The following is a 144179-nucleotide window of genomic DNA, read 5'->3' as shown; positions in this document are numbered from 1 at the left end:
GTGAAGCACCGTCCTATCAGTTTTGCAGCATTTGACTGAATCTGAGCAGAAAGTATAGCTCTATACACTTCAGAATTCATCCTGCTACTTCTATCAGCAGTCACATCATCAATAAACACCTGTCACCCAGTTCCATTGGCAGCCGTACATGCCTATGCCATAACACTTCCTCCACATGTTTGACAGCTGATGTGGTATGCTTTGGACCATGAACCCTTCCTTTCCTTTTCCGTACTCTTCCCATCATTCTGGTACAAGTTAATCTTGCATCAGAACTGGTCAGTATTTTTAGAGGTTTTTTAAGCAAAGTATAATCTGGCCTTTCTATTCTTGAGGTAAACCATCTGTATTTACGTTCATGAAGGCATCTCTTGATTGTAGACTTTGACAGTGATATGCCTACCTCCTCCACAGTCTTCTTGACTTGCCTAGATGTTGTTTGAATTAACACCAGACCTTTTATCACCTTAATTTGTCATGAAATAACAAGGAAACAGGCTGCACCTGGCCATGAAACTGCTTATCAGTCAATTGTCCAATTACTTTTGAGACTGAAAATGGAGGGAATCTGTAAAAAAATGGCTGTAATTCCTAAACAGTTAATGCAATATTTTTGTTAAACCCCTTGGATTAAAGCTGAAAGTCTACACTTCAATCACATCTTGATTGCTTCATTTCAAATCCATAGTGGTGGTCTACAGAGGCCAAATTACACTGTCCAAATACGGGACCCGACTGTATTTATTGGTATTGGTATGTGAGCACTCAGTCACGCCTGCATGAAAGTTAAAAACATCTCACAGGATCCCATTCTTGATGCACACATCTAGTCTCAAGCAGATGCCCTGTGAACTTTTCTAGTAAGCTTTCTTAACAGAAAACAACAACGATTTGTGCACCTTCTATGTATCTGTATTTGTTTCTATTTAGAACACATCATCTGTTCATTCTGAATAATGTATTGATATTTGGTAACTAATATAGAGGCATTGTTTTGTAATCTTCTTACCACTGCATTAAAAAAAAAAAAAGAACAAGGACCCCAAGCAATTTCTGGGATTACTTGCTAGCTAGCTTCCGGCTTGCTCTCTGATATCAGCTTTGTCACACTAGCTCCTTTTACCTACCACACTTTAAGTGTTTACTTTGCTTGATATCCACACCGTCACTCAAGCTCGCTCTTACAACCTCTGTCAGAAGCTCCTGTGTTTTTTTCTGCCAAGGCACAAAGTTTCAGCCCGAGGCTAAACTAAGAGAGCACTTAAGCCCAGGGATATGGTGGCCCTGCTTGGATCCATGTTTGCACTGCTGTTCTCTCGTTCCGTTTCGCTTGAGATGTGAGAAGGGTTGAGGGAGAGAAGATCAGCCAGAGGAACGGGCGCAGTGGTGAGTCTAAACCAATGTTTGAGCAGCTGAAACTTTTGAAAGCAGCATTACCAGGTTTCTTGAGCTTCATGGTGCCTTGTGCTTCTTTTGTTCCCTGCTTTCTGTCTTCTCCCTTCCCACCCCCTGCCTGAATGGTTTGGTTGTGAGTGGGGAAATTAGCTCACTAGAATGCCCATCAAAGCCCCAATCACTCCCTCCCATCCCCAGACCATCCTAACTGTCCCCATGGCAACACACTCCTCTATGGCTACTGATAGAGGGCTACTTCCCTTAAGCCATACCTGCACTTTCCTTCTCTTTCACTCTCTGTCAGAGACAAACAAGAGGGGCAATGAAAGAAGGGAGTTGCAGAGAATGGGGGTAATTCAGTAGGGAAGACGAAGGAGAGAGGGACTGAGAAGTCATGAAAGCAGGAGGCTGAGAATAGGATGAGAGAGAGAGAGAGAGAGAGAGAGAGAGAGAGAAGGGTTAAAAGGAAACAATGAGTATAGTGCTTTGTGGAGATAGAACACACCATAATGAATTCCTTATTTAATAGACGTTCAGTGTTACAGTAGGATAATCTTTCATTATGAGTATTTAAAACATTTTACAGACCATCGTGCTGCATTTTATAGCTCCACCATGCTCATATAATCTATTCCCTATAAACTGCAGCCTGCTGAAATTAATAGAGCACACACTGAAATTTACACAATACTGACTCCATTTAATTATATTAACAAGCTTGATATAAGAATGTTGGAAACAAAGAAAGAAATTAGCACATGATTGGGGGAGAAATTGAATGAGTGGGTATAAAAGTAAGGAAAAGGGATAAAGGGTGAGGGATGAAAAATATTAAAGTAAAAAAAACAACAAATGGATAGATGAATGTAGGAAGGAAAGGAAGAGAGAGAAGTTAGGCTGATGATTGGAATTAAAATGGGCGGAAGGATTAAAGGAAAAATGCAAAAAGGTTAGTAGAATGAAAGGAAAAGAAGCAAAGGAAATGTGGAGGAATTAAATAAATAAGAGAAATGAGGGAGGAAAGAAAAAGAAAAGATGAAATGACAAGAATGAAGGATAAAAAGAAACTGTTGTTGAAAGAGAAAAAGAAAAATTGTGAAAGAACAGAAAAATGGCAAAGAGATAAAACAAAGGAAGGAGAAAAATGAAAAAAAATGGATGAATAACAGGAAAAAAGAGAAAAAAAATGAAAAACAAATATATTCAGTAACATCTACTAACGTGGGAGAGAGAATCAGAGAAAGTCAGAGTCAGTGTCAGTAGGATTGGTGATCAGGAGTGTATCAGTTGTTCCTCAGGAAAAGGTGAAATGTCTCCCAGCAGCCCCAATAGTATACATGAGAAAACACACACTCTAATGAACACAAAGCCAAAACACCTCCTCATCCTCTCCTCCACGCTGAACCTCTCTACACAGTGCTGGGTTCGAATCTGAACTTGGGTTACTGTCTGTGTGGAGGTACAGTGTACGTTCTCCCCATGTCTGTGTGGGTTTCCTCCTGGTTCTCCTGTTTCGTCCCACCTACCAAGAACATGCCAGTAAGTGGATTGGTTATGATAAATTTCCCATAGGTCTGAATGAGTGTGTGAATGTGTGTGTGCATGGTGCTCTGCAATGGACTGGCGAACCATTCAGGGTGTATTTCCTGCCTTATGCCTAGTGTTCCCGGAATACACTCTGGATCCACCGCAACCCTGACCAGGATAAAGTGCTTACTGAAAGTGAGTTAACCCTCAGGGGAAAATTTGTTTTCCATTGAGTTTAACAGTAAGAAAAAATTATATATATACAGTCAGGTCCGGAAGTATTTGGACAATGACAGAGTTTTTGTGATTTTGCCTTTATACACCACCATAATGGATTTGAAATAAAACAATCAAGATGTGATCATAGTGTAGACTCTCAGCTTTATTTTAAGAGGATACACAAAAATATGGCATTTACCATTTACAATGTACCCACGCCTAAGGTTTGTGCTATCTCTCTTATAGATTTATGTTGTTTTTTCAGCCTAATGATGGCCTCCTTCACTTGCATTGAGCTCTCCTTGGACTTCATATTGGTAGCTCCAGTCGAACAGCTGCCAAATGCCAACTCAATACCTGATATCAACTCCAGACCTTTTATCTGCTTCATTTGTCTTGAAGTAATGAGGGAATGGACAGCACCTGGTCAATTAACGTCTTGTCAGTTAATTGTCCAAATACCTTTGAGCCCCAGAAAATGGAGGTACTTTGCTGAAAATGGCTGTAATTCCTAAAAAGCCATATTTTTGTGGAACCTCTTAAAATAAAGCTACACTTCGATCACATCTTGATTGTTTCATTTCAAATCCATTGTGGTGGTGTATAAAAGCCAAATCACAAAAACTCTGTCATTGTTCAAATACTTCCAGACCTGACTGTGTGTGTGTATATATATATATAATTTTGGATCACTAAAAGGCTTCCTAGAGTGAAACCTTGCCTCATCTGCTTATCTTAAGAATGACAACCAATCCAGTTGTCTGGCTGTCTGACCTTTTGACTTTTCTTACAATCTGACTTTTAAGAGCAAGCATAACAGTGGCATTACTCATCCATATAATCACACCTGAGAAGGCTTGCACATCCTAAGCCTGTTCTTATGCCACCACCCGAGAGTGGCTCAGCTAATCCACCTTCACTCAAAACTCAGCCCTGCTTGCCGAGTCAGCGTTCTGTACTAGCATTATATCTGAAGGGTAAACATCTCTCAGAACTAGCAGTGCCTCTTCAAAGGATGTGGTTCACTGCTGGGTTCAGCTGTTAAAGCTCAGGCTTTAAGACATGTCACTGTAAAGCAGTGAGAGTCTCCAAGGCCTCTGAGCTCGCTTCAATAATACTTGCTTTAATTGCCCTCAAATTGTTTTCTTGGTCCGGAAGAAGAAGTCATTTATCATGACATATCTAAGTAACCATCTCCCTAAGGGGTTAAATGGGCAAATAAGGCGCTACTTATTTTTAGAGTGCAAAAATGTTTTGCCTCTTAACCCTTTCAGACCAAAATACAGTCCTTGTAATTCAGTAACTAAAAGGCCAAATCTTCTTGACTTGCATTATAATTCTGCTAGACGTCACAAAAGGCCATTTTAAGTTCAGGTCTAGAGATTAAGAGGATCACGACAAAAATGCTTTGCATTTATAATTTTTTCATACTCATTTTTTATACAAGATTTTCCTTATGATTCTGATAGGTGTCTTCCTGTAGGATGCACCCACTTGTTACTTTTACCTTCTTGGAATTTTTATTCTTTTCCTTTTTTCCTATTCAAAGCCATAAGGCAATGCAAACTTTTGCAATCAGATGTATACTGCAAGGTCTGCATGGTGGCACAGTGTGTAGCACTGCCTTTACGGTTCAGCTCCAGGGTCCCTGGTTTAATCCTGAGCTTGGTTTACTGTCTGTGTGGAGATTCTGTGCATGTTGTCCCCATGTCCGTGTGGGTTTCCTCTGCTTTCCTTCCAAAAGATGGAAGGTCTCATTCCCAGAGGTGGGAATGAGCCCTAATACCCATAACTTAATCTATCTGATGCTACGTACAATTTGTATTTATCACAGCACTCTGTATTGTGACAGCTAGCGATTAGCATTCAGCTAGTTTGAATTGTCAGAGTCATTATCATGCTGGCTAACATTTCAGAGATTACCAATAAAGCTGTTGGCCATTACCCTTAACTAATGTTTTCCCACTTTACTTGGTTCTTTCCCACTTTACTTGGTTCTTTCTACTTTACTATAATCAGTGTGTGATTTGAAGATGAGGCAGATGTCATTTTCTTTTGTGAATCTTTCTTGTAGTATTACTGTAATTCTTTAGGTAAATTTCAACTTTTACCAGAGGATTTATTTAGATGATTAATTGTACTTTACTTGAGTAAAGAATTTCAATAATTTTACCATCTCTGTTAGCAGCACACAATGCTTTCTATCTACATTTGATATTCCTTCTACACACACTTTCATAACAAGATAATAGTTCAAATATTGATATGTAAAACATTTACAGATGAATGAGCATAATCTTGGTGCACACAGCATGCTGTTTCTCACGCACTGTGTAGTATTTGGTGTGTGAGAAGCTGGAAGATTTCAATATGAAGTGAACTGTAAAGTAGTCTTGTGACTCTCTGTGGGAGGCCCATCTGTGGTAGAAAGCAGCCAGACAGCAGAATGATGGTGTACTCCTGCCTGCTCCATGTCCTGGCACTATACTGCCTTATTATTCCTTCATTCTGAAGCATGTGTAATCCTTAATTAGGTGAAACTTCCATACAAACATCCTCAACCTGGAGATAAATGAAAATGTCCCTTGAAGACTTGAAGAGCAAGAGTTTTTGATACATTACCATATTCAATTTTGAAATTTAGACTTAAGAATAAGTATCTTGTTAAGAGTGGCAGAGTAATTAGTGTTATGTTCTTTAAATTCCTAGCATATCATCCCAGCCAACTGCAGAACCTGAACAGGCAGCTGGATCTGTGGATTCTAACCAGGCTAATGTATTTAACAGTTAAGAGATGTTTACAGCTACTTAACATCATGCAAACTGCATGTCTAAATCATTATCATAAGTTGTTTATCAATCTCAGGTATACTTTTTATGCCGTTTTTGACACTGTATGACACAATTGTCTATAAAAAATGAACAAAAGAACATTGCAGAGTTAAAAACAGTCATAGGTGCATTTTGAAGCCAAATCACTTAAGCACATAGCTTGGTGTTAGCGAAAGCTTGAAGGCAGATAGTATGTTAGCAATGCAGATGATAATATAGTTCACAGTTGATTTGTATAGTATATTAACATTTTTGTATTTTATGAAACAGTTTATATACTAATGGTGTTACTGAGACAAAAGATGTCTTCGGATGTAAGAGTTTGATAATTTAGACATGTATAATAATTTAGTGCAGCCACTATGATTTCCTCTTACTAAAGGCCTCAGTATATTTAATGCAGAGATGACATCTGTGAGGGTTGCATGAAAATGAAACTACCTTCTTGAGCTTACAAGCTTACATGGTCTGTGGTTTCATATTGGCCATCGCATATGAATGCTCCAATCACAGACTTGGTCACATAGCGTGTTTGCCCATCTGCAGAATTTGCCCAGCTGCCATTAGTGTGACACGGTGAATGAAGCTGCCACACATCATCCATTTACTCCATAATTACATCATATTGTTTGTGGAAGCCAGCTGAACATTGTCCCTGCATGAAGTGTGCTGAAGCCTTTACTCTTTATACCAAACCTGTTAGCCATATTAGTCAACCTTATCGAGTCTAACACTTAGTGCCCTGTGTTAACAGTGCTCTAATTCCTGTTGCTCAGTAACAGTCACCTTCCCACCTAGCTGCCACTTTTCTATTTTTACACCCTTACCATCGGCTTTTATTGGTCATTATTGAAGGTTCCTGTCTGTTCACCACTGAAGCCAGACTTGACACAATGCTAACAGACTTTCAGTAATTAATGTGTACTTGAACACAAACATTTACAGTATTTCTTGAGAAATGGTTGAGGTGGCACATTTTTAAATGTTAACAGTTTTGATTTTGGTAGGAATGTATTTTCCAGAGGAGTAATTACTAAATAAAGAATACTTGTAACACATTACAGCACTGTTGTACAACTCAACAACTATGCAGGAACTAAGCAGGAGCGAATAAGTAATTCTTCATTAACACTTACCTTACTCTTGTTAAGTACTAAGAGCTACAAGTTAATTACTCACAAAGTAGGATTTCACTATTAACAAAGCAATAATTGTGTATGTAATGAATTACTAATGAGTTTCCATGAGAACTGAGAGAAAACAGTACTGTAGGTACATAAGAAGAATTTAATATAAAAAACTAAAAATAAATGATAAACTTATAACATTGCCTTCTCGTGATTTTCTTTGTTTAAAAAAAAGTTATTATTATTATTATTATTATTATTATTATTATTATTATATCCTTTTACAATACTTTTGAAAATAAGTTAATGGAGAATTTTTACTGCTGATTGTTACATTACAGCCTTGTACCTTTTTTTTTTCTTTTCTTCCCTTTTTTTAGGTTATTGTTCCTTTCTATCTTTAGACCTTGACTGGCTAAATGAAAACAACACACTGACCCTGTGCTCCTCTGAAGAGACCTATAATAACTCATACAGACAGTTCCATTTTAGACACTGAGGTACTGGAATAGGTTAAGTTATATTGCATAGTAGATCTTCAGGAGGATGGTAAGGTTTAGCTATTGAAAATTAATGTTGATGTGATGAGTAAATAATCAGTAATTATTATAAATTGCTATAATTAGCTAGTAATTCTGCAGGGGAAAATATATGACTCAGATAATACGCTTACTGCATAGTTAATAGTGAAACCCTACATTTTTAGCAGTTAACAGAAATAGTGTTATTGTTCCTTCTAGGTTCCTGCGTAGTTATAATACTATAATAATAATAATACTAACTAACTACCACAACCACTACATGTAGTTCTATGTGTGTATCTATCATTGTTTTAGTCCAGTCCATCCAAGGCAAGTCTGAAGTCTCTAAGCTGCTAATTGGAAACATTTCAATCCTACGTGCACCAGGTTTCCTGATAAACTGGCCAACAATAGTAAAGACATTTTCCAGTGTCTGGTCCAGTGTGCGTTATAAGTAGCAGTTATAAGTGTCAGTGCCTCCATTTTTATTTATTTATTTATTTATTTTTTTGAAAGAAGCAACCTCAGCTCACCCTTTTTTCCTAATTGGCTCCAGCTTCCCAAGTTCACAGATTTTTGAGGTTAAATAAAAAAACTCAACATGAAGTGAAATCATATTACAGCATATTACAATTGATTGATTTATTTGTTTTTTATGTATGTTTATTTGTTTATTTATGCATTATTATGGTTTTGTTTTGTGGTTAATTTGACTTTACAATTACCTGTAGAATGCAGAAATGTAATAACACATTTCCTTATTAAACTCGGTGTAACTACAGTTAATTAATTATTATTTATTATTTCTGATTTATTTATTTATTATTGTTGGTTTACTCATTAGTTAATAAACTGTAATCAGCATATTGTAACTGATATTTTGCCTCATGCTTAAACCTGGATTATAACTGAATTATACCTATTTATTCAAGAACCTTCAGAATCATGTTAAAGATTGTTGCCTCAGTCTCTCTGTGCCTCCCATTATTCACGCTTCCTACCACCACAGACTGTCCCACTCAGATGCAGTGTGTTTGTACTCCTTAATGTTGGCTAAGGCTGTGTAACTGACCACCTGTTGTTCTGCCAAAGGGCTTTTTGAGTTTAATTTATCCTAATTAACAGATGCTAATCTCATCCAAGGCAACCCCTGTTGTGGGGATAACGAGCATGTGATCTAACGAACCCCATGGTTCTTGGCTAACCTACTTCATCACGTTGCAAAAGAGTGTAAAATTGCTGGGGAAAGAGGGGGAATAAAACAGAGCAGAAGACGGGACGGAGCAGCGGGCTTTAAAGGCAGACAGCATGGGGTACTAATTAAAGTACAGCCCTCTCCAGCCAAACCACAACACGAAACACTCCTCTGTCTGACAAACTACTGTAACACAATCACACACTTCAATAGCTCTTTGACTAGCACTACCTTTGATTATGATATATCATTGTCGTCTTCGTCATCCTTGAGAGCAATGCTGAATGTGGACTAACCAAGCTAGTAATCTGTTGTTATAAAAGTAGAATTTGTGCTCTTTAACATAAGCTAACATAAGTTAACATAATGCAACAGTGTTCTAGGAAGCCAACTGAATAAGCTAACTGCCTTGGTGCTTGACAGTTTGCTAATGTGTTCTAATCTGGTACTGTTTACATTTACAAGAGCAGTTTGACACTAAAGGAGCAACACCTAATGGGTGACAAATTACAGGAAAAACTACTTTTTTTAAAAAAAAAATTGTCAATTGTATATTTGCCACTTTTTCGCTTCGCTTGCACTGGAGGGGTGTGCGGAACTGTTTTTGTAATTGCATTCCCACCTGCTTCTGCAGAAAGAAGAGTTTGACATACCATCCAACACCTGTCAGTGGATCTCTAATTCTCTGACAGGAAGGAAGCAGTACGTGAAATTGGGCCCCCACCTCTCAGACTCCATGGCTATCAGCACAGGAGTACCACAGGGCTGCGTTTTCTCATTACTGCTGCACTCCTTTTATACCAATGACTGCACCACAACACAGAGCTCCATCAAAATCATCAAGTTTGCAAATGACACAACAGTAGTGAGCCTCATCTCCAACACTGATGAGACTATCTACTGAAGCGAAGTAGACCATCATACAGCATGGTGTGCCCATAACGGCCCTGAGCTTAATGCTGCCAAGATGGTTGAAATGTTGGTTGACTTGTGCAAGCATCCCTCTGCCTACCGACCCTGGGCAATCACGGCTTAGCTGTGTCCAAGGTTGAATCTTTCAGATGCTTAGGGACCACCATCACCAACTCAGTGAAATGGGCCAACAACACAACCACCATTTTCAAGAAAGCACAGCAAAGACTGTTTTTTCTTCTACAACTCAGGAAGCCAGATGTATCTCAACCGGTCCTGAAAAGATTTTCCTCAGCCACCATAGAAAGTGTGTTCACTACCTCCATCACAGTCTGCTTCCCCTCTGCCTCTTACACCTGCAAGACCAGACTGCAGCAGGTGGTCCACTCGGTGGAGAAGATCATTGGCTGTTAACTCAACAAAATTAAGCAACCAAGCAACCACCTCTTCGTCAAGCTGCCATCACAGAGGCACTACAGGTCCATCATCTCCCGAACTACATGCCACCTTCACACGTAAGCTTTCTTTCCGGACACTATTCAGCTACTCAACCGTCCCAGTCCATAGCAACTCTTACTGAAACACTGACACCATGTCTTATATCTCTTGTCCGGTCTTTGTGGAATCATTTGTGTCTGCTGCACTGTCTGGTCCTGCTGCACTGTTTATTTGTTGCACTGTCTGTTGATGTTCCTGCACTGTATGTTTGACGTACTGTTTAATGTTGCACATTGGCACCAAACCAAAAGCAATTCCTGTGAACACAACTCATAGGCAATAAAAAGTTCTGATTCGGACCACTCCTGCCTGCTCCTGCACTTACTATTGATTGTGTCTGCCTGCAATATTTTCTGTGAAACTTAGTTATTTTCACCTTCACACAGCTTAGCTATTTCTCAAAATATTAAGAAATGAGTCATTTAAACCACCATGATCTTGACCAGGATAAAGAAGTTACTGATGATGAATGAATGAAACAAGTAAATGTGTCATGTAGCACTGGGAAAGCACCAAAACATTCTGCTGTTATGGCATATGGCCTTTGTCCTATGAGCTTCATATCTGGCTGGCCACAAAAAGTGCCTAGGACATTTTTTGTTCTGGCTTGCAGTGTTTATTTACAAGCTTACATTTAGATAAAGTTCGATAATGATAACTTCTTTGCTTTAGGGTTATTCTGCTATACTGGATATCCCTTTTCTACATTTTGCTTTTCCTTTTTTGATGTTATGATAGACTGATTATTAAAATGGCGATAGTTGTATATTGTATCCACTTCTGTACATAGCAGATGTATGCATGTGTGTGTTTTTTATACCAGTGCTGTTTGTGTCCTTGTCTGTTATCTCTCTGAAGTGTCTATAAAGCACAAAGAGAGCTGAGTCAAATTCCTCGTGTACACTAGTGTACCTGGAAAATGAAACACCATTCTGATACTGATGTTTTGCATCAGAATTCTAAGCCCCTGTGGTGTTTTAAAGCTCTCCACTATCATGTTATCACACTCTGCTGTATAACCTGATAGTTTACTGTATGTATTTGCTGTGGCGTGACTGTGTCTCACTGCCTTATAGAACTGTCTCAGAAGCAGATGACATCTTCCATGGCTGTGGCAGGAGCTGTTATGGGAGCCGTGCTGGCACTCTTCCTCATCATCATCTTCACCATTGTCCTCGTTACTGCCCGCAAGGTTCCTCAACACACACATACTGACAAAGTGTAAGTTTATCTTTTTGTATCATTCATATCTTCAGTTCATTTATCTGAAATTTATCTCCAACACCATATAAAAAGATCGCAGATCATGTTAACAGAGCTGAGATGAAGAAAGATGGAAGATAGAAAAGCAAATACAGGAGCTGAGAATTTCAGGCTTCTCGAACTGAGGACCAGCTCCTGCCTTAATGCTGTGTCTGGTTAGTACTGTATCATTACTGGCATCACTGCTTGTGTGTGTGTGTGTGTGTGTGTGTGTGTAAGGCTGTTAGCATGAGTCAGCAGACTTTCTGCACTCAGATGTGCATTATGGGGCAGGTGGCGCTGTATGGGCACTTACCTGCTGAATTATTGAAAAGGCTGTGCTTTCTCAGCCATTTACTGACTGTCCTTTGAACCCAGACTGACAGATTACAGCTCACTATTACTGCTAGAGGTACAGCGACTTTCTCTTCAGATAAAGTGCACTCCCTGAAATGGTTTGTCTAGGAGGTGACTGTTACTCCATATCAATTGTTCATAGGTTTACAAAAGAAATATGGTGTCTAAAACCCTCTTAGAAATCTTGTCTCATTAGCTCATGTTTGCCAGCTAGCTAGAACTGACATTGAAGAATATGAAATTTTATGAATATGAGGCAATAATTCTCTCAAATCGTGTTGTGTTCGCAAATCATAAACATTTGTAAATATGATATATCTGATAGAATATTTGACAGAAATCCTGTCAAAATAGCATTGAAAAGTAATGTTTGTCAGTTAGTTAGCATTAATGGTGATTATTCAAATGATTAATATTAATATGAACATGACTTAAAAATCCTCTCTTATGTCAAGTTAGCTTATGTTTGCCAGCTAGTTAATGTTAGCATTGAATTATGAACACTTATGAGTATGACTAGATCCTCAGAAATGCTATCAGTTTAGCTAGCTTTGCTAGCAGGCTAATTCTAGTGCGCTACTACCAAAGTGAGGGTAATATTGAGGTAAACTGTGAAAGCTTGTGATCTGATTTTAAAACAAAAAGTATTAAAGAAATAGTTTGGCCAGAAATTAAATATAAATGTTCCCCATAACCCAAATGTAGTCAATCAGCCAGTACAAGTTTGGTGTGCTTTTGGCCTGGGCTAATTTTGCTACATTTCTAAGGCCATGTTTACATATGTACAGATATTTTTGAAAATGGAGGGGTAAAAAAAATGGAGTTTTTATTTTTTTTAAATGTCAATGTTTTCAAAAACATACTTTTTTTCTTACAGAAAAAAACCTACATTTTCAAAAACATCTGTATACGTGTGAACATGGCCTCAGAAAAGCTTATAGTGTCCATTAAATGATCACCTTAAAACTTTTCAACTAACAGTTTTATTAAATACTATAATAAACCATAATACAAATCAAACACTATATTCTAAATCGCTTCTAACATACAATTCCACTTTAACGTGCTCAGATTTCACCAATTATCACTGTACACAACCTTGGGGTAGTCCTGGACAATCAACTATCCTTCTCATCTCACATCACTAAACTGGCTCAGTCATGCAGGTTTCTCATTTACACCATCAGGAGGATCATTTCTATCCACAGGGACTATCTATCTTTTCGAGACTGAACTACTACAACTCACTATTTGTGGGTTTGACCCCTGTAACTGATCCAGAATGCAGCTGCATGAATTATGTTCAACCTCCCCAAGTTCTCCCACACCACTCCACTGCTATGCTTCATCCACTGGCGTCCATTGGCTTCCCACATCAGATTTAAACCACTGATGCTGGAACATACAAAGCAAAAATGGACCAGTCACTTTAAAGCACTTATCACCCCCAACTCTGCACCACGCTCCCTCAGAGGATCTGGCACTTGCTTACAGGACCCACCATCTCTCAAGGTACAAAGAAGACGTGCATCAAGACTCTTCTCTTTCCTGGCACCCAGGTAGTGGAATGAACTCCCCCTGGCTGTCCCCCAGCTGAGTCTACAAACGAAGGATGTATCTTTTCACCTAACCCTTGAATTAGTACTTTGTTAATCTGTTATTTAAAAAAAATCCTTGTCTTGTGTTTTCTTTTCATACTGTACTACCCTCCCCAACAGGGTTTTAGACTGATACTACTCTTAGTGCCTGGCCTCGTGAACTAGCATGAGGATGTGTTTTTGATACAAAGTGTTTCTGCAGGTCGCTCTGGATAATGGAATCTACTACATGTAAATGTTAAAACTTTAGGCCACACCCCCAACCTGTAGTGACACCAACTATGTGGTGAGGAAGAAAGCAACTTGGCTTTAAAATGGAGCTCTGTAACATACTTTTTTCCATTTTCATAGACAAGAGTGCATCATACAATGACAAATTGGCATTTATAAGCTTTCATTACTTGTTAGCAACATTAGCATCGTAGCTCTAATGCAAATCCTGTGAAGCAAACTTCAAACACCAAACATGTCTTGCTTGTTCAACAATGTTTGGGAATAAATGAAATGATGTACATTCATTTAAGTTTGGTCAGTTCAAACGTCTTTCGGTTTAAATGAACAACAAAGTTCAAAATGTTTTTAAAGTGAAAGTACAACTGGGATGAGGTACAGTAGTTATTTAACCAAGAAAAACAACATGATCATTCTTACAGATCAAGGTTCAATAAGCTCTGATTAATTATTCGGGACAGAATACAGAATTCGGGACAGTTTCTCAGCTGACTGTCAGGATATCATTAAATGCATTACGCTTCACCTGTTTCCCTGTCAAAATGAGAGCCTTCATGCTGCTGTGCCTCTCTGTGACCCCCTCCTCGATTAGCTACACAGCCTGTAATCGGTTTCATTTGGTCAATAACCTCTAAAGGCCAGAAACCCAGTCAAGCCTATAAGGGGTGACCATTGTTCTAAAACAATACAGAAACTGGAAGAAAAGCTGTATGTGACCTGAAGAAAACCTAAAAAATGAATGGTCTCTTTAAATACAGAAGTTGACTTCTGCTATTGCAACATTTTTTTAGGGTCAAAAAAGTTTGTCCCCTTTTAGGAGTTTTGAAGGGGGCCTGCCAGTTTGCTTTGGCTCTGATATTCAGAGCTAGTCTCTGTCTTGTCACTGTGTGAGAGTGTCCAAACTTCAGTCCACAGATGTCTTATTTTTCTCAGGCTGGTGGTCTGCTGGTTCCCACACTGCCTACAGAGCAATAAGTCTGTCAGAGACGATTAGGACGACAGAAATCCTGTCAGGTTAACTTGTTATTGCCAGGTAGTTTGCATTAGTGATGAAGATTGTAAATATTATAAACATTAATGAATAGGATATCTTTTAAATAATCCTGTCTATTTAGGTTAGAGTTACCAGTGAAGATTATCAGACTATTTATGAATATGAAGTCTTGGAAATAATACAAAAATTAACTTTTGTTAGCATTAGCAGTAAAGATTGTAAACATTTATGTATATAGTGTATGAGTCAAAATCCGAAACATTCGTAAATATGATATTTTATTTAAAAATTCTGTCAAACTAACTTATCCAGTTACCTAGAGTTAGCTTATGGTAGCCAGCGAGTTAGCAGTCAAGATTATAAGCACTAAAGACTAAAATTGTGTTAAGCTAGCTTACTGTATGTTTGCCATCTAGTACACAGTGCAAAATATTAACATTTATTAATATGACTTACGACAAATTAATAACATTTATTAATATAATATCCTGTTAGCTTACGTTTGTCGACTAGTTAGCATTAGAAGTGACGATTATGAACATTTATTTATGTCTTTTCAGAAATTAGCTAGCTGGCTAAGAAAAAAATCTGTGATAATATATATGTACATATTCCAATACTGTACCTTCACATTTAGCCTCAAAGACACACCTGAAACATTATCATATCCACTGAGTAGTGTCTATTTTTGAAGTTTTGCCATGTTATAGTCACCTTTAAAAAGCATACTGGAGAATATCCAGCACACTTATGAAATTCCACAAAGTCCCATAATAAGTTAGGGTCCAAATGATGTACCCTAAAAAACTTTGAATGCGCTATGCCATTTGTAAGGAACAAGGGGAGCCATTTCTGATATAGCTACTATTATTTCTATTTATGGACAAAGTGAAACACCATGGTTTTTAATATGTGAGCTCAAAACCCTAAAGAAGGCTGATCTTTGGAGCATGTGCTGCATAAGCTCTCCCACTACGATGCCTTCGTTTGACCATGAGTGTGTTAAAGGGCATGTAACTTCCCCTAATTTGGACATAGTTTCAATTCCATTTCATTGCCCCTGCAGTTCATGCTAGACAGACCAGCCGGAACACTGATAGGTTCTCACCCTGTGCAAAATATCTTAGCACTCCAATGCAAATATGTGATTATAAATAGTTAAGTAAACTTTGTGAAATTCCCCAGCATGATGACGATTGATGCTGTTGTCATGAGAGTGAGGTCCCAGAGTAGCCCGGCATGGTCCAGTCCACTCATCATTCAACATCATTCATCCATCATCAGTAACTGCTTTATTCTGATCAGGGTGGCAGTGGATCCAGAGCCTATCCTGGGAACAGTGAGTGTGAGGAGGGAATACACTCTGGATAGGACACCAGTACCTCACTGGACACATTGCACCCACTCATTTACACACTCATTCACATCTAAGGGCAATTTAACATTGTGTGTTTTTTGGGAGGTGGGAGAAAACCAGGGAAACCCAAGGGAACCCACATTGGACACAGAAAGCATGTGAAACTCCACACAGAGTGTACCCAGGGTCAGGATTGAACCGGTGACTCTAGAGCTGTGAGACAGCAACACTGGTACCACTCCTTAATGGTTACTAAGTAAGTAAGTAATGCTTGAAATTACTAAAGGGGGTTGAGTGTTGATTCTGAGAATGTGTGTGATGTTAAATGCAGCAGCACTGTTTTCTACATTTCTACAAATAATACCCTATTAATCTTTCGAGCTGAAATTGACAGGGCATCAGACGGTTTCTTAAAAACAGCAGCTGGCCCACTTGAAAAATATGTGAAATAACTCTTTCCTCAGATGACAGTTTTCAAAGAGCGTCTTTTTGATGACACTTCTCCATAGCACTGTCTGTATTTGACAGCCTGAGACAGCCTTATCACTTCTGTCTTACTGCTGATCCTCGTTCAGCCTCCGCCTGTCTGGGCTTAGGTTGGCTGTGGCTGTAAGCCGCATGCAGATCAGTGTGCTGGGACAGCTGGCGCCAGCCTGATGGATGCTACTGCCATTGTGCTACAGACAGCAGGGAGATAAGCAACAGCAGGCCTCTAACACACCTGGGCAGAGAGGAAAAAAAAACACACAGCTCTCCGTAGTTAAGACTAATGTTGTACATCCCAGCATACTAAGGAAGCATGAAACCATGGCAAACACACTCATCATTGATCTAAAGATGTGTAGATAAAGCTACAACAATCTCCAGGACTCACTAAAATAGAATTGAAAGCTTTGTGTGCTGCGTTATCATGGTCAATTTTATCAGCACTGGGGGGGGAACCTTTAGGTCTAAGATTTTTTTGGAAATTAAAAATGACATGGCTGTAAATTTGGGGTCTAGGGAGATTATCCAAGCTAGTCTCCCAGTAGTTTAAGGAAAAATCCACCTTGAGCAACTTGCATAATATATTAATTTTCAGTAGCATCCAAGAATGTAATGAAACTTTGAATTTAAACTTCTTTCAGTGACATGTTGGACTTTGTTGTTAATTTGGTTAATGGTTTTCTACATTACCCACAATGCCATTCAACTACTTCTGTCCAGCTCTGTCACCTCATCTGTATCAGCTTTTATGCTGATATTGTCATCAACACCGTTATGCTCATCATCTCATAGATCAATAACTAGCCGAGCTGAGTCTATGCAGTAACTCAGTGCCATTGCGTCATTTAGCTGCTTTGCATTCTGGGACTTAGAGTCCAGCGTTTGCTGTCTCCACTACTTTTCTATGCTGGATTTCTCATTAATATTATCTTGAATGTTGCTGGAAAATGATGAGTGAGAACAGAAGCTCTTGCTAAAAGATAAACTTGATTTTTTTTCTCCTATTAATACTATTGTAACTGCACTAGCAATACCAATTTTCCAAGATAAATATACATAAATATTTCAGTATATTCCACCAACCGACTGGAATCAACCATTACATTTTTGATTTTTATTTTTGAAAAAAAAAAAGTCACTATGCAAAAATACATCATTGACTGCGAGCAAAGTGTTAGCCTAACTATTAGTTTGCCTTGCTATTTTATGCACAGCCAATCGCCACATTGAAATTGCGTTGAAAGCGGAGATTCAGAAAGTACGCTGATGAACTTGCAAGTCACATTAAAACAGATACTAAATATAAACCCAAGTGCTGCAATGGCTGTGGGAGTCCAGACAGATGAAGAAAAATGGAAGTGCTTAGAAATGGCTAATCAGCAGCACTGTTAGCATAGCAATGCTTTTTCACTCCTACACAGCATGGTAATATTATCTGTGTATGTTATAGGTATTACTAGTCTGATTTAACAATGCGAATCAGCCATCTGGCTGGAATTTTCCAAAGGTCATGGATACTCTGTGATCTATTTGATTTAAAATGATTTAATTAGTAGCCCTGAATGTATTAATGGCCTAAAACTAGATCTACATCTAAAATCCTACAGGGTATGTGGAACCTCACTATATGGCTCAGACTGGGCTATGGGTGCAAGTTCACTGCATTTAAATGGCACAGTGGATAAAATTCCATTCCAGGCAATGATTCAGGTGATCAGCAAATGGGCAAGAATAGACAAGGCAAACTTGATAAAATAAATAAACAGGGTAGAAACCAGAATAAAGTGCACTCAAAAGTAAAGGCTCAAATAGCTAGGAGTAATACTACGTAATGAACTGAGGGTTGTGCCATTGAGTTGTAGTGACCCAGTGATTGGGACCAGGTGTGTCATTAGACAGGGTCATGTGACAGATCATGTGAGAAGTCCTGTAGTCTGTTAATTGGCAAAGGATTCTGGGGTAGGAGTTTATGTTTTCAGGTAGAACCCTTTCCCAACTCGAGAATCCTCGACTGCACTATATGGCCAAAAGTTTGTGAACACCTGACCATCACACCCATATGTGAGCCTTCCCCAAAATGTTGGAAGCACACAATTGTATAGGATGTCTTTATATGCTGTAGCATTACAATTTCACTTCACTGGAAATAAGAGGCCTAAACCTGTTCTAGAATGACAGTGCACAATGCTAGCTTCATAAAGAACGTGCTCCAAAAGCTAGTGGAAAGCCTTTCCAGAAGAGTGGAGGTTATTATAACAGCATAGAGGGGACTAAATCTGGAATGGGATGTTCATAAAGCACATATGAGTGTGGTGGTCAGATGTCCACAATCTTTTGGCTACATAGTCTATTTAAAGAACCCTTGAGAAGCATACACTTCCCCAAACTGGAGGTTTTTCATTGGAATTTTATTTTTTGATTTCAGTAACTAGATTTTCACGAACAATGCTCTTGCACTTTAGGAAAACCTGCTTCTCGAAGTCTGACTGATATGGCCTGGAAAGAAAATTGGAAAAGCAGTAAGATTTCAGTCCGGCACAGGAAAAATTTGAAAACTGACCTTCAACTGTGTGCGTACTCATGTGTATAGTAAGGGAGGGAGAGATGGAAAGAAGGTGCTTCCTCTCCCACTTTGATGTTAGACCCAAAATCATGGTCCTTGCCCTGTCTTGGTGGACATCCAGGCAGATCTGGTGAGAGAACTCAGGCCTGTCTGGTCTTCTTCCTGCTCAGTCCATAAACACTCCCAGCATATGTGCAAAATGGATCATATCTACTGCCTTAAGGCCTAAATGACTTTATCTCTCCCATAACTTTTCATGGGAAATTCAAATGTGAATTCATACTCGTGTAATGATTCGTAAAAAGCTTCTTCGGTTGTAAAGCTTTATTTAGTTTTTAGCATGCAGAGAGGACAGAGGACACATTAAACAGAGCTAATAGTTCATAACAAATCAGTTATATTTGGTTGCAATGGCTTGAAATATAGTGTCCATTGAATTTGAACAACAATCGTAAGAGTAAAGAGGTTGGTTCTGTAGGGAAGTCCAGTTCACATAATCAAGAAACCAGAGATCACAGGTCAAAGAGGGTCATGGTCCTTTTCTTCTCTCTTCTTTAGCATGGCAACGTGTAGCTGACAGATCTGACACTAGAATAACTCCATATTTGTCCAGCAACACCTTGGTCCTATCTCCATGTCACTCAGTGATTGAATCCTTATGGCAATAAGGAATTAAAAGGGCAAGTAGAGGCATCTCTGGGTCCATTAGGCATCCTGGGAATTCAAGGTCAGGACAGCGGTGACCCTCTAAAATTGTCTAAAAAAGTTAAGTGATCATGAACAGAAGCCTAGTGGAGATTAACCCACCAATGCTTGAACCCACACCCTTGTTAAATCTTAAATCATGTCTCTTAAATACTCAAGGGCTGGGTTCCATTCATGTTGCTTAATGTCAGAGCACAAAGGAAGGGAAGAGGCAGAGAGAGGCAGATGGGAGATAAGAGATTGACACCTTTAAGTATTAAGTGGGATGCGTGAAAGAGTAAAGTATTAACAGCTAGCTGAAGCAAAAGATGTCTTGATTAGCTTAAAAACCTTGCATGGTGGCAAGATGTATACATGTGCTGAAGTAGGAGGCAGTGAACTGCCTGAATTGCAGTGTTCACCCAAACCAATTCAAAGGAGTACTGACAGATGGAAATGCAGAAATCTGAATCGTGATATGCCGAACTGATCATTCAATACTGGTGACAGAGAACTTGGTGTATTGTGTTTGGAAGACAGTATGCATTTGAATGTGTGTGTTGGAGGATGTTTAAAGATGTATAAGTTCAAAGGACATCTAGATTCAACCAGAGTAAAAGTTTTAATATGTTGTTTGAAGATGACTGCATAAAATGTGCCTAATTTAGTATAGACCAAAAAAGGGCATATTTTTATTGGCCAGATCAAGCTGGCCCAGAATTAACTACAAATGCTCCAATGCTGTCAGTCAAGTCTTTCCATGAAGTCAGATTTGCCAGATTTGAATGAAAAGAGTACCGCTACATGAAACACTGCTGTAATTTGTGAGATAGCCTTTGCATTGGTGGTGGCGGCGATAGTTAAAATAATAGCGGGACTTGATGGGAATGTGGCTTTATTGCTGATAAAATGCTAATAACGACTCCACATTCCGGCCGTAATTCAACTGGAAAAAGTTAAACAAGCTGTAGCAAGATAGACTACACTACATCATTTTAAAATAAACAGAAAAGAAGAGATTGTTTTAATCATTATGATTCCTTTGCCCTGCTGTACCTAACATAGAAGTAGCAAGCTAGCAAAATATTAGCATCAGCACAACAAACTAGCATAAAGATCATACAAAATTAAAAAAGGAAAAATTATAACAACCCATTATGTACCAAAGCTGCAAAATGCAAAGCTGATCATATTGGAAAAGGTATCTAGGACAAATAAATGGTGAGTTAGCATATGCAATGACTAGCATATTATATGCAGATGTACCTAGTATATAGAGTACTGTGCAAAGGTCTTAGGCACATGCAAAGAAATGCTGTAGAGCAAAGATGCCTTCAAAGATAATAAAATTAAATCTTTCTACATTAAAAAATACTATAAAGAGCAGTAAACAGTAATAAATGAAACAAAGTCAATATTTGGTGTGGCGCAAACAATTTTTTTTTTAAAAGTAGTCTCAGGTACACTTTGTGCAGTTTTATAAGGAAATTAGCTGTAAGTGTTACTGAGCATCTTGAGAACCAGCTGCAGTTCTTCTGGAGACTTTGTCACACTTGCTTCTTATTTTTGCAGCAAAACCCAGCAGCCTGCATTATGTTTTTGTCTGAAAAGTGGTCTCTTACATAATATGCTGCTTTCTTTACTGACAGACATTTTTCTATTACATTTAATTTTGTGCTGGAAAACTAATATTTGGAAATCTAAAATGTTTTTGTACTGACTTGATAATGTAGAAGTCATAAAATAAAAATCTGTAACAAAGTTTGTACTAAAAAAAATACGGTGCCTAAGACTTTTGCACAGTATTGTATTTTAGCACATTAGGCAACATATGACTGTTCTCCAATGACACCAAATATAGAAAATAAAAGAGGACATTCCCAAAATAATGTATTTGTAAATGTATATGTATACATTTTAATTATCTGCTGAAAAAAAAAATAAATCTTGAAACCATTGCAGGTTTCTGTAAGATCCTGGCAGTTTTGAATGGTTTGTAACGGTTAGTAGTGGTACTTTGTGTTTTCCATATGATATATTGTGTTTCTCAGTGTAAATGGTCCTAATGGACTACCAGGCGACCTAGGTTACCTGAGATACATTTGCTGAATGGAAGTGAATGTGAGGCTTGTAAGATTGCATAAGGTCACAAAGGTAAAGGGGTGCTAATCCATGGATGGCTTTGTAGGAAAGTATAAGGATTTTATAGTCAATAAGAGTGCACATAGGAAGCCAGTGGAAGCTATGTAGAATGGGAGTTATGTGTTGTTGTAGGGAGGGATATGTGAGTATGCATTACGATAATCTAAACTGGAGATGAAAAAAGGAATTTTTGTTTATGTTGTTAATATTAGATTAAAATGAAAGGTTCTGAACCAGAGAGGATGGAGATACTGGAGTGTGGTCTATGGCTATGTTTAAATTCTTTGCTTTACTAATCCATGAGCTTGCACCAGTCAGAATAACCTCTGTTTTTGACACAGGGTTGAGTTTAAGAAAGATTTGCTGCATCCATATTTTGATGTCCCTTAAGCCAGCACAGGGTCAGGATGGAATCAGTCATGTCAGATTTGATGGTTATGTAAATTTGTATGTCGTCTGTGTAACAGTAAAATATGCTAGCATGGTGTGACTGAGCATGTAAAAACTTCAGGAGGATCAAGATACCAGTGGCTTGAGAGTCGACTGACATCAGGAGATTATTGGTAACCCTAACAAGTGCAGTTTCAGTGTTGTGCCCTATTCTAGCAGAAGAGTGTTCACCCTATCATCCAGAGATGGTATGTTCAAATCCTAATGATGTCACAGCCATCCCTGGAGTCCAAGAGAGCAAAATTGCTCCTGCTGTCTGGGTGGGAGGGGTGGCATACTCTCCCTCCCTATCAATCACAGCGACACAAGCCATTCATGGGTGTCTGTGGGATCATACATGTGGATGGGTCTTCACCACCCAAGCATAGTCTTCACCCTCCTGGATTGGTTGTATGATAGGAGAGACCTAAATGGTGGGTGGCAATTGGCCAAGACCATTTCAAAAATTGTACATGTGACAAAATACTCATGGACTTTAAGAGCTTGTTGATTGTGTACAACACAGTCATTATTTATTAACTGAGAATAATATGAAAATATCAAAAATGATTATACCCTAATGTGAAAATGTTAATGGGACCAATTAGGCCAGTTCCCTTTAATAAGTGAAACAGAAATTAAATACATTTAATTCCATTGTCAGGTGTTAATTCTACCTCATTCTAGTAGAAGACTAATGGGAAATAGATGTGGAGGGAAAAAGGAAGAACTGAGAAAAATAATTGAAAGACCACTCACCACCCAGATGACATTCATTGTGCATCAGGCATGTTAAAAAAACAATTTTAAAAATAAAACTCAGGTCTTTGTGTAATTCTATAAGTTTGGACCTGGTAAAGGTCATTGGGTCGGAGCGGGTTTGAAGATCAGGGTCGTGAATAGGTCACACGCTGAAAAAGCTCAGTGAAGCACAGGGCATTCTGTTAATCAGACCATCATGCGGACTTAATTGTGTCAGTATCAGTTATTCATTTATTCATCTTGGGTTTCTCTGAGGTCTGCACTGACCTTCCTTCAGGACTGTACAGTAACTTTCTGACAGGGTAACACTAGTGCTAGAAAAGTTACAAGTGTTGTAGCACTTTAAAAAAAAAAAAAATATATATATATATTTATAATAGATTATACTATAGCACTGTTGAGTTCTCGAATCTGATTGGTCAGAAGATTTTGATTGATGTTATATAACAGCAGCTCTGACAGTAGTGCCTCTGACAGGTTTATATGAATGTACTCATTCTAATACATTCTCATTTTATAGCAAGAGCTCATTCACAGGGACTCGTATGGTGGATGCTCCATATAAACAGATTTAAAAAGCGTGTAATTGTCGATATGGTGAAGTTTTCTGTAAGACGTTTATTTTACATTTATGGAATGAGTCTCCTGTGGCAGTGCTTTGTAACAGCCAGAAGTACAGCTGTACAGTAACTTTAGGTTTTCTGATACAGGAAAGTGTTCAGAACAGAGGAATTTATGTTTTGCGGTTCCTCAGTAACATGACAAGTTACTAACAGGAACTAACTTGTTTTGCCGACACTGTCATTCCACAATATTAAAAGTAACTATAAACAGATAAAAGGTTTTATGCGTCCTTTAATAAATTAAAACATAGTGATCATTGGTAAATTGCTATGGTATAAAAGGAATAAAACAATCACTGCTAATCATTGATTATTTTCCTATAACAGCACACCCTGTCATGATTTATTTCTTATTTAGCACTGAGCTTTAAAAAAAATCCATAGGTTACGATTAGTTACCATAGTTCCCACAGACTGTGTATTTCAGTCTTGTTCATAAATTAGACATTTATATCTGTAAGACTTTCATTCTAACATTAATACTAACTTTCTCTGATTTGTGAGACTAAGAAGATTCTTGTTCTAGGTGTTGTCATTTGTTATTTCTGCTAAAGGATTCTCACCTTGTCTTATTGTCACAGAAAAATAACTTTTGCTATTGCAAGTACTGACAATCTAATATCTAACTCCTGCTTCAGTTTTCACATAGCTACACAACAGGTGCCTGGGCAGATGGGAAATGTTGTTCAACATCAAGTCTTGAGAATATTTGACAAATTACACAATTTAGTACAAGAAGCATGATCACGAGGGTTTGATTTTGTAAATATTGTTGCATATTACCACCCTGACATTTGGGAATTGCTGAGTGGAAATTATTCAATAGCAACAGAATGTGCTTACTGATTTAATAAACAAATGCTGAGTTGCAGTGAGATTGTTAAAGCAGCTAGAAAAGCTATCAGGTCACAAAAAGAATGGACGCGCCTTTCTCTTTTCCTTTCTCACACAGTTTCCTCAGCACAATAAATCCCAGTTGTTTTGTTAAGTAGCTCAGGAAGCATGAGAAAATGTCTCATGGTGCCTGTGTGGGATTTAACACACAGATCTGCAGACTTTTTTGTAAAAAAAAAAAAAAAAAAAAAGCCTAGAGTCAGAGTTGTACTGTGTGAGTGTGAATGCGGGGAGTGACCATGTGTCTGCCACCCTGCTTGGGTGAGACTGAGACATGGATTAAGGGTTAATGCCCCAGCACTGGTATGTGAAATCTCTGCAGTGGCGACTTTGTTTTTTTCACAGGAAGGTTCAACCTTAAAATGTAATTGTTTCTTGTTCAATGGACTGGTGGCCAGTACTGATAGGGAAGTGAAACTTTTTTGCTTTTACACTGGGAACTAAAAGAGGGTGTGTGCATTCTTTTACCCCTGGTTAATCAACTAACATAACACAAGTGTTGAAAAATATTTGCATTGCTTAGTGATAATAGCAGAAGAATTTTGCAACCTCACCTCACCCTAGTCTCTACATAAGGAATTTCCGTGACCTCTATATCATGCCGTCTTGTTTGTTTTTCCAAGGTCACACAATGTTATTTATTCCCTTCTACAGCATTGATCTGCCTCCGACACACAGGCCACCTCCTCCGTACAGCGAGAGACCCCTTGCTGTCCCCCAGGACCCTCACACAGTTGCCTTTTTCTCCCAGGTGGGTGCCTGTCATGGGCTGCTTTATTGGTGTTTCCTTGTACAGTGAAATGACTGTGACAAATGTGATTCATTTTTGCATCTAATGATTATCTATTCTCAGTCCCCTTTAGCTGTCTTCCCTCGTCAATTACTGTCCTTTATGGACTCCATTTTCTCTTATCTGTCTCATTCTCTCCTCCCCCTCTGGTACATGCATTATCTCTCGTCTCCCAGTTATATTAGACAGCACGTTTCAGCACACACGTTTCTGGAATATTCCATAGCTGTGGGAAATGATTCTGAATATAAGCGATTTATTGTCTGCTATGGCTGCTTTTGGCAGAGATGACAAGACAGTAAGATGTTGCTTATGAATTTTTATGTCTCTTATCTTCATGATTGCATTTTGTAGTGTAAGAAAAAAGTGACCACACTGAAAAATCAATAGGCTTTGTTTAAATAAAGGCAGACTCAACCTTGAACATCTAAAACATTCACAGTATACTGTATATGTAGTACAATTTTGAGTGACATTTGCTATTCGTATTGTGAATGAAGAGTGAAATGAAATGAAAAGTGCACTTGATGTCATTAAACCTGTTCTCTTATGTACATGCTATCAGAAATTGTGAATTTACTAGGGAACTAGTGAATTTACTCATCAGTCCATTTTTGATTAAGATGAGACACATTTGCACGTCAGGAACTTTATTTTAGTTCCTAGGCCAAAGTTCCAGGAACCTTTTTGAACATAGATGATTTGGTTTTCAGATTATCCATAGCTATTTATAATTTTAACAAATATGGGAGACACCTGAAAACTACACTTATGTTTTCCAGGTAAATCAGTGTTCATACCAAACATGAATAAAATTAACCAAGTGGGAAAGATTATTCACTGAAGGGGAAAGGCCACAGGATGTAAAATATGAGCATTTGCTTCTGGTAGTAGTTACTCTTGATTTGCATCAGCTTTATCAGCATGAACTTTCACTAACCTCAGTCTTGTGAGCATAGTGAAACTGAGTGGGTGGGACTCAGAATTACATCATTTTTGACCTCTGACTAAATAAGTGGGGAAAACTAGGGGTTTTCTGGTAAAATTCTTTTTTCTCTCTTTGACTGCATCAAAGTACTGGATCAGCACCAGCTAAGTTGGTCAATTACCTACTGCTTGCCTCAGACTGTGGATGTTTTTCTCTTTTGGTTCTGTTGGATTTGCCGCATTTAACGGATATGATATTTTAATGGACTGACTGAATACACTGGTGTGGTGTAGATCTTACTTGGCAGACTCAATAGTGTCAAATGCTCAAGTCCTACAGTACCAAAAACGGAAAACTTTCCTCAATGCAAAGTCAAGCAGTAGGGTATTGATCATGCTAGCCATATTAGCTTCAGACTGTGTCATACTAACATGCTGATGTCTGCTACAGCCTCAAAGGATGGACAAGTGCCAGGTGGACAGAACGTCAGGCAGGATGACCCACCCTCAACTCCAGAACCCGTCTCACCACCCACTGTCCTATCAGGAGTGGATCTGCCATCAGAACGGGGCGGATCTTGTTTACATCAACCACAGAGAGCATTATGTCTGATGCTAGTGCCAATGATTCACAATGCCACAATGTCTACCCCACTTCAGAGCAGTTTTGTGGTATTACTGTATGTTTCAATGCATGCTGTAATGCAAAATGAAAATCCAGATGCCACAGGTTACAGCAGGAAGAATGCACAAGTTCGGTGCACTGCAACACTGTTAATGTCTGGTCCTTCAGTTTCTATAATACACCAGTTTTCCTAATTCAGTATAATCATATGGTATCAAATCATGACCTCAGTCTGTCAACCATATTCTCAAAAACTTCAAATGTAGATATATTTAGGAACACAATGTCAGTTATTAAATTTAAATACTGCACTCATCATTTAATAATGTGCAAGCAATACAATTTTAGTTTTAACTGTAAGTTAAATGTACTGGTACTGGAAAAGTCTTTTACCACAAGACTCTTAAACTGGACACACTGTTATTTACTATTGTTTTTATAATGAGATTAAGTGGTATAGTGACTCTTCAGTAAATTGCCATTTGTTCTTGTTAGCCTTGAACACGTACATACATTATGTACTTTATATCATGACTGAGTTGCATATACACTCACCGTTCACTTTATTATGAACACATGTACACCTGCACATTCATGCAGTTATCTAATCAGCCAATCATGTGGCAGCAGTGCAATGCAAAAATATCATGCAGATACAGGTCAAGAGCTTCAGTTAATGTTCACCTAGAACATCAGAAGGGGGAAAAATATGATCTCTGTGCCTTTATCCGTGGCATGGTTGTTGGTGCCAGATGGGCTGGTTTGAGTATTTCAGAAACTGCTGATCTCCTGGAATTTTTACACACAACAATTTCTAGTGTTTACACAGAATTGTGCGAAAAACAAAAAACATCCTGAGTTCGGAGGGTCTGCAGGCTGAAACACCTTGTTGATGAGAGAGATCAGAGAAGAATGACCAGACTGGTTTGAGCTAACATGAAGTCTGTAGTAACTCAAATAAGCACTCTTTACAACCGTGGTGAGCAGAAAAGCATCTCAGAAAGCACAACACATCAAACCTTGAGGTGGATGGGCTACAATAGCAGAAGACCACATCAGGTTCCACTCCTTTCAGCCAAGAACAGGAATCTGAGGCTATCATAGGCACAGGCTGCCCGAAACTGGACAGTTGAAGACTGGAAAAAGACAGGTGATTTTTTCCCCCTAATCTTTAACTGTCTAGTTTCAGTGAGTCTGTTCCCATGATAGCCTCAGATTCTTGACCTCTCTTATCAACAAGGCGTTTCCACCCACAGAACTGTCGCGCACTTTTTTTTTTTTTGCACAATTCTGTGTAAAATCTAGAGACTGTTACGTGTGAAAATTCCGGGAGTGAACATCACCCGAAGCTCTTGACCTGTATCTGCGTAATATTTTGCATTGCACTTATTCCACATAATTGCCTGAGCAGATAACTGTATGAATGTACTGGTGTACAAGTGTTCCTAATAAAGTGGACGGTAAGTGTATTTTTGGGTTTACATTTATGACAGATATTTTAATGGTTATCATGAAGTAATCATATAAATTACATCTGATTCAATAAAACTCAACTCACTAATATGAAATATTATGTCATTATTCTTAATTTCACAGTCATATAGATATAATTTTTTAATCATGTGTAATATAAAAATTTATTTTTTAATTGTTGTTTATGTCAATTTTAAGGATGATGCCTCAACACAGAGAAGTTTGATCTCATTGGGATATTGTCCTGTTTGCTGTGTAAATATTTGGGAGATATATTGTTTTTTTTATTTTTATTTCTTCATGTCTGCTATTTTTTTAATTCTGTAAATACTTAGAATAGATATGTGAGTTGTATGTAGAGCATAGACTAGACTTCACTGATTTGCTAGGTTTGAAAATGAACTGAAAAGGCTAACCTGTTTTTTTACTTTTCTTTTTTATACTATGTGTTGGAGTGGCAAAAATCCAATATCCAAAGCAATCACATTACAGAACACAAATATACAAATAAACCATGTGAACACTGTTATTGGGGCAATAAGCTTTAATATGACGTGTGTTTGGCTGCATTATTGTGTACTGTATACCTTTTTTTCATGTGCTTGAATTTTTCCCATGCTGTGGAAAAGATCCCCAGAGCATGGTTAAGTCTGAGGCCTGATTAGCATGGCTCAGATACGGCTCTAATGAGCTGGAGGTTTGGGAACAAATAGAGAGGGACCCAGATTTAACGCATGATGGATGCCGATAGTCATCTAGACTTAGTCGTGTTCCTCAGTCTGATGACAGAAAATTCTTTCTGGAATGCTGCCATTTTTAAATGGGGGAAGGGATGGGATTGCTATGGGAGTTTACAAATGTCACGTCCTGCAGAGACTCCAATCTGGATGAGATGAACTTGTGAGATTTATTAAATGTGCACAAACAGTGTATCTGCTGGGCAGCTTGCATGGCCTGGGCTGTGAAACAGCAGGATTTTAATGAGGTGGCAGACGCAGGGGACCATTCGGAGCTATTCTGGCCTCAGTGTAGGGGAAAAAAAAGGCTACTATACCCAAAACACTCAATGAGAGCATTGTTTGTTTCACTAGCCATTTGTGAGTCACCTCTCTGGAATGCATTCAGGAATGATATATAAAAATGTGTCAGTACCACCATAAAATATCAAGCTCTGCACATCCAAAATAGGCCATGTTGGGCCCATAAAAGTGTTTGTGCTCACCCAAAATCTCTTACTAAGCATTAAGTTGTGTTTAAGTCATTAGTATATCTATCTCATCAGTGTATATCAATCTGAGCTGGAATCATATCGCGACTTGAGTGCAGTTATTGCATTGACAGGGCCAGTATATTCTGTGGTACTTTGCTAGGCTCCCATACTGACTCCCTGTCTTCAAGTTGGACATATCTCAGGTTTTATATTTTATATGAATGTTACCACCCTAAAACTCATTAGAGGGAACAGAGGTGCTTATTCCACCATCCATATTTTCACGCAAGAGTTCATGTATTTATTTTGGATGACTGAAACCTCTCTGGATCCAACATGACTCTCTTTTTTGCAAGACTCCAGACACAATGTGGAACATAGCATAAAAATATTCGCAGTAGTATCTTTGGAGGATGATTCCTCAAGGAACATTATATGATGAAGTACATGTTCAGCCACTCACTCTTCTTCTCCAGCAGGCCAGAACTGTCTGTCCAGGTCAACAAAAGAGTAAATTACCCTCAACCACCTAGTGATATTTCAGACCCTGGGGAGATTTCTGTTTTATGTTAGTGATCCTGAGCAGGTTGTGGAATCTTAAGAAACGATGGGAAAGAGAGGAAAATTCTTCTAAGTGCTTGTAAAAAGTAATATGTCACCATCGATTAATGCAGCTTGGAGACTGTATTGACTGGTGCCTCTTAATGGTGAGCTGCAAAGACAATCCAAAGATTTTACAGCAGTTACCTGGAGGCTGGTTAATTTTATTATAAGTGGGATGATATCAGGCTGTCAGCTTCCCACTTTCCCTCCCAGTCTCTAAAGATGTCTCTTTTGTAACATCTTCTCGACTCTCCCACAGCTGAGATTCAGTGGGGACCCAGACAGTGGCAGCCATATTGGACACCTGCCATGCTCCGCTCCCATAAAGCTGTTAGTCGGGCTTCTCCGGAGCAACCAAATTTACAGCTGTGAGAGGGACTGGGGTACAATGAGGGGATGATCACCACAAGAGATTTACTGGACTAATGAGTAGGGGATAGTGAGGGCCTCGTTCTTTGCTTCTGCTCAGAGTCACCCTATCTCCCTTACTATCCAGTGCTGATGTAATTGTCTCAGAGCTCCAAATGTGCACGGGAGTGGGGGTCTGACAGAGCTCTACACAGACTTGAACTTTAGAGCTATGTTTCATTAAGAACTTAAGTTTCTGTGTCTGTATCTGCTCTTGTATTTAAAATCAAGTGGTCAAGACTGCATTACTAACAGGTGATTAGCTGGAATGGGATTAGGAAGCACACACATGTATATGTATTGTATATGTTTTCACCCTCAAAACCTTTCACATTGTCAGCATATGTTTACTGAGAAGGTGTAGGCTTTGAGTTATTCAGACCTTTGGCCATCAAAAAGTATTTTTTAATTAGATGTATGCATTTGCTTTTACCATGAAAGTTCCATTGGGTATGGATAAAACTGCTCATTCATTTATTTCTAGAAAACTAATCATTGCATATGTAATTTGTGAATATAAAGTGGCTTTAAAATAGCTACTTTAATCAAACTTCAGGATTGATTTTTATGTTCTTTCTCTTGTTAATGGGCTCCCAGTGTAGGGAGTATGGAGATGGAGTTATACATATTGATGTTTTCTCGTTTCGGAAATTGGATATGCAGCCTGCGCAAATAAATAGAGCAAGTAGCAGCCTTCAAAAAAACTTTTTCCCAACACAACAGCCAGCATCTGCTTGCAAAATGACAAATGTGTCGATCCAGACAAGACTGAAATTATCAGACGATCACGGAGCTTGTCGAAGAACAGTAAGTCATTTGGGCTGTAAACACTGACATGACCAATCTGGACAGAAAATAAAATCACAGTGGAGCACCACAAGTGATGAAATTACTCCAGGTCCCCATGTAAATCTAATCCCGTCCGATTGGGCTTATGACATGCAACAAATAAACAGACTTGGAGGAATTTATGTTTCAAACATTTTACATTTACATTTATGGCCTTTGGCAGACGCCCTTATCCAGAGTGACTTACACAAGTGCTTTGAAGTCTATCAAATATACTTTCTGATATTGGCTCACTAGGTCACAAACTAGGAATACCATCAGTCCAAAACTCTGTTGGGGAGGTAATATACAAGCGCTCAGACAATACTTTTTTTTTTTTTTTTGATAAGTGCTAACTTAAGTACTTTAGGAAGAGGCAAGTCTTTAGACGTCGTTTGAAGACTGCCAGTGACTCAGCTGTTCAGACATCTAGGGGAAGTTCATTCCACCACCTTGGTGCCAGAACAGAGAAGAGTCTCGATGCATGCCTTCCTTGTACCCTGAGAGATGGTGGAACTGTGCGAGGTGTGATAAGTGCTTTGAGATAAGTGGGTGCTGGCCCGTTTTTGGCATCAGTGTTTTAAATCCGGTGCGCGCAGCTACAGGAAGCCAGTGGAGAGAGCTTAGCAATTGGGTGGTGTGGGAAAATTTAGGAAGGTTGAAAACCAATCATGCAGCTGCATTTTGGATCAGTTGCAGAGGACGAATGGCGCTCAGAGGCAGACCTGCCAGGAGTGAGTTGCAGTAGTCCAGTCTTGAAATGACAAGGGACTGAACAAGCACCTGTGTGGCCTGTGTGGAAAGAAATGGACGAATTCTTCTGATGTTATAAAGGAGAAATCGACATGATAGTGTCAGATTAGCAATGTGAGAAGAATAGGAAAGTTGATTGTCCATGGTTACCCCAAGGTTGCATGCAGTAACCGAAGGCGAGATCAGAGAATTGTCTAAGGAGATTGCAAGATCCTGAGATGGGGATGAATCACCTGGGATGAACAGCAGTTCAGTTTTGCTGGGATTAAGTTTCAGCTGATTAGCTGTCATCCATGATGAGATGTCTGCCAGACATGCTGATATCCGAGCAGAAACACAGAGTGTCTGAGGGAGGGAAGGAGAGGATGAGTTGAGTGTCATCTGCATAGCAGTGGCATGAAAACCCATGTGAGGATATGACCGCACCAAGAGATCGAGCATAGAGGGAGAACAGGAGAGGACTAAGTACTGAGCCTTGTGGGACACCAGTGGAGAGTCTGCCAGGAGCAGCTGTGGATCTCCTCCATGTCATCTGATGTGACCGACCTTCCAGGTAGGAAGCAAATCATTGCCATGAATTTCTAGGCTCATGAGCGTGGACAAGAGAGTGTTGTGGTTCACTGTGTCAAACGCTGCTGAAAGGTCAAGGAGGATGAGGACTGAAGACAGTTTGGCTGATCTAGCAGCATGTAGCTTCTCAGTGACGGCCAAAAGGGCAGTCTCTGTGGAGTGTGCTGGTTTGAAGCCAGACTGATTGGGAAACACGAGAGCTTTTTTAATCACTTACATCTCACTCTACTCATGCCATATACTGAGTCTGCTGTTGATTTATTTATGAATGATGCCTCCCACACTGACTGTACAAATCCTTGGCATGAAAGACCAATAGCTCCTTTACTTCTACAGTGTTGAATTTAGCATCAGGTTATTTTCTCCTGTTGTCACTTCATTGTGTTAATAGTTTAAATCAGCCACACTAAAAGATCAGAACATTCTCTGTAATTTGTAGGCTTCTGTACACACGGGAGCCGCTTCTCAGTATTCTGAATGTGGCTAGCATTCACTCTTAACCCTTCCCTGACTGGTAAAATAATTCCTGCGCTTATTTCCCCCATACTCCAGATGTGCTGTAGGCAATCAGCCAAGATATGTTCAGTGTCTGACATTTGCTTCTTTAGTTTCAGCTAACAAGTAATGGAAGTCTATCTCACCTAAATATTTAAATGCATGCCAAATCTTCATCTACTTGCTTTAAATGAAATTTCATTACACTCGTTAGTGAGCAGAGTTCCAGAGCTGGCATCAGGATCCTGCTATCTTGCTGAAGAACAGCCTAAGAAGTAATAAAAGGTTTGTTTATCTGTCAGCAAATGCATATGCATTACACTCATATTAGAGCTACACAGACTGTTCACATTGGCAAGAAATGGATTTGAGTGGAGACAGGATTGTTGTGTGTGCTCTTACACACATACTGGAGTTTATCAGTATGAGAGTATATAAGTATAATTATATAAGTATATAAGAAGTTTTTATAAAATACTTTATAAAGACTTTATAGCAGTATATTAGGTCTATAGACATGAAGATTGAAGCACTTTTTACAGGAATTGAAATGTTTCACTTGGGTTTTTGTCTCTAATCAGAATTTATGAGACTCCTCCCTATTTATCATCCACTTGGGATGATGAGAGAGATGTTCTTCAGAGAAGCATAAAAATAGCATACATTATTCTTTGTTAGTGGGCATCTAGACTGTTCAGCCTCCGAAATACAAATGTTATAGACGCATCTGGTGTAGTTTGAGTTATAATAGGCATGGAAGAGAGAGAGAGAGAGAGAGAGAGAGAGAGAGTAAGTATGTATCTTTGTGATAGTCATGAGTCTGCAAATGTGAAATAATAGTTTGGTGAAAAATCAAATGCACACAGTGTTTCTCCATTTAACCCAAGTGTAATCACCCAACATCTTTTCTGTAAATATCTGCCTCAGTTCATTTAGTGGTGTGGTTTAGTACACAGTGTGACTTACTGTCACTGATAAACAGGAACAAAACACCATAGTGTGGTTGAATGCTAGAATGAAGAGGGCAGCCATCTTGGACAACTGGAATGACATTTTCCTATGTATTGTTTGCTGTCATATTATTTCACATTTTCTGTACTGGATAGATAGATAGAGTTGCAGATAGACTTGCATTACCTGTTAGTAATATTGGGCCTACACTTGGACAAGGAAGACTGAACACACACACACACAAACACACACACACAGGCTGTAGTGTGATTAAGACTCTTCTGAGCCTGACCCTGTTTACGACTGAAGCTCTCGACACTCACCGATCATAAATCCACAGATTTAGGAACAGAGGGAAGTGAGGGTGCAGGGAAGGGGGTGTTCTTTAGTGACAGCTGAGATAACCAGCACTACACACTATGTGCAGCCGTTCCCTCTCTTTTATCTCTCTGCTCTTCAACCCTCCTCCACCATTCTTCAGGGTTTAGCGGTGATGCAGCGGCCTCACTCGCACTGTCCTGTGACTCCTTCTGTCTCTTTTAGTTCTTAAAGTACAGATAAACTCTCTCATTCACTGATCTGATTAGGTCACTGTGCTTAACATGTCTAATCTGCATGTGTGTAGATGTAAGTATTAAAAATAATGATAATAGTTTCAAAATTAAAAGTTTCTGTTCTTCTTTTTGACTGCCATTAAAATGCTGTTTCAACTAAAAGCATAATAAATAAATAAATAAATAAATAAATAAGTATTTAATAAGCTTTTAATCCTTAAATGCATATCCAGGATAAAGGTGTAATGTTATCCAGGTTATGAACTCTTTTTATGTTCAAGTTCAGTTTGACCCCAAAGAGAACACACTGTTAAAGTCAATAAATCATCTGTCATAACTAACTATATAAGCAATATATAACACCTGAACAATTTCATTTAGTCCTGTTTTAGTGAGGTTATCAAAGCCAGAACAGATCTTCTGTAATTGAGGATTAAAAATAAAAACTTATCTTAAAAGTATGGTCTAATAAAATTAGGAAAAAATATTGGTCAGAAAGTGTTGATTAATTTTCTATAACAGCAGCTCAAATCACACTTGAACGGAGAACAACGTGTGTTGTTGATATGGTGAAGTGTTCTATAACGAGACGTTTATTTAACATTCGTGGAAGGAAGCTCTAGTGTCAGTGCTTTTCAGAAGTCAGCTGTAACCTTTCTGACGCAGTAAGGTCTTCACGACAGAGTTGTTTAGGCGTTGTGGTTTCTCTATAACATGACAAGCTGCATTTTTTGTTGTCTTATTAACTTCAGGAGAAAGGAAAAAAGAGAGGCGAGTGAGAGAACTGTTTATAGCTGCTATAACTTTTAACTGTTTATAGCTGCTATAACATAAGTGATAACAAGAATTTGTTTTGCAGGACTGCCACAACATTAAATGTAGCTATAAATAGATAGAAATAGAATACAAACACTCTGGGATGTGCTGCTATCGAAAAAAATAATCAACTTTGTGTGGTAACAGTAACTCTGCTTCATCACACCATCTCATTACTGATTCTTTTCCTATGTATTTTTCTATAAAAGCAATCCTCATTGTGTTTTATTCCCTACATAACTGACCTTGCTCAATCACTGTGAATGTGTGTTTACATGGATATAAACTTTGGAACTGGATTGAATTGGATTCCTCTTACAGTCTGCATGTATTTATACAAAATACTTGTGTACATAGGTGTGTTTGTGTATTGTGCATGTTTGATGTAGTCTATTATGGGATAATTAATGTGGAGGAGTATTTTAGCCAAAAGACTGCCCATGCACATTTGTGTGTGTGTGTGTGTGTGTGTGTGTGTGTGTGCATGTGTGTGTGGGAGGGGTAGTAGGTATGTCCATGTTTATGTGGAAATCTATGTGTCAACATTGCCATTGCAAAGGATGAAGTACTGTTTTGTTTGTTTTCCACAATTTCTGCTTGTTGCAGATGTTTTTGGTCAAGGACAAGGAGCGGATCTTGTTCGTGCTGACGTACCCCCTGATAGTATTTCCACCCTTTGGCTCTAAAAAGCCACAAACCCCAGAAATGCTGGCATGGTGATCTGACGGGATCTCCTCATGGATAAAATGACACATCTGATCTGCTTAACGCTCCAGGTTTTCTCCCTCCACATATGAGGAAGTGAAAATTCTTGAACTATTTCCTTTGATTAGATCAAACACCGCCAATCATTTTTTTTCCATGAGACGTAATGTAATATGCATACCGTAGATTTTAATGTCAAGAGTCCTGTTTTTAGACCGTTAAAAGATGCACATCTCATCTTTTGGGTGAAGGCATGTGATGAATCTGCACTATATTTCCTGCTCCTCAGAGGCCATCCTTATTCTTGAGCAGAGTCGGTGAATTTTGCTTGGACAGCGTCCAATCTGACAGTACTTGACCAGAATTCTGCATTAGCCTGTTCACCTCTCACACAATAGATCAATAATGATTAAGAGACAAGGGCACTCTTAAAGTTACCCGGAACAAGTCTAGTTCAAGAAACAACTTCATGCAGTGTGCACAAGCATGCTTTGAGGTCGGAAACAAAAACTCTGGCACGAGATATTATAAAGTAATGGATAACGAATGTTCCTTCTGTGTTAGTGGTGTAACGGGTTGCTCCTAGTGTACTTTAAATCACCACAGGAATGACATATTTGTTGTTTGTTTTTTGGTACATTCCTTAAAAATTTCTATGGGACATTTCTACAGTCAGACCAACATGTCAGTATTATATAATTTTTCTAGACAGTGATACTTCATAGTCATGCCAAAACTAAAGCTTACTATCAGTGTAAAACATTTCTAAACAGCTTGACTGACAGACAGCGGCTCCTTGTGAACCAAAAATGTCATGTTTTTACTGTGACAACAGTATTATTGTCTTATTTTTCCCACCAACCATTCCGAGCTAGTGTTAGACTGAAAGACAGAATGGCGCCCAAGCAGTTTGTTACAGTTTTTATCTCTTATTTATACCACAATGCTGCTGAATTTTCAAATCTAACTGGTCATCTCTCACAGTAGTCCCAGCTTCATGGCAAATCACAGGTTTATATTAATGCACATGTCGTAATAAGGGATTATTTCAGCTAAGTCACAGGGACCTGTATGGCAGACACTCCCCATAATCTAAAACTAATAATACATCAATTTATTTAACAGAGAAAAATGTCTAATCTTTGATATGGTGAAGTTTTCCATAAGGAGACGTTTATTTAACATTTATGGAAGGAGTCTCCAGTGTCAAAACAGTCAGAGGTAAATCTGTGAATTTCAGTTTTCCGACACGGAAAATTCTTCAAAACAGTTTTTGCTTTGCGGTTTCTCAGTAACCTTACAAGCTGCATGTTTTTCTTGAAGTCTTTTTCTTTCTTATATTGTCATGTAATGGCATTCAAGCCAAACCCACACAGCTATTGCAAATACAGAGGTACAGCAACAAATGTCTGGAGATGGTTAAGCAAAACTTGCTAAACTGCCAAGGAAATGACATTTGTAATCTGTCAGGTATAATTCAGTATAGTAGGAGCAGACCAGATGTTGGTGGCAGGTAATCATCTTAACTATTATGGAAAGGGATTTTTGTGCATTGTTGTCCTGTTCATTTAAACTGACCATGGAAAAGTTGGCTCATTAAAGTGTTCGTCCTGCATTAAGCAAAATAAATCACTGCAAATTTTGTTGGCTTGTTGAAAAATGGCATGGTCTTGTTATGCCCTCTTGTGGAGAGAACACAGTATGGAGGTGTCCTACTCTCCTCAAATTACTGGAATAACCTTCAACAGCTTTGGACAGTAATCTACAGAATAAGGGTTCCCCAAGGCATTTTTGGATAGTTTTTAGCTTTTTTTTTTTTTTTGAGTGTCTTCTCTAATAGGGAAACATTCCATTGTTCTAGGTTCAAGGTTTTTCCCACATACTTTTACTCAAAGCAACTTAGAAATTTAGGCAGGATACAGCAGTGGTTCATGGCTAAGGACCTTGTCTCAGAATTTGAATTCCATGAACCTTCCAACTCACCAGTGTGGAACCTTAGTCAAACCTGTAAAAGGGTTAAGATTTACCTAGAAACGTTTTATCCAAATGTTTCAGATAATACTGAAATTAAACCTTCACAGGACGAGTTCATAGATAGTTCATAGATCCTCAGGGTTTCTTTAGAAGGAAAGAAGGGTCTAATGAGAAATAAATAACTGCTTTTACATCTAATGCTACCTTTTTACATAACATATGATAATTAATTCATTGTCAGTAAGCATTTTATTCTGGTCAAGGTGGATCCTGAGGCTATCCCAAGAACACTGGGCACCATGAATACACACACATTTGCAAACTCATTCACACCTACCCATGTTTCCAGGAGGAAACTGGAGAACCCAGAGGAAACCCACAAGAACACGGTGAGACTCCACACAGACAGTGACCCGAATGCAGGATCAAACCAGGGACCATGGAGCTGTGGCACAGCAATGCTACCTGCTGCACCACCAAGGTGTGATAAAGTTGCATCAAAAAATTAAACCCAAAGCAGTCTAAAAGTCACATAGTAACCTGCCATTAAAATGGATTTCTTTAATTACATAGTTACAGTTCATTTACACTTGGGTGACATAGGGATTTCCCACCAAGGCCTTTCTTTTCCAAGGTTACTCATTCTTTTTTTTTCTTTTTTTTTTTTGGCACAGTCATAGAGATCAGCTGCTGAAATATTGTAATAAATTCCAATACATTCCTAGCACCATAAAGAAATTGATATCATTCCACTTCTTATGTTATCCTGCATCCATAATACCTCCCAGGCATAACTGTAAAATAAGACTTTATGTCCTTCTTCCCTTCCATCTCTCCATCCTTCTGCATCATTATTTGGTCTTGAGTTTGGGTTTCTGTGTAGGAGCAGGCACAGGAGTTGGAGCTGGAGGAGGACTTTTGACTAATGACACCACAAGCTCAACTCTGGGAAACAAATACAGGGTAAAAGTCCATTAATAGAGGAAGACTTGAAGCTGTAATTGCTGCTGGAGTTGCTTCAAGAAAGTAGTGAATAAAGGGTCTGAATACTTATCTAAATTAAAGATTTCAGTTTTTGATTTTTTAATAAATTTGCAAAAATTTCTAAAAACTTGTGTTTGCCTTGTCTTTATGGGTTATTGTGTGTAGACTGATGGCAAAAAATGTTTTTAAATTAAGTCAATACTTTCTGTGTGTCTTTTGAGGATGTAGAAAAGTGGACTAAATGGACCAGGACTGGCTTAAAAGAATAGTTTATCCAGTTTGCTGCTAAACTGGTAGATAAAGGCTTTCTTTATATTTTAGGAACAACAGCATTGCAAATTGCTGACCAGGGTGGCATAAATTAAATTTATATCTCTTCAAAAGGGACTAATAACTTCATATTTTTATAGACCATTATTATAAATAAAATGTTTCTGGTTATAGTAACATGTTAACTATCATTCATTCAGACTGGTTGAGAGCTAATCATATTTTATACGGAATTTTTATGCACTGGAATTGTTTATGTCATTAAAATGCCAAGATCTTACATCTCCGTCGTTTTTGTCACCAATGATTGGACTGCACTGATAATCTTGTCAATCCGTTCCTGTCAAAATTATTGATAGTTATGTCAGGAATAGATTAAAACACCGAATTATTAATAACCTAATTTCCTCAAAATCTTACCTGCTGAAGTTTGTATGCCAGAGGCAGAGAGAAAGCACTAATCACACCTGGAGAAAGCAAAGAAAGCAAAAAAAAAAAATAAAAAATGTATATAACTCATCAGAGAAATGAATTTCTAATTCCATTAAAAACAAAAAGTGAAGTAAACGTCTTATCATTAGACAGGAAGCTCTTACCAGCAATCACAAGAGTAAGACCATTGGCTTTTACCCCAACGTAGGTCAACAGGTACAGCAGCACAATAAACTATAAAACAAACAAACAAACAAACGAAAAAACCCCAGATATTTATTTAGAACAGGTTATAACTTATTTCATTTGTCATCTGTCTCTGCATCTGTTTCCTACATTATTTATATATATATCTATTTTGCTTCTGGAATCTGCTAGAAAACTATTAGCAAAAAGCAAGACCTAAAACTACAGCCATTGATACAGCACTTAGCATCTTGCTAGTAACCTAGCTAATGTTTGGAACCTGCTACAGAACATTCATGATAGCCAACTTGCTAGCAAATAAGGATGTTTATGAACTAGCTAAAAACATGGAATTTCACCTTATTTAGCTGAAACTCTAGTTTCAGTTATCTAGCTCTAAACTCTGCTTAGTTATCTTGCTCTCATCATATCTAATTTGGCCAGCTAACAACCTAGCTTTCACTCTTTGTATCAGTACAAACTTGGTAGCTAGAAAGCAACTAGCAAGTGAAAGTGCATAAGTTTTTCTGAACACTTAACAAAACTTTAGTGAGAGAAATTAACATAATGATATGAGGCTTATATGAGTAAAAACTGATGTAGCTGCATTTTGGTCTCTCATCTCATGGATTCTTCTTTTGGTTCTTTGACCCTGACACACAAACTGCTTGGATGCCATTCTGTCTGTTTATGCTAATACTGCTGTCACACTTTAACTAGACTATTCAGTTCTGTAATCCTTGTGTGTCTGTCATGCTCTTTAGAAATGTATTAAGCCTATAACTAGCTTAGCTATCTTAGTTAATTAACTAGACTATGACTAATATGGATGATAATATAACTATCTTAGCAAAGTAATAAACAACAGTACAAGTCAGCAAAAAAAGGATTGGCACTGACTACTGGGGTATTTAACTTTAGCGCTTTTAACAATGGACATTGTCACAAAGCAGCTTTACAGAAATATAAAAATTCTGTGTATAAATATTAAATTTATAAATGATTAAAATTAGCAAGCCAGAGGTGCACAATGGCAAGGAAAAACTCCCTGAGACAACATGAGGACGAAACCTTGAGAGGAACCAGACTCAAAAGGGAACCCGTCCTCATCTGGGTGACACCGGATAGTGCGATTATAAATAATTTCCCTTCTATAACTGTATACTCTATAGTCAAAAAGTGCAATTGTGTAACCAGGAACCTGTGAGCTTATGAGCATGTGTATCATGCAAGCTTATGAATATGAGTATCAGAGTTATTTCTGAATTCATTATAGTTTTAACCTGAAGTCTATTTTGTTGAAGTTATCAACTATTCAATGCTGGAGAATTTAGTGCTAGACTGTTCATTGCAATACTAAACTGTTATTTATTTATTTATTTATTATATTTATGGATATGTTTGTCAATCACATTTAACTTAATTGAACATATTCTTCCTGTGTGTATTAGAAGCGGGTCAACTTGTGCTATATAACCGTGCATATAGCATAAGTTTTCTCATGCATTCAGACCTTCAGCGAGTCTATAATACTGTCGATGAAGAAGAGTCTCTTCAGCTCTGTGATTAAAGTAGCAATCAGGAGCACAATCTTCTCCACAACACGAACTGTGGTCTCATCTGTCAAAGTGCTGTCCTCGTCCAAATAGGACCTTTTAAGTAATACAGAAGAGGGAGATATAATGATATAGATGACAAAAGGATATCCTGGAATCCATCCAAACTTCATTAAGCGCTATCATGCTTAATTTACAACATCCCTAGGATCTGAAGAACCTAAGAACCTAACATCAGCTGACATTTATCAGATGACATCTCTTGATATCGCTGAGTGACAGAAAGGATCTTAGGTTGAATTTAAGAACCTTATTTTCTCCAAATTTTGTGGCAGTCAATTTCCACCTCCTAACTAATTCTCCCTTATTCCATAGCACTGCTGAATTCTCGAATCTGATCAGAAAGCAGCAGCTCATTCACAGGGACTTTTATGGGCATGTAAAAATGGTATTCAACAAATAAAAATGTGTAATCATTGATATGATGAGGTTTTGTGTGAGGTTCAATTTATTTAAAGGCCAGTGTCAGTACTTTGTAACGGTAAGAGGTAAAGCTGCAAGTTTTTCGACATAGGAAAGTCTTCAGGACAGAGGAGTTTTCACTTTGTTGTTTGTCAGTAACATCACATTTTTAAAAACTGATTTTAAGAGAAAGCGAGGGAACGATTGTTTATGGATGCTATAATGTAAGTGATAAAAGGCCATGCTGTTGTTTATACACTTACTGGAAGGGATGAGTTCCATCGTTAAGACGGACCAGGTCCATTGTTTTGAAGAGGAGACGTACAGGGAGGGTGAACACCATGATGCCTAGGCCCAGGTTGGACAGCAGAGAGATGGCACTGAGCTGAAACAGGCAGGCCAAGCCCACCACCAGCCCTGTGAACACCAGTCCCGTTTTTCCCACATCCCGCCAATACAACAGGTCCACAACTGACGAAAGGAAAATAGCACATTCTGAATAACAAATAACATGCTGATTAAAGAAAAACAAGAATACCATGACTTATTTCCTGGTCTAAGTGGATAGTGTTCTGTCAAGTAAGGCTACCCAATATATTGTTTGTTAGTGGTTAATGCAGTATCAGTCTTTGGAATACCAAAACCTAAAATTATACAAATTTGACTAGGATACCAAATCATAATTGTTTTTATTGTCTTATCTGAGCATTTTGACCAATTGCAGAGCTTTCAGATATGTTGTTAAGGGTATTTTTAATCAAAAATGGCACTGGCATGATAAAAAGTCTCGGTCAGCCTAGTTGTTTTTCACATTGCAAGGCATATCATGATTGCAACGTGATGTGGCCTGACAGGAAGTGGGTTACCGTTGCCTGTAACAGCAAATCCCAAAGGCTAACTTTTTTTTTATTTACTAAAGAACAACACATACATTTTTATCCATTATAGTCACATTTAATGTCCACAAAACAAGCTAGTTCCTGTTATCATTACATTATAGCACAAAGTTACAGCTTTAACTTTGACTGTTATAAAGCACACTGGACACTGGAGATTCCTTCCATAAATGTTAAATAAAAAGATGCTTGCACACGTGGAGTGTTCACTATACAAGTCTCTGTGAAAGAACTGTTATTCAGCTCAATATTGAGAAACAATATTGAGAAACAATAATGTATTAGAATGAAGACATTAATATAAATGTGTGATTTGCATTATCTGCACTATTGTCAGAGCTGTTGTTACTGAAAATTAATTTTTAATTAGTTTAAAATTAAACACCTACTGTCTAACCAGAATCAAGAATTAAACAGTGTTATGGTATTAATAATCATAATATACTGTTTTTGTCCACATTTTGTAGCTCTGCTGTCAAGCCATGGCTTCTTTGTGATTACAAATAATTACAATAATCTCAAATGAACAGTAGGATACCTAAAATTCTTTGTGCCATAGTAATCAAGATTGGTTCTCAGACCTCATATTAATGGTCTTGTCATACATGAAATTTCATCCTGAAATCAGTCAAGGTAATTGAATATTCAGAGGCAGAAACTGCTGGGATTGTACACTTGAATTATTATTGCGTTTCTAAGCAATCAAACAAATGTAAAAGCTTTCTGCCTGTCCTTAGCTGGTCTTGAGAACAGCACTTCTCATTCTCATCCACACATTTTCCAACAGCCCACCTTTCATGTATGTGGACAACTATAATTATACCATATAGCCTATGTGTAGCATTAGCCCCAGTGGCATGTACATCACATATAACAAGACAGCAACAACAGATCAACAGATGCCTTTCTCATTCATAAGAGTGCACATGGTACAGTAGCTCTGTGTAAAGTACCATTAATATCTCTGCACCTCGCATCAAGCTAACAGATCCAAACAGCTGTCGCTTGTGATTATTCAGCAAACAGGTGCAAATCTGTGCCATGGCAAGCACAGGTGAAAAGCCAGTGTAAGAGAGTTCAAACGCAACCTCCTGGAAACTCACATATACAATAGAGAAAACTATATTATGGGTAAGACCCATAGCCTTGCTAACGAAGTGCTTAATTCAGGGTAACATGGCTGAGCCAGATTAAATCACTCCAAGGAGTCATCTGGTGGCACAGCCGAAACAAGTCAAAGAGAGGGTCTCACCTCCTTTACTCAAACATCACATTCAAACGAACCACGGTATATCCTCGAGCCCAAGGCCTAGAGGTAATCCATCCATCAGTTCCCTTCTGCTTGCCAATATCCTGTAAGGAAGCCCGCTGTGATGAACTGACCCGTCAGCAGACTTATTGTAGCTCCACTAAACACTGCTGCCAAAGTGCTGCCAAAAGCCCCTTCACCTGCTACTACACTGATAATCACAATAGCATCATATAATCCTATATATATTACGTGAGTTCAGTTCCAGTTCCTGAGTCGTGTGGACATGTCTCACCTTTGCTGGCCATTTCTGCTGTTTTCACGCCAAACCCCCTCTCCTCCCTGCACTCCTCAGACCCAACAGGCTTTTTTTGGCCACCCCTAGCACTGTCAGCAGTAAAGAGCCAACCAGACCTAATTATAACACCCACCATTTGCACACCCCATCTTTACACACACACACACCACATGCTGTTACAGACAAAACCACTCCCTACTTCACTCCCCAGAGCCACTCAGAGCTCTAGGACTTGAACATGGGCTTGTGTGTAGAGGGGTCTTGAAGCTGTAGTTCCTTAAACTGCTTTACCCAGCAATAATAACAGCTAATTAATGCTCATCTAGGGTTGTTGGTAAAAGATTAACTGTCAGCCATTAATATTTAATGAACATTAAAATGGGTCTTGTTCTTCACAGCAATTACTTGCTCAACTGAATTCCAATTTATTTTAGTTATATCTTTGCAAATGACGGGCTGATTCAGAATTAGAGACTTCTCAAGTTACCCTAAATTGAACTATTTAGGGAAATTATAGCTTAAAATATCCTAGGTAATCAAAAAGTTAACTGTGTTTAACTACCTCTGTAGAAAATATGTATGCCTCTTGTGTTACCTGCTCTTTTCCAGCTGTGGGCTGTGTTAATTTCCTATTAAGACAAATATAAACAGAAATAATAAAAAAAACCCACTAGTCAAATCAATTGCATGGCAATATACCAAATTTATTATAGATTATTATAGGTCTTTTAATCAGTACAAACTGCACCTTAAACTGTACGTGGCTTGCTAATGAGGGAAATATTCTATTATGGTAGTACAAGCATTTCAATAATCTTTCAGTGCAGTCAACTTTTTGCCAACATCAGGCCACAGAGATGAGTCAGATGGATAAAAATAGCCTTGATGTGTCCGGAAATAGCATTTTAATGTCTGAATAAACCCCACAGTGGATGCAGTACAGAACATGGCAAACTATGTTCCTTGAATGAATCTGTCGCTGATGCATCTTAGATTAAATATTAATGAGAGCTTAGTGCTTTCTGTTTCCATTTCTCTCTTAGGAAATTCTAAAAATTCTGACGATGACGGATGTTGTATAATCCAGTCATCCACTGGCTTTCTCTCATGGCCTTGCGAAAACTGGGACTTCCTCTTCTTTAGTGACTACATGTGTGGTTGTTATAAGCCAATGTCCTTTTTTATTAAAAGGTCATTATAAAGATCTTGAATTATGTCCACACTATGGTGTGCTCTATTTAAAATTGTTTTTTAATCCATACCCATAATGCATGGCCTGCTGTATGTCCTCCTGGTCTACAATAATGGAAAGAGTTCAAAATATAGAGAGACAAACAGAGAAAAGGGAGAATAAAAAGGAACCAGTGACAGTGACACAGAGATTGTGCATGCGTGTGTAAAACAAGGAGGAAGGAGGGGAACAGCAGGAAGGGATTGGAGGACAGAAATAGCTCAGCCAATCAGAAGGATGACTGGCAAATAACAGGTTCGGGGAGAAGAGAGGGAAGGGAATAGCACTGAGAGACAGAGCAGGACGAAGACAACAGCAGAGCAATTTGTACAGAACGGTAAAGAATGAGGATAGGTTAGACTCCTGAACACAGCCAGTGATGGGTAGACTATCAAGAGGCAAGAGTCCTGGATTCTATTATTTGCTGATGTCTGGAATAACAGGATCAGTCTTTGAGACAGTCATGCTCTGAAGGCCCTCAGCAGCAAGGCTGCACACAACAGCCAAGGCACACACAGAAGCACAGGGGCGGAGGCTGGGAAACAGGGCCTGAGGATTTAGACACTAATCAAAGACAGCATGAGAACATCCAAGAAGGGAAGCGTGGAAATGCCAGCTTTTGTCCGGCAGCTGGTGAAGGAGACAGAGAAACGGGTCACCTCGTTTTTTAAAGGGGGGCGGGGGGGAGGCGGGGGTGAGCCGGCTGAAGGTGAGGAGGCTGGAGAAGAGGAGGGGGTCATCCCTAGTCCTTACCTCGAACGCCCTGTGCTGGACAAGTATTTTGAAGAGGGCTGTGCCTCCTGGGGCCTCACCTATGCTCTGGGCAGCATGCAGGGCTGGAGGGCCCACATGGAGGACTTCCATAACTGCTTCCCCCAGCTGGGTGGAGAGCTCTCTCACTGGGGCTTCTTTGCAGTGTATGATGGTCATGCTGGCAGCACAGTGGCTGAACACTGCTCACGAAACCTGCTGGAGCACATACTAGGTACAGGTGAGATAAAAGCTCTCTTACAACCCATTAAATTGCTTCATTTCTTTCTGGCAGGGTGGATAATTATGAGGTAAGATGTTGAACCTGTCGTACGGCTTTTGATATTTATGACTCGTTGGGAGCATCAGCAGTATTTTAGAGTGCTTGCTATGCACGATTACAGTAAATTGCATCACTCTTAGCAAAGAAATGTTGCTTCATATGCTAACTGGCATGGATAAGCAACTCAGAATGTTCAAAAGCACACCACCAGCACAACTTTAATAATGTAAAATGCAGTTTAGCAATCTGATGTCAGTAAGAAAAAGCAGGCATTTTTATACAATGCAACTTACAATTGAGACAGGATACAGTTGAGCGGTTAAAGGTTAAAGGCCTTGTTCAAGGACCTAACAGTGACAGTTTGACAGCTTTAAACCATCTGATCAGTAGCTCAAAGTATTAACCACTGAGCCACCACTGCCTGTGTCAGTACATAGAGCCCACTCCCTAACCTTAACCTGTATAACTTTCATACACATAGAGTGAGGCAAATTTCTACAAACTTACAAGGATGCAACTTACAAGGATAGTCATGTTTGAATAGCCCGACTGTCACTTTCCTATTCTCTTTCACCTTCTAAATGATGGATAACAGATAGAACATATATCAGGTTTCTCATGGTCTTCAGTCATCACTTCAAGAGTTTGTGACATTAATGCTAATATTTATCTGATTTCTGTTATTGCATTAGTAAATGCATCCTGACTTCTTCTCACAGGTAAGATCCGGGCAGAGGAAGATGTGGAGCAGGTAACTGAAGGCATAAGGGAAGGCTTCTTCCTCATGGACAAACACCTCCATGCAATGGCCTGCCGTGAGGGTTGGGAGCGCGGTGGCACCACTGTGGTCTCCACTGTGATAACGCCACACCACATCTACTTTGCAAACTGCGGAGATTCACGGGCAGTTCTGTGCCGTGCCGGGCGTGTGGCCTTTTCGACAGAAGACCACAAGCCATTCAGCCCTGGAGAGAAGGAGCGCATTGAGAATGCTGGTGGCTCAGTCACTTTGCAGCGTGTTAATGGCTCCCTGGCTGTCTCCAGAGCTCTTGGCGACTTCAGCTACAAGTCGGTCGAGTGGCGCCCCGCTACTGAGCAGATGGTTTCTCCAGAGCCAGAGATCTCAGCCGTGGAGCGCTCACCGGCGGACGAGTTCATAGTTCTGGCATGTGATGGTGTTTGGGACACAGTCAGCAACGAGGAGCTCTGTGCATTTGTACGTAGCCGACTGCGAGTGTGTACAGACCTGCGAGACGTCTGCTCCCAGGTCATCGACCTTTGCCTCTATAAGGTAGGCCTGTACTTAATAAATAACAGTAGAAAGCAAACTGCTGAAAGTTCAACTATTAGACTTCATTTAAATCTATAATTGGATAACAGTTTCTCTCTCTAAATAATGTATGACTCCTACGAGGCTTCTGTTTCACACTTGAGAACTGCAAGGTGGCGTTTTGCTAATGGATGCATTTAGAAACCAGCAACACCAATGCTTCATATTTTGTTGGCATGACTGTATTTAGAGCACCACAGAAGTCTGAACACCCACACATACTCTTTCACAAGTCTACAATGTCTTAGTCTGACTTGAGCTGGATGATTATGTAAGAGAAAGGATGACCTACTGGCAGCGAGAGGCTTTAGAGGAGAGTCAGTAAGCTCTATTTTGTGATGACAGTACCACAGATTCAAAGCAAATCTCTAAGCCACAAATGGATGATCTACTTTTAGCCTCAGGGCAAAATTAGGACATTTAACGTAGCACAGAGTAGTGTCAGGACACACGGCCAACAGTGAGCCTCACAAGCTCTGCGTACAACCTGCATGTGAGTCATAGCATAATAAATTATCACAGAAGCTGTAACCTAGGGGCGTTCTTAGCCAAATGGTGTAATGATGTAATCATAATGTCAAACACTAAGCCCATATACTGGCAGACCTACTTTTCAGACTTTTCATGTATGTGTATACTTATTCCAAATTCTACACACATTTGTATAGAGTTTCTGTAAAAAGTATATAAATGGGATTGCAACACAAAAACATTATAAGGACATAAATGATAATTTTCACTGTCCATTTTATTAGGAACACCTGTACACCTGCATATTCATGCAGTTATATAATCAGTCAATCATGTAGCAGCAGCACAATGCAAAAAGCATGCCGATACGGGTCAAGAGCTTCAGTTAATGTTCACATCAAACATCAGAATGAAGAAAAAAATGTGATCGACTTTAATCATGGCATGGATGTTAGTACCAGAAGGGCTGGTTTGAGTATTTCAGAAACTGCTGGTCTCTTGGGATTTTCACACACAACAGTCTCTAGAGTTTACACAGAATGGTGTGAAAAAAAAAAAAACATCCTGTGTGCGGAGGATCTGCAGGCTGAAATACCTTGTTGATGAGAGAGATCAGAGAAGAATGACCAGACGGTGCTGAGCTGACAGGAAATCTATAGAAACTCAAGTAAGCATTTCAAACCTTGAGGTGGATGGGCTACGACAGCAGAAGACCACTTTTTCTTCATTCTGAAATTTGATGTGAACATTATCTGAAGCTCTTGACCTCTATCTGCATGATTTTTTTGCATTGCAATGTGGTCTTCTGCTGTTGTAGCCCATCCACTACGTTGTTGTAGGCCAATCCACCTCAGGGTTCGAGGTTTTGTGCATGCTGAGATGCTTTTCTGCTCACCACAGTTGTAAATAGTGATGATCTGAGTTACTATAGATTTCCTGTCAGCTCAAACCAGTCTAGCCATTTTCCCCTGATCTCTCTTATCAAGAAGGCATTTCCACCCACAGAACTGCTGTTTTTTTTTTGCACAATTCTGTGTAAACTCTAGAGACTGTTGTGTGTGAAAATCCCAGGAAATCAGCAGTTTCTGAAATACTCAAACCAGCCCATCTGGCACCAACAACCATACCACGATCAAAGTCACAGAGATCACACTTTTTCATTCTGATATTTGATGTGAACAGCATCTGAAGCTCTTGACTTGCACCTGCATGATTTTTTTGCGTTGCACTGCTGCCACATGATTGGCTGATTAGATAACTGCATTTGTGCACAATGTGCAGTTGTACATGTGTTCCTTATAAAGAGGATGGTGAGTGTATATGGATTGTATTCATGAAACATGGATTATAATTAGACGTGCAGAATTACAATTCATAATATTACATTTTATGGAATCAAACTGTTACATGGGTGACACAGTACAGTGAGTAGCATTGCCACCTCACAGCTCTAGGTTCCCCAGTCCGAGCCTGAGCTCAGGGTACTGTCAGCATGGATTTCTTCAGGGTTTCCTTCCATCATGCAAAAACATGCCAGTAGGTGGACTGACTATGGTAAATTACTCCAGGTGAAGGGCTAAAAACTTTGGGCTTACTTCCTCCATAGTATAACTTCTTCTCTTCCATTGCTCCCCAGGGAAGTCTTGACAATATCAGCATCATAGTGGTGTGTTTCCCTGGCGCCCCCCAGCTTTCTCCCGAGGCACTGCACCAGGAGGCAGAGTTAGAGGACTACTTGGAGTCAAAAGTTGCTGGTGTGTAATAACGTCTATGTAATTACACTTAGAGACCCTTTCTTTGTTCAGACTGTTTAGATATTTCATCACTGTTACCCCCTTTTCCTCTATTTTTTTTATAAGTATCTTTGTATTGTTTTTCACAAAGACAGACATAAAATGCTGCCTTTGCTTTACCTAGTCTGGCCATGGCACATACTAAAATAACAATATTTAAAAAACAAGCCAAACTGTAAATCACTGTAAATTTGTCTCTAATATTTGTTATTATTTGTTACATCTAAAATCAGCCCTCTCACAATTTAGCCTCTGTAGAGACCAAAAGTTTGCGTCTACTACCTGTTTTTTATTTCAGTAGTTATGCAAAACCTTGACAGTTTTGTCCAGTGATATTTCTCAGACAAGATTCCAGCCTTCTGTAGTAATAGTAGTAAAAAAAATTCAAAATAAAAAAAAAATAATAAATTTTATAAATTTAAAAAATGTATGGATTTTGTTTTATTTCAATATCTACAAAAAAATCAACAAGGAAAGAAAATTACAAGAAGTCAGATTTAATGTCAAATTCAATAGTTGTTATAGTGAGTAACAATGAAATTATTAAAGTACTGACACCTGATAGATAGATAGATAGATAGATAGATAGATAGATAGATGACATCTATAATAATTAATTATGCACACTACAGTTACTCCATGGATTCTTCTTCTAGACAGACAGACAGACACAAAGACAGATAGAGACAGCCAGACTTCTTTTTTACAGCAGCCACGCAAAACACAGTACTAAATAAGAGCAATAAAATCCAAAGTAGGAAGAAAATAAAAATAAGTATAGATATAAAATGTTAAACATACAGTAAATATACAGGACTAGCATGTGGATTATTAGCTCCAAGCACTAAATGTTCCATATACTGCACAAATGTGCATCGTGAGATATTCACAACCTGTATACTGTTAATATATCATGGTATCAATATCTAGTTCTAACTGCCATCACTGAAGGCTGATGAATTGCATGAATTCCTTCTGGACAGAAATCTTCGAGGAACTGAGTGGAAGAGGAGACGAGCCTGATCTCTTGTCAGTTCTTACTGTTCTGGCTTCAGCGGAGATCCCTGGGCTACCACCAGGGGGTGGCCTCCAGAGCAAGTAAGGCCCTTTGTCTTCCCTCAAAATGTAATCAAAACGTGTTTGCTGTCTGACGTTGCTTCTTTAATTTTCTTAGAAGGAGCTATGAAGTTAATGTGACTCACAAGTAATAGAAGTCCAAACCACACCAGTTATTCAGTGATGCCACATAGAGATGCCACATGTGGTTCAGGACACAGAGGATTTATTCTGAACTGAACTCCACTGTGTAGTAGCACAGAAGTAGTCTTTTTTTTTTTTTTTTCGACCAGAAATTCAAATAAGTAGTCGTAAACAGCCATTGTAAAGCTGTTTTATTTGTGCAGCAAAGATTGCACCACTCCACACTCCAATTAACATAAATGACATTTCCAGCTTCAGTGCTTTTTAGGCTACACTGGTAATGATGAAAGTAAATAAATCAGTGAAAAAAAATGCAAATTAATAAATGTATAAATAGTAAATAGTAATTATTTGTCATGTTACACTATTAGGTGATGTACCAATTTAAAATGCACTCATGTGGATGAGCTGGCAGTTCAGCTGAAATCACAGCAGAGCGGCAAGGAAACACCTTACAGCAGAATGATGATAAAATCCTAGCTTAATGATGGATGGAGGCTGCGATATCTACTGCAGCTTCCAGGAGAACTTAATGCCATGTTCAAATAGACCTCAACAGAGTCTGAAAACTGATCTGGATCAGTCTCTTTGAGTTGGCATGCAACACCACTCTGACACTAAACTAGCTGAGTGGGATTTCACGCTCCCTCACACACCTCTTCACTTTATGCCAAGGGATATCAAAGTGTTAAAGGTCCATTAAAGCAAAAGTAGTCTTGCTTTGGGCAAATATTTTCAGACTAACTAGTAAAGTACATTTAACTGCTTTCTTTACCACCTGATTCACTGTTGTTGTTTTTTTTCCCTCTGCCCAACTAGTCGATATCCACACTAGAAAATGCTTTTCTAGTCTAGCCTAGTCAGCCCAGTTAGCACAGGTTTGTATCGCTCTGCCTCCCAGGCTCCATCTCTCAAATATAATTCAACTTAAAACAAGTAATAGTTAATTCCAGTTATAATTAGTTTCAGTTAAACCTTACATCTGTAAACATGGACTGTCAGTGCTGTTTTACAAATGAATATAAGTAACTCTATGATGTTGTTTAAAGCAATTTATGTGTTTATGGAAAAGGTTTTGGCTCATTACTTTCGACTATTCATTACTTGTTAGCAACACTAGCATTGTAGCTACTGTATAAAACTAAAGAAGCAAACTTCAGACATCCAACATGTCTGGGCTGATTGACTAACTTCATCTGGCATAACATTATTTATTTTTTTTGCTGAACTATTAAAAAATAATGACAGTATGCATTCAGCTTCAACTATTCTGATTGCTATTCTTTTCAAGTGTAGAAGCTCAAATTATAGATTAATAATAAAAAAAATTTTCTTGTGCACTTTATGACATTTTGCCTAACTGATATCTTACATATTGAATTTTGCAGACGAAACTGTATCATCTCTGCTTACTATCAGCAAAAGGAGGCCCGTAAAGCTAGATTAGCCCAGGTAATATTTTCTGTATTTTAACATTTCAAAATCAAACATGGAAAAACATATTCATAAAATTATTATATAATTCAATCCTATTTCTAGACATTTTTACTAACATATTGTCTGAATTTATTCCATTTCAAACTTCAAATGAGTAAATATGTATAGAAACATGTTAATATGTCAATGTTAATATTAATATTGTTAATAATTATATATATATATATATATATATATATATATATATATATATATATATATATATATATATATATATATATATATATAAAGAAATATTATGATTAAAAAGAATATTATATAAATTCTCCTATTAAGATAGCAATTGTTGCATTGAATTCTTTATTGCAGTCAACCATATTAAGAATTTATGTGCAAATACTATGTGCTTTGTGCTCACATAATTAATAACCATATCATCATTTATATTTTCAGGAACTTGGTTCTGCAGATTCAACTTAGACTCATCTCCTAAACCCTTACTATAGATGGACTGACACCTATTCGTTGTGTCGTCTGAAAAAATCTTTCTATTATGAGTAAGAAATGGTTTTATCTGATTGCAGTCAACAACCTTTGCATTGCTTTCTTATTTTTGGGGGTGGGGGAATCTCTCAGTTAGAGGTAGCTAGAAGGATTATTCCAAACCACTCACTTCTCATGATAACTAATGAATGTAATGTATATGTACTTAGGTTTCTGACATATTTCCAGGATGATTTCCTATATATGATAAATATATTCAATGTAAAAATGGCAACACTCAGGTAATTTGTAAAAACTTTAAAACAAAGACTTTTGGAGTTTTAAAGAAATATACTGATGTTAAATTGAGTTTTTTGTAGCATTGAGTCTCACTGAGCTGGTCAGAATGACAACGTGATGTTCCTGATTAGCCATGTTCTGCATGTGAACGCTGTACAAATATCAGATGCAGCCACATACAGTGAGTTCTGTGAGATTTCCGAACATACAGACCCACATCACAGACACTCATGAAGATCTTCAAATGTCTTTTCCTATAATTTGATCTGATGTTTGCATGATCTATATTGTACTGCCTTACTGACCACTTATAATACCAATTAGATGGACAGCGTTAATATTATTAATACATTTCCTAGTGTCTATTCAACTAATTTAATTCATTACTGTATAATGTTATGTGAAATGACCTTTGTGCATATTTTACACATCTTGTATATGGACAACGTTTGTGGTAATGTAAAGGTCAAATCCTCAAAAATAAAGGAATAAAACACAACATCTGGTTAATAAAATGTGGGTTTATTTGTAGCAGCCACGACCTTATATATTATGAAGTATCATCTCAGTCTCCATGTGTAAAGTTTAACAAGTGAAATAGCTGTTTTCTAAACTTTTTAGATGCATCTAGCCATTAACTTGTTTATATATCATTTTAAAGAGCAGTATGTAACTTTTAAGGGTTCAGGGATTTAGTGACCTCTCTAATAGTAATGTGTTATTTCAAGCCATTCATGGTGGAACATTTTGTAATGTCAGTTGTGCTATGCGTTGCGAGTCGATACACATTACAAAATTTTGTACTTAATGTTGTTACGTAATGAGCAAGGTTGTGGTGTCAATCTGCAATGAGTTTAAAAAAAAGCTAAATCCGACCCAACATTTCCAGTGTTGAATTAATATTTTACGCCTTCCAGAGCAACTCACAGCAGCATAACAACGTCATTCTTCAGAAAATTATTTCTTAAATACGTCAATAATGCGACTTCATTTTCAATAGTGTAGTAAAAGTTACATATCGCAACTTTAAGTTATAATTTATTCATTCATTTTACAAAAGAAATTCATTCTACTGTCCAGCAGTACCCAAAGCAGTATCATCCGCCTTTCCCAAGAGCACAGTAAAGTGTTAGTCACATGTAGCATCCTGGAACCTTTGGTTTTCAGCCCAGTCATCAACCAGGACTATCCAGTCAGTCCTCGGTTCACACTGCCGAAGTTTGGCTTTTGCCTCTCTTAGCAAGCCATTTGGATTCCAGTAGAGCAATGTTCTGTATAAATGTATCTTCACACTGTGAGTGGTACACAGTTATCCCAGGGTTTCTCAATTCCAGTCATGAGGACCCACTATTCTGCACAGCTCAAAGATTTCCTGGCTCAGAACGCACCTGATCCTACTCAAAACATGACAGGGTGTGCTGTTAGAGGAAAATAATCAGCAATGGAGTAGTGTGATGCGAAGCAACACGAGTTTACTGTTACCACTCCAAAGTTGATTATATTCTGATAACACCAAATTGTGTCATGTTTTATTCCTCTTTTTTCAAGGCTACTTTGTTTATATTAATTTAAGAATGACACCTCATACTTTTTATACATTTATAGTTACATATAATGATGTTCAACATCTGTGAAACCATGTTACCACTTGTGCTTTAGCAGCTGTAAATAGTTATTCCCTCACCAGCTTTTCATTTTTAAGCACATCTTGTCCTGTTACTGAGAAACCACAAAGTATACACTCCTCTGTCCTGAAGACTTTCCTGTATCTGAAAACTTTACAAGACTGAAAGATACACTTTTACCTCTGACTGTTACAAAGCTCTGACACTGGCGACGCCTTCCATAAATGTTAAATAAACTTCTCCTTACAGAAAACTTCACCACATCAACAATTACACACATTATACAAGTCCCTGTGTAAGCTGTTACCACAGAAATAATAATGTACTAGAACGAGTACATTAATATAAAGCTGTCAGAACTGCTGTTACAGAAAATAGTTTTGAGAATTCAACAGTGCTGTGGTAAAAACCCTTTATAACATAATCAACCAATCGGCATTATCAAGCCGTGGGATGCTGGAGGTTAATTTAGGGCCTTATATTTGCACAGTTGAAGAAGACCTGCATGTACTTAATCAAATCTTGGCATTTTAATGGAAGCTGTTGAAGAAGATGTAAAAGATGGTACTAATACTGCATCTTAGTTATTTATTATGAGATAAAGGCTCACTGGTCACTTATAGACTATCATTATTATAAAGTGTGGGTTAGTGGAACAGAGTTGTGATCACTAGTCCATCTAAACTTTTAGCTCCGAGGGGGCACCAGCATGTAACTCCTCAGCTGTTGAAGAAGATATAGAAGATGGTACTAATACTGCATCTTAGTTTATTATGAGATAAAGCGTTGCTGTTCACTTATAGACTATCATTATTATAAAGTGTGTGTTAGTGGGACAGAGTTGTGATCACTAGTCCATCTAAACTTTTAGCCTCGAGGGGGCACCAGCGTGTAACTGCTCAGCTTACACTCCTGAATACGTCATGAGAATACTCTGTGTTTGGTAACATCATCCTGTTGATGCTGTTTTAACAATAGGGCCACCAGTGTTCCTCAGAGTGAAACAACAAACAAGTAAGGGAAGATGTGGAAGCGGCACACAGGCTACGGAAGAAATACGGCATGCAAAATGCCCATGAATCAGTTTTCTGCCTTTGAAAGTGTTCATTCTGCAGATATATGGTACTAGTAGTAAATGAGAATCTATTTACAACATAGTACAACATAATATCTACAATATCTGCATGTTTTACATTCTGTCTCTAGATATAGTACAGCTCTATGTACATTTTTATCTTAGACATATAAAGTGTCTTTAAAAGATTCTTTTCTGAGAATGACACGACGGCGGCTGCACAGCTCTCGTAAATCAGTCTGTATTCCTGAAGGGTTGCTGAAGGAGCTCTCCAGAGGCCCAGTCTGATTGCTCACAGTATAAACCAATCACTTCAGCTGTCCAAAGTGACTCTCGGATGAGCTGATACAATTGCAACGCTTCAGTCTTTAACATTTCCACTTGGATCAGATGTGAAACTTTGATATGAGTCTTTTTTAAGTAGAGGAAAATTGTTCATGCATAAACCAACATCATGATCACGTAACACTGTGTGTGTCTGTGACGTGTTATAAATGAACTACTTACCTAATTAGGCAGTGTTTCTAACTTAGACATTATCCAGACTTTAACACACATCCCAAAATCTGGACTTCGAATAATTTGATCACACCATCAGACTCATCCGTATATATATAAAAAATCTGTATATATTAAAAATCACAATAATGTAATGTTTCTGTCACACAAAATGTAGTCAGTTAGTCATGTTCTGATTTTTAGTTTTGCACAGGAGCTACATGTAGGTAACAAGTAATACAAATCTTTCCCACCCATTTATTTCTATAAATTCATGCCTATATATTCACATGCAGCTAGGGATAATCCACACACCCCCTCAGCACAGATTTATTTCATGAATATTTATTGTGTCTAATTACTGATTATTTATTGTCTCTAATAACTAATGTCTGCAATAATATTGTGTCTAATTACTGCAGCTACAGAGCTTTTTATTTCTAAACTTTCCATAAAAAGAAGGTTCAAGTTTACATTACTTATAGCCCTAATTGCATTGGAGTTATGGAGGTTTGGATTAAACACAATAAATTCACATGATCAGTGAAACGCCCTAATAACTATAAGAAGTCAATAATAAATATAATAACTTTGATAATGGTAGGTTGTGATTTCTACCATGTAACTAAATTAAAAAAAAAAAAAAAAGATCCCCTGGCTGTGCTTTATGGACTCCTTCACTTTGAGGATCACTTCTTTAAATAACGTCATTAAGTTAGGCAAAGTCATTTTTAAACAAACTATTTTGGAAAATATCAGCTATAGTCTGTATTAACCCATTTACATTCAAAGCAGAACTATTATAATCTATGTCATTTCCAGTTTTCTGGTACAATTCCACTTTCAAACTTCGGGAGTTGGGTCCAGGCAAGTGGAATGATGCCAAACTGAGGTTAGGAAAAGTTTCAGTTTGTGTTTGGCTACACGGCAAAGTCCCACTGTGTCCTAAAGCACCTCAGCAAGTCTGTGTGGCATCACTGAAGAACTGGATGTGGATTGAGGATATTTACACCAGAGGTTTTAGGTGAGAAAGACATCCTTTCTGTATCTGCTACATTAGCCTAGCTCCAGTGCAAGACTAAAGAAATAAAATTCAAATTCCAAACATATCTTGGATGATTGGTGTGAGGGGAATAAATGCTAACAAACAGTAAGTAGCTGGTTTTCCACAAACACTTTTAACAGAGTAAATCTTGACTGAATAATGTAATCAGGAACAAGTCCGGTTTTACTGCAGACTTGTTTCATTTTTATTGACAATTTCTAAATTCAATTTCCCCACTAAACCACTCCTCTAACCTCTAGCAGTTTTTAAACGTTTCTCTTTCCTATTCTGCTCATTTTAGAAAATACACTGGATGATGCTAGACGCTATGATCCACTATGACTACCTGTCGACACTCGTCTCTTGTAGGCGGTTATTCATAATGGCGAAGGCTCCCACTCCAACAGAAAAGCCGTTCTGCCGAACATGGCTCTGTCTTGGGTTTCCGTGGGCGGTCTCTGAGAGCTGCTTCTGCAGAATGGCCAGAGAAACCTTGTTGGCCATAAAGTCATTGACAGAGATCATTTCTCCTGAGAGTCTGTGCCCTGTGAGATAACCTCCATCTGGCCCCAGGCCAGGATCAGTCTCACTATCACACACTGTTTCCACTGATGCATTAGTGAAGCGCTGCTTCCGCGCAGCCTCGTTGGCGGGGGCTGGGTGTACAGCATTGCGCTTCTGTGCCCTCTGCCGAGGGTTTCCGGTTATGGGGTGCTGGCTGCGCCGCTGGCTGGGGAGGCAGCAACAGCAGCATGCTGAGCCTTGCCTTCTGTAGGTACGTCCTCGGCAGGGACACTGCAACCTGCTGCAGTCCAGCTTCGCCAGGATCCAGTTTAGGGTCTGCTTTATGATGATGGAAATGACATTAAAAAGTGAGTAGATGCAGCAGACACCCATGAGGATAAAAAGACAGTTCCCTAATCGGTAAGCCTCCTGCACCTTGTAGCTCTCCCTCTGGCTACTCACTAAGTCTCCAAAGCCAATGGTGCTGAAGGCCACGAAGCAGAAATAGAGTGAGTCAAAGTAATCCCAGTCTTCCATAGAGGAGTACAGTGCTGAGGCGCAGCAGGCAATCAGCAGCGCCGCAACCCCCAGGATGAGCATCACGTAGTAGACGGAGGGCTTCCAGCCTTCCAGGCTGTCATCCTCGCTATGAGCCTCCTCTCCTCCCACACCGGCACGCCTCAGCTGCCTCTCGTGACACCAGCGCATGATGTACGCCAACATGGTGATGATGCGCTCCAGGAAGAGGTTGAAAAACAGGATGGTCGCTGCACAACCAATGAGTCCATAGAATATCAAAAACACTTTGCCGCCTATCGTCACAGGTGTGGTCATTCCAAAACCTGCAAATAAGCAATGGATCAGCATAACGGATCTATATGGCTTTTTAAAGTGGTGATGTGTTAATTTGTAGCACTCTCTGCTGCTTATAAGGGGAACTTCAAGTGCACTGAATAACAACATTTTAATAAGTCTCAGCTCCACCATCAGCCAACCAACCTCACTCCTCTGTCAAAATCTTATATGGCTTATTAGTTGCCTTTTAAGGAAAAGAGGTGGAGCAAAGTTAATTTCGGGGCAGAAAGAATGTAAACAGAAGCCTGAAATGAAGAAACTCCCCAGATCCACTGCATACTAATATTGCAAATACTGCATTTTTTCTAAGGTCTGCTTAAAATTACAATATAATTACAATGTATGAAGGGTATATGAAGATTTAAAGTGTCTAACCACACCTTAAAATATCCAACTGTTCAGCCCGGTCTTGGTGTTAATGTCACTGGGAAAAGGACTTAAAATATAAAAAATGAATGGGCATTAATGGTGTGAGACTCAAAACAAAACTGACCTATTGTGGAAACCACGGTACCGACAAAGTAGAAAGCCCCGGAGAAGTCCCAGCGAGGTCTCAGAGCGTCCACACGGATGCCTGTGACGAAGGCCTCCTCATAGTGCCTCAGCAAAGCCTGCAGGCTCTCCACACTCAGCCTGTGCTGCCGGGTGAAGTTAGCCAGCTGTTCCTCCCAGCGCTGGTGCGCCCGCAGCTCGGATGGACGCTCGAGGGCAGAGAAAACCAGCGCCCCACAGAGCAGGTACAGCAGGATGAGCGCCGCCAAAAGGCCAAAGCGAGCATTGTCCTCATTCAAGTGCAGTGGGAAGCAACAGCTGCTGCTGACATCCGGCCTGCGAGGCATGACTTAAGCACCAGCAGGAAATGACACGGCCAAGCAAGCACACACAGCCACAAAGCCAGCATACATATGCACACGCACACATGTAAAAGACACACAAGAGCCTCGTCTACATGAATGAGCTGAAAATAAGGATGGCCTAAGAGGGTCTCTTCAGTCTGTACTCCTCCTCTTCAGTGAGGCAGAATATGATCAGTTCCTGAGGCTTCACGAGACGCCGTTCTGCAAAGTGTGGAACACTAAGCTGCAGACCAAATCCTGATCGCTATCTCCTGCCATGGCCGTGTCCAGTTTTGATACATTCCACTTTAGGAAGCAGTAGTGGGTTCCTGATGAACCGACCACCTCCTGCTCCATCATCTCTGCAAGAAAAAACATCAATGACTGAGATCTCCTATGTAGTGACGTCATGTAGCAATGAAGAAGGACAGGATTGGTTTTCACTTTTTTTTTTTTTTTTCATTTAAGATCCTGATAAGTAGAATAATAATGTAGGATATTGTTCTACACTTGTACCCATGACAAAAATCATATGTCTTGAACTATGTGCATATAAAAATAGTGTATACATATATTATAATAAGGAGTAGTAACTGAAAGTGTGAATAACTTCTATAATTGTAGTCAATAAATAAAAATTTGTTTTAATTATAAACTTTCCAGGCTGCATCATCGTTTTTAAAGAGGAAAAGCAACATATTGCACCTACCTGATCACCTTTATTGTCAGACTGTGAGGAGTTTGGCAGGAAAAATCATCCTGACTGCAATCCGTGCATTTCAGCTGGCAGTTTTAAAAGAACAGTATATTTTTTCTGCTTCAGTATCAGTGTACGTGAGTCGTGACAGCTCTGTAGCTTGTCAGTAAAAGCGACTGAAGTGGAGGACAGCGGCACAAGTGCGCTCCAAGGCAGGGTTGCCAGGTAGGTTCGCTGTTTTCAGACTCATAGTTTTAATAACCTCGAAAAGGGTTTGGCTAAAATTAAATGTTTTATCTGCGTGCCTTTTCATAACAAGATCAAAAATCCATTTTTGCTTAAATGATTCACTTGATTTACTTGCAGAATCCATCATGAAAGCCACATAGAAATGTTGTTTATTTATTAACTTATTTATTTATTTATTTATTTATTTACTGTTTATTTTTCATTCTCGCTGAAATCATTATAAAGTGTCCGAAGTGATCTGTACCTGCCTGGACAAAACACTTTCTCACCCGCAACCCAATCATAATCAGCACAAACATGAACAAAATCAATCTGGCAACCCGGCTCAAGTGAGCGGCAGGGGGAGAGACAGGGGTCGGGGTGAGGGGGGGCTTTACTGCAACTGGAAAAGGTTTTAGCATCCACCCTATTATATTCAAAATTCAATAGTTTATTATCATCTCCTTGGACAGCTAAATTACAGTACTGCTCCAACCAACGGCATATGAACATACACTATATGGACAAAGGTATGTGGACACCTGACCAATCACACCCATATGTGCTTGTTGAACATCTCGTTCCAGATTTAGTCCCCCTTTGCTGATATAACCTCCACTCTTCTGGGAAGGCTTTCCACTAGATTTTGGAGTGTGGCTGTGGGGATTTTTTTTCTCATTCAGCCACAAGAGCAGTAGTGAGGTCAGGCACTGATGTTGGGGTGAGAAGAACTGGTGTGCAGTCAGTGTTCCAGTTCATCACAAAAGTGATCATTGTGGTTGAGGTCAGGGCTTTGTGCAGGCTATGCGAGTTCTTCCACACCAACCTTCGCATATATACCATGACTTTATGGTCCTCACTTTGTGCACAGGGGCATGGTCATGCTTGAACAGATTCATGCCTCTTAGTTCCAGTGAAGGGAAATCTTAATTCTACAGCATACAGTGACATTCTAGACAATTGTGTGCATCAAACTTTGTTACAACAATTTGGTGAAGACCTACTGGATATGATCATCAGGTGTCTACATACTTCTGGCCATATAGTGTATGTAAGATAAAAAAAAAAAAAAAAAAGAAAGAAAAAAAGAGTATATTGAAAATACAAAAATAGAATATATGTATACGTATACCCAAAAAAAAAAAAAAAAAATGAGTTACTTCTTTCACACTTATATCCCAGTGCTGTTGAATTCTCCAGTCAGAAGGTTGATTCATTTTCTATAAGAGCACCACTGACAATAATCCAGGTGTAATTCAAATTATATTAATGCAATATTAATGCACTTGTTCTAGCCTAATAAATGATCATTTCTCATTCATACAGACTAGTATGGCTGATGATCAACATAAACCAAGGCTGATAATAAACAGATTAATAAAGTGTTGTTAAAGAAAAAAGGTATAATTTCTGGTACAGAAAAAAGCCTTCAGCACAGAGGAGTTTACACTCTGTAGTTTCTCTGTAACATAGCAAACAGCATTTTATTCTGTTTTATTAAATAGAAAAGAGAGAAAGAGAGTGGCTGTTGAGGGAACGACTGTTTATAGCTGCTGTAATGGAACACAACAATGTAACAGTCCAGCCCAAAGTGTGTTATTCCTTATTCATAATTCACACACCTTCACATGCATGCAGTCACACAGTGAGAGACTACTCTGTAATCCTATTGTTATTGTAGATTAAACACTAAAAGGGATCTTTTGAGAACCTTTTCCTCCATTTTCAGTCCTGTGTTCTTTAAGGGCTCTTAAAGGGTTTGTACATTCATAAGAAAATGAAAGTACACCCTCCTTCAATTCTATGTTATTTATTTATCAGAGCCTTAATAACAATTGTGCGATCCTCTCTGAATTCTATAAACAAATAAATGATAACCTCAGGTGACAACAAAATAACACAACAGATTTCAGTATGTAGTCATTTTCCCCCAAAAGTAATATAAGTACACCCTTCCTACTTCCACAATCATTAAGAGAGTAATTAGCAGTTACTAATGAAATGCACAAGATTAGTTTGTCATCAGGAAGCGTGACTAAATCTATAAAAGCAGAACTTTGGCAGTTTGGTGTTCTGGAGCACTCAGGTGTGTGTCTACATCATGCCAAGAAGAAAGGACATCAGTCATGACCTCCGAGAAACAATTGTTGCTGCTCATCAATCTGGAGAGGGTTATAAAGCAATCTCCATGCAACTTGAAATTCACCATTCTACAGTGAGAAGGATTGTTTACAAATGGAGAGCCTTCAAGACAGTTGCCAATCTTCCCAGGAGTGGGTGTCCCAAATCAAATTCAGCCCAGGGTCAGATCGTTTAATGCCCAGAGATATTAAGAAAAACCCAAGAGCTACATCATGTGACTGTAAACATTAAATGTTTATGCATGACAGCACAATCAGAAAAAGACTGAACATGGATGATAACTAAATGACTAATGTGATAACTAAAATGGTTCTGCTTGGTACCTTTCCAATAGTGAAAAACTGTTGTAGGCTCTGTTCTTTAGGGGTCTTTTGGGATTAGGTCATGTTAAGGACCAGTCATGTTTCAGGAACCTTTAACGTTCCTGCTGGAATGTTAAAAAATAAATAAATAAATAAATAAAAGAATGCTTAAATGGTCTTCTGGAGACCTTTATTTTCATTCATGTGCAGTTGCAATATACAATCTTAGAAAATTCTGAACTCTTAAGTGTTCTTCTACTAAAGACTTATCACAAAGGGTTCCAAGACACAAGACAAGAACCCTCAATTATCCAACAAATCTTTAAAGGACCCTTGAAGAACCATTTTTATCTAAGAGTGTATGTAAAAAAAATTGATTTTGAGTGAGGTAGACTTGCATTACATGTTTATCATGAAGGGTTAAAAGTAAAACCCCTCCAATCTAAGAACCATTGAAGAACACTTTTTTCTTCTAAAATATGAAGGTTCCATTACAAATCTGTAGGGCTTCTTATTGAAATAAGGTTTTAAGATTCTTTGCAACAAGGTGGAAACTCTGGCATTCTGATGATAACATTCTCTATCAAACGCCAAAAACTTTTTAATTTCTCTGCAAACCCCATGACTTCACCTCAATTGCAGAATTGTGGAGAAGACTATTAGATATTGCTTTGTTGTGTCTCTCTCAGTACACTGACACGAAGACATTGCTTTGTTTGACGTTTCGGGGCTGAGAAAAACCCAAACCGGTGCTGAGGGACTGCTGTTGCACGTCTATTGTGGTCAGACAGTAGACTGGCGGGGTCTGCTCCGCTTTGTTCTCTCTGACCAGTCACACGTTGCCTTTCATCTTGAGCGCCAGCAGCTCATAAGATACTATCCATCATTAGAGAACTGTCCGTTGCCTGTAAGTGCCCAGGTGCAGCTGAGACACTATATCAAAGAGTTTACTATTCTAAGCTTGTTCTTTCTATCTTGCAGGGCGTACTTATTTTATAACACCTTGCTATTACTGTCAAGCTGCAGACACATTTCCAATCACTGGAAAAGCACTGTGGCTAATCAGCTGCTCGGGCCGAGCGCTCGACACTGCCTTTAAAGTCATCAAGGGATCTGAGATGTGAATCTGCATAATGGGATTCATTGCAGGTGCTGTTTGATGAATACAATGATGAAGCAAAGCTTATTACAGACTCTCCCTGCTTCTTATTTCTCTCCCTTCCTACACAACCTGTTTTTTCCTGTCCTCTTATATACATCTTATATATGCGTGAAATTGGCCAAAAATCAAATGTACACAATTTCCAACTTGCTCCATAATCTATTTGATGTCTGCTGGTTACTTCTTTAGTTTTGCACTGCAGCTGTGAAACTACTCCAGTTAACAAGTAATGTCACCCAAATTATTGCGTATCAGTGTGCTGTTATAGGAAAATAATCAGCAACGTGGTGTCGACACAAAGTGAGGTTGCTGGTACCCCCTGAGGTTGATTACTTCTTATAATATCATGCCTGCAAGTGTTTTATTACTCTTAAACCACAGCAAATGTTTGCTACATTTAATATTGCGGAACATCCGCAAAACAAGCTAGCTATTGTTATCTATACGTTGCAAGCTACTTGTTAAGCTATAAACAACCGTTCCCTCACTAGCCTCTGTTTCATCTCTCTTGAAGTTTATAAGACATAAAAAAGCTTGCTTGCATGTTAGCAAGAAACTGGAAAGCATAAACTCTTTCCCAGAGGAGAAAATTTAAGGTTATGGCTTTACCTCTGACTGTTACAAAACTCTGACTTTGGAGACTCCTTCCATAACTTATTACAGAAAACTTCACCATATCAAAAATTATACAATTCTGTTCAATAAGTAACACCTTTTTATGTTTATTAAGCTTAAATCCTATGGTGCATCCTACATACAAGTCCCTGTTAATGAGCAGTTACTATAGAAACAATAACACATTAGAACGAGCACATTAATATAAACCTGCGATTTGCAGCTGCACTGTTGTCAGAATTGCTGTTATAGAACACTGACCAATAAAAATCCAGAATTCAAAAGTACTGTCGTATAATTTTAATATAAATATCCATAATTAATCTTTTAAGTAAAATAAATTGTGAAAAGCCATGCAAGTACATAGAAAGTAAGCTTTAAGTGCAAGTAACATTACAACAGACTTTATTCAGTTCACTGTTTGTGTGAATGTGTGTGTAAATGTAGCAATTATATTATCAAGCCTAAACCAATGAAGTGATTAAAAATGACATTCAAGTAGAAATCTTAATTCATACATAAAAAAATACATAAATCATATAAAGTTAGTAAAATCGTGTAAAAATGTCAAATCTAACAAGCGTAAGGCAGGATGAGGAGGAGAGACAGATGTTACAGTGTCTCTGCGTTCAGAGGAGAGGTGAGGAGTCTAAAGCCTGCACTCTAGAGGCGAACAGACGCACGTTCTTCTCCACCTCAGCGTTCAGCTCCCGCTCTGAGGCTCTAGGGTTCCTCCTTACAAAATCCACCACACTCTGGATGCATTCATTCTGTCAAGACATGATTAAAAGTCAACATCGCTCCATATCTGCTACTGATGATAATGATCTGGGGAAATGGTTTTCCAGGCTTTATAAAATTTCATTTTTTACTGATTAAACCTTTTTGGTGGAATTAACTTGAGTGCACATTTGAGTGTGAAAATTGTCACAGCAGCTTTTCAGAAAATCTCACTGGAGTTAGCAAGTGGGGCAAGTGACAGGCAAGTGTTATTGAGTCGTAAATTATAAGAGCCAATTAAGTTCCAATATGCAAATGTAGGTCATTACCAAAAGTGGGCGGGGCACATTGTTTGGGAGCATTTAAAAATTGCATATATTTATAGAACCTGGATTTCTTAATGAGGGTTAAAATGTCAGCATTTTTGTGCCTTTTTCTGTTAAATAACAGCTTTTTTATGGCCCTGCCCCATCAAACAATGTAAAATTATTTATAGAAAGTAATTTTAAAAAATATCATGCACTCATTTTTCCATTGAATTATATTAAATGAAATTAGCACCAATCTGATACTGAGTATTGTTATCATGCCAATACTGACCTGAAACACTAGATAAATATTGGATGAAATTTTTCCATCTAATCCACTGGTGTATTTTTGTATTGTGATTTTCACTGACACAACAAGTGTATTTGAACAGATACAAAACACGCTATCACGTCTGTGGTGCTTCCCATAACAAGGCAGTATGGATTGTTAGCCAATATTCAGAGCTGTGCTCTCAGTATTGTATATTGTATGTATATATATATATATATATATATAAAAACAGCATTGGGGTATCCATGCTTATCCATACTTATAATATTATATACTACTGTTCTTAATCAGGTGGCACAGTGATACAGAGGGTAGCCCCAATTACACAGGTTGATCCCCAATTCGTTCCGGAGCTCGGATTACCATCTGTGTGGAGTTTCACATGTTCCCCCTGTGTTTCTCTGGATTTCTTCTGGGTTCTCCAGGTTGCTCTCACCTCCAAAAACATGCCAGTATGAGGACACGTGTGTGAACGTGTGTGAACGTGTGCGAATGTGTGTGAATGTGTGTGAATGTGTGTGAATGTGTGCACATGGCGCTCTGTGTGTATTCCCACCTCACCCCCAGTGTTCCCTGGACAGACTCTGGATCCACCACGACCCTGACCAGGATAAAGCGCTTACTGAAGATGAACGAATGAATAAATGTTCTTAATCTTCAGATAATATAAACTGCAATAATAATGGGATTGACAGAAACACCTCACCCTGTAAGCATCCACTTTTCCTTGACCTGATAATCTATTAAGGACTTCTCGGGCCACCTGCATGCCAGTTACAGCTGTGAGGAACTGTTTACACTCCACACTGTCAGTCTTCAGCCAGCCAAGCAGAGCTAACTGAATTTAACACACAATGCACAGATTTACAGTTAAGAAGCCAGTATTATCACAAGCATGGCATTCTCATGCTGGCAGACTAGCAGCATTACATGAGAATGTTTAATGTTTGTAACTACATGATGATTATTATAGGATATGTAGTAATGCCCATAGATTTAGAGTTAATAATGTACAGATGGGGTCATAAGTTTACATATGCCTTGCAGAATCTGCAAAATGTTAATAATTTAAAAAAAAAAAAAAAAGAGGTATCATAAAAATTGCATTTTGTTTATTTAGTACTGCCCTGAATAAGCTTTTTCTCATTAGAGATATTTACATACATTTAGATATTTACATATTATTGTGTCCACAAGACACAATAATAACTGAATTTACACAAATGACCCAGTTTAAAAGTTTACATACGCTTAATTCTTAATTAATTCTTAATACTGTGTGTTGTTATCTGGATGGTCAATGACTTTTTTTTATTTTTTGTGATAGCCGTTCATTGAGGCCCTTGTTTGTGCTGAGGAGTAAAACTGCCCACTGTTCTTCAGAAAAATCCTCAACATCATGGTCCTGCACATTCTTTGCTTTTCCAGCATCTTCTGCATATTTGACTCCTTTCCAACAGCGGCTATATGATGCCGAGATCCATCTTTTCACACTGAGGATGACTGAGGGACTCGTACACAACTATTACAAACGGTGCAAACATTCACTGATGCTCAAGAAGGAAACACAATACATTAAGAGCCGGGGGGGATGTAAACTTTTGAACAGCATGATCGTTGTAAATTATTAATAAGTTATTATTTATATAAATTAATAAGTTATTATTTTGTTTAAAGATCTCGTTTTTTTCCATTTATTACTGCCCTTCAGAAGCTACATAAGATATTTACATGTTTCCAAGAAGACAAAATAATAATAATTCACATTGATCATCCTGTTGAAAAGTTTATAGATGGATCTCAAAATCATGTAGCCGCTGTTGGAAAGGGGCCAAATATGCAGAAGATGCTGGAAAAGCAAATAAATGTGCAGGACCTGGAGGATTTTTCTGAAGAACAGAGGGCAGTTTAACTGCTCAGTACAAACAAGGGACTCATGAACAACTATCACAAAACATAACAACTGTGGTTGATCATCCAGGTAGCAACACAAAGTGTTAAGAATCAAGCGTACGCAAACTTTTGAACTGGTTCATTTGTGTAAATTCAGTTATTAGCATAGTCATGTGGACTATATGTAAACATCTGTAATGTGAAATAGCTTATTTAGGACAGTAATAAATAAACAAAATGCAATTTTTATGATCCCTCTTATACATACAAACATATATATATATATATATATATACACACACACACACACACACACACACACATATATATATATAAAATTATTATTAGCATTTTGCAGATTCTGCAAGGCATATGTAAACTTACTGTTTTATTTATGTGCTTAATTATAAATAATTTGTATAAACCTTTATTCTTTTACTATTTACTCTTTATTATTAATATACTTGATATAGGCATTTGTATGTTAAAAAAAAAGTTATTAAGTAGTTCTGTAGGCCTGAAACTCAAAATGTAGAGAGAAAGAAGCAAAACTGATTCATTTGTATAAATGTTGGTTTTATTTCAAGCCTATTCCAGCTTTGATATAGCTTGTTAGATTTGAATGTTTTATTATTCTACTCTATGGCTTTGATATAGTTTATACTGTAAGCTTTATTAGAATTTGACTCACCTGCTGAATTAACTGAGCGTCTGTCATCTCGCTGCTCGAGCTGCTCTTGCTCGACTCCGCCATTTTTTCCGCCTGTGTTAAGAGAACGATTTATAATAAAGACACTTGTTTTACATTTACTTTCGGTAAAAAAAGAGTAATTAATAAAATAACGTTTTGCTATTAGTTATACCAGACGTTTTTCACTCACCTCCTATTTCACTTCCTGTTTACACTGACTGCTTTCTCTGTTGGCGAGTTTTAATGGCGGCTGTCAGTCATCAGCGCCCCCTTGTGGCTCAGCTCGACCAGTGCACTATAAAGCAGATAGAACGCTTCTGTCCAAAGGTAGTTTTTTTTTTTTTTTTTTGATACATAAGATGATTATATATATATATTTATATATAATATATATAAAATTCTAAATTTCCACCTGCTCAGTACTGTGTGGGTGTGTCAGATCTCCTGCTGCCTCCTAGCAATGTAAACAACCTGAAAGACAGGTGATGTAGCCAGGATTAGTTTGGTTCAGACACACAGGATTAAGCATGATTATTGTGGTTCAGACGCAAATGATTAAGCATGATTATTGTGGTTCAGACACCCAGAATTAAGCAGGTTTAGTGTGGTTCAGACACAAATGATTAAGCAGGATTAGTGTGGTTCAGGTTTAGTGTGGTTCAGACACAAATGATTAAGCAGGATTAGTGTGGTTCAGACGCACAGGATAAGCAGGATTAGTGTGGTTCAGGTTTAGTGTGGTTCAGACACAAAGGATTAAGCAGGATTAGTGTGGTTCAGACGCACAGGATAAGCAGGATTAGTGTGGTTCAGGTTTAGTGTGGTTCAGACACAAAGGATTAAGCAGGATTAGTGTGGTTCAGACGCACAGGATAAGCAGGATTAGTGTGGTTCAGGTTTAGTTTGGTTCAGACACAAAGGATTAAGCAGGATTAGTGTGGTTCAGACGCACAGGATTAAGCAGGATTAGTGTGGTTCAGACGCACAGGATTAAGCAGGATTAGTGTGGTTCAGACGCACAGGATTAAGCAGGATTAGTGTGGTTCAGACGCACAGGATAAGCAGGATTAGTGTGGTTCAGGTTTAGTTTGGTTCAGACACAAAGGATTAAGCAGGATTATTGTGGTTCAGATGCACAGGATTAAGCAGGATTAGTGTGGTTCAGACACACAGGATTAAGCAGGATTAGTGTGGTTCAGACACACAGGATTAAGCAGGATTAGTGTGGTTCAGAAACACAGGATTAAGCAGGATTAGTGTGGTTCAGAAACACAGGATTAAGCAGGATTAGTGTGGTTCAGAAACACAGGATTAAGCAGGATTAGTGTGGTTCAGACACACAGGATTAAGCAGGATATCAGTGTGGTTCGAACGCACAGGATTAAGCAGGATTAGTCTGGTTCAGACACACAGGATTAGTGTGGTTCAGGATTAGTGTGGTTCAGACGCACAGAATAAGCAGGATTAGTGTGGTACAGACGCACAGGATTAAGCAGGATTAGTGTGGTTCAGACGCACAGGATTAAGCAGGTTTGGTTATGGTGGATTTCTCTTCAGGAAGAAAAGGAGAACGGACGTTAGTCCTGTGCTCAAAAATGGTGAGGCTGTGGAAAGTGTCCTCAGTTTCAAATTCTAGGGGGGTGAACATTACAGAGAACTTCTCCTGGGCCACACACACCTCCACTGTCATTGGAAAAACACAGCAACGCAGCAAAGTCTGTCTTATTGTCTGTCCTACTGTCTTACTGTATCATTACAGTAAATTTACAGTTGTTTAATTTACAATTTTAGATTTATGTTTCTGTGTTTTAGCCATATGTTGTTTGAAAAACTTAAGGAATACCATCATAATCTCATTGATTTGCACAGCAGTACAATGACAATAAAGTCTTCTTATCTTCAATTTCAATTCAATTCAATTTTATTTGTATAGCACTTTTAACAATGGACACTCTCACAAAGCAGCTTTACAGAAATAAATACATTCAGGATATAAATTGTAAATGTGTGAATTTATCCCTAATGAGCAAGCCAGAGGTGACTGTGGCAAGGAAAAACTCCCTGAGACAACATGAGGAAGAAAAATTGAGAGGAACCAGACTCAAAAGGGAATCCATCCTCATCTGGGTGATAACAGATAGTGTTAAATAAATCCCTTCTATAACTGTGTACTACATGGACAAATAGTGCAACTGTGTAACCAGTAATTTCATTACAGTGCCGCTGCTCGTGACAATCGCAGTCCCAAGCCATCACAGTACAATTCCCCATATGAGATCCCCAAGCCATCTCCACGGCCCCCAAGCGACACCATCCCCAGCAATCCCAATGATCTTCAGGCTGTCCATGTGGGGCCATCCCCAGCAGCATAGACCGATCTCCAACCAGTGAGAACTCCAACCAGAAGTAGGATATCAGGATGGATCAGGCAGGTCCGGAGAGCAGAAGGAGTCAGGATCACTGGTATCTCTTATATTTCTATTTATCTTTTCTGAAGTTGCTGGTCAAACGTCAGTATTAAAATATAGCAACATACTCCAACCTTTATTCAGCCACATTTTACTACATGACCACACAAAGGAAAATACTTCCAGGGTAACAGAGATCCGTATGAGTTGGAGTGTTATGCAGACATACACCAAGCTGCTAGTTTATCAGGTACAGTTGCTAACAGGTCAATTTATAGGTTTAAAATGACTGACTGTACACTCGTACTAGCACCACATACACACTATGTCAGTTCACTGCTGGACTGAAAATAAACCACCATCCAAATAACATCTGCTCAGTGGTGCGCCCTTTCAATTAATAGACAGAATAAAGGGGGGCTAATACTTTTGTGCATAACAACCAATGGGCTGAAGGAAGTAAGTGTATGATCTATACGGTAGGTGGACCTGATAAACTGACAACTCTATGTACATTAACCTGTTAAAGACATCAGGACAATTGCTAAACACTGTTTTCATTTGTAAGATTGATCAGCATTATGGTGCAGTGTTTTTGGCACCTCAAGAAACCCTGTTTGTCCATCAGCTTCTTAAATCTACACTATATAGCCAAAAGTTTGTGGACACCTGACCATCATGTTCATGTGTGCTTTTTGAACATCCCATTCCGGATTTAGTCCCCCTTTGCTGTTGTAATATCCTCCACTCTCCTAGGAAGGCTTTCCCCTAGATTTTGGAGCGTGGCTGTGGGGATTTGTCCATTCAGCCACAAAAGCAGTAGTGAGGTCAGGCACTGATGTCAGACGAGACAACCTGGGGCGCAGTCAGCATTCCAATTCATCCCAAATGTCGTCAGTGAGGTTGAGGTCAGGGCTCTGCGCAGGCCACTCGAGTTCCTCCACATCAACCTTGGCAAGCCATGTCTTCATGGAGCTCGGTTTGTGCACAGGGGCGTAGTCAAGCTGGAACAGGTTTGGGCCTCTTAATTCCAGTGAATGTAAAATTGTAATGCTACAGCATACAGAGACTTTCTATACAATTGTGTGCTTCCAACTTTGTGGCAACAGTTTGGGGAAGACCCACATATTGGTGTGATGGTCAGGATATATATATTGGAAACATATAAATATATCAGCTATCCTCCTTGGTCTTGCTGAAGAAACCCAGCTGTTTGGTGTTCACATCTCGAAGTTGCTCCAGTTGCCTCTGGGCTCGTCGACATAAATATTCTATATGCATCACATCTGTCTTTTGGATGGTGGCGTTTGTGCGAAATTCTTCCCGTATTCTGGGTAAAAAACCGGGTTTGTCCTGTCCAGCACGCAGGAACTGACGGTACAGAGATAACACCTGTTTCTGAAGCTTGCTGTGACGCACCATAGTGGAGATGGAGTGAGCGGGAAGGGAGAAACCTAAAGAAAACAGAGAGGGGACAGCTTGAATATATGCACAAAGCTATGTGGGGTGAGTACAAATATTATTAGGTAATTATTGTTATTATTATTATTATTATTATTATTATTATTATTATATTCCTAGATCTCAATCTTTCATATGTTGTGTCCCTGCATGAAGACAAACTTCTTACACATACTCTACCTGACTCTACCTAAGGTTTCTGATTTATTCCAAGTGTGATGCTGTGCTGTTATAATATGAATGTGTTATATAGCTGTGCTATATAATATGAATGGTGTAGTAGGTGAAGAATAAAAGACTTGGTGACAACAAATTACCAGTAGAGACCCACAGGGATCATTAGAGTTTCCATTAAAACCAATACGATTCCCATTATAACCATTAAAACCATTATAAATGCTATGAGGGGTTCTGTTGTTTGTTTGTTTGTTTTTTTTCCAGCAGGATTCTGACCAATCAGAACCCAGAATTCAGCATTGCTGTCTGTAATATGAATATCTCACATTTAAATATCCGTCTGCATTCTGTCTAAAAGGTTAATTTCAAATATTTTCCCAGCAACTTCCTGATGCTGAGCTTGTGAGACACAATATGACCAAATGTCACGTCCATAATGCTGAAACTGCACACTAATTTATCAAACACAGGAAGTGAGCTTGTGATACTTTACCTGCTGTGTCAGTGAGGTGTTACTACTTCATTCGCAAAAACTCGACGACAAATTATTTTGCTCATATTTATTAAATCTCTCAACTCACTTTTCAAAACGACTACCAGCTACTTAGCAGACTAGCTGCTACAGTATTCATACATGACCTTAATTGTTTTGCTCGCCGCTGTGATGTGAGAAGGCGATGATATTTCTGGCTAACAGCGCCCTCTGGTGCTCTGGCGGTATGAACACTGTAACTACTGCGCGTGTTTTCACATACAGTTCTCTTTGACTGAAGTCTATACTCAGTCCTGTCCTGAAAGGGAACTAGCTGCAAATAACCTCAGTGCCTTTGGTGTTCATAATAAAAGTAGACTCAAAAAGGGACATGTTGTAAACATTTGATGAGATGAGATGAACACTGATCACACCATGATTCTTTTACCATAGTGTAATATCTGTGTAACACTGATTAGTGCCATTCAATATGGCTGCTTTACATGATGCTGTTGTTAGCTGAGATGCTATGGTTTGGCTGAAAAACAGAGCAGGCAAAACAGATCTGAAATCAAATACCTGAAGCATTTTTGATGCTGAACCATCTAAATCAACTCATGCTTCATACTACTGACTGTAGTACTGGCTTATGTGAGTGGAGTAGACAAAATACATGCATACACTATATACTGTATACACACACATATAAATATATATATATATATATATATATATATATATATATATATATAAACACACACACACACATATATATATATATATATATATATATATATATATATATATTAAGGGCCAAACAGGAAGTAATTATATGAAATCTGAATATATATATTTATAAATATTTACATTTTATAAATGTATTTATGCATTTATATATTGCATTTATGCATTTATATATTATAAAAGAATTATAACTTTATATTCAGGATTTATAAATATGTATTCAGGTTACATATTTATTTCCTGTTTGGCCCTTCACAATATGCATACTGTGTATGTATGTATGTATGTATGTGTATATGATACACATACTGTATACTAATAGTAATATACAGTAACAATTATTCCTGTCACTGACACAATACTATTATTACTGCTGCCTAAAAATTATGCTCTGTAGCATAATTGCTAGTGCCACAGTGGCTCTATTAGCTCATGTTTCTACTTAACACTGCTGACCTTGTTGTGGGACCACAAAAGCTGAGTCATGTATCTGGGACCACTTGAAACGGACCAAGTGTAAAACACCCCAATAAAGTCTTAGGCACATATGAAGAAATGCTGTAAAGTGAAGATGCCTTCAAAATACATTTCTACATATAAAAAAAACTACTACTACTATAAAGAGCAGTAAACAATACTAAACTAAACTTTGACTCTCGCACTTGCTTCTATTTTTTTCAGGTAATCCCTGAGCCAACATTTTTCTTTTGTTCAAAAAATGGTCTATTACATAATGTTATCTTCTGCTGACATACATTTATTTTTGGGTGCAAAAAAGTAATATTTGGAAATCTAAAATCTTTTTACTGTTGTATCCCACAACATTCACTCAACCCTGTCACCTGAACACATTCAACCCAATACAATATTAGGAACATACCACAAGTCAAATGTTCAACAGGAAGTTACATCATCTGAATTTTTTTTTTCTGGAACATCACAGGAAGAAGAAAAATAAGTTCTCTCATTCTTTTATCTTTAATTTCAATAATATTGTGATGGTCATTTGAAAGTACAACTCTGTTACCCAAACTGTAGATACAAAGAAATTATGTAAAAAAAAAAACATTTTAAATAACTTGTTAGAAAGTCCTTTAATGTCTTCATGGCATTAACATGGATGCAAGTTAAACTCATTTTGTGTATTTGCTTATTTCATGCAAAAACACCCTCAACCCTGTTACTCATTTAAGTGCAAAATGCAACCGTTTTCAACAAAGAAACCTTGTAAACATTTAATCCAATCACAATTGTGACACATTTTGTAAAGCTCTAAAGCTGTAAATTATTTTCATGAATAATATTATTATTCTACTAAAAGGTAATCTATACGTTAAATTATAAGTTGCCTTTATTTTATATGAACATTTTTACATGAGTGATGTAATTGGTCACACTGGCCATGAAAGTGTCCCAACAAAAATATCCAGCATGATTTGTCCAACATAATAAAGTTAAATAAAGAATAAATAAAGAAAAAGCAAAATGCTAAAATGTTTTCTTTTATTTAGAAAATACTTACTAGAGTATCCTGTGCATTCCAGTGTGTTTACATCTACAGTTTTGAGAAGTGCAACAGTGCAAATGCTGGGCCTTTAATAGGCCTGTAACGGCAACGCTATGCTAATGAGGAAAGAGATTCCTCAAATGCAGCCCTATTTCATATAGAAGTATTACTATTATTCTTATTTCTTCTTATAAAAAGGCAGTATTTCACTGCATTATATAAGTGCATGTAAATACGAGTTAACAGCCATTACTGGGTGTGTATATATCGTAGCACAGCTTCCATATTGATTATTATTGCACTCTTGATAGAAGCAGTGTAAACTCCCCAGAAACATGATGCTAACGTACATTCATTCTCTGTTTCGTACACACAATCTAACATTACTGAAAGGTAGCTTGAGCTTATTGTGTATATTATTCAGTATAACACAAGTCCCAAAAACTATCAGTTATACTGTATTTCGGTTTAAACTGAGCAATAAGGCAGCTTTACATATTTAGCTTAGATTCTGAGAGGTATGTGGAAGGTTCACAGTAGAGTAATTATCATCTACAATCCCAGATATTCCGCTAAGAAGACCACCAGCACTTTGGTGAGATTCTCCACCGTATCACTGTGAACCTTGTCTGCACTGTCCTCCACTGTATGCCGATATGACGGGAAAGGTGTAGCAATTATGTGTAGCACTGGAACCCCTGCAATTAGCCAAAAAGAACATGGAACAAGGAAATATTCAGCTTTTTTAGGAATAATAAGGAGCGAAATGTTTAAGGACCATTGATTTAGGCTAAACTTCTCATACTTACCTTGCTGAAGGAAAGGCAAATGGTCATCATCTACCGGCCCCACAGTTATATCCTTTCTGAAGTATGCCTGCTCACTGGGGTGGGAAGACAGCAAGCCCAGCTTATGGAGTCTCTTCTCTTAGACAGAATCAGTGATACATTTAGAACAAAATGACCATTTTATTAATTAAAAAAGTGATTCAGTATAACATACAGGATCTTGAGGACTGCTACATGCTGGGACCTTTATTATTTATTAGAATATTGATAGTTTCATTTGAAGCCATTGTAAAATACTCATTGTACACAAACTTGTGTATGTGTGTGTACAACCTGTGTATATTCTTTTTAAAACTACTTATACACATGCTCTTTCATTTGCCCTGTGTAGTCTTTGTTTTCAAATTGGAGCTACTTAATCAACTAAATAAAATAGTTATTTTTAATGATTTTAATTATTTTTCAACTAAATAAATTATTATTATTATTATTATTATTATTATTAGCAGTACTACAGTGCTATTAGTAGTAAACCTCTCACCTGTGGACTTTTATATCTTATTACAGACAAAGCACAGCTTTAACTGATTCGTGAGATTCTGATTCATCTCCGTTCAGGACTAAAATTCCTTCCTTCATTACCTGCCAATACAAGTCGATCAAACCAGCGAGCGCTGTTGTCAAAATGATTCACAAATGTCGGACTTGGGGCACCGATCAGAGCCAAGAGAATGAAGAGATCCTGTTAAATGAAAAAAAAACATTTTGTTAATATCAGTATAGTTGAGTTCAGTAAAACAAGATAAAAGTTCATAGAGGTACAGACAAAGAAAAAAAACACCCACACACTCTTACCACAGCATGCAGCAGGGTTGTGTGTTCAGAGCCTGGAGGATGTGGAACACGGGACATGTGTTCAGCGAGATGTCGGGAACCGTACAGAGAGTCAGAGGCCGTCCACTCCTCAAAAGCCTCTGCCCCGTCAAAGAAGACCAACTGCAGTGTCACCTGAGCCATCTTCACAAAGAGCAGACACAGGAAGAAGAAGCCTTTATTTTTTGTCACATATACATTACAGCACAGTGAAATTCTTTTCTTCACATGTCCCAGCTTGTTAGGAAGCTGGGGTCAGAGCACAGGGTCAGCCATGATACAGCAGCCCCAGAGTAGAGAGGGTTAAGGGCCTTGCACAAGGGCCCAGCAGTGGCAGCTTGGCAGTGCTGGGGCTTGAACCCCCAACCTTCTGATCAGTAACCCAGAACCTAAACCAATAATCCTAAAGATATTTCTATCTGGACTCCCCCTTCCTGTATCATACAGCCATTCCTTACCACAGCGATACATCCTTTCCACACATCTTCTTGATCTTTATCTGTATTTCATAGCATTTGGTAGTTAGACATTACGTAGCAGATGTAGAAACTACTACTAAGATGTTATAATTATAGGTTGTTTCTTGTATGTGGTACCTTTTGGACCTCCTCAAGACATTTAAAAAACCTGTTAATGCCTTTACGGTGCGAATATGTAACCTACATATACAGTCTCCTCTGAACGTAGTGAAACGGCAGGGTTGATTTTTTTGTTTTTGCTATACACTGAAGACGTTTAGGTTTGAGATCAAAAGATGAATATGAGACAATGGATCAGAATTTTAGCTTTCATTTCCTGATAGTTACATCTAGACGTGTTAAACAACTTAGAATATGGCACCCAATTTTAGTGTGTAGCAAAAACAAAAGAATTGACCGTGCTGTTTTCAGAGGAGACCAAACACACACACATATACTATATATTTTCACAAAAGACTTTATTAGGAACATCTGTACACCTACTCATTCATGCAATTATCTAATCAGCCAATTGTGGCAGCAGTGCTATGCATAAAATTATGCAGACCTGGCCAGCAGCTTCGTGTAATGGTCATGTAATCATCAACCATTAGAATGGAGACAAAAAAATATGATCTCAGTGATTTTGACCATGGCATGATTGTTGGTGCCAGACGGCCTGGTTAGAGTATTTCTATAACTGCTGATCTCCTGGGATTTTCATGGACTACAGTTTCTAGAGTTTACTCAGAATGGTGCGAAAAACAAACAAACAAAAAAAAAACATCCAGTAAGCAGTAGCTCCGTGGATAGAAACGCCTTGTTGATGAGAGAGGTCAACAGAGGTTGGCCAGCCTGGCTGACAGAAAGGCTACAATAACTCAGATAACCACTCTGTACAATTGTGGTGATCAGAAAAGCATCTCAGAATGCACAACATGTCGATTCTTGAGGTGGATGGGCTACAACAGCAGAAGACCACGCCAGGTTCCACTTCTATCAGCCAAGAACAGAAAGCCAAGGCTGCAGTGGGCACAGGCTCACCGAAACTGGACCGTTGAAGACTGTGAGGCTGATGGGCTGATGAATCTCGATTTCTGCTGAGATCCACAGATGTTAGGGTCAGAATTTGGCGACAACAACATGAATCCATGGACCCAACCTGCCTTGTGTCAAAAGTCCAGGCTGGTGGAGGTAGTGTAATGATGTGGGGAATGTTTTCTTGGCACACTTTGATTGTTAATATCAATCAAATATCATTTGAATGCCATAGCCTATCTGAGTATTGTTGCTGGCCATGTGCATCCCTTCATGGCCACAATTGACCCATCTTCTAATGGCTACTTCCAGCATGATAATGCACCATGTCACAAAGCAAAAGTCGTCTCAAACTGGTTTCATGAACATGAAAATGGGTTCAGTGTTCTTTAGTGGCCTTCCTGGTCAGAAGGTTTTATATCTTAGCTCATTCGCAGGGACTTGCTCCACATAAAAAGATTATAGAAGTGTGAAATTGTTGATATGGTGAAGTTTACAGTAAGGAGAAATTTATTTAGTATTTATTTTCAAAGAGTCTTACAGACAGAAAAAGGTTCCTTATGAATCAATACTGTCATGTCAAAGTGAGACAGACAGACAGACAGACAGATAGATAGATACAACTTTATTGTCACTATCATGTTAATTTTTCCCATCATCTATGTTGTCTATCAGTGTGTTGAAGTCCTGGTCCTGTAGTACCCCTGCCCTGCTCATTTTGGAGTTTTTCCTTCTTCCAACGCACATCATTCAACCAATCATCTTAACAAGCTAATTAACACGCCCAAACTGGGCTGAAGAGTGTAGTAGAGCAGGTATAACTGTGTAGGGCACGGGTACACCAGGATCGAGAAGCTAACATTAGACAGACAAAGAATGAATGGCATCAAAGCTTCTAAAGGAAAAAGACAGATAGAGCTTCTTAGTCAGTTAGCTATGAGATCCATCAGGCTGAACAGCATGCATGGCATTAGCTAACTAAAAATGTTCATGAAATGTCTGCAAGTGGGCACAGGCTCATAGAAACTGGAGAGTTGAAGATTTGAAAAAGACCAGGAGACATTTTTCAACTGCCCAGTTTCTATGAGCCTGTGCCCACTGTAGCTTCAGATTCCTGTTCTTGGCTGACAGGAGTAGAACCCGATGTGGTCTTCTGCTGTTGTTGCCCATCTACTTCAAGGTATGGTGTGTTGTGTGTTCTTTTCTGTTCAGCTGTATAGAGTGGTTATTTGAGTTACCACAGCCTTCCTAATGTTATGGAATATCCAGGAACAAGGTACACTTGTGGCCAAGCGTATGAACATCCCATAATATGTGAGTATTGAACATCCCATTCCTAAACCATGGGCATTAATATTGAGTTGTACCCCATTTGTTGCTATAACAGCCTCCACTCTTCTGGGAAAGCTTTCCACTAGATTTTGGAACATGGCTGTGAGGGCTTGTGCCCAGTCAGCCACAGGAGTGCAAAAGCTGAGAAAGACTGGTGGGCAGCCATCATTCCAATTTATTCCAAAGGTGTTCAGTAGGGTTGAGATCAGGCTTTTGTGCAGATCATGTCTTCATGGACCTCGCTTTGTGAACAAGGGCATTTTCATGCTGGGAAAATATTTGGGCTTGGCCCCATAGTTCCCATTGAAGAGAAATCTTAATGCTACAGCATACAAATACATTCTAGACAATTGTGTGCTTCCAACTTTGTGCCAACAGTTTGGTGAAGACCGACATACTGTATGGCTATGAGGGTCAGCTGTCCACATACTGTTGGCTATATAGTGTAGGCCATGTTATCACTTACATTATTGCAGCTATAAACAGTTGTTCCCTCACCAGATTCTCTTTTTCTCTCTCTTAAGCTTAAAATAAGACAAAAAATGTTACCAAGAAACCATAAAGCGTAAACTCCTCTTATACTTTCCCATGTCCCAAAACGTACTAACACTACAGTTCATGCTGTCACATCTGGCAATGAATTTATTCTGTAAACCAGCTCCCTAAAGCAAATGTAGGCATTATCCTTTGGGAATGTCTTTCTCCTATAAAGAAACTAAAATATGATAAGACAACCCTTTTGCTAAAAAAGTGGATTTATATGATAGATTAAGGTGACTTAGAACTGTTTGTCCTTCTGTGTTTCAGAGAAGGTCTTCAATTATTCATCTGAATGATCCCAGCACATCATTATTTGCTACAGAATTCCACTGGGAATATGCTAAAAATATAATTTCTCAACCGAGTTCCTCTCACCTCTGTGATATGTAATATGACATCTACAGTGTACATCCAGAGTGAAGAGATTTTTGCCTTCATTAAAAAAGTCACCTTTTTCACCATTATCCACCTTTAATCTGTTTAAAGTTACTCTATATATTTTATACAAGTAAAAGACAAAGGAAGTAAATCAAGATGTTGAAGTTTCCCCACTAAAGCTAGCCTGACTATTACAAAAATATGAGAGTGCACAGTCTCCCTTGTAGTTGGTTATATCTATGTAGTATTACTATTGAGAGTAGGAGCTAACCTTAAGTCAGATAAGTTAGATATGACAGCTAGTTAATTAAATAGACTGCAGTTGCAGTGATATGCTGGAAAACGTGAGTTTCCATGTTGCTAGCTAGATCAAAAGCTTCAGTGTATGCCAGCAATCATCATGAACATTTAGTAGTTATTTACAAAAATTAGGTTGATAACAAGTTTGCTTTTAAATGCCGTGTCACTGTTGTCCTGTGTGTGAAATTACATCATCTTTGGAACAGATTGTGAGAACATAGGGTTGCAGAAAAAGCATATACAACACTATGCACACCCAACAACCCCGACCAAACCCACCTGAAGAACAGGAATCTGAGGATATCATGGGCACAGGCTCACCCAAAATGGACAGTTGAAGATTTAAAAAAAATCACCTGGTCTTTTTTCCAGTCTTCAGCTGTCCAGTTTCAGTGAGTCTGTGTCCATTATAGCCTCAGATTGTTGTTCTTGGCTGACAGGAGTGGACCCTGATGTGGTCTTCTGATGCTGTAGCCCATCCACCTCAGGGTTTGATGTTTTGTGTGTTCCGAGATGCTTTTCTACTCACCACGGTTCTAAAGAGTGATTATTTGAGTTACTATAGACTTCCTGTCAGCTCAGACCAGTCTGGTCATTCTCCTCTGATCTCTTTCATCAACAAGGTATTTCAGCCTGCAGACCCGTCACACACAGGGTGTTTTTTGTTTTTCGCACCATTCTGTGTAAACTCTAGAGACTGTTGTGTGTGAAATTCCCAGGAGAACAGCAGTTTCTGAAATACTCAAACCAGCCCATCTTATACACACCAACAACCATTCTTGACCTGTATGTGCATGATTTTATGCATTATGCTGCTGCCACATGATTGGATGATTGGATAGTTGCATAAATGAGCAGGCGTACAGATGTTCCTATTAAAGTGGACAGTGAGTGTATATGATTACAGACAGAGAAGGCCAACAAAACTTACCTGCTGTTTGAGCATTTTTAGGTGGCTGTCCAGTGCTGTGACCAGCTCCAGCATCATAGCACAAGGAACAGCTGAGTCACTTGCCCCCACGAACACTTGCTTTGGCTCATTATTCTCCAAAGGTATGTTTTTTGTGTCATAATGGCAAGCTAAAAGCAGTCGACGTGGAGCCATGGGGTCCAACACTGCAAGGATGTTGGAGAAGTTGATTGGACCACGAGGGGTTTCGGAGTTGAAGGAATCGATCTGCACTGACCACCCCGCAGAGAGAGAGTCCAGCACAGAGGAAACATGCTGCATTAACACACAGAGAAGACAAATTCAACGACGCAAAAAAATTTGAAGGAATACAACAGAGTTGTTGAACCTAATCTCTATACACACATCTATATTATATGTGTGATTACCACAGACATAAATTACGGCACATTTCCCTGTCATGAGAAAAAAAAATTAAAAACCTGATCACTCAGAAACCACTTATAATGAGAGTCTAAGGGAAGCTGTTGAATTTTATCGAGGTAAAACTATATAATGTGAATAAAAAATAAAAAATGTGTTATACTCAAATGTGTTAGGATGAGACAGATATGAAAGAAAGTCTTACCAAAGCTGTTCTTTTCAGGTTTATTCATAATTCCGGTTTTCAGGTTTATTCATAATTCCGGTTTCTTTCACTTTTCAGTTACATTCACACAAGCATTCTGGTAACAAATGCACAAATTCCATCCTCAAAAAATAGTCCCATCTCTGAAAGGACAGGTCGTACGTATTTAAAAACTTAATTGAAATGCTTTTGAAGAAGAATTCATGAAAGCATTCTACAGCAATGTTCATTCACTCCCCAACAACTGCTCTCAGGTTTATATTACAATTATATTACCGTTTGTTAGTGTGTATCAAGTAAATAGATTTTTTTCTCAGTTTAGGGAAATGTGTGTAGATATAATAACTGCCCGCATGTTCTCTGAAGAATTCCTCTCTCTGAAGAATATATATACTGTATATATACACACATATATATATAAATATATATCATTACTCTTTCATAACTTTACCCTTCGAACAGTACGGCTACCACGAGAGCCTGGGTGTCTCTCTATGAGGATAGGCTGGAGATGGGCATACCACAACCGAGCCCAGTTCACCTCAGAGACCAGCCGCTTCACCTGGGCCGCGGTGGGTTTACTCGGCCTGCGGGTCAGCTAGGAAAAAAAAAATTACACATTAACTAAGAGGTGTGGGATAGAGATACCCAGACTGACATGTTAGATATGTGCATGTGACATTTTGGTATTAAGGTATTAATTGGTAATTAAAGCATTATTATTTAAAATTTTAATTTTATAGTGCACATTGTCTCAAAGCCGCTTTACAGACATTAGTGGCTTAGCCTTCAGTGAACAAGGCAAGGTGAAGACCTTAGAAAGAGCTAAGGTAGAAGAAACTTCATACAAAAAAATCAAAAATGAGAAATAAATATAAATTAAAATGAATTTTTTCAGGTTAGCTCATGAATTTAAAATCCTCAAATCCTCAAATCCTGTAAATGTTAGCCAATTATCAGTGACCATTTACACTAAAACTATGAGTGTTTATAAATATGACTTTAAAATCCACTCAGGTCAATGTTAGCAACAAACAATACAGTGGGAGATATGAATGGCGATGACTTCTTTTTTCCTACTTGAAGATTTCCATACAGGGACTCAAAGATACACCCACATTTCCATCATATATTGAAGCCTTCGTGCCTTCAAGACACGCCCACTCATAGCTGCTTTAATTTCATCCAAAGATTCCACCATAGGTCTAATTTCAGACAGGTCTGTATCATTTCAATTAAACATGCAAAACAGAGAGAGATGTGAGTTACCCACTTTATCATTTTTAAGGTCTGGAACTCTGACTGATAAATCTTCGGATCTTCTTGCATCATGGTCAGAGAGCATTAATCCCAGACTCAGAGTCACTGCCAGCAGCACGCACAAGCTGAGCAGCAGCATTCTCATTCGGCAAATAGGCGGCTGACTGCACAAGCCAAAAACGCAGCTCAGCTGAGTGGCCTTGGTCCTTCTGCGCTTCATCTCAAACTGTGCAGCAAGTAACACAATCTATGAACAGACACGTTAATAGTGAAAATAGTTTCATTTACACTGCATTTACAGTTTTCACAACATCAACTGCAAATTCTATTGGAATATTGGAAGTTTGCTTCTTTAGTATTGCATTGATTAGCTTTGACTATTTATCACAATTGATTAACTAACAAGTAATGGGATCTTACAGCTACTCTTTCAGCACTGTGCAAACTGCAAAACACAGTTTTTAAATGATTATTGTATTGATTGAAGGAAAAGGTCATGCAACACCTATACCACCCATGTCAAAAAGTAATTGTTGCACTAAACTTAATCACTGGTTGTGCCTCCTTTAGCAGCAACAACTGCAAACAAACACTTCCATTAATTGGAGATCAGTCTTACGTATTGCTGTGAAGGAATTTTGGCTCAATCCTCTTTGTAGAATTGCTTTAATTCATCTACATTGTACTTCTTTTCAAGCACAGCGTCTCAAACGGGGTTCAAGTCAGGATTTTGCCAAGGCCACACCAAAAATGTCATTTTTGTTCTTTAGAGCCATTCAGAGGAGGACTTGCTCTTGTGCACCCGATCATTGTCTTACTGCATAACCCCATTGTGCTTCAACTTCAACTTCAAGATCACGGACTAAAGACCAGACATTTTTCCTTCAGAATCTTTCTAATAGTGGAATAATGAATGCTGACCTTATCTGAGGCGAGCAAGGCCTGCAGTTCCTTAGATATTCACTTGGGTTCTTTTGTGACTTCCTGGACGAGTCAGCGATGTGAAATTTGGTAGGCTTGTCATTCCTGAGAAGATTCACCACTACTTGAAGTTTTCTTCATTTGGAGATAATAGCACTCACTGTGGTTTGCTGGTGTTCCAGAGCCTTAGAAATGGCTTTGTAACCCTTTCCAGACTGATCTATTTCAATAACTTTCTTTCTCATCTCTTCTGGAATTTCTTTTGATCACATCATAGTGTGCTGCTCGTTGAGACCTTTTAGCCAACGTTACATTGCTGGAAAAGTTCACATTGCTGAAAATGTGTCAGTGGTTAATCTATTCCTTTAATCCACCAACTCATACTGCAGGCGTAAGCCATATGCACATTTTGAACCTATATGTCTGGTGGTCTGGGAAACCTTTTAGATTTCGCTAGAGCTCAATTCTGGCAAACGGACAAAAAAATTGGCTAAAATTGAGTTCTTCTGCATAATACATACACTATATGGCCAAAAGTATGTGACGCCCCTCCTAATTATTGTGTTCGGGTGTTTCAGCCACACCCATTGCTAACAGTAATCGGTTACTTTAAACATGGTACTGTCTTAGGAAGCCACCTTTGCCACTAGTCAATTTGTGAAATTTCTGCTTTCCTGACATCAGTGCCTGAACCCACAAATGCTCTTTTGCACAGCTTCCCACAGACACACTCCAAAATCTTGTAGAAAGCCTTACCAGAAGAGTAGAGGCTGTTATAGCTGCATATAGCATTCATATTAATGCTCATGGTTTTGGAATGAGATGTGCAACAAGATCATATAGGTGTGATGGTCAGGGGTCCACATACTTTTGGCCAAATGGTGTACTTTAACACCAATACTTTATGAAACCAGGGGTTGAACCAGGGACACTGGAGCTATGAGGTTGAATGTTACATGCTGTCCCACCATGCCAACCAGGTTCGGATCATCAAGTCAAGTAGGATTTATTGTCATTCCTCTCATCACAGACCGTAATGTTAGGAATGAAATACAATCCCCCAGAATCAGGGTGCTGCACTCAGCATAACACAATCTCAGACAACAGGATAATAACACTGTGACCGAAAGTGCAAAGTCAATATATACAATAAGTACCTATAGACAACAGACTATATAATAAACTAAACAGTACAAGACCAAACTCTGCTGCATAGTGGTATTGATTGTGCAAATTCTGTTAACCTTCTGATTTGAAAGTATCTGTATTACAATTACAGAACATTTTAAAATGAACTTTTTAGTCAATGATTATTGGATAGAGAGAACATTCTTTAATAAATACTGTAGCACTGCCGAGCAAAAGTGCGCAGTGTCCCTGTAACAGTTACAGCAGTACTAGACTGCACTAGTCTGCATAAGAACACTGAATACAGTATGTACAGTAGAGCAGAGCACTTACCTGCAGAGGCACTGAGAGTTCAGCCAGTTTGCTGGGATAGAAACAGCACACAAAGCTCAACCTTGATGCAGTCACCTAGTTTTAGGAAAGGACGCTAAACTGCATCGTCCCTGCCATTCTACATGACTATTCCAAAATGCATTTTACTGATCAGTTCATATTCCTATACCATTCGCATGGTCTCTCTCCCGAACAATACACAGCACGCGCGTGCCTCTCTGCTCGAACACTGTGTGACAGCGATGTGCCGGATAAGCTGTCTGTGTGAACCGGAGGGCACTGACTGTACTGCATCTAAAAAGATTCATGGAGCCAGCTGTGCAGCTGTGCAAATCAAATGATTAGCTTATTCGTCTTTGCAGACAAGCAGCACAAGAGCTCGTGCACAAACTCATCCCGTCCTGCACACATCTATTAGGTGCATGCATATATATATATATATATATATATATATATATGTGTGTGTGTGTGTGTGTGTGTGTGTGTGTAATTAAATTGCAGGGGAAACAGCTAAGCATCTTCCTTAAAAAGAGTGGTTATTCATAATATTCATTCATAGTATGAATATATCCCCCCCCAAAAAGTGCAAAATGTCTTTTATTCTGCAAAGGTTTATTTTGTATGACACCACAGATCAGTAATGTAAAGCTGCGTTTTTACAGTGAAAGCACACAAATATGAAAAATAAATCTTAAATAAATCTTAATAACGATAATAACAAATAATAACAAATAATAGTGAATTAAATTAAATTACTATTTTGAGAGAAATATTAGGGACATTTAGGAACAGTCTATATATATATATATATATATATATATATATATATATATATATGTATGTATGTATGTATATAGTGCATTTGTGTGTGTGTGTTCACAAAATTGACTGTGAGCACACACTGTAATACACTGGCCACTTAAAACAGAAGTTCTTGTCATCTTTTATGTCTATAATCCCACTGGTTCGTTCAAACGCGAATCAGTGAGTCTGAATCGTTTAGTGTACCGAACTAAATGAATCAAATCACTAAAACAAATCATTTTCACACATCGCTGCTGTGCGGTCCTGTAATTTGTATATCGGTTGCCTGTAAGTAACACAAGTAAAACAAGCAAAAGACGAATATGTTCGTCCAATAAAGTAATTACTCTTTATTTCTGGTGTTTTTTGAATTACTTAATATTGACAACTGAGGTGAAATTCTTTACGGCGGTATAACATTTTCCGCGTAGTAACTGCATAGCAACGCTGCAGCCAATAAGATAGAATTAGAATGTTGAGCTAGGATACAAATTCGTTTGATACATAGCTCAAGCGTGTTATTGGTTGTGCGCTGGCCAATCAACGCGAACCAGGAAAATAATTGGCTCTAACTATTTTCACTGCAGCCAATGGCAGCTAAGCAGGAGTGCGAGCGGGACTGTACCGCTTCTGTCACAACAATTTATTAAAGGTGTTAATAAAGGTAAGTTAATGAAACAGATGAAGAATTTATATATGAAATATGTAAATTATACTTTGTATGTAAATTGTCCAACTTTTTACATTAAGCTGTCAGTCTGGCGCTTTTTTCATTCTATATTTTTTAAGGCTTTGTGTGGTCAGAAGACAAACTAATGTTAAATACGGATCTGTGGCAGTCACGTGACTTAAAATGTCCACTTGCCTCAATGTTGAGGAGGCGTAATTAATAATTTTTAAATTAATTTATTATTTTTTTGTTGAACTATGTACACAGGTCTGTGGTGTTGATGAAGCCATGCCGCCAGCCAGTATGAAACTGAAAGACAACTCTTGCAAGAAGAGGTGATTAAATAATGTAGTAGGTTACAGATGCTGGCTTCTTGTCAGTTCCTATGCATAGATCAGAAAATTGAAGACATAGAAATGATATAAAATGTCATGGAAACTCAATATTTGTGAAGTTCTAGAAAAGTTTGGCTGGAAAAATTGACCACTGAGATTGCCTATTCCAGTGATTTCAGATGATATATTTCCTATATATTTTATTAGGGATAAGAGGGTAACTATCTAGCATTTATCAAGAGAGCATCTCTAGGCATATTTGGAATTTGGTTTGAGTTTTTTATATATATGTGTGTGTATATATATATATATATATATATATATGTAAAACTCAAACCAAATTCCAAATATGCCTAGAGATGCTATATATATATATATATATATATATATATATATATATATATATATATATATATATATATATATATATATATATATACGCATACACATACAGTCAGGTCCGGAAGTATTTGGACAATGGCAGAGTTGTTTTTGTGATTTTGCCTTTATACACCACCACAATGGATTTGAAATAAAACAATCAAGATGTGATCGAAGTGTAGATTTTCAGCTTTATTTTAAGAGGTTCCACAAAAATATGGCTTTTACCATTTAGGAATTACAGCCATTTTCAGCAAAGTACCTCCATTTTCAGGGGCTCAAAGGTATTTGGACAATTAACTGACAAGAAGTTAATTGACCAGGTGCTGTCCATTCCCTCATTACTTCAAGACAAATGAAGCAGATAAAAAGTCTGGAGTTGATATCAGGTATTGAGTTGGCATTTGGCAGCTGTTCGACTGGAGCTACTAATATGAAGTCCAAGGAGAGCTCAATGCAAGTGAAGGAGGCCATCATTAGGTTGAAAAAACAACATAAATCTACAGGAGAAATAGCAAAAATCTTAGGTGTGGCCAAATTAACAGTTGGGTACATTCTTAAAAAGAAAGAAAGCACTGAAGAAAGAGAGCTCAACAACATCGAAAGGCCTGGAAGACCACGGAAGACAACTAAAGTGGTGGATCGCAGAATCCTTTCCTTGGTGAAGAAAAACCCCTTCACAACGTCAACATAAGTCAAGAATACTCTGGAGAAGGTAGGCATATCATTGTCAAAATCTACAATCAAGAGACGCCTTCATGAATGTAAATACAGAGGGTTTACAACAAGGTGCAAACCACTGGTAACATTCAAGAACAGGAAAGCCAGATTAGACTTTGCCAGAAAACATCTAAAAAAGCCTCCCATGTTCTGGAATAAGATTTTTTGGACTGATGAAACCAAGATTAACTTGTACCAGAATGATGGGAAGAGAAAAGTATGGCGAAAGAAAGGAACATCTCATGATCCAAAGTATACCACATAATGTGTCAAACATGGTGGAGGAAGTGTTATGGCATGGGCATGTATGGCTCCCAATGGAACGGGCTCACTGGTGTTTATTGATGATGTGACTGCTGACAGAAGTAGCAAGATGAATTCTGAGGTGTATAGGGCTATACTCTCTCCTCATATTCAGCCAAATGCTACAAAACTGATAGGATGTCACTTCACAGTGCAGGTGGATAATGACCCTAAATATACTGCAAAAGCAACTCAAGACTTTTTGAAGGCAAAGAAATGGAATATTCTTCAATGGCCAAGTCACTCGCCTGATTTCAACCCAACAGAGCATGCTTTTCACTTATTGAAGACAAGACTGAAGGCAGAAAGACCCACAAACAAGCAGCAACTGAAGGTGGCTGCAGTGAAGGCCTGGCAAAGCATCTCCAGGGAGGAAACTCAGAATTTGAGTTTTGAGAACATGGGCTCCAGACTTCAGGCAGTCATTAACTGCAAAGGATTTTCATCCAAGTATTAAAATTATGGTTATATTTACAATTATGTCACTTTGTCCAAATACCTTTGAGCCCCTGAAAATGGAGGTACTTTGTTGAAAATGGCTGTAATTCCTATTTGGTAAATGCCATATTTTGTGGAACCTCTTAAAATAAAGCTGAAAGTCTACACTTCGATCACATCTTGACTGTTTTATTTCAAATCCATTGTGGTGTATAAAGGCAAAATCACAAAAACTCTGTCATTGTCCAAATACTTCTGGACATGACTGTATATACATACACTGCTCAAAAAAATTAAAGGAACACTTTGAAAACACATCAGATCTCAATGGGGAAAAAATATCGTGCTGGATATCTATACTGATATGGACTGGGTAATGTGTTAGGAACGAAAGGATGCCACATCATTTGATGGAAATTAAAATTATCAACCTACAGAGGGCTGAATTCAAAGACGCCCCAAAAATCAAAGTGAAAAAATTATGCAGCAGGGTAGTCCATTTTGCTGAAATTTCATTGCAGCAACTCAAAATGGTACTCAGTAGTTTGTATGGCCCCCACGTGCTTGTATGCCTGCCTGACAATGTCGGGGCATGCTCCTAATGAGACGACGGATGGTGTCCTGGGGTATTTCCTCCCAGATCTGGACCAGGGCATCACTGAGCTCCTGGACAGTCTGAGGTGCAACCTGGCGGCGTTGGAAGGCTAACTGTAAAAATGTCCCAGAGGTGTTCCATTGGATTTAGGTCAGGCGAGCGTGGGGGCCATTCAATGGTATCAACCCCTTCATCCTCCAGGAACTGCCTGCATACTCTCGCCACATGAGGCCAGGCATTGTCGCGCACCAGGAGGAACCCAGGACCCACTGCACCAGCATAGGGTCTGACAATGGGTCCAAGGATTTCATCCTGATACCTAATGGCAGTCAGGGTGCCATTGTCTAGCCTGTAGAGGTCTGTGCGTCCCTCCGTGGATATGCCTCCCCAGACCATCACTGACCCACCACCAAACTTGTCATGCTGAACGATGTTACAGGCAGCATAACATTCTCCATGGCTTCTCCAGACCCTTTCACTTCTGTCACATGTGCTCAGGATGAACCTGCTCTCATCTGTGAAAAGCACAGGGTGCCAGTGGTGGACCTGCCAATTCTGGTGTTCAATGGCAAATGCCAATCGAGCTCCATGGTGCCAGGCAGTGAGCACGGGGCCCACTAGAGGATGTCGGGCCCTCAGGCCACCCTCGGGAAGTCTGTTTCTGATTGTTTAGTCAGAGACATTCACACCAGTGGCCTGCTGGAGGTCATTTTGTAGGGCTCTGGCAGTGCTCATCCTGTTCCTCCTTGCACAAAGCAGCAGATACTGGTCCTGCTGATGAGTTAAGGACCTTCTAAGGCCCTGTCCAGCTCTCCTCAAGTAACTGCCTGTCTCCTGGAATCTCCTCCATGCTCTTGAGACTGTGCTGGGAGACACAGCAAACCTTCTGGCAATGGCACGTATTGATGTGCCATCCTGGAGGAGTTGGACTGCCTGTGCAACCTCTGTAGGGTCCAGGTATCGCCTCATGCTACCAGTAGTGACACTGACCCTAGCCAAATGCAAAACTAGTGAAAAACAGTCAGAAAAGTTGAGTAGGGAAAAAAATGTCAGTGGCCTCCACCTGTAAAACCATTCCTGTTTTGGGGATCGTCTCATTGTTGCCCATCTAGTGCACCTGTTCATTCATTAACACCAAAGCAGCTGAAACTGATTAACAACCCCCTCTGCTACTTAACTGACCACATCAATATCCCAGGAGCTATACTCTGATTAAAAAGTGTTCCTTTAATTATATATATACATATAAACCACCAACCTAATATTATGTAGGTCGACCTTGTGCCTGAGCGGTGTCTTATGTCAGTAAAGAAAGCAACATATTATGTAAGAGACCACTTTTCAGACAAAAAACACAATGAAGGCTCAAAAAAAAATGTAAAAATAAAAATAAATAAAAATAAAAACAAGCAATGTGACAGTCAAAGTCACCAGTGGAACTGTGTCAGATTTTCCAAAATGCTCAGTAAAACGTACCAGCTAATTTCCTTTTAAAATTGCATAAATTGTACCTGGGTCTACTATTTAAGAGAAAAAAAGCAAAGGTTGTCACACCAGATATTGACTTTGTTTAGTTTATTACTGTTTACTGCATGTTGTAGTATTTTTCTTTTAAACAGAAAGATTTAATTTCATTATTTTTGAAGTCATCTTTAATTGTGGTAAGTATACATGTATGCTTAAGTGTTACATTGTTCTTATATTGTTTTCATACATTCCTTAAACTTTGAACTTTGATCATAAGCTAAATAGTTATTTGGTATATTTCATAACCAGACCTTGATGATAATGGGTTAGGAATGATTGTAGAGTGTGTTTTAGTCAGTCTGTAAAGGGTCATTAGAGTCATTGTCATGCAACAGCTGACATACATATAAGTGATGGTAAAATCTGAAAAATATTTCTTGAAACTTACGGGAATCCTTCTTATATACAATCTGTCAATCCAATATACAGTATATAGTGTTATATGTAAATTATAAAATATGACAGGGTATGATGCTACAGGAAAATAATCAGCAACAGAGTGGTGTGATAAATCAGTTGATTTTGTTGATTTTCCTATAACAGCATTTTCCCCAGTGTTTTATTCCTCTTATACCACAGCAATTTGCCAACAAGTACAGTTTTTTATTTATTAAACAATGACATGTCATATTTTTTTTCTGTTTATAGTTAAATTTAATGTTGTGGTACATCTGTGAATCAGGGGTGGGTTTCCCGAAACATCCATAATGCTAAGTACTAAGATTATTCTTTAATTAATGAATGTTTCCTGAAACCTTCCGTAACTAACATAGTAAGTAAAGTCATTCGTAAATAAACGAGTAACCTGACTCATTCGTTATTGGCTATGTACTTCGATGTTCATAGCTGGCATGCAGTTCTACCTCACAAAGACCGGTGCTGCTAATTTCTATACAAAAATGCACAGTTATCTAGCGTGAGTGTTAACCCAATTAATCAGATTGTCTGTGGTATGTTGGTGCATGAGGTAGCTTGGCTACCTCATAAAGACAGCATCTTAAGTTCAAAGATGACTGGGTGACTGCCCCTGTGGGGTTACAGTTTCTTTGTATCAATCAGGTTAGCTGTACAAAAATAAATGACCACAAACCGCATTTAAAACTGTGTTCATGTAAATCAATTCACATCAACCAACAAGTTAAGTGTAAGAAATGAATTTATGTTGAAGTAACATATTTCATTTGTGTGGAATCGATGTACACATTTCGATCAAGTCAATTCAATGAACCATTCAGTGTAGCTTTTGTACTCCCTTTGGTCATTTTTCCATACATTGAAAAAACTTTCATCGAATTTACTTAATTTAATAATATGCCTCCATAAACACAAGCCCTGCTTCTGCCTGTGTCTGTCTTCTGCCTGCCGCTGTCACTACACTGGTGGAGAATGCAGGCATAAGCATGGACCCAGACCCCACCCTGACCATGGACTCCCTACTAAAACACTTGCTCAAGACTAACCTGCACCAGCAGGGGGTCACGAGGGCTCCGAGCAGCCACAGAGGGCTCCGAGCAGCCACAGAGTAGCTACTAGCTGCAATCTGAATGTGGCCACAGCCACCCCTCTCCCTGACCCATGTTGAGAATCATCCTCCACCAACGCGGCAGCGTAATTTCACAAATAGGCCTATAAGACTGGGGCCACCCCAGGAACCAGATGGACAGTCCACTGTGCACCACCAAGTGGTGGCTGCAACCAGAGCAGCTGACAGCGACACAGGTAACTGAACAGGTGGCAACCAGAGGAATGCAAGGCAGTTGGCATGCAGTTTCCTGGAACCTTGAAGGAAATGGTTGTGGCACTGGAGTGCTCTCTGGCCACCTTGGCAATCGGCAGAGGAGAGCAGAGAGAGTTCTTTCCTGGCCTCTGCTGCGATGCTCCACCCTGGCATCAAGGCCCGGGCAGTAGCAGAGAGAGGAGAGTCCAGAAGGGCCATCTTGACTATGCCACACCACTGGATGAACCCATGCCCATGCTGGCTGCACTGTCTATGCTCGCACTCAGCTGTGAGCCCCCAACATCAACATGAAACTAGAAGGCACACCCATTCCAGCCCTGCTAGACTTGGGGAGCACTGTCACTTTGGCCCACACATCAATCCTACCCAGGGCTGTTAGGGTGTGCGGAAGCATTTCGGTCTCTTGTGTACACAGGGATGTCCGGGGGGTCCCCACCGCCGAGGTCCGGGTTGGGAACCGCAGAGATTAGTGGCCATTATTAATCGGGTTAGTGTCTGAATTACCTGTGCCTCTCCTGGTAGGGAGAGATTGGCCAGGGTTTCCTGCAGAGCCACCTGAAACCTTGAGGGCCACAAAAGCCCAGAGATCACAGGGACAACCTCAACAGAGCCCAGCCCGGGCCTGCCTGGCATACTTGGCCCAGGAGGAAGAGAACAGAGCTGATGCAGGAGCGGAGGGTGAGTCTGACAATAATGCTAACCTTCTCTCTATGTATCACCAGATGGCCAACAAGCGCAGTTTTGGATGGGCGCAGGAGGACGACTGTCTGAAACACTGTTGGAGACAGGCGCTACAGATTGAGGAAGAGAACTAGCAGGGCGAACAGGCTTAGCTCACCTCATATTTCCTGATAAGGGAGGGCCTGCTGTACTATCACACCCAGTGTTGGGGCAAGCATGTGACCTCCTGGTGGTCCCCCAATCTAAAATCAACTGGCTGATGCACCTAGCCCACTCTCACCAACTAGGCAGCCACCCGGGCATTCGCAACACCCTCAAAAAGCTTGAAGAAAGCAGAAATGCTCGAAAAACCTTGTGGTTTCTGTCATGGCAGGACTTCTCATTCCAGGTACAATATTGAGCAGGGGTCCACCACGGCTTTGCATTCGGGCTCTAATGGAGATATGGACTCTGGGCTCGGAGACAATCACCCTCTCAGAGGAGACTGGAGAGGATATAATGGCACCGCAACCACAGGAAGGCAAGTAGCTTCTGTCTACGTGCTGATGCTGACACTTTCTGTTCATTATTTTGCAGACAGCAACGACAGAGGTGCGCTCCCTCTGCTGTGTGCCACGGCCAAGACCCTTCACCCCCACTACCCACGAAAGGGTCTTGGACCTCCCACCGCCACACCCTGCTGCTGGCCCACTCCACACCGCCCGGTCAACAGCGACCACCGCTACACTCCACCTTGACACCTCCCTCACTGCCCTCTGCACCAGGAGACGGCATCCCACGCCCCTTCTGCACTCCCATCTTCCCTTTTTCCTCTCACTTAAGAAAATAAAAGCCTCTCTAAACACCAGTCCCTCTTCTGTCTGTGCCTGTGTTCTGCCTGCCGCTGCAGCGAGTTGCTATACTTCCTGAAGATTTTCCAATGTCAGAAAACTTTAAGTTATAGTTTTACCTCTGACTGTTAAAAACGCTGACTCCTTCCATAAATATCAAATAAACTTTTCCTCAACATATTAATAATTACTCAAATTTTTAAAATCTATTTATATGGAACGTCCTGCACACAAGTCCTTGTGAATGAGCTGTTACTATAGAAACAATAACGTATTAGAATGAACACATTACTACAAACCTGTGATTTGCAGCTACAGTACTGTCAAAGCAGCTGTTATAGAAGATTAATCAACACCTTTGGACCAGCCAGATTTGAGATATGGTGTGATATAATAAAAATGGTCAACTGGTAAAGGATCATTGGGTCATTTTAGGGATCGCTATTATTGGAAAACAAGTTGGAGCAATAGCCTGAAAGAGATCAGCTGCCTTCTACCTGTTTCTGAGCCAGCAAGTGGACAAGCTCTTTCTAAGGTAACCATGCAATCTAGTACTGAATAATACTCACAAGACTTACATTGTCCACTGCTTTAAAGTGAAAAAAAAAACATTTTCTATATTTATATGTTCTTGCCCACAGAAAGAGACACTAATCCACATGCTACAATACTTTGACTTTCTACAAACTCATATTCAGAGATTACACAACAACCTCCCTCCACACTGCCTCCCAAAAACCAATGATAGAGGTGCAATTAATTCTTCTTAAGTCCTTTTCAAGTGAATCTATTTTATGTAAATTGATTAAGTAAGTGGCTGTATATATTGACATAGTTTTTGTATGCGTGTGTGTGTGTGTGTGTGTGTGTGTGTGTGAGAAGAGTCCGATTCAGAGAGTGAAGACACGGCTCACTCAGAGCCCAGCACACCTCCACGCATATTAAAAGCCAAGCGCAAATATAGCTGTGGTCGCCCCCGCAAGAAAGACACACTGAATTCAGGTGGGCAATGCAGCTGAGCCTAGTGTTTTTCCATAATGCGCAAAAATGATAATATTATGTTTTTAAGTGTTCACACCAGAAAAAATCGTAATGCAGGACTTAGAAATCAGAAATTGAGTTTCATCAATATGCATAAAGATTATTTTATGCACATCAGGTGCTGAAAGCTTTCCACTCCTATTAATTATCCCATTTGGTATAATATATCAAGGTTTTGGTTACAGAATGGTATAATTGGCATTCCAAACTTTTCAGGACAAATATGTCCTGATGCAAACTTGATGCATACCATGTCCTTTTAGCAGTAGGCATTTCATTAAGAGCTTTCATTGGATATATATAACTTTATTTTGCACAAAGTGACACAGAAAAACATTTTAGTCAATGGAGACTTTTTGTTTTTTAACATATTAACATATTCTGTGTATTATGCAAATTGAGTGCCACTAATTAGATTAAAGGTCATGTGGTTTATATGTCTATGTATAAAAGTGGATGTTTTGTGCTATCATGTACACTGATGATAGCCTATTTGGTAAAAAACACACTTATTCAATGTCTCTTTAAATTGAATTATTAGCAGTATAAATCAGAAATGTTTAATTTTATTGTTAATTGTTAAAAATTTTATTTTTTTGTTGCATTCACATTTGTACTCAATCATGTATATCTTCTGTTTGGTTGCACACTAAACCATATTGTATGATGAAAATTGTATTGCAGAACTGTTTGATGACAAAAATCAGACTCTTCATAAAGAAGATGCTGATAGAAATGTAATGACAATCACAAAAGGAGAGTGTCCCTGTACACGGACTGCTGATGAAACTGTGTGCTCTGCTGAGGACAACAACTCGCTTCCATGTTCTTCTGATTCCAACTACAGTGTCAGTGCACTTCTACCAACAACCTCCTCTTCTACAGCAGGTCAGATCGTTTTGCTTTATTTTGAAGATATGCTGTTAAACTGGATCATGTATTTTGTTAGTTGAAAATAAGAAGTGAAAAAGACATTTAAATGTTAATATAGCATAAAAATATAATGTTTCATAATTTTATCAGTCTGTACTGAGAATGTTAAATATTAAGGGCAATTCATATTCACTATAAAGATAATACATACACGTAGAGGATCACATTAATTGATGATATCCATCAGTCACATTACAGGTAATTTTGCATATTTCATTTAAGAATAAATTAATTGATTTTCATTTTTTATTTGGTCTTTAATTTATAATTGTATTTTTCTTCAAATAAAAAATAAAAACAAATTTTCTATTAAACTTCTAATATGTACTCACTAGTCACTTTAATAGGAACACTTGTATTTCTGCTGATTCCCTGAGAATTTCACACACAACAGTCTCTAGAGTTTATGCAGAATGGTGCAAAAAACAAAAAACGTCCAGTGAGTAGCAGCTGTGTAATGAGAAAGGTCAGAGGAGAATGGCCAGTCTGGTTCCAGCTGACAGGAAGTGTATGGTAACTAAACTAATCACTCTTTACAAACGTGGTGAGCAGAAACAGGACAGTTCGAGATTGGAAAGCATTGCCAATCTTCACCTGCCCAGTTTCAGTGAACCTGTGCCCACTGTAGCCTCAGATTCCTGTTCTTGCTTGACAGGAGTGGAACCCGATGTGGTCTTCTGCTGTTGTAGCCTAACCACTTCAAGGTTCGAAGTGTTGTGCTTTCTGAGATGCTGAGTATGGTTATTTGAGTTACCAGTCTAACTGTTCTCCTCTGACCTCTCTCAGCAATAAGGCTTTTTCCACCTGCAGAACTGAAACTCTTGACTTTTATGTGCAAGATCCTAATCTGCTGATTGGATAATTTCATGAATGTGCAGGTGTACAAGTGTTTTTAATGAAGTTTTTTGTAGTTACCAATAAGGACACAGACACACTTTTTTGCATATTTTTACGATAAGGTGAAAGGTTATGGAGACCAGCCTACCAGCTAACCCTATAAGTGCACTTGGAATGTGTAGACTTCTTAAAAGAGCAGGTAGGAAAGTGAGACCTGGATTCTTTGCAATCATGTCTGTAAACAGGAAGCAGTGTGGATCAGGAATCACCTTGTCAAGGACTTGGAAGCCAGTGCTCCATCTGTGATGATAGGACAGGAAGTGAAGATGGGAGTCAAGGAAGTAAGGAGCTTGCTTCTCCTCCATCAGGGTAGGTTTTTTTTTTTTAATTATTGAATAGACATTTACAAGAAAACTATTAGAAAAAAAGGGATGCAATATATAGAACAGTCCTTAGGGTGTCTAAAGTCTGAGTCGCTGGTTAGAGATGCATTTGAAATCTCTGTAGGTGTTTGAGGCAATTTTTAAAGTAATATCATAATGTATATTTTATGTCACACCGCTGTTGAATTCTGGATTCTGATTGGTCAGAAGGTGTTTATTATAATAGCAGCTCTGACAGTAGAGCAGCTGCAAATCACAGATTTATATTAACATGCTCCTTCTAATAATTGTTTCTATTTTAACAGCTCACTTACAGGGATGTGTATGGCAGACACTCCACATAGTCTAAGACAAATAATAAATGTATAATAAACATATAATCATTGATATGGTTAAGTTTTGTGTGAGCTGAAATTTATAAACCTTTTTTGGAAGGAGTCTCCAGTGTCATTACTTCTGTGGACAAGTCTTCACAGCAGAGGACTTTATGCTTTGCAGTTTCTTGGTAACATTACAATCAGCATTTTTCTGTCTTATTAATTTCAAGAGAGAGAAAAAAGAGGAGAGTATGATTGTTTATAGCTGCTATAACATGAGGGATAACAGGAACTAACTTGTTTCGCAGACGTTCCACAACGTTTAATGTTATACTGTGGGGAAAAGTGTGATGTGTTATTCCTTAATAAATAAAAAAACAAATGTTGGTAAATTGTTGTGGTATAAGTGGAATAAAACACTTGATGAAAAGACCTGATGTGCTGTTAAAAGTCAACTTCGGGGTGGTAACAGTAACACTGCTTCATCACACCCCCCAGTCGTTGAATATTTTCTTATAACAGCATGTCCTGTAGTGTTTTACTCCTTACATAATTTCCAGCTAAACTGTGAATCATCACTGAAGCTGCCTTTGACTTACCCCATGTTACATTTTTCCTGTATTTAGGTCATTTATTCTGAAAGACCGGATGTTTGGAGCTCTTCCTCCTTTGGGCAAAAACCAGCTGGATGATAGCCCCACCCTCCCACAGACACCTGTGCTGCCACTTCTGCCACTGCTGGGATTTCGAGAAGGCCTGAATCTCAGTCCCTCTCTGCTCACATCACCAGCTCGAGGCCTCAGTTACACACTGCTACCTGAGGGACAGGAGGAACTGCAGAGTAAGACCTTGTAACCATACGTTCCAATATAGAATTTTCCAATTATATATTTTAATTGTTTCCTCCACAGAACATATAACAATAATAATGAAAGCTGGAATATTGATAAGAGTAGTAGTAATAATAATAATGATGATAATACTAATCAATAATGATATCAATAATAATAGATGTTATAATAGTAAAAACAATATTAACAACAATAATAATAAGAACCATAAAATTAAAGAATTACATTAAAGTATGTACACATGTAGTAAATACTCATATACATATTTAAAACATTTTAAACAAATGCATATTTTACCATGTCACACTTTTTGGCACCGCTAGAAATTCTTATGAGCAAAATGTTACTAACGCACATCCCCAGTTATATTTCACTTTTTTTTTAAAGTTCACTTGCGTGTTTAGGAACTCTTAAGTGGTCAGCTATGGCTTCCTGTTCCCATGGGGTTTAAATAAGAGGTGACACAGAGGCCAAATTCCCTTAGACATTCATCAACATGAGGAAGATTAGAGAACACAAATAAAATGAGACAAAATCTTCACCAAGTGTACCAGTAATTCTGGAGCAAACTGAAAGATGCAGCAACTAAATGTAGTCTGTTTAATTGATTTTTTTTTTTGTATAAGGATAGTAATATACTGTACAATTTTATTTTCCAGCATTTTTGTCCTCTCTGTAAAACAACACTTCACAGACTCTTACTTGTGAAATCTAGTTTAGTATCTATCCCATTAGTGTTGCTTTAGAGCAGCACTGTAATGTTTCCAAAGCTTAAGCCTTTAAGCCAGTTCTGATGATATTCCCTCTGTGAGATCTGGAAAATATCTGTAAATTCATCTGAACACAGCAAAGTTTAATGTAAAAATAGTAATTATGATTAGGCCAATGAAAAAAAATACAACATATAGCTTCACTCTATAACTTACAGCACATATTAGAAGGGAAAAAATTCTAGGTAGTTGGAAAATGTTAAATCTTGGAAAATACAGTTAGAGATTTGACTCATTCCTTTAGGTAGCAATAACAACAAAATATGTTTTGGTCACCATCATTTTGACTGCTCTTTATTTTCTTACAGCATTATTTGAAGATGTGTGGGTCACTCCTAAACCTGCTGCTCCCAAGGTACTTATTTTGTCATGCAATTTGTTTACATGGACCAGTGAGAATATATAAGGCATAACACAAAACAAATTGTCCTGATATCAGAAAATAACACACAAGCCAAAGCCAAATGTAAAGCAGAGTCCATGTTTTTTTTTTTTTTTAAGATTGGAGAGCTTCAATGGGTGTTCTCACTTATTTTTGTGTGTTTCACTTGCTCATAATTGAACCATATGACAATTTATTTTCTCCAAACAAATGAAATGTCCTGGAAAAATAAATAATTATTATCTATGTTTAGTATCATAGTAGCAAGGGCAACCACAAAACATAAATATAGAGTAGCAACAGCCATGCCTGATGTAACTCATGAGTGATTTGAAGACAGACACCAACTGATTATACAAGTGGAATTGTGTGTGATCCTGCTTAGTTAGTTTAAAACCCTGCAGCAGCACTTTGCTTAGCATAGCTCTTATTTATGCTCATTATCATGGTTACATTTCAACATGCAAAACATCAGGAGCATTGATTTAGAACCATGATTAATTTTGTAACCTGATCTAATTTAGGGGTGTCCCATTATGTAAGAAATAAAACACTTTGCGACGATTATAGGAAAGTAGTCAAAAATGGGGTGATGTAATGAAGACAGATTATTTTCCTATAGTAGTATGTTGCCAAATTTTTAATTCATCTTATACTATGGCAATTTGCCAGCAGCTACATTTTTAAAAATTTATTAATGAGCACCACATCATACTTTAGTTCCTGTTATTAGTGGACACCAGAGTTTCACTTTATCTCTGACTCTTACAAAACTCTGACAGTGAAGACTCCTTCCATACATATTAAAGAATATTTAATAATATTTATAATTACAAATATTATAGGATCTATACTTTTTTCTTTGTTAAAATAACAACAGTGTGGAATTTCCTATGAATGAGCTGTTACTATAGAAATGATAGCGTATAAGAGTGAGTGCATTAATATAAACCTGAGATTTGCAGCTGCACTACAGCTGCTGTTATAGAAAATTAATCCATACCTTCTGACCAATCAGAATCCAGAAATCGACAGAGCTGTGGTTTAAATCTGAATAAACCAGGAGCACCTGATTCACCAATTGAAAATATTGCGGAATGAAAATATCCGTCACTTGGACCAAGTAATTCAATGTCCAGTTGATGATTTTATTTGATGTGGATAAACCATGAATCACAAATAATGAGGCAGAAATCGGCCAATACAAGCTCTTTGATCTCTTTGATTCCACCCTTCAGCCCATTTCTCTTTTATGCCCTGACCAGCAGTGTGTTTCTTTTTGATGATCTGTCATCCAAACGCATACCTAATAGCAGCACCGCAACACAGAAGCATGATTCAATCACTCACTTATACTCTTCATTATTTATTTCCTTCCAGTACGTTGCTCCTATATCACTTACATTCACTTCCTGTATAACTGAAATGAAAGTGTATATATTGTGTATATTTTATAAGCTACACTGAAATACTCAGAATGTTAATTAGCATCCCTGAGAATGTGCCCTAGGGCCGAATTTGTATGTGTTTAGTTAATTACAGGTTATGCATTAGCATGAGATTAAGCAGAGTTTAGTGTTATGTAAAATGGATCAAGGCGAGTGAAAGCACTTGCATGTACAATAATGTCAATTATAGAAAATTAATCAACACCTTCTGACCAATCAGAATTCAGAATTCAGCTGTGCTGTGGTATAAATATAAATAACGAGTATTTTCCATTACCATGGTATAAGCAGCCTGAACGAAGCATTCCATAACTTTGCACTTTTTTAATACTAGCACTGCAGGCATGGCAATGACGGCCATGCTTTCTCTCAGAGCGAGGAAGAGGACAGACGTTCAGATGACATCACCTGGACCCCAAATCAGCGCATCCACATGAAGAAAGGAAGCAAAGGTCACCGCAAGAGGGCCTCCAGAAAAGGCCAGGCTGTTTCAGGCCTGAGCCAGAAGAAGAAATGTGTGAATGGATTTATCATGTTCTGTCGCATGAACAGGAGATTGTATCTCAGGTGGGTGTACAGCCTGTAAAGTTCTTTCATGAGATTTGGATATGTTGAAAGATTCACTGAAATGAGGAGAGTAATGAGACATGTCTCTGACTTCTGAGCAGGACCCACCCAGGACTTCCTTCTACTGTAGTGACCAAAGAGCTGGCTAACTTGTGGCACATCATGCCTAAACAAGAGAGACGTGTTTACTGGTAGGCCTGCAGGTTTTCATTCACTTTGTTACAGTCATCTTCAAAATTATTGGCACCCCTTAAGAGAAAAGGCGACAATGACTGTATAAACATACACGTGACTTAAATTGTCTACTCAGTTGAACAAACTTTCATATGATCTAAAATAAATATAAAAATAACAGCATTTTCTCTTAGTCAAGTAATTCTGTCCTAGTTCCCTGGAGCATAAATATGAGGTATCACCTTGAGGAAAATCAAACGCTATCAGCACAAACTAGACTTGATCTGTTGATAATAGATCTAAATTCATAAGTAGTTTTTAAAGCACAATCAGGGTGATAATTCCCTCAGTAAAGGGGAATTGTAATATTGGGGGTGCCAAACATTTTGAAACCAGAACAATTGTACTATGTAAGAACCCTTTTGAAGCTTGTCGTGTTGAAATAAAACAGTGCAACATCCATGTACAGTGTACAATGTTCAAGCCAGAAACATCAGCCACTGCATGTGTTATTCGTTTTATATATATATATATATATATATATATATATATATATATATATATATATATATATATCTTTTTGCTCTTTTTTCATTAAGGGTGCTAATAATTCTGGACTGTAAAATGTAACAGTAACCCAGACTCCCTGTCATCTTAACCCAATCCTTTCTTTGTTTCAGTCTGAAGGCCCGACAGTTCAGTCGCGAGCACAACCGTAATGTGCGCAGTGAAGGCCAGGAGGCAGAAGAGGAAGAGGAGGACTGCATTCCCAGTCCACTGCACATGTTACTGGCACACAGAGACCTGTGGTTCACCTCCAGTGGAAAGCCCTGAACATGTTCTTTATTCTCTCACTGCAGCTACACCACACTGAGATGCTATCTAAGTGGAAAAAAAATCAGCCAAAAGTGAAATTTACACCTGTCTCCAGTAACTTAAAGATAGTTGATCTGCAGAGATATGTTTGGCCCCTGAAATTTGCTTCATTCATTATTTATATCGCAAGTAACTGAAGCTTACAGCCAGCAGTTTAGCTCTGTGCACACTGCATGTTTATATGATCAGACAATAGCATCACCTCAACCCATGTGGAGTTGTTGTGCAGAAAAATATTTTACGTATTATTATGCTTATCATTATTATTATGCTATTTTATGTACAAACTGTGTTACTGAGTCAAACAATGTATTTTAAGGTGAGTGTGTGATGATTTAGACATGATGCTAAACTGGTAGCTATAAGCTTCCGTTACATTTATCTATTTTTATCATTTTATCTTCTAGGTTTGTAGCGGGGACATGGTGGCTTAGTGGTTAGCACTGTTGCCTTGTACCTCCGAGGATTTCCTCTGGGTACTCTGGTTTCCTCCCCCAGACCAAAGACATGAGTTGTAGGCTTTCCAAATTGTCCATAGTGTGTGTGTGTGTGTGCCCTGCGATGGGTTGGCACCCCATCCAGGGTGTCCCCTGCCTTGTGCCCCGAGTCCCGTGGGATAGGCTCCCAAGCGGTACAGACAATGGGTGGATGGATAGGATGTAGCGTATCATAGGGTCATTGCGTAGATGTATTAAGGAAGCAAACTCTGGACACCAAACATATCATGAATGATCAACTACATCTGGTGTAAATAGAATATTGTGTACATTTTTCATATTTTGTTCATTTTTCAACATAATGCTGAGTATTCAAACAGGTACGTAGTACTGTAATGTTTAAATACTGTGGTTATTTCTGAGTATCAATTACTTACTTATTGTTAAATAGTTAGTTACATTTTAGAGGCATTCAATGTTTTATAAGCCGTTTAGTAAGTTGGATTGCAATTTAGGAATTTAATATTTACCTAAAGCTGCATCATATTGCAACAGAAGCAGAAGAAATGTTTTTATTTTTTTATACACCATACAGTTCAAAGACTATCAGTGTTTTTAAATGCTGTAAACAGTTTTAAAATAAGATATAATATATGTGTAACTGAATATAATAATATAAACATTTTAGAAAGAGCTTTATTTGTTTTTGTATTTATTGTGTATTAATACTATATGTTATGTATTAATATTATTTTAGTTATGTTACAAAATGATTGTGTTTGGAAGCTTTATCAGAGTTTTAATATGACTCATAGAGTTAAAATATTTGTTTTTGTGGAATCTAAAAAGAACTCGTACATTGTCGTGATATTTTATTTACTGTCAATTAAAGTTTAAACCATTTGGATTTTTATCACAAAGATGCCTCATGGCCTTGTTTCCTCTCATCTTCTACTCCACGGATTCAGGGTTTATGCTGAACATCTGGCAGATTTTGTGCAGCTGTGCATTAGCCGACAGTGATTCCTCTTTCAGTTGCTCGTTGCTCATGCGAAGTTTCAACACCTCAGCCAGCAAAGCTACCTTGTCCTTCTTCTCCTGAGCGAGAGAATAGGAGAGAGGAAGACGTGGGATTAATGAGCAGGTCAGTGGATTCCCAGCACAGCTGTGCTCTGACATTATCTGTGGCATTAATTAGAAGCTGACCTTCAGGAGATCAGTGCTGAGCCTCATCAGCACGGCCTCCAGGTGAGAGAGTTGGTCAGGAAAGTCAGTGAAAACATTGTCACTGAAACAAAATGCATATAATAAAGTTTGAGTCATTATAGTTTATTAAATAATGAAAAAAGAGTTACCGTAGTTGCTAAATGTTTTTAATTATCACAAAGAAGTTCTACACAAATCAAAATAATATACCCTTAAATAAAACTACTCATAAAACTAACAAAAACTAGAAATCAAACATTTCATTTTTTACATGCAGCTCGCAAGGAAAAGGAGTATTTTAAATATAACTCATTTGTAATATATAAATAATATTTAAAAGTAATGCTTGGTTTCTAATCAGAACACATTGTACATTGCCCCTGCATCACATTTTGTTTATTTTGTCCTTAAGATGATTTGGTTAATGTTTAAAATATTCAGTTATTCTATGGACTCTTAAAAGTCACATGGAGAATTATTTGAGTTAAAAAAATTGTTTGTTTTGCATTCTCATATTTCCTGATGTCATTATTATTCATTGTAGTTAAATGCATCCACTCATATTCAGAGGGATTCAGAAGTACTAAAATACCAGACTTTCACTTCCAGATCATTATTAATACATTTAATGTGTTTTTTTTGTTACACCACAGCGCTGCTGAATTCTGGATTCTGATTGGTCAGAAGGTGTTGATTAATTTTCTCTAACACCAGCTGCAAATCACAAGTTTATATTAAAGCACTTTTTCTAATGCTTTATCATTTCTAGAGTAACAACTCATTCAAGGGACTTGTGTAGTGGGTGCTCCATGTAATCTAAGACTAATAATAAGCAGATTAAAAAGTATGCTGTTTTTTAACAAAGAAAAACATGATTGTTGACATGGTGAAGTTTTCGGTAAGGAGACATTTATATAACATTTATTGAAGGAGTGTTTTTTTTATCAGTCAGAGGTAAAGCTGAAAGCTGTTTCCTTCAGGACAGAGTAGTTTAAGCTTTTTTTCTTTTAACAGAGAATGTGTGTTGATTACTTAAGCAATATCACACAAGCAAGAGTGCTGTTGTACTGAATATCACCTCGGCTTTGTGCCTATGGCTGAATCACAGCAATGCTGATATTCAGTACAACAGCATGATTGTGAGTGTGATATTGCTTTTATACAACAGTTCTATAAACAAGAAATTATTATCAAGTAACTGACATTTCAGACACAATATGGTGAATTTTTTTTTTTATTTTTGCTCTGTCAACAAAAATAGTTCCCAAAGACGCCATGGATGGATAGAGCGGTGCGTGTTGCCATGCAAAGCACAGTCCATAGTAAGTGTAGTAATGGTCTAACTAACTATTGCTAGAATAGGAATTTTAAGACAAGTGGACTGATACAACCAGTGACATGTACTGGTGCGGCTATACTAAATATCAGCACTCTTGGAATGCTGCTTGTCCAATCAAATTACTGGACCAGTGCTAACTGTTGTATACAATGATTTATGTCCACTTGTTCTGTTGGTGAAGTATGTTTAAAAAGGAGTGACTGGCTAATGTAGCTACCTAAATGAACAGGATGTTCACATAATTTATTAAATTAATTTAATTTATTACATTAATTTAATATCCAAACAGAATTAAAATTATGAGATCTAGCTAGCGAGGTAATTTTTCATCCTCCCTTCATGGTGTTTCATTCTGCTAATGTAATCTAGCAGCTAGCTAGCTAGTTAACGAGCTATCAAAATGAGCATCAAAATGAGCCACAGGGTCTGTTTACAGCCTATAGTTTGAATAGTTTAGAGCAGAATAAGCAAAATGGCTTTGAACTATCAAAGATGTCAACACTGTAAATATTGGGTGTAGAGTTTGAAAGTTGTCAAATGAAGTTCACTGGGCTATATCTCAGTAAGAGCTTCAGGTAAGTGTTGGAAGTGTGTGCACGTTCATGAGGCTAGAACAATGACTGTATTTATGAGTGGACAGCATAGCCCCGTTGACTTCCATTGTATGGTTTTAAATTTTATGTATGGTTTTAAATTCCATTGCATGGTTTTAAATTTTATGTATGGTTTTAAATTCCATTGTATGGTTTCCATTGTATGGTTTTAAAACCTAAAATTGGTCCAACTGAAAGTTGCCATCTTGACTGTATTTACACAGCGGCTCTAAATTGGAGCCAGAGCATGCGCAGAAGACACTGCTGATTGACAGCAGGCCCACCTCTCACCCGCCCATATTGGTCGTTCTTCATGCCGGGAGCGTGCATATGAGATATACAATACAACAATGTTTTAATAAATTCAAAATGGAAACTAAAAACACATGTTCAGGTAATGCTCATCTTTGCTGTTTCAAAAATGTATTGTATTGAGACATCACTGTATTGTATCGAATCAAAATTGAATTTTGTGTGTTGTTTCAGCTCTAGATAATAATCAACCCTGAAGTGGTAATAGTAACACTGCTTCACATCGGGCCACATCACACCATCCTGCCTTTGATTATTTTCCTATAACAGCATGCCATGGATATTATAAAATGTGACTAAAATGACTAAAGTGAAAATGTAACTTAAAATACATAAAAGCCAAAAGCATCTCTAAAATGGAACTCTAAAACTGCCAAGCTGCCACTGTTGGGCCCTTGAGCAAGGCCCTTAACCCTCTCTGCTCTGGGGCTGCTGTACCATGGCTGACCCTGCGCTCTGACCCCAGCTTCCTGACAAGCTGGGATATGCGAAGAAAAGAATTTCACTGTGCTGTGAAAATCTGAAAACTGAAAATATTGTATAAAAAAAGCTAGTTTGAATGAGCAAAACTATAAAAGAATAGTTGACTCACTCTGGAGCTTCAGTGAGAGCATGAGGAAGGTGTGGACTGTGTGGTTCAGGACTCGTACCTGACTGCAGGTCACGGGACTCACCAGACAGGAGGTTAGCCATCTCCTGCTCTATAAACATTGTAAATAAAACATGCAGAACTCTTTAAATGTGTAAAATCATTATGACAATTATATATACAGCATTTCTGATTCTTTATTTACCTTCATAAGCCTCGGCTGCATTCACCAAGCTGTTCCAGTCAAGCTTGCTGGGTGTATTGGTCAGATTCAGGGGTTCCTGATCAAGCCGAACGTCCTGGTCCCAGACCAGTGTGTCAGAGAGGCCACATTGTGCCTGGGACACTATGGAAAAATGTTTCATGAAAAAAATTTTTTTTTCATACAGCTGCATAATTTCTGATTCCACTTTCACTGATTTCAGTGTGTTATTCAAGGTGACTTTTGATAGAGGAACTGGTTGGACCAGAATTCTGATCAGTTTTCCTTATTGATGCCACACAAATAAACAAACAGAAATGCCTTTAATTTTGTTGTGTTGTGGATTTTTTAAATCTAAAAACCCATCATTAACAAGCCTTTTAGTCACAAATTTTGTTGGAACAATGTTATGCCAAATGTTAAGTGTCAGTGTGTAGCATAATAATGAGGTAATCACTTTTACTGTCATCACTGTCACGGTCCCAGCTGTTGGTAGAAAATGAGATGATTGGGTCCTGTCTGGGCTGGTTCTTGCTTTTGGATGTGCAGTACAAAAATGATCATTGAGTGTACCTGATTCCTGGCAGTAGCTCTTACCTGTGGGGTCAGACTGCAGAGAGAGGTGGGTGGGTCTGGGGACAGGACGCCTGGTGAGGACAGGGCTGGAGAACATTAAGGGCTTTGGTGAAGATGAGCCTTGAAGACACTCAGTAGCACTTCTGCTTGTTTGGGTTGGCTGAAAAAATAAACATGGCAGTCTTGGTGAATTGCTGTCTGGGGCATCATTATTTGTAGTTGCCATAGAAGCAATGCTATGGGTCCTTGTTATTGTTTGTGAAATAGCACTAACCGAGTCGGCTACTTCATCCATCAGAATGAGCTTTTTCAGGTCCTCCACTACAGTGGTCTTGTGAACAGGTTGTGGGGTGAAGCCTGACCGGAGTGTAGCGATCACACGAGGCTGACCAAACACATTCTTTGACTTCGTGTCCACCTGCCTGCTCAGATTTAAACATCAAGTCAAATAGTGAATACTAAAAAAACTCATATATGCTCTATTTCTTACTAAATACGGGTTTTGCTTTTTTGTACTCTTAACACCCCAGACTCAGCTTCATAATTAGCAATAATATCTTAGCAAATAAATTAAAAAAAAATTATAAAATTATTTAACCAATATTGATACATATTTATATTTATATGTAGTTATAATTCCAAGAATAATCTCATCTTGTACTATTTAAGGATTTTTTTAAATCCCTCAATATATTTTGTGATGATAGATTATTCATAAAAAGCGGGTATGGCCAAGAAAAAAGAGCTATAACACATGTAAGTTAATATTGCCCTAATTTTAATACACACCTTTTATTATTGTTGCTGATAGAATAATTTCCAACTTCACTGGACTCTTGGCTGTTCTTCTGTTTGCTGTTGTTTTGAGTGCCTCTGCCATATGATTGGCTGGTTGAGGCAGAGTTAGAACCATCTGTTGGAGTATGAGAACTATAACAGGCGCCATTGTACACACTGAGCTTACAGTAACCAGTAAGCTTACTATCTCTTTGTAAATTCAGATGGTCCGGTGAAGATGGACTTTGTGGAAGCGTAAAGCTGTTGTTGAATACATGTGGATCTTGAGCCCATTTCTTTACACTGAAGAAACTCTGTTTCTTTGTGGACTGCGCTTGGTCACAATGATTCCAGAGACGCTCCTGATTCTTGGAGATCTCTGTGCTGGTTAAGTACTGCTGCAGGCTGGAGAAACATTGAGACTGGATCTCCTGGTCATTAAAATGCTGAAATTCTTGGTCGTATGTCTGTTGCTGGATTGGATTTATTGGGGTTGAATCTGGCAACGTTGGAGAAATTGCAGCTCTCATCAGTCGAGGCTTAACCACCACCGAGGTCTTGATTCCTTGTGGCCTGCAGGACAGTACACTAGAAGTGACGTACACAAAGTGTTGGAATGGGTCATTTGTACAAAAGTACAAAAATATTTTCATGCACAACAGTCGCAACAGTTTACTCAGAATGGTGCAATAAAAAGAACTGTTCTGTGGACTTGTTGATGAGAGAGAATGGCCATACTGGCTTGAGCTGATAGAAAGACTACAGTACAGAATGGCCGGACTGGCTTGAGCTGACAGAAAGACTACAGTAACTCAGATAACCTGTACAATTTTGGTGAGCAGAAAAGCATTTCAGAATGCACAACTTGTCGAATCTTGAGGCAGATGGACTCACATCAGGTTCCACTTCTGTCAGCCAAGAACAGAAAGCTGAGGCTGCAGTGGGCACAGGCTCACCAAAACTGGACAGTTGAAGACTGGAGAAACGTAGCCTGATCTGATGAATCTCAATTTCTGCTCAGGCACACTGATGGTAGAGTCAGAATTTGGTGCCAACAACAAGAATCCATGGACCCAACCTGCCTCGTGTCAACAGCAAACCGTGCTTGTCCGAGGAGCTTGTATGTTTTGGATCATGAGCAGATCCTTTCTTTCTCCACACTTAGCCATTCCATCAATTTGGTAGAGGTTAATCTTGGTTCCAACTTCTCTGGCTCATCTCTGTATTTATTTGCGAATTCCAATCTGGCCTTCTGATTCTTACTGCTGATTCCTACAAGTGTTTTTTTACTTTTTCAGGACATTCCAAAATGTGCAATGACCCTGATCAATTTTCTCTCTTTTCTCAGTTTCAAAATGGCTTGCTTTTCTCCCATAGACAGTTCTCTGGTCTTCACGTTGGTTTATCCTTTTTAACAAAAAATGCAGTCTTCGTTTTCAAAACTCAGGGCTCACACCAAGAATAGATTTTCAGAGCTATTAATTGTTTAAACAATCAATCTAACAGAACACACAACAGGCAACAAGAAACAACTGTCATTCACATGTTCCAATATTTTTGATCACTTGAAAAATGGGTGGGTTCAAACAAAAGGTGCCATGTTCTGTTGTTTAACACATCTAGATGTAAATATCAGCAAAAATGAAAGCTTAAAATTAGATTTTTGATCTATTGTCTCATGTTCATCTTTTGATCTCAAAACCCAAATGTCTTCAGAATTGGCTTTGCCATTCTAGTACTTTTGGAGGGGACTAAAGATATATATATATATATATATATACATATATATATATATATATATATATATATATATATATATATATATATATATACATATGTATATATATATATATATATATAAAACTCTAGTAATAGTAATAATAATAGTAAAAAAGTAAAAGTAAAAAAGTTCTCAACCCTTGAAGTAGGACCAGTTTGGATGAGATCCAGTAGGTTAATGTGGTGAACATGAGGTTCTTGCACATACTCATTAAAGCAAAACAGAAAATTTATTGTAAACATAGCTAAAACACTTGCACCTTTTGAGCAATACATTAATATAGCTGTACACATTCTGAAGAATGTCTTCATGCCTCACCTTTGCTTGAAAACAGCTAATTTGGTGCGAGGTAAAGGCAGAGTATGAGAATAGTACTCCTTTGTGTTTTTGTTCTTCAACTCTGTTGAAGGCCCACAATGTTTGGATCGAGGAATTTTGGGACTGTAGAAGCCTGGCTGTGCCAGTGGGTGTGGACTACATGAGCAAGCCACACTTGTAGAACTCTTACTGTCCCAGGAGCACTGATCCTGCAGCCATTCACCCTTGAAGCAGAGGTCATGGCTATCAGGGGAGAATGCACCTCGCTCTGCTGCAGCACGAAAACAGCCAGGACGCAGAAAATGTGCCTGGAAGACAAATAGGCGGGGCGACTCTGATTACTCACAGGCAAAGCCCTCACTGTCAGGGGTGATGCAGTAAGACTGAAAATGCAAAGTCACCCTTGGAAGGCTTCTGCAGAACTCCCCGTCCAGCTGGTCCTGCTGATCTGAGCTTTTCTCAGCTGAACGAGGGGCAATCACCATGTGCCATCCTCCATCTGAAAATAAACTCATCAGAATTGCTGCTGTGGGACACAGCTCTCTAAAAATTTACTATAAAAGAAAGAACTTGTAGTTTTTTCTGAACTATGTAGTATACCTGCATTGTCACTTTTAGTCGATGTGTTCAGCCTTGTAAACTCCATCTTCCTATTCAAGCTCCATTTAAGCATGCGTGTACATCGCACGCTAAAAGGAGATGCTGTTATTGACTATATAGACAAGAGAAGACAAAATCAAAGGAAGATTAAGACCAGGGATTGATCTGAGAAGAGATGAAAGTTGATGTCATCTCTCTAGTTAAAAGAATTTACAAAAATCAATCACCAGACATTCTATTGATTCACTTAAAAAAAAAAATCCAGAGCTATTCCTCAACACTTTTTTCCAGATTTATTTAAAAACTTTCTAGAATTTCTTTGAATAAAACACTTAGGGGGTGGCGGGTGCTGTTATAGGAACATGATCAACAACATGGTGATGCAATGAAGCCTGAGAAAGAAAGAGGAATTACTGTTATTATCCCAAAGTTATTTATCTTCCATAGAAGCAACGCGTCAGAGACTCGGCTTGGATAGTTAGGCTTGGCTAGTTAGCTAGTTGGCTAGATCCACAAGCTGTTGAGTGCGATGTATTTGACGGTGATATTAGCATGAAAGTTGAAGCTTTGGAAGCTGATCTGTTTGAGCAGATTGTACAGATGAGAACGTGAGAGAGCTGCACAGAATAAAGGACTAAAGCGCTGCTGCATCGCTCTCTTTATGCAGAAATGAAGCAAGGGCTAAATCCCACTGGGTGCCATTAACAATTGAATTTTAATTATAAAGATAAAGGTTTATTCTTCAATGGCTTTTCTTCAATTCTTCTCTCCACCAGTGTAAGCCATCAGTTGTACCCACATTATCGCTTTTTTTTAACAATTAAACCACAACACATAACTGAACAAGAGGAACTGTGAAGTGAGATGAACACTGCAACTTTATAGCTTTAACATACATTTTAATGGATTATCAGATTCGTCTTAGAGTCTTACTATAATCTTAATAACCGTGTCATCTACATACACATTCCTGTTTTGAACATAAAAACGTAAATAATGCAAAGAGAAGCACGAAAGGATTTCAAGAACCAAACTTACTTACATGTGGTTTCTTCTCTGTGGTTTACCTCCACACTAATGCTACATCCCAGAGCTCTGGAGCTTCTTTAGGAAACATTCAGGAGTGAAGTGATGGCACCAAGTGCTCCGATTCAACACAACCACGCATACAAGATACACAAGAGGAAGAGCTGTGTGGGATTTGTACCGACTGCCACTGAAACAGAGGATGGGATTGTTTATTTCTGTTTGCCTCTTCAGTGTCAATAGTAGAGTTGTGTGAACTGGACCACACTGTGCTATGTGATACTCTATTTATAATGTAACTAATATACATTATTTATGTAACTTTCATGAATGCTGTAGGGGTTTGTATCATTGCAGCATTACACAGAAAGAGAAAAAGAGAAAAACACTTAGGACAGAAGTAAAAAAAAAAGATAACTGACAGTTTATAATGCCCACCTCCCACATACTGTAGATGCACTTTTGTACAATCACTCACTGTAGCCCACTAGTTGCTCTGCACAAAAGTATTAGCCCACTCTACTCAGTCTATTTGCGATGTTAGCGCAAAGACTACCTGTATCTGTTTAACACTCCAAATGTTCATATCTGTACCTGTATTTGTATTTCACGTTGTTTTTAAACCAAACGTGAGCGTGGCCTAAACTGGTAGAGTTTTTTTTTTTCTTTTTTTCAATAGAGGTGTTCATGGGACAGTTTTTAATCCTCCTCACAGTTATTATTTTTGTTTGTACCTGCCTGTAATATTTTCTAATGAATTTAATACTAATTTCCCAAAATATAAACAAAGTTGTCACCTAATTTAAACCATAACAATCTTGGCCAGGCAGTTACTAAAGTGGAATGAATGAACGTCATAAATGCATCATTCACATTAATGAACATGGTCCTTGTATGTTCTGCGAAATTCATATCTGACTGTTCATTTGCATTAAAGTACAAACCTCCCACTCTCGGAGATCTGACTACCTCTGCCCTCTGGACCTGCCTGACCATCCTGATGCTCTACTTCTGCTTGTTGCTTCATGTACTTGTGACTCACTTGCTGCTGCTGTGAATGACTGCACATGGATAACCTAAAGATTGCTGTGTTACTCGTGATGTCCAAGCGTCACCCATTTTTCAGTGGATAACTTCACTTGGATACTATGGACTTGTACCTAAAATCTTCTGCTAGAAACATAAAGATCCTTATGCTCAGTTCATTTTTTCCCCACACTCTTTACTATTTGACTTTATAGTATACAACTGTGGAAAAGTAAAGATTTATAATCCCACTCTCTGGTATCACCCAGAAGAATATGGTTTCCCTTTTGAGTCTGGTTCCTCTCAAAGTTTCTTCCTCATTCCTCCTTGCCACTGTGAACAAAAAGCACTATACAAACAAAACTGAATTATCTATTTACTCCAAATAATGTATTAATGTTCATTACATCCTTACAGTCTATCAGTGTAAAGAGACTACCGCTGAGCAGATATTTGAGTGGTGGTTTATTCTCAGTACAGCAGTAACACTGACATTATAGCGTGTGTGGTGCTGTTATGAGTGGATTCATACACTGTATTAAACCCTGCCTTACTGCACTTTATTACATGCTCCTACCATCTTAGTCACCTTACAATCGTATTGGTACAGGCTGTGGCTCATCTATTTTCATAGCTCTCTAGCCTTCATCCATTTTAGTGATTTTTGATCACCTTATGGTGTTCAACAACTGCAACTGCAACAACTGCTATACACACTACCACATCAGGGTCAGTGTTGTACTGAAAATAAACCACCACCCAAACAGCATCTGTTCAGTAGTGGTCTCTTTCTCAGGATAGAGGACAGCTGATACACAGTAATTGCACACCTACAAAGTCACCTAATGTGTACTGTAATGATTTATAATCCCACTATCTGCTGTTAGCGGCAGAGGATGAGTTCCCTTTTGACTCTGGTTCCTGTCAATGTTTCCTCTGGGAGATTTTCTTTTCCAATGTCACCTCTGGCTTGTTCATATTTTATATATATATATATATATATATATATATATATATATATAAGGTTGAGATGATGAGTGTGCCATAGAATTGGACACCCCGGGCAGTGGCGTAGTTATGAGACAGTTTTTATTTGACACTTTCACTATGCACTTGAACCCTGTGACCTATAGTTTAGGGTAAGATAGACTTTAATTACTTTTGAGCTTCAGCAAGCACTTAAATTAGCACTATGTGTAAAAAAAAAAAAATTCCTTGTCTTGTGTTTTTTCATACTGTACTAACCTCCCCAACTGGGTTTTTAGATTGATAGTATTCTAGGTCAGTCCCTGACCTAGTTAACTAGCACACAGATGTGTTTTCGATAGGGACAACAAGGCACTTCTGTAAGTGGCGCTGGATAAGGGTGTCCGCCAAATGCTATAAATGTAAATATTAGCATTGGAGTTCCAGCACAAAACTAAAGAAGCAAATGTTTCTGCTGATTGATTACATTTAGAGCATAGGAAACATTGTGCAATAGCATTGTGCACTTTTACAACCTTGTGATAAGAGTATTTAAATATTCATTCAAACAAAAAACACTCCATCATACCAACACCAGTTAACATTTATTGTGTTGACAATAAAATCAACACCATAATATTACAGCAAAGGAATCTGTAGTGGTATCAGGAACCAGAACAGCCCAATTCACAGAAATCTAAATCACAGAATTATGATTATCAAGTCCACAGCAGGAAACAAGGCACAAACACATGGACTATATATTTTATATATATAAGCATAAGGGACAAAGGTAGTTCCATGTAGAGCCCAAAATTGCAAATCACTCAGAGTGAACTATCCAGACACTGCTGTATATACAGATCTCTGGTCCTGTTGATGGATCCACACATCTTCCTTGCAAGTAAAATCACCTAGGAATGTGTATTCCAGCATAGGTCAGGGTATGAGCCGCAAGCTCAAAACTGTAACGAGACTGCCTAAACATAAAACACAACTAAAACATTCACAAAAATCTAAATAAATCCATCTTTTCATAAATTGATGAGCCAGGTTAACAAGCACCTTTGATTTACTTTGGTTGCAAAATAATGCTAAAATGCCATGATAACAGATTTATGGGCAGATTTAAAGACAACATTTTCTTTAAAAATAACAACACTGGAAAAACTGGAAGCTACAGTACAATTTTTTTTATCTGACACTAAAAAGAAGTTACTGGTTCCATCTTTTAGCTAAATACCGACCCACGAAATATAAACGACACCATATTAAAAATAAAATTAAATAAAAACCTATTTACACTGTTACATGTACAGACATTTGCTTTGAAGAGATAAAATGCATTCATTCTCACTGCACAGGCAGCATGTCAGTCAAAATGTCAATAAAATTGTCCAGGCCCCAGAGGTAGCCGTCCTCCCGGTTTCCCTCCGCCCACGGGCTGCGGTGGTCCAGCGTGAGAGGAGGAGGCACTGACACGGTCTTCCCAAAGTCGATCATCCACACACCAGCACGGCCGCTCTGGTCATGAACAAACAGCAGCGAGCTTCCCACCACCTTCAGCCAAAGACACAAGTCTACTGGTTAACTGGAGAATCAAAAATAATGGCACCTACTATTGAAACTGAATTTCAAAATAATGACTTTGATGCTGAAAGTCAAAATATGTGGTGTAATATAACTTTAATATTCAGATTTAAGTTTGTTATTCTGTAGTTGGGGGAAAGAAGTGTGTTCTGATGATCAACACACTGACACAGATATAACTAGTTTCTTGTATCAAAACATATAACAATTTTGCACTAAGGTAACGGTGCTAGTTTGTGAGCCAACGCCTAATGCTTCTTAAAACTTCTTATTCACTCAGATTCAACATCCTTGTTTTTTTTTTTCTACACAAATTGTACTTTTTGACTTTTCTTTCAAGTACGGACAAATCAGTCTGTTTGAAGGAGTCATTCTGTTGCTGTGAAAGGACGAGCAACTGTAAAAGACGGCATCTTAGCAAGTGGAAATATCTTGAATATAGTCACAGTCATCTAGTATTTCCTATTTTAAACTACAGTTTATTACAATAAACCAAATATAAGGTTATTAAACCTATTTCTTCGCATATTTTACTAACATCTTGTTCTATTGGCAAGATCTATTGATCTTTTTTTTTTTTATTTTAATTTTAAGCATTATCTCCAGACACAAGCAAAATATCCTGATACAGAATAAGAAAATGTAAAGCTTAAAATTTGTAAACACATCTAAAATCAAGCTGATTAATCTTATATTTGATTTATAATAATCTCATAATATTAGTAATATTAGATATATTTGCCTATATTCAGGATATTTTCACATGCTTAAATATAAATTTTTGCAGTGTACATGATCACTGAAAAAAAGAAAGCTAAATTAAATACTTGAATCAGAAATCAAATCAATGGTCAAATCAATGGAGTAATAACCATTTTACTGGCAACGGCAATAAATGAAATAGGAACTACATTGCCCCCAATGTTTAAATCTACTTTGTATGAAAAAAATAAGCCAGTCCTAATATTAGTTTTAAAACAATGACACACACACAATTTAAAAATCAAAAACATCCAGAATATTTCCAAATGTGTCTTTACCTTTATACTATAATTTAATACTACACCATACTGTTAGAAATCATATCAACATTTTTTTACCTCATGAGTTTTGAAGAAGTCTGATTTCTCAAGTACCAGCCGCAGCTCCTTTAATCTCTGTTGGTAATTTCTCTGAAATTGAAGAGAGGCATCATGTCATAAACACAGCAAAGCTCTGACTGTGACGCTTCTCAGCACAGAGCAAATACAGAAAAGTCCTCACATACCAGCAGTGAGACACTGCTGTCTACAAAGTCGTCCAGCGCCTGCATCACCTCCTCCTTAGACTTTGTCCTTTTAAAATTAGTGTTACACATGCCGTCTGATTTCTGCACACACATGGGAGGAAACTGAAACACAGCTCATAGTGCAGTTACGTACCAGTGCCAATATAAAATTCATCAACGTCACTAACTGCACAAATCACCTTGATGCCCTCGATGCGGAAGCCCAGTGTGGCCGTGGAGCTGAGCGTCTCTCTCCACTGCATGTATCTGGTTTTAAGTACCGCTTGCTGGACTTTCTCCTCTGGAGTCGGAGCCTCAGGGTCCACCGCTACCATTTTCTCATACATGTCCTTACGAGGCTGGGGATTCTTCCGCGCTTTCTTCAGTTCCTCCTCCAAGTAGGTCCTGATCAGATATGAACCATTCAACAATTACAACTTTTAATTTATTAACAAAATGACATTTGTACATTATTAGTTACACTTAATGTTATGGAACATCTATAAAATAAGTTACTTCCTGTTATCACTTATGTTATAGCAGCTATAAACACCAGCCTCTCTTTTCTTTAATCTGATTCAAATCTGTGATTGTCTTCGCAGTGTTCTGTTGGTACACACTATACGGCCAAAAGTTTGTGGACCCCTGACCATCACACCCATATGCGAGTTCCCTCAAACTGTTGTCACAAAGTTGGAAGCACACAAACAGTCTTTGTGTGCTGTAGCTTTAAGATTTCCCTCCGCTGGAATTAAGGGGTCGAGCCCAAACCTGTCCCAGAATGACAAAGCCTCTTTGTAGAATGCGAGATCCATGAAGACATGGTTTGATTTGAAGGTTGGTGTGGAAGAAGTCATGTGGCCTGCACAGAGCCCTGACCTCAACCCCACTAAATATGATAGCCTGGGGTGCAGGCAGCATTCCAGTTTTTCTTGTCTGACTTCAGTGCGTGAACTCAGTAATGCTCTTGTGGATGAATGAGCACAAAATCCCAAAGCCACACTCCAAAATCTAGCAGAAAACCTTCCCAGAAGAGTGAAGATTATAACAGCAAAGGAGGACAAAATCTGGGGGGAGATGTTCAACAAGCACATATGGGTGTGATGGTCAGGTGTCCACATACTTTTGGCTATAAAGTGTAGTAATATAGGCACGCACGCTCCGGAGAGAGGGAGGCAACTGGCGGCAGGGGATGCAAACGGCACAACAAGCTCCTGGCTCGACTGCCTTTGCCTGCACCTGAGTAGCCTGGATGTTAAAGCTGAATTTGACTGGCTGAATCTGACCACTGAAATGAGCTACCTGAATACAAGTTTTTGAATATATATTTAATATATATTTTTCTGAATATCTGAAAACTGAATTTTAGAATCTGAATTTGTCAACATTAAAAAAAAAAACATTTTAATATAGATACTTGAATCTCTGAACAGTGGAAAAAAAAAAAAAAACTAATTTATCATAATTCATAATTCATCCTGAAGTGCTTCGAGAGGCTCGTCATGAGGCACATCAAGACCCTGCTGCCCCCCTCACTGGACCCCCTGCAATTCGCTTACTGCCCCAACCGCTCAACAGATGACGCCATCACCACAGCCCTCCATCTGGCCCTCACCCACCTGGACTATAAAGACACATATGTTTGAATGCTGTTCATAGACTTCAGTTCAGCATTCAACACAATCATTCCTCAGCACCTGATTAGAAAGCTGAACCAGCTGGGCCTGAACACCTCCCTCTGTAACTGGATCCTGGACTTCCTGACTGGGAGACCTCAGTCAGTCCGGATCGGGAACAGCATCTCCAACACCACCACACTGAGCACTGGGGCCCCACAGGGCTGTGTGCTCAGTCCACTGCTGTTCACTCTGCTGACTCACGACTGTGTAGCAATGCACAGCTCGAATCACATTAAGTTTTCCGATGACACGACCGTGGTGGATCTCATCAGCAAGAACGACAAGTCACCATACAGAGAGGAGGTGCAGCAGCTAACGGACTGGTGCAGAGCCAACAATCTGTCTCTGAATGTGGACAAAACTAAAGACATGGTTGTTGACTTCAGAAGAGCACAGAGTGACCACTCTCCACTGAACATCGACAGCTCCTCTGTGGAGATCGTCAACAGCACCAAATTCCTTGGTGTAAACTTGGAGGAGAACCTCACCTGGTCCCTCAACACAAGCTCCATAACCAAGAAAGCCCAGCAACGTCTCTTTCTGTGAAGGCTGAGGAAAGCACATCTCCCACCCCCCATCCTCACCATGTTCTACACAGGGACTATCGAGAGCATCCTGTGCAGCTGCATCACTGCCAGGTTTGGGAATTGCACCGTCTCAGATCGCAAGACCCTGTAGCGGACAGTGAGGACAGCTGAGAAGATCATTGGGGTCTCTCTTCCCTCCACCACAGACACACTGCATCTGCAAAGCCACCAGCATTGTGGATGACCCCACACACCCCTCTGACACACTCTTTACCCTGCTGCCGTCTGGTAAACGGTACCGAAGCATTCGGACCCTCACGACCAGACTGTACATCACTTTCTTCCCCCAAGCCATCAGACTCCTAAACACTCAGAAACTGGACTGAAGGAGCACACACACATACATATATGCACACACACACAACTGAGCATCCTCCATCCTCCTGCAATTTTTTTTGCAAGTTTTCGCACGTTTATGCTGCTACAATAATCATTATATTATACTGTACATAGGCTGCTAATCTTATGTTTACACTATTTCAGCTACTTGTATTGTACTCTTGTACTCTTTGCACTATTGTCACCAGGTTCACTTTAAACAGAACTGTGTACTGATCGGCGCTGCACTGGGACTTACTACGCCCATTGTCTGTCCCAGTAGTCATTGTACTGTCTTGTACTGTCTTGTGCTGTGTGCACATGTTTGCACTTGTGCACTTTATGTATAAATTATGTAGTCCCTTGTAGTTCTGTGTTGTTCTGTGTCGTCTTATGTAGCAACTTGGTCCTGGAGAAATGTTTCGTTTCACTATGTACTTATGGCTGACATGACAATAAACTCCACTTGAAAACCTTTTGAATTTTTAAATTTTAAAATTCAAATCTTTTTTTAATTCAAATTTTGATGTCACTTTTTGCTTCCATAGTAGTGATCTTTAATAACATTAGTGTAGATTTTTAGTAGGCCAATGCATGTAGGAGCTCACCGGCTTCCCATTTTGCAGTCCATGATGCAGGGTGAGTCAAAGTAAGAGAGCAAGTCGTCCATGAGGTTGTAGTCCTGCTCGTCTCGCCGGGTCACGCCGTGGTACGCCGGCACAAAGGGTCGCAGCACATCATCCATGAGCCGCTGCAGACACTGCTGCTCGCTCGCACAGTACTTCTTCAGCAGCTTCCCATCACCGCCTGTCTGAAAATTACCTGGGAAACCAGAAAAAACCATGAAAACACACAATCCACTGTGAAAAGAATAATTAATAAGCAGTGCAAACACACCACAGAGCAGAAATAAGTGGAAAGCTGAATGGAAAAGAGGCAGTGAGAAACATTTCGCAGCTGAACACAAACCTGCATGGCCAACCACTTGGACCCAGGGAGCGCGCTTCTTTAAAGGCACCACAACAGGAGACCAGTTCACCATGTTTTTATTCTTCTCCTGCAAAGCACAGTTTCCAAACAGGTCAAAGAGACAGATATTATAGCAATCTGCTTCTTAACCAGTGTATCAACATTTATGGAACAGAAAATGTATTCAATGGAATAATATTTAAATAATCCATGAGAATATTATATATTGTTATACATTATAGAACATTGTGTTTTAAGCTGATCTGGTTGTAAAACACACAACCAATATTCAAAAAAACCTTTATATAATATATATGTATATACACACATATTATATTATAGGGAGTCCAAAAAGTCTCTATACATAGGAGAAGTTAATACTTTTAAGCAAAATGTCTTCCAAAATTTTTCATACTTAGTTATGAAGTTCATACATATATTTTTATATAACCGTTAAGAATGCCTTTGACAAAAGAAGAACGTATTGAAATCGTTCTCATGGCTGAATCGGGAAGCTGTTGCAAGCTTGCTGGACTTTAACAGGAAACATGGCAAGCACATCACATACGACAATGCGGCCAAACTTATTAACAAATTCAAAAAGACTGGACGTGTTGAGGACCAGCCGAGAAGTTGATCTCCACGAACATTCACCAACACAACTGACGTGGTGCTGGCATACATAGTGCCCTGTGTACTGAGACTATTGGGACACCCTGTATAATAATAGATCATAAATAATAATAATAATAATAATAATAATAATAATAATAATCACAAATAAAATAATAAAAATGTCTACAGCTCGTATAAATATTAACCGGCCCAAATAAAATCCTGTGCTTTGTATCTGTCATAAATGTGAGGGAATAAATTTATAAAAGGTCCAGTTACATAATGTTCCTTCATTACAAAGGCCCGGATAAGTGACTAACATGACAACGTGACAACGATTACCTTTTAATGATTAACTATTAATGATTAGTTCATCACTATTAATGACATATACAACACATATTTTACAGTCGTTTTATTTTAAACATACCTTTATAAACAAAGAACCATTTCAAAATTGAAGGGCTGTTCTTTATTTAAAAAAAATTGCATTTAAAAAAATCATATTAATATTAAAAAATATTACAAGTTAATATTAGTAACAGCGATGTATCAGCAACGTCTACATTACCACCTCGGCTTCAGTGAATAGTTTATGTTTTGCTAAAACTCAGGTCACCCTTCATAAGCATTAACTTGCACGCTCTTGAGCTGTAAGAACATACTGAACATGAAACATTCTTTTTATTTGTCCTCACAACTGCATTCAAAGTGGTTTGATTTGTTTTGTTTTGATTTATGCCAGTGCTTCACGTTAATGCTTTTGACTAATGATTAATGCCAGAACAGATGAAACACAATGGGTTTGAACTTGAAGGATGGAGAATAAACACATTCATTTTTAAACTTTCTGTTTTCGTCATCGACTTATCTTTTTTTAAACAAGTCCTTTCATCACTGCATGAATCAAACAGAGTGTAAATGAAAGAAAAATCGATGAAAGCCTGTAGCTCTGTAGCGAGTCCCTGCTCTGTTGTAAATCATTTACACAAATGCACGTGATTGAACAAGTCACTACAGAAGATTTGCTACAGAAACCCAGCTAGTTCATGTTTAGAAAACTGAAGTCACTGAACTAGGGCCAGTTTTCCCCCCCACTCATTTATCAGCTCTGTTATAGTATTTTTCAAGTGCTCAGTTTGGTCCACTGAAATATTTTTCTGAGTCTGCATTCAGACCAAATGTGGAAATGTTTTTATTTGCTTTCTAACCTTACCAGACCTTTTACAATGGGGTGGGCAGATTAGAGCCAGTCTAGTGTGGGGCAAAATACTAATCCACATCCACAGAAAATGGTATAATGTGGCTCCCCCTTTTCTGTACATGGTCTAAGCAGCATTTGTTTGTCATCTAGCATGGAACAATACAGTCATTGCTAACGTAATGTCAGGCTACATCCTGTGAGGCATGCCAGCATTGCACATTTAATATCAGCTAATAATGAACTGAATAATTCACATATTATTCTTCACTGCAGTCAGTGGAACCAGGGAGTAGTTTGCTTCTATGGTAGCTAGCTAAACTTGCATGTTCCTCAATGTTGGACTCCAAAATGATGAAATGAACTTTCGTATTTCCCCAGAGATGTTGTAGTGGGCATCCCATCACAATTCAAATTAGCCAATCACAATGACATTTACCAAGTTGTTCAGTTTTTCATCATACGCCACTGCTGACCACACCGACTACTACTACTACTACTACTACTACTACTACTACTACTTCAAATCAATTCAGTTTGTAATCAGATACTGGCTGTCAAAATGTCTGCGACGTTCCTGCAGTGCTCCAGTCAGAATATAATCTTTAAACCTGATTTTCATCCTTTTTAGATTTTAAAATGCAAGAACTTTATTTGTGGTTAAAAACACATGCAAAAGAGAAAGATAGTTCATACAAGTTTTCACCATGTGAAGGGTTTTCCCAGACGAACACACACATCACTGGCTGTAGAATGTGAGACAGTGTAATAAAACAGTAGCATCGCCTTTTCAGTAATGTTGCTAAACTCTAACGTCTGATCCTGTTCCTCTGAAGCCAGCGTTTAAGAATATCAGCATGTCCATATGTTTACAAATGAGGTGAGTTTAGAGAAGATTAAAGCCCAGTCCAGAGGTACCAAATTATCCACTAGAGTGCAATATAGAGTATAATACACAAGTAATACACAAGTAGTCTGAACACTGTTTCCTCGAATTCAACAATCTTATATCATCTGATATAAATACATTTTTGTAAATCAGTGATTCAGCCTTCATGGGTCACACGTTAGCGTTTTTTACTTATTGTAATTGCAGCTTTGTAGGAAAACAAGAAGGCAAACAAAAGGACATTTTAATGGATTTAGTATGGCATTACACGTCATGATTTTGGGAGAAGAAAACAGTACACAAACTACAGAAAGATAATGACGCTTGATTTAAGAGCATCCTGCTCTAATCACAAAAGTCTTTAACACATCTGTTTCAAAATGTCTCCAAAACCACAGCTCCAAAGCTTACCTCTGCCTTCAGCTCAAACAACTACCTCCTTCTGCCCGAGCGACCATCAAGCCAATCATTGACAACAATGCTGAACTTGCTAAACTTATCAAGCAATATACTGAGCTGAGTGATAGCTCCCTCATCTTACACAATAACTGATAAAACATTTACAGAAAGGACTTGTTTTGTTACTGCCACAGGCCAGAACGTCACTCACAAGAAATAAGGTGCCCTGCTTCCCTAGTTTAAAAAGAAGTCATTTCAGACTTTGACCAAAAATGAAATGGTTAATGCTCCCAAAATGTAGTCAGTCAGCCAAGGGCTATTTGAAAACAATGGAAGCTTATAGCTGCCAGTTTAACATTACCTGTACATATGACTCCATATTTAATGTTAAACTGTATTCAAATCCGAGTCTCTTTTAACATACAACTCCACCTTCAGACATTAGGCCACGCCTCCTACCTGAGTCTGATGCTGATGTGAGGTTGTGATGGAGCTACAACTGTTTTAGCTCTGTAACGCTGTCAGAAATCACATCAGCACGTCTGTTTGAGACACTGAAAAATGTGACGTTTAGACGTGCAGTTTGCATTACGCTAAACTGGTAGCTATTAACTTTCATTACTTCTAGCTATATTAGCAAACTTCAGACATCAATCCATGCTGGTTGACTACATTGGAGATGAAAGGGGAAAATTATGTAGTACAGTTTTTTAGCTGAACAATTTCTTCAAGACGGACAAAACTTACGTTAGAGGTGTGCATCGGGACTGGGATCCCAAGGCAACATACACACACACACACACAAAAAATAAAATAAATAAATAAATTAAAAAATCACAATGATGTGTGGGCGGTCTTTACTACTACTTCACTGGTTGTGGCTGCTGATCAGATATAAGCTGACATGATAAAGAAAGGCCATGGGCTGCACAAATTACTCTGGTCATAGGTGCCATTGTTACTAACTAAGAAAATCCTAGCAGGCAGAAAGAAAAAAAACTGAATTTTACCACAAAAACTCTAGAGTAGGTGTGTGGACTGGACAGCTTTGGACTGATCTTAAACTGCAATCTGCAGAAATGTAACCCGCTGAGTGTATAAGCTTACTTTATACTGTATGTTGATTCTGGAGGGTGTGAGCTTGGAGAGAATGTAGGGGTAAACTTAGATAACCATTTTTTTTTCTCTCAGGTGTGCACCAGGCAACAGTAAGAAAAGAGCAAAGTCCGGTATAAGCATTACTGAATCATAAGCAGCGCTTCCATTTTTTTTTTTAACCGAACAAAAAGTAAATTTACCTAGAAAAAGTCAGCACAAAGGGAAAGTAACCACAAATGAGTCTTTCATGTAAGACATCTTTTTTCCCCTTCAGGGATTTCACTTTTACACTGAGTGACTTTGAATTTGAAAAAGCAACCAAAAAAAAAAAGAAAAAAAAAAAGTGTCTCTCATATTACCAGAGTGACGCATCAAAAATTGTAAATGGTGCATCTAAACCATCACTTGGGCACCTCTACATCTTACCATGGTCACACTGGTTTAAATTACTCCACTGTTTATATTTTGGGTAATAGAACCAAGTAAATGTGTTAGAATATACACACCTGGGCAAAAAAAAAAAGGGCCAAGCCCAAAATGGCAAAATATTAAGCTTTTAATCACTGGTCAGGAAATTAGCAACAATTAAACAAATCGATAAAGGAACTTAGTATGGGAGATTTAAATGTTTAAGCCTTGTGCCCCCTGGTGGGCTTAAATTTGAATCATTTTAATCATTATCATGATTTTAGCTTTGCGTACAAGAAGACTATATAAGTGAATTTCCCTGTTTCTAGCTTTTCCCCCAGACAGTATAATATACAGTACAGCGAAAGTAAACCAGCAAATGGTGGCACCGGAGCTCTCAGGAGTGCATTTGTTTAATTCTTGCTCATTTTCTAACCGATGATTTGTTGTTAAGACCATTAAAAGCTTAATATTTGCCATTTTGGGCTTCGCCTTTTTTTTTTTTTGCCCAGGAGTGTATTGTGGACAGGTGTTATTAAACTGTGGATTAAAGTCCTGTACACTTGTCCTAAAATTTATGGAGTCCCTTTTCCACATCCCTTCCAGTCCCACTAGCCTGACGTTCTCCAGAACGCAAAAAGATGGCAGAAGAAGAGACCCATCATCTCGAGTGAGCGGTGCATCCAATGGGATGACCTTATAAGCGCACTCACAGCCCTCACTTCACTGTGTGTTTACACAGAACACCGTTTACACGCAGAACTCCTGTCAGCGCTTAAAATGCTGACTGATGAAATGCGACTCACAACTCTACAAACTGAGGCGTTCAGCAACCACAGCTGGTGTTTTTCTCAAATCAGGTTCCTCTGCTTGTCTACAGCGTCATGAATATGATGTACATTATTAATATGGCATTTACATTTGCACCAGTGTAGCTGTAATGTAATGTAGCTGTAGTGTACCTTCAAAAAAAAAAAAAAAAAAAAATTAATGTTTTAATCTAAAACTGCAATTTTCAAATGTGCTAAATATTACCGTAAACTATTACTTAAAAAAAAAAAAAAAAAAAAAAAAAAAAAAAAATTCACATTGAGTCAAAACCAAATCCGAAATTTAATCTCTGCTTTAACCCAGGTGTACTCATGTACTCATAATCTAAGTTTGTTGCAGATTAGTTATACTTTTACAAATAAAGAAATGATTCCATAAAACATTACAAACATCTTTATCCACTCTAACAGGTGCCACAAAAAAAATAGAAATAATATAATTGAATTTAAAAAAAAAAAAAAAAAAAAAAAAAAAAAAAAAAAGTGGAAACAGTCATATAGCTTATTGTTATACCAAAAAAAAAAAAGTTTGACCACCAAAAGATTCTTCAGAGAAGCAAAAAATTTAAATGAGCCAATCAAAATGCTTATTCAAATTCCATGCAAATGTAAACTACACTGTGTGACGACACAATAATTACAAAGCAAAGCAGCTGTATAGTGAACTTTAGCTCAGCTTTTTAATCATGCATGCATTACAGAAGGAAAAGTCAGAAAAATACAAAGAACAGATGAAAAAAGATGGAATGATCTGAAGAATCAGAACAATAATAAAGAAAAACGAGCAGGAGAAAGAAGAGGAGGAGAAGAAGGAGAGCATGCCACCAGCTGCAGCTGCTGAAGGTGGGAATGAAGCAGAAATCAGTGAGCACAAGTTGATCGACTCACCGCATCGTGCCGTGTCGCCGCGTCTCTCCCCTCAGTGATCCCGCTCACCTCCTCCTCATACTCCTCAAAGCTGGAGGTGGGAGAGAGGCCCACAGAGGAGCAGTCTGAGAGCTTCCTCAGCCCCAGAGACGAGGCAGGGGAGCCGCCAAAGCCGCTGTCGGAGCACACGGACTCCTCATCAGGCTGAGAGCCGCAGGAAAGACCGCTGGAGTTGGGCTGGTGGAGCTGGGGCTCGGTCTGGGCCACGCAGGGCTCGCAGGTCACACGCAGCTCGGGAGGAGCGGCACGCAGGGCGGCAGCACGGCTCTGCTGCTCGGGCTGCTGCGCTGCTGGACTCGGCCAGTGCACGCTGGGGATCATATCTCCAACATCCGGACATGGAGCAGCGCTGCCGGGCGTTTTAGTCATCCCGATCACTCCTGCACCATGACACCGCAGGGCTCGCTAGCTTACCGAGCCTCCACCACAGATAGCAGCTCTTCCCGGGTGGTGTGTTTGGTGTGCTCGGCTAATCAGACGTGATCTTTTTCACCGGGTGATTACTCAGTCATTAATGCGTTAATCATCATCACCATCTCAGTCACATATTTCTCCCGACGCTACACGCGTGTATTACACAGCACACTGCAATAAACACGTCTGTCGCGTGCTCCTCAGCAGTGATTGCGTGTTAGTAGCATGTTCCGCTTCCCCGCCTGCTCTAATTGGTCGATCGCGCTAGCCCCGCCCTCTTGACGCTTTGCTTAAAGTGACAGCGCTGCCTAATGCGTGTCTGTTAAATTTTTTGAGAAATAACCAACTAATTATATAGTATCGTAAATAATACACACGACTAGTATTACTAGTCGAGTTCTTAAAATAAATATTAACTTAAATAATATGTAATTTCACTCGTTAAACAGCATTTTAAATGTACAAAAGGTTTATGTAAATAAGTTGGTTCATTCATTCATCTTCAGTAAGCACTTTATTATCCTGGTCTGGGTCCCAGTGAATCCTGAGTCTGTCCAAAGAGCACTGGGAGACTGGAATTCATCCTGTATGGGATTCCAGTTCTCACACACACACACACACACACACACACACACACACACACACACACACACACACACACACACACACACACTCATTCACACCTAGGGGCAAATTAGTGTAGGTGGTAGGTGAACCCAGAGAACCCAGAGGAAACCCACACAGACACAGGGACAAAAGAAGAAGGTATTGAAATTCTCATGGCTGGATCGGAAAGCTGTCACAAGGTTGCGATGGACTTTAACAGGAAACATGGCAAGCACATCACACACACGACACTGCTGCCAAACCAACCGAGAAATGGACGTCCATGAACATCCACTGACGGAGGCACAACTGACAGTGTGCTGGCATACACAGTCCCCTATGTATGGAGACTTTTGGGACACCCTGTACTTTGTGTTGTTTTTAAAATTCACAGCTTCAGTTGGCAATGTCATTTCCCAAAAAACTGTTCATGTGATGGCACATCTATCATGCGTGCTCTGTTCAAAACTCTGCGATTACAGCACCCAGCTAGCTCAGTTGGTACAGCATGGGACTCTTGATCTCAGGATTGTGGCTTTGAGCCCCACGCTGGGCGCCAACCCCAGCCACTGCTGTGCCCAGGCTAGTGCACTCTCAGGGCCTGTCCCAAGCCCGGATAAATGGGGAGGGCCGCGTCAGGAAGGGCAGCTGGCATAAAAACCTGTGCCAAACCAATATGCGGACAATGGAAGGCGATCCACTCTGGCGACCCCTAACGGGAGCAACCGAAAGAACACCAACACTTACTTTGAGATTACACATTGACAACAATCACTTACCACTATCTTTAAAAAAAAATAATAGAGGGAACATAATTGCTGCTTGAGCATTGTTATAAACCTTTGCATGCATAATTTTTCTTAAGATACCTCAACCCTTTAAAATCCCACTATAAGGTATTTTAGGAGGTAATGAAACTCCAAGGAAGATGTAACTGCATTTGCTAAACATTCCTGCTTCCAAAATCAAAATCTTTTCATATACCAGCCTGTCCTTTTTCTAGCATGTTATTTGAACCCAGAGCATGAGATTTGGCCTGAATGATGCTGTGTATGCCGGAGGGAGAAGGAGACGGCAGATGTCGTGACAGATGGATGAGCCGCAGACACACAGTGCTTCTCATTATGAGATGTGGGCCAGCTGTGACTGGCTACAGCAAACCACAACACTTCATCCAGTTACAGCACACTGAGGCTCTAGACAAGACCACATCAGGATAAACTTAGCTATCCTGTATTATCACACTTTACACAGTGCTGTTCAGTTCTGGCTTCTGACTGGTCAGGGGGTGTTGATTAATTTTCTACAACAGCAGCTCTGAGAGTCGTGCAGCTATAAATCACAGGTTTATACTAATGTGCTCATTCTAATCATTTTATTCATGACACCTGAGAGCCTCTAAATAACAGATTTATGAAATATGAAGTTCAAAACATTTTGGTGGAATAATAAATAAATTAGGGCATATTACATGATGTGGTCTATAGTTCACTAACAATTAAGTGGAGCATACAGGTCACCATGTAGTGTAGTGTTTTACTCGTCTAAGACTTTTGCTTCTATAGTTTTGTAATGGAGCTTCAAGGTTAATGTTGTTAACAAATAATGGAAGTGCATAGCTACCAGTTTAGCATTGTGTATTGAAACTACTGCTTGTTGAAATCATCACACATGGAGTTGGTCAGCGTGGTTCAGTGCTTTCTGACACTGGATGACACACTGATATCTATAAACACGGACAAAGGGATGTCACAGAGATGAAAATGGTCAATCTTGAAACAGAATCACTTTCTATTTCAGCACTCTACACAACAGCATCAGACTCAGGTAGGAGGCGTGGCCTACTAAAGGTTAACCTGTGTGCTAGAAGTGATTCAGGTGATAATGTAGTTCAAGTTGGAGTTGCATATTAATCCAATATGTTTTTTTGTGTGATTTTATGAAATTATATGTACAAATGATGTAACTGACCCAAACAATGTCTTTTAAGGAGAGGGTGATTGGAATGCTAAACAGGAGGCTCTAAGCCTCCATTACTTGTTAGCAATATTTACCTTGTAGTTCCAAAACTGTCAAAGCAAACTACACTAAGCATGCTTTAGCTGATCAGTCATACAGTGGATTATTTCCACTGTACCTTGGGTAAAGGAAGACATCGTGTAAACTTTTCTGACAACTTTGTATATGTGCTCTAATGTTTGAAGGCAAACATGGAAAGGTTTTATATGTAAATGAGTGGATCTCAATTAATCAAACAAAAATCCCATCATGTGTCACCACCATAAGGGAACATTATTTGAGCAAATGGGTTAAAGATGTAGGCAAAGGAAGACATTAAAATTTTTGTATAAAAATGTCATAAAACGTGTACAAATTGGTTAAAACAGAGTTACACTACATACAAATATCCTAACTGACACACACACGCATGTACAACCAGTCACATGGACCCTATGAGTCCTTCAAGTCACGCTATAGTCAACTGGGGGAAAAAAATCTCATGTTTTCAGAGTTTAAAGATGATTTATCCATAATTGCACATATCATCTTGTAGGACTGGTAAAATTCAGCATCTGTATTTGAACAATGAGATAAAAGAAATGATTGTCCATCCGGATGAATGTCACCACCAGATTGTGCAATAAAACCCTAAGGGATAAAATCCACCGACTATCGCTAGCGTCCTGTGTCCAGGTCTCTCATGTACTCCTGCAGGGCCTGGAGCCGAGCGTCGATCTCAGACAGGTCTGCTCCTGCATCCACAGAACTCTCTGACATGGAAACAAAAGTGGAAAAAAAAAAAAAAAATCTGACTTAATTACTGACCACCACAATGCAGGTTCAAATATTAATACACTGGGTCATCATATAAAATTACAACGATTCCATCAGAAATGTGAATCTGTCATGAATGTGAAAGGAGCAGGGTTTATAGCAGGGTTACCATGGTTACCACGTTTCTCACTGATTTCCTTTCTACTTTCTTCCACTCTGCTTATATGCTCAACCACACACAATTGAAAAGATGCAGCAGAATACAAAACACTGTTTATGAACTTCTTTAGTCTAAATGAAACTCAGAAATCCACAGTCAGATCACATCATCCCTCTACCCACATGTGTGTAAGAACAGAGGAGGTGAAGAAGAAGACGACCCTCCGAAGTACACAGCTCAAGTATCTTCAGTTCATTGTACTTGTCATAAATTAGTTGAAATTAAAACTGTTTTAGTTCAACCTTTGAACTAGTTTTAGGGTTTTTTTTTTTGGTAATATCCGGAATCTTGTCTAGGCATTATACCTCACCAAATTTTAAATTTTAAACTGAAATTGTGAAGAGCTCAATTGACTTGCATTTTAAATCCATCTTCAAAATAACATCAGACAGTTAATTGCATATCTTCAAGGCTGAAATTTAGTTTCTGATTTTAGATCAGCTTTACAAGCCTTGGTTAGAATCTCATACCTTATTCACACATGACAACATTTAAATTCATTATAAGATTCAAATTCTGATTTTTGCATTTAGATTCACATTTCCATATCCATGTGTTCTTTGTTAAACTGATAGTCGTTGTGCCTACCTCTCACTCTTTGTGTTGGAGTGCTGCACATTGGCTTTTTGTTCAAGTGTCTTCCTCTTATCTACGGACAAAAAACATTTCATGGTTTCAGTGGCAGCACAAACAAAACTGCTGTTTACCTCAAAATCAATTCAAACCTATTCAAACGAGTTAATAACTCACCGTAGCTGGACCATTATATGCCAGTTTTCGTCCTCTGTTTAAAAGAAAGATTATTTAAAAAAAAAACAAAAACAAACAAACACTACAGACTTTATTCATCAGTGAAATCTGAATGTGTGTTGATTTTACTGACCTGCTATTCAGAGGCTTAGCAAGATCCTCAAACTCAGCCATTGAGCTTTCAGAAGAGTGACGACTCCTCCTGCTCTCCACAGATGTGCTCCTGCCCCGGCCGGCACTCCCCCGTCTGATCAACTGAGGAACGTGCTCTCTGGACCGAGAGCGACCCCGTTCATTCAGAGCTGGAGATGCCAACATGTCCCTTCTGACCTTCCTTTGGCTAACGAAGATGAAAATGCAATTTCACAGAGAAATAAGGAAAAGAAATCAAGAACAGTAAGATAATGTCTGAAGACATGGTCAGGAAACAAAACAAACCGGCAACAAAAAGACTTAAAACTAAATAAGTAAACATAAGGAAGACTAACAGAAGGAAAACAGTCTCACTTCTTGAGTTCTGTTTCTTTTTGGCGTCGTTGTCGCTCTTGAATATAAGCTGTTGGGTCAAATCGTGGACCACGAGACCCTGAAGCAAAAAGAAAAAATCCATCAAAACTCAGTCATTGACGAGTCTATTTTTTCTGTTTGATAATTAATCTTAAATATTATCTTTCACAGGTGTGGACAAATCAAATTGCAGACAAGCAGGTTCAACAACCAGAACCGATCTGGCTGAGGAATGATCTGGCTGAGGAATGATCTGGCTGAGGAATGATCTGGCTGAGGAATGATCTGGCTGAGGAATGATCTGGCTGAGGAATGATCTGGCTGTCAATAGAATGGTTTTTACCTTCAGGAATAAACAGCATGCCAATCTTTTCAGAATCAGGAACACACAGGTTATGTGTCTGACAAAACCAAGTAAAACAAAACCAAGTATTGTATCGTATAACTCTCCTGCTTACTACACACAGTTACCCCACGGTTAAATAAGAGAAAACAAACAATGCTACAAAGATTCAAGTATATTTTATGTGAGATGCAAGAAGAGAACGCCACACAGGTCATAGCCAAAACACTGGACAATTACTGCTGTTGAAGTCACAAGCATGAAGTAGTACACGAGACACGAGGAAAAGATGTTTGTTTACCTGAGTCTGCATTAATGCACTTAACAAGCTTATTGCCTCATTATATTTTATGTTATGTTATATACCACTTTTTGGCCTAGTAGGTAAGGTTTCTGGGTAACTAATACATGAGACTAAAGCTTATTGGAATTTGTCCAGCCCTGCCTGTTGTGCATTATTATTTTATTTTTTTCATTTTTCAGCTTCACAATGACTTTCTCTGACTTTTAGCATCTGTGTCTATTACAGTGGGGTATACATGCCCCTATTATCACTCATGGTTGGAAATTTTGCTCTTTTTACCACATTTTGAGGTCCCCATAAGAAGAGGAGGGAAAAAAAAAAAAGGTCTTCTGTGTTGACTTGTCAGCAAGTTTGTCTTTACGTCTTCCAAATTTCATGTGGCCAGAAATAATATTTCTGGAGATATTAAATCCTAAACATGGCTTCCCAGATAAGACGTTTTTAATTAGGAAAATATATTTTTCAAGGGAGTGAAAAAATGTGCTGATAGAATTTATCCAAAATACTTTAAGACTTTGGTTTTAGGTCACAAGCAACAATTAAAGAAAAAAAGGAATGAACCAAATCTGAGACATGCAGCAGCAATATGATTTGACACAGAACGACCCATATGCAGTGTTTAGTTTACTTCAGGCAGGTGAGAACACAGCAATTGCCCGTGGGTGTGGACCAAAACACCGGGCATCTTTCCAGGTGACAATGCAATAACCTAAAAGCCCTGCCTATTGTGCTATTAGTGAACACTACTAAGTAAACTGCGCATCATGTATCATTTGTGCTTTATTTTTTTTTTTCCATTTTTCAGCTTCACGATGACTTTCTCTCCTGAAATTAAACACTTCTTTGCTCATCTTGTCAGATAAGAGAATTTTATACCACATCAAGGTCAGCTCTAGACTGCTTTAGCTCTCTTATTAATAAAAATGAAATGAAAACTAGCTACTTCTGGTCTGCAGAAATGAGGGAATATGTTAAAAAAACAAACAAAAAAAACAAATAAGTTGTGAATCCTTCTTAAATAATGCAATACAGGCTCTAAAAATAAAGATGATACTCAGTGTATTAAATACAATGTGCTGGAGAAGTACAGGGACAAATAGACAGAACAAAATAGATATCACTGTCAGTTCAGAATGTAAGAAGTGGTGCATACTAATATACCACACGACATATTAAACACATGCCTGTTGGAGACGGTGAAGGTCTTGAGAAGTGGTTGCGTGCTCCTGAAGAACCTGACCTTCTCCCTCTCTCTTCTGACCTCCTGCTCCGATCCTCTGCTCTCTCTCTTGACCCTGAGCGAGCCCTCATCCCCGCTCGGGGTAAAACGCGCTCCCTTGAGGCCGAACGTGGAAAATCCCCCTCACCCCTGGACCCGCTCCGGCCTGCCAGAACTGGTGTAATCCGACTACAAATGTGAGGTAGGAAAGGCTCAAACACTAGTACACAGGATCAGGCAGAGGTGCAGTTAAAGAGATCAGACAGTTACATAGCACTTACCCCCGGCGCAACACGGCTAACTCAGTGGTCAGACTCTTCACACGTATTCGTAGAGCTCGCTCCGAGGCCCTCAGCTCCTCCAACTAGGAGGGCGATGGAATTATTATTATTAATGATAGCTACAGTACTATCATTTATTTAATAATTGTAAAAATGTGGGATGGTGAGTTCAATCGCTGATCTAGCTATGCAGTAAAGACTCATATGTACCAGTCAGCCAGAAAGGCCTGTAAAGTGTTTTGGCTGAATTTTAACATCAGATTCAGATCAGAATATTATAATTTTTAAACTTATATTGTAATTTTGTCAATATCTTGAATTCTATTAGATGTTCAGACCTCCGATTTTGACACAAAGTCAATGATGCATCATAGTTTAAGCACAAACTCTTTTAGATGACTTTTAGCATCTGTGTCTATTACAGTGGGGTATACAAGCCCCTTTTATCAATCATTTTGGGAGATTTTGCTCTTTTTACCACATTCTGAGGACCCCATAAGAAAAAAAAAAAGGTCTTCTGTGTTGACTTGTCAGCAAGTTTGTTTTTATGTCTGCCAAATTTTATGTGGCTGGAAATATTATTTCTGGAGATATTAAGGCCTAAACATGGCTTCCCAGATAAGACCTTTTTAATTAGGATAATACTTTTTTTTCATGGGAGTGAAAAAATGTGATGTTAGAATTCATCCAAAATATTTTATGACTTTGGTTTTAGGTCACAAGCAACAAATAAAGAAAAAAGGAATGAACAACATCTGAGACATGCAGCAGCAATTTGACACAGAAGGACCCATACGCAGTGTTTAATGTGGTATTCAGGCAGGTGAGAACACAGCAATTGCCCGTGGGTGTGGCCCAAAACACCGGGCATCTTTGCAGGTGACAATACAATAATCTAAAATATGGATGAATAGTGATGACTAGTGATATTTCACACATTTCTGTATGCACTTCCATGGACAAATCTTTGGCCAAAATCTTACATCATTTATTAAATAAATAAATAAATAAATAAATCCCCCATTAACCCAAACGTAATTAATTAGCGAAGACATGTTTGATGCTTTAGTTTTGTACCATTGTCACTTACAATCCCAGAATCCACATATGCAACTCGTCACAGTTTATGGTGTGATGACTGTCCAATTATGTGCATTCTTATTAATAGCTACAGCTGTACTGTATGTATCGCTTTGTGGTGCTTTTCTTATAAAACCTTTTTCTTTGCTTTCTTGAGCTAAGCTGTGTCTGGACGTAAGGCTAACAGGAATCAAACACAGGTAGGAATTAAACACGTGCAGAATAGAGATTTGAGAGGACATCAGGTAAACAATGTACCTGATGATGGTCTGGGAATTTACTGGAGCCAATGGTTTGGATTTTTTGTTATTGTGGTTCAAATAATTAACTAGGCAAGATTCATGCTTCTCTGAAGTGTATCACAACATCTCGGTTTAATATTTATTATAAGCTCTACCTCTACCTACACACTAGGTGGCAGCACCAGCAGTAACAACATACAGAGCACAAAGTTTGCAAGTGGGAACCTCAAAGCCAACAGCCTTGTTTCATTTGGCCAGTGGAAAGGTGGAAAAGTAATACAGAAAAGGCCCGTAATACACTACTGCGCAACATTTTCCAGAATTCTATCCAGCAGATCCGTAGCGCAGTCATCCAAAGGTAATTACTGTAAACTTCTGTATATACAGTATGTGCACATCTATTGTGCCCTTGGCTTGACCGAGCTCTGAAACGTGGGTTAAAATCAACGCCTGTGCGCTGCGCTTGATGTAAGTCACACTCGTGCCTAAAAATGATTCGGAAGCAGGTTGTTTGCTGTGCCGGCAGTGGCGTAACCAGAAATTAATTTTTCAGAGGCATGAAGAAATGTACAAAATAAAATCTTGATTGGTTTCCTGATCTGTACAATTTAAATTGGATAGTGTGACACGCTCGTGCATTTTGGGTGGATGTCAGATAGCAGTCGGAGCGGCGATGATATGAATTTGTTATTGAATCATTTTAGGTACCAATCTACTGTCAAACAATCTTTCCACATAAATGTATATCATGGCAGCATTATTAATGACACTGAAAAAGATTAAAGTAACATGCTAATAATAGGTTAAAATTACACCCTATAAATCCTGATCTACTTTTCTTATAATACAATGCATTAATATTGCAGTGCTTCAGTTTGTTGTCCTTACAAAATAAATGTATTAAAATTTAATACTTTGTTTCAATATCGTCTCGTGAATCAGGATATGTCTCGTCTTGTGGCTTTAGTGTAGTATCTCGTGCCTATAATTCATCTATCATTAACACTGAACAAATTTGCACCTCCAAGCATACTCATAGAATAATGATGCCTGTCACTTGCTAGTGTGAATGCTAGGTTACAAGGATTCACCTGCTCCAGTAGATGGCGCTGTTCTTGACTCCTCTTGCTTGCTGAGCGTTGGCTTTTTGCTCTCTCTCTTAAAAGCTGCTCCTCTAGACTGCGCACTGCTTCCCTGAGCCCCCGAGTCCCTGAAGTGGAACCAGTCCCAACTGCCCGCAGACGCTCCAGAGCATCGGCCAGCGCGTCCTTCTCCTCCCTTACCACAGCCAACCTGTAAAATATAGTAAATTTCAGTACACACAGCTAGTAAAAAATAACCAGTCTTTAATGAAGCAGACATGCTGGTCTCTCCTGATCTACTTCACTTTCTAGATTGTTGAAATACAAAAACAGAACTGACTCTGCACGTAGTCGGCGGGTCTCTTGGTCCGACACTGCATGGTCTCCTCGCATCCTCAGGGCATTTAGTTCTGCCCTTAGAGCCCTGATCTCTCTCTGGAGGGTCGCAGGATCAGGCTTACCAACATACGGCAGTGGCAAAGGGTAGTGGATCCTAGTGAAAGCACAAGAATGGCATTTAAAATAATCAGCCAAAACAAGCTGGGTGTCCAATGTTAGCCTCTTTACTTTTACACTAAAGTTATGAAGTATAAACAATAAATGGGAGTCTGTCTCTCCCAGTAATCTTTTTGGTAATAATCTGCCTTGAACCACATCCAGCTATTCAATGTCAGCCAGATGTTTTGTTGATGTGGTTTAGGACACAGCGGGACTTCCTCTTATCTATAAACATGAACTAAGTTTAACACATTACAGAAAGTTACAGAGGCAGCCATCTGGCACTTTCTTCCTTAGTGCAATTTGATATCACTCCACATCCTAGGCCCTGCCTCTCAAAGTCTGAAGCTAAAATTACAGCAGAAAGATGGAAACAATGTGAATAATATTACTAGTAGTAATACTAGTAAGACTACAGAGCTTGACGATGTTGTTTAAAGTTGGTATATGAACTTTATTTATGCAGATATGCATGGAAAACATTCTGTGTGAGACAAACTTACTCGTTAGCTACATTAGCTATTCTCATAGCTCCTGCCCAAAACTAAAAACATATCTTGGCTGAAAAACTACATTTGGGTTGAGTGGAAAATTGTGCAAATGTGATTCGTCACTGAACTGTACATTTAAAAGGTACTGACCTATCGAACTCCACAGTGTAGATGAGGATGAGGTAGCGTTTAGCGCTGAGAGCAGGGGACTGCTGCTGGGCACGAGGCCTCCCCACAACACCCGCCTTCCTGTTCCGCAAAAGCTCCAGGTCCGAGTAGGTCAGCAGATCGAGCGTTACCGACTCACTAGACTGGGTGTTTAAAACAAAGTCATACAATAAAGCCTGCTAAATAAGGAATTAAACACTATGGGACGTGCGGTTACAGAAACATTATCCATGACGGGTGGCGTAACTAAGTGGAGTTACTGTTACCACCAATAAATTAATTATTTTTCTGTAACAGCATGTCCTCAAGTGTTTTATTCATCTTATACACCACAGCAATTACAATTTTTTTTTTATTAATTATAAAATGGCACTTCATGCTTTTTATCTATTTATAGTTACATTTAATGTTGTGGGATGTAGGCAAAACAAATTACTTCCTGTTATCACTTACATTACTGGTTCTCTCACCAGACTATACACCACCCACACACTTTCTTTAAAGTTAATAAGACAAAAAATAACTAAATAAATTTACACAACTCGTCAAGTTACATTGAAACCGCAAAGCATAAACTCCTCTGTCTTGAACCTGACTGATGTTACAAAGCACTGACACTGGAGACTCCTTCCAAAATGTAAAATAAACATCTCCTTACAGAAAACTTCACCCTATCAATGAGTATGTCTTTTTTATCTATATTTTTATCTATTTGCTTATGCGGTGTGCGCACTACACAAGAAGTCCCTGGAAATGAGTCGTTACTATAGAAAGGATAATGTATTAGATATAAACTTGTGATTTCCTTTACAGCTGTAAATTGTCAGAGCTGCTGTTACAGAAAATTCATCACCACCTTCTGAGCAGTCAGAATCCACAACACAACAGACCTTGTGTGTAATACTTATAAAACAAATTTATCCAATAAAGAAATAATAACAATAAAGAATAAATAAATAATAATAGAACATATCGGATCTGTGAAAGTTACCTTACTGACTGCAGACTCGAGCATGCTACAGAATATAGGGAACTGTTTAAAGTTTCCAGTTTTGCGAGTGAGATCTTCAATGTCTGAAAGACAGCAACAAGCAAATGAGGAAAAGTCGAAGCGCAACACAACATTAAGTTCAAACTGTTATTTAAAGAAGTGCACGCTTACAGGCTGGATCGAATTCTCCACTCCACTGGTCTGCTGTCATCATATCTGAAATCTCGACTGTTAGTAAGCGATCTTGCAGTTCCACTTTAACGGCAAATTCAACTCCACGAAATTTCATTTCTTCTTGTACGACCGTGCCGACTTCCATGATGAACTTAGGGAACTTTCAGTAACCTGGCAAATATCTGAGGTTAAAACTAACAGTGTTTTTAATACACACTTACAAGCTACTTTATTCAACCCACCCACCTGCTTGGTCTGCTTTGTATATGTACAGTCCTATAGCTTTTCTGGGTTGTTCAACCAAAATAGAGATGCAGGATAAAAATGCACAGTATTCGGTTAAAATAAGCTGGTGACCCTGTGATGTACTTCAGTTAAAGACTGACCTGTATGTATTTCACATCTCACCAGTGTCATGATTGATCAGGACTAGGGTTGATACGGTTAGTCATGGTGTATTTTCACCCGGTTCCCTCAGTGGAGACTTTTTCAAAATACAGATTACAATGTATTTCTCTCTATTACTGTCATTTTTTTTACCTGATCAAGTTCCTTGCTCCAGTGGATCTCGTCCCTTTTGTGTCCCGCTGTGGCTCCCCCAAAGTTTTACACACCCTCCCCTGGACCCACGCTAAATCCACCTCTGTTTCTCAGTGCACGGATGTGATTGTACTGAAAATCCTTTGCTATCCCATTGCTGTTCCTAACTTTATCATACATGATGGCTTTGAAACATACAGAAGAACTATGTTTGGCTACGCAGCGCTGCACACTGCCTCACAGCCACTCACTCTTTTAGCATACATAAATTTTCATAAAGCCTGTGGAAATTGTTAGTTCAGTTTGGCTTACACAGTTACACACAACTTTACTAAAAGGCTGAAAAATAAGGAAAATTAGGAAATCCTGTAGACGTGGTCCTACAGGATATTTCTGTCTAAGACAATTCCTATAGGAATCTTATAGCAATGGTTCCAAAATATGAGAGAAAGTGAAATAAGAAATGCTGTACAAGTTTGTTATCGGAGTTCTTTAGGATTTTTTGACCAGAGTCAGTAGCACAAATAGGGTATGAAGGTTTTGCTGAAATTACAGGGAGTTTAAACTCTATAATTTGAATACCACATTTCTTGTGTAAATGCTCGTACGAACAAGTTATGATTAAAAAAAAGATTGTATCCAGTTTTTTTTATGAGATATTATGGAAAAGTTGGTCTCATTTCCATGAATGTATGATGCTGAAACTGTGCAGAGCCACACACAGGCTTCAGTCAGTGATTTTACACTCATACAGTGATCTATAGTGCAGGTTCACCTGATACCATGCATTAATGAGTGAAGAAATAAAGCAGGAAAGAAAAATAAACAGTCTATATACTGACATAGTGCAAATGCTACCTGACATGGTTAGCTAATTCTTTTCATAATTCTTATAAGTGCCAGAATGAAGTATGCTTACTAAACTGTTTCCATATCCCTTTCCTTTTCCCTTCACTAGTCAAGTGTTTATTAACTAACACCTTCATTTCTAGCTAAGTTCAGGGCCAGTTTTGTCAACTTGCTGTGTACTTTAATAAAGCTAGCTACCCAAAAATATCAACAAGACAGCTGTCTTTTAAATCGATAACATGAATAACGCGTGATAATTTTTTTCCTGACTACAAACACACATCTCATGTAACTTATATTAGTAAAGTGGAGTGTATCTAACAAGCTAGCTATTATACCTTAGCACTGAGTTGTTAGCCAGCTAAGCTAACAGGCTACATACCCGTAGATAGAGATGTAGTGTTTCCAAGAGCTGAGCAGTGTGATTTAAATCCTACATTTAACAGTTTTAACTTACAAACCGAAAACGATTAAAAACGAAATAAAATACCATTAAAAATCAAAACAAACAGGCTATATTTAACTCTAGATAAGCCATTTTTAAGCTAGCAAACCGTCATCTGTGGTGTCAGTTAAAACAATTGAAAACAGCGGCACAGCAACCGGGAATTTAAAAATCCCGCCCCCAAAATCACCCATTGGTCAGCGGCTTGAAAAGGATGCCTATGTTTGGATTTTATTCGTGTCAATCACAGGAGACACAGCCCTCACCAACCCTCTCACTAACGCCCCCTACTGCATACTACCGTACTAAAAAGCTGTTCTAATAAGCGACTCGTTGTCAATCATAGCACACTATTTAGTATGTTAGTATGCGGTATTGCCTTTAGCTGTTATCCGCCCAGTGGAGGCGCTACAAAAGGACAATTAAAACAATCACCTTTATTTTGCTAAGTATTGAAATCACGGTAATTTAGCACAAATATCATTATAATTCGCATTATAAATCAATATAAATCAGGGTTTCTATCACACTTTACACTATAAGCCTATTTTATAAGCCTATGTAGACATCTGAATTAGAATAAGACTGTTCCTTATAACATTTACTAACCTTTTAAATGTTAATTATAAACACAGTTATATGCTCTCACTCAGTTTTAGTACCAGCTTTATCCTGGTCAGGGTTGTGGTGGATTCGGAGCATATCATGGGAACACTGGGTGAGGCAGGAATACACCCTCCATCACAATGCAACACGCGTACACACATTCACACACGCATTCACACCTAGGGGCGAGTTACTGTAGCCCATCCACCTACTGGCATGTTTTCGGGCGGTGGGAGGAAACCAGAGAACCTGGAGGAAACTCACATGGACAAGGGGAGAAAATTCACAGACACTAACCCAATCTCAGGATCAAACCGAGGAGCTGCAAGACGGCAACACTACCTGCTACATCACAGTGTCGCCATAAAAACACTTTTAGACTCAAATAATAAATACATACATTTGCCATCACAGTATGCAACCAAACAGCAAATCAAAGGGGAG

At 38.7% G+C, this 144179-nt stretch overlaps 9 protein-coding genes across 20 annotated transcripts; 2 read left to right on the top strand and 7 right to left on the bottom strand.

Annotated features, from left to right (window-relative positions):
* Positions 1 to 38798: 38798 nt before the first annotated feature.
* On the bottom strand, positions 38799 to 44759 carry rtn2b (reticulon 2b). The gene is made up of 7 exons (XM_026941337.3): positions 44601 to 44759; positions 42424 to 42631; positions 41656 to 41794; positions 40121 to 40190; positions 39945 to 39991; positions 39806 to 39864; positions 38799 to 39215 (listed from the first exon to the last, which is right to left on the bottom strand). The coding sequence occupies exons 1-7, from the start codon at positions 44737 to 44739 to the stop codon at positions 39122 to 39124; spliced, it is 756 nt and encodes a 251-aa protein (XP_026797138.2). The 5' UTR covers positions 44740 to 44759; the 3' UTR covers positions 38799 to 39121.
* Positions 44760 to 46080: 1321 nt separating this feature from the next.
* Positions 46081 to 54380, top strand: ppm1nb (protein phosphatase, Mg2+/Mn2+ dependent, 1Nb (putative)). Of its 2 annotated transcripts, none has more exons than XM_053240332.1 (6): positions 46081 to 46819; positions 47587 to 48158; positions 50305 to 50422; positions 51445 to 51559; positions 53050 to 53113; positions 53552 to 54380. In XM_053240332.1, exons 1-6 carry the CDS (start codon positions 46414 to 46416, stop codon positions 53576 to 53578), a joined length of 1302 nt encoding a protein of 433 aa, XP_053096307.1. In that variant the 5' UTR covers positions 46081 to 46413; the 3' UTR covers positions 53579 to 54380. The 2 variants fall into 2 exon arrangements, with proteins under 2 accessions (XP_053096307.1, XP_026797219.3); XM_026941418.3 differs by having other exon boundaries at positions 46085 to 46825.
* Positions 54381 to 54520: 140 nt separating this feature from the next.
* On the bottom strand, positions 54521 to 60719 carry kcnk12l (potassium channel, subfamily K, member 12 like). Its single transcript, XM_026941524.3, has 2 exons — positions 59977 to 60719; positions 54521 to 59470 (listed from the first exon to the last, which is right to left on the bottom strand). Exons 1-2 carry the CDS (start codon positions 60320 to 60322, stop codon positions 58467 to 58469), a joined length of 1350 nt encoding a protein of 449 aa, XP_026797325.2. The 5' UTR covers positions 60323 to 60719; the 3' UTR covers positions 54521 to 58466.
* A 5031-nt stretch (positions 60720 to 65750) lies between these two features.
* On the bottom strand, positions 65751 to 74078 carry LOC113543294 (uncharacterized). 2 transcript variants are annotated; one of them, XR_008304048.1, is made up of 7 exons: positions 73909 to 74078; positions 71586 to 73231; positions 69782 to 69840; positions 69560 to 69664; positions 69370 to 69441; positions 67492 to 67623; positions 65751 to 66235 (listed from the first exon to the last, which is right to left on the bottom strand). XR_008304048.1 is itself a non-coding variant. In XM_053240427.1 (4 exons), exons 2-4 carry the CDS (start codon positions 69430 to 69432, stop codon positions 66095 to 66097), a joined length of 336 nt encoding a protein of 111 aa, XP_053096402.1. In that variant the 5' UTR covers positions 69433 to 69441; positions 69560 to 69664; the 3' UTR covers positions 65751 to 66094. The 2 variants fall into 2 exon arrangements, 1 of the variants encoding a protein (XP_053096402.1); XM_053240427.1 differs by lacking the exons at positions 69782 to 69840; positions 71586 to 73231; positions 73909 to 74078.
* Positions 74079 to 75401: 1323 nt separating this feature from the next.
* On the bottom strand, positions 75402 to 87394 carry qpctlb (glutaminyl-peptide cyclotransferase-like b). Its single transcript, XM_026941353.3, has 8 exons — positions 87026 to 87394; positions 84657 to 84890; positions 83835 to 83981; positions 82777 to 83070; positions 77782 to 77943; positions 77569 to 77668; positions 76948 to 77064; positions 75402 to 76836 (listed from the first exon to the last, which is right to left on the bottom strand). Exons 2-8 carry the CDS (start codon positions 84861 to 84863, stop codon positions 76691 to 76693), a joined length of 1173 nt encoding a protein of 390 aa, XP_026797154.1. The 5' UTR covers positions 84864 to 84890; positions 87026 to 87394; the 3' UTR covers positions 75402 to 76690.
* A 1027-nt stretch (positions 87395 to 88421) lies between these two features.
* LOC113543273 (meiosis initiator protein) lies at positions 88422 to 105659 on the top strand. The gene is made up of 12 exons (XM_053240241.1): positions 88422 to 88493; positions 88767 to 88834; positions 96483 to 96582; positions 96689 to 96797; positions 96930 to 97049; positions 97773 to 97976; positions 99104 to 99227; positions 100170 to 100399; positions 101488 to 101534; positions 103344 to 103576; positions 103678 to 103767; positions 104431 to 105659. The coding sequence occupies exons 2-12, from the start codon at positions 88788 to 88790 to the stop codon at positions 104582 to 104584; spliced, it is 1458 nt and encodes a 485-aa protein (XP_053096216.1). The 5' UTR covers positions 88422 to 88493; positions 88767 to 88787; the 3' UTR covers positions 104585 to 105659.
* Positions 105660 to 105837: 178 nt separating this feature from the next.
* LOC113543048 (signal-induced proliferation-associated 1-like protein 3) lies at positions 105838 to 116028 on the bottom strand. Of its 5 annotated transcripts, none has more exons than XM_026941001.3 (11): positions 114394 to 116028; positions 113356 to 113467; positions 113157 to 113254; positions 112756 to 113063; positions 110670 to 111245; positions 110155 to 110302; positions 109902 to 110040; positions 109308 to 109448; positions 109106 to 109214; positions 106270 to 106351; positions 105838 to 106161 (listed from the first exon to the last, which is right to left on the bottom strand). In XM_026941001.3, the coding sequence occupies exons 2-11, from the start codon at positions 113426 to 113428 to the stop codon at positions 106015 to 106017; spliced, it is 1821 nt and encodes a 606-aa protein (XP_026796802.3). In that variant the 5' UTR covers positions 113429 to 113467; positions 114394 to 116028; the 3' UTR covers positions 105838 to 106014. The 5 variants fall into 5 exon arrangements, with proteins under 5 accessions (XP_026796802.3, XP_026796801.3, XP_026796804.3 ...); XM_026941000.3 differs by having other exon boundaries at positions 114398 to 116028; XM_026941003.3 differs by having other exon boundaries at positions 110670 to 111230; positions 114398 to 116028.
* Positions 116029 to 116959: 931 nt separating this feature from the next.
* Positions 116960 to 129798, bottom strand: itpkca (inositol-trisphosphate 3-kinase Ca). Its single transcript, XM_026941538.3, has 7 exons — positions 129112 to 129798; positions 122784 to 122871; positions 122423 to 122636; positions 119431 to 119635; positions 119231 to 119332; positions 119064 to 119135; positions 116960 to 117933 (listed from the first exon to the last, which is right to left on the bottom strand). Exons 1-7 carry the CDS (start codon positions 129517 to 129519, stop codon positions 117727 to 117729), a joined length of 1296 nt encoding a protein of 431 aa, XP_026797339.2. The 5' UTR covers positions 129520 to 129798; the 3' UTR covers positions 116960 to 117726.
* Positions 129799 to 131531: 1733 nt separating this feature from the next.
* On the bottom strand, positions 131532 to 143319 carry ccdc61 (coiled-coil domain containing 61). Of its 6 annotated transcripts, none has more exons than XM_053240299.1 (14): positions 143067 to 143319; positions 141836 to 142020; positions 141293 to 141466; positions 141122 to 141204; positions 140113 to 140273; positions 139314 to 139466; positions 138983 to 139184; positions 136570 to 136652; positions 136254 to 136477; positions 134423 to 134501; positions 134049 to 134255; positions 133916 to 133949; positions 133754 to 133814; positions 131532 to 132941 (listed from the first exon to the last, which is right to left on the bottom strand). In XM_053240299.1, exons 3-14 carry the CDS (start codon positions 141438 to 141440, stop codon positions 132847 to 132849), a joined length of 1530 nt encoding a protein of 509 aa, XP_053096274.1. In that variant the 5' UTR covers positions 141441 to 141466; positions 141836 to 142020; positions 143067 to 143319; the 3' UTR covers positions 131532 to 132846. The 6 variants fall into 6 exon arrangements, with proteins under 6 accessions (XP_053096274.1, XP_034167153.2, XP_034167154.2 ...); XM_034311262.2 differs by lacking the exon at positions 141836 to 142020 and adding an exon at positions 141542 to 141582; XM_034311263.2 differs by lacking the exon at positions 141836 to 142020 and having other exon boundaries at positions 141293 to 141489.
* Between the last annotated feature and the right edge of the window lie 860 nt (positions 143320 to 144179).

The sequence above is a fragment of the Pangasianodon hypophthalmus genome, chromosome 15, assembly GCF_027358585.1.
Source record: "Pangasianodon hypophthalmus isolate fPanHyp1 chromosome 15, fPanHyp1.pri, whole genome shotgun sequence".
In the NCBI taxonomy this organism is placed as follows: Eukaryota; Metazoa; Chordata; class Actinopteri; order Siluriformes; family Pangasiidae; genus Pangasianodon; species Pangasianodon hypophthalmus.
Note: the sequence above shows the minus strand (reverse complement) of the source record. Positions and strands in the feature narration are given on the sequence as shown.

Coding starts and splice junctions, on each gene's coding strand:
- LOC113543294 (XM_053240427.1), bottom strand. CDS start 69,432: ATGGCGGAGTCGAGCAAGAGCAGCTCGAGCAGCGAGATGACAGACGCT. Junction 67,624..69,369: donor ACGCTCAGTTAATTCAGCAG/GTGAGTCAAATT, acceptor TGTTAAATTCAG/TTAGCTCTGCTTGGCTGGCT. Junction 66,236..67,491: donor GAAAAGTGGATGCTTACAGG/GTGAGGTGTTTC, acceptor ATGTCTTGACAG/AATGAATGCATCCAGAGTGT.
- itpkca (XM_026941538.3), bottom strand. CDS start 129,519: ATGACTAAAACGCCCGGCAGCGCTGCTCCATGTCCGGATGTTGGAGAT. Junction 122,872..129,111: donor CGGCGACACGGCACGATGCG/GTGAGTCGATCA, acceptor TGTGCTTTGCAG/GAGAAGAATAAAAACATGGT. Junction 117,934..119,063: donor ACTTCTTCAAAACTCATGAG/GTAAAAAAATGT, acceptor CTTTGGCTGAAG/GTGGTGGGAAGCTCGCTGCT.
- ppm1nb (XM_026941418.3), top strand. CDS start 46,414: ATGAGAACATCCAAGAAGGGAAGCGTGGAAATGCCAGCTTTTGTCCGG. Junction 48,159..50,304: donor TCGACCTTTGCCTCTATAAG/GTAGGCCTGTAC, acceptor ATTGCTCCCCAG/GGAAGTCTTGACAATATCAG. Junction 50,423..51,444: donor CTTGGAGTCAAAAGTTGCTG/GTGTGTAATAAC, acceptor CCTTCTGGACAG/AAATCTTCGAGGAACTGAGT.
- qpctlb (XM_026941353.3), bottom strand. CDS start 84,863: ATGAAGCGCAGAAGGACCAAGGCCACTCAGCTGAGCTGCGTTTTTGGC. Junction 83,071..83,834: donor GTAGCCGTACTGTTCGAAGG/GTAAAGTTATGA, acceptor GTGTTAATGCAG/CATGTTTCCTCTGTGCTGGA. Junction 77,944..82,776: donor TAAAAATGCTCAAACAGCAG/GTAAGTTTTGTT, acceptor CTCTTTGTGAAG/ATGGCTCAGGTGACACTGCA.
- ccdc61 (XM_053240299.1), bottom strand. CDS start 141,440: ATGGAAGTCGGCACGGTCGTACAAGAAGAAATGAAATTTCGTGGAGTT. Junction 134,502..136,253: donor ACCTTCACCGTCTCCAACAG/GCATGTGTTTAA, acceptor TTTTTGCTTCAG/GGTCTCGTGGTCCACGATTT. Junction 134,256..134,422: donor AAAGAAACAGAACTCAAGAA/GTGAGACTGTTT, acceptor CATCTTCGTTAG/CCAAAGGAAGGTCAGAAGGG.
- LOC113543048 (XM_026941001.3), bottom strand. CDS start 113,428: ATGCTTAAATGGAGCTTGAATAGGAAGATGGAGTTTACAAGGCTGAAC. Junction 113,064..113,156: donor TCTGCAGAAGCCTTCCAAGG/GTGACTTTGCAT, acceptor TTTGTCTTCCAG/GCACATTTTCTGCGTCCTGG. Junction 111,246..112,755: donor TTAGCTGTTTTCAAGCAAAG/GTGAGGCATGAA, acceptor CGTCACTTCTAG/TGTACTGTCCTGCAGGCCAC.
- LOC113543273 (XM_053240241.1), top strand. CDS start 88,788: ATGCCGCCAGCCAGTATGAAACTGAAAGACAACTCTTGCAAGAAGAG. Junction 96,798..96,929: donor CCCAAAAACCAATGATAGAG/GTGCAATTAATT, acceptor GTGTGTGAGAAG/AGTCCGATTCAGAGAGTGAA. Junction 103,768..104,430: donor CAAGAGAGACGTGTTTACTG/GTAGGCCTGCAG, acceptor TCTTTGTTTCAG/TCTGAAGGCCCGACAGTTCA.
- rtn2b (XM_026941337.3), bottom strand. CDS start 44,739: ATGGTGGGTGTTATAATTAGGTCTGGTTGGCTCTTTACTGCTGACAGT. Junction 39,865..39,944: donor TGGCATACAAACTTCAGCAG/GTAAGATTTTGA, acceptor TAATTTTGACAG/GAACGGATTGACAAGATTAT. Junction 39,216..39,805: donor GTGACAAAAACGACGGAGAT/GTAAGATCTTGG, acceptor TTTGTTTCCCAG/AGTTGAGCTTGTGGTGTCAT.
- kcnk12l (XM_026941524.3), bottom strand. CDS start 60,322: ATGCCTCGCAGGCCGGATGTCAGCAGCAGCTGTTGCTTCCCACTGCAC. Junction 59,471..59,976: donor TACCGTGGTTTCCACAATAG/GTCAGTTTTGTT, acceptor GCTTATTTGCAG/GTTTTGGAATGACCACACCT.